The sequence below is a fragment of the Melopsittacus undulatus genome, chromosome Z, assembly GCF_012275295.1.
Source record: "Melopsittacus undulatus isolate bMelUnd1 chromosome Z, bMelUnd1.mat.Z, whole genome shotgun sequence".
Lineage (NCBI taxonomy): Eukaryota > Metazoa > Chordata > Aves > Psittaciformes > Psittaculidae > Melopsittacus > Melopsittacus undulatus.
This window is the reverse complement of record NC_047557.1, coordinates 66,034,506-66,178,684: the sequence shown is the minus strand read 5'-3', so window position 1 is coordinate 66,178,684 and position 144,179 is coordinate 66,034,506.

Here is a 144,179-nt window from a genome sequence, read left to right as displayed (position 1 = left end):
ACAGGTTCTGTGCATTCAGATTTTCTCTCTGTAGATGCTTTTTAATGAGCGTTTTATATACAACCCACATTTGATTATTGCTAAGGTTGATGTTGACACTCACACAGCTGGTGGTCAGCTGATGTATATTGCTTAAAAATCTCATTCTCTTGTGTTCAATGTACTTTTTTTTCCACCGTCATTCTGAAGGCTGGTCAAAACTGCAAGGCTTAAGATTCTTCTAAAGTTTAAGAGATCTGGATGCAGGGTATAGACTCATGTTACAGAGGTGGGCTCCAAAAGGGAGGTTGAGATGTCTGTTGTTTTGCCAGTGTTTTGATCTGGACTACTGGAAAATGTTTTCTTGTAATGTCAGAGCAAGTCTGTACATTCATGCTGATAAAATGCTTTATACACATGTGGCCAATACTTTTATCAATACAAATCTCTCATCTGTTATGCATGGCTGACATGTCCTCTGTAGCTCCAGAGTCTTAATTTGCTTCTGAAATCAGTTCTGCTTCATGTCAGGAATAACATGCTGCCATAGTGATAAACTGAGCTTCCCTGTCTGAAATGTTAATACCCCCCTGAATTCTGGCAAATGTGTGCTTATCCACATGGTGCCAATTGGAGTGAGTGGAAAACAGAGGTATATAAAACATATGCATATAGTCTGGTTTTGTCCTCAGGCATGAATAATTAGGATGAACAAGAGCAATCATAGATGTATCTATATGCTCTAAGTATATAGGATCATATTGAAAATAGTACCTAAAAAATGCAGAGCCCACATTTCTTTCTCCCAAAAGCATTTTCCTTCATTTTTCATGTGGCTCATCTTGGAAAAGCATATTATGGCAGTGACAAACACATGAAAAACAAGTTTGATGACAGCTCAAGCTTCCCTGGCCAGTTTTGATTGGGCTTTGAAGAACCTGGTGTAGTGGAAGGTGTCCCTGCCCATGGCAGGGCGGGCAGAACTAGAAAATCTTTAAAGTCTCTTCTAACCCTTTCTATGCTTCTGTGATCATGTATTTTCTTATTAGATTGACTAGTATTTGCAGCCTGCTATTCCATCTTTTCTATTGACAGAGGTATAGTTTCACAGCAGGGTTTTATGATCATATTAATCTTACTGAAACAATAGCTGAGTGAGCTGGATTTCTAGAAGGCCTGCCCTTGCCACTTGCTACTTGGCAGGCAGGTTGATTATTAAGGAATCTGAGCCTCTATAAGGGCTTATCACATTGCTGTCAGAGCATATATAGTAGCTTTTTTTTGTGTACTGGTTATCAAGTGGTAAATAAAAAAGCAGGTAAATCTGTCTGCCCGGTGTTTTGGATTGGACAGAGAAAAGAGGGCAAACTTTCTATTGCCCAAATTAGAAGTGGTTAAACATCATCTACTTGTGCTGAAGCCTCCACACGCTGCTGTATGTACACGTGTTACATGCCTAATTGGGGGATGAGATCAAGAGAGGCATAAAACCCCACATGTGGATGTTTTTAAAAAAGTGGGCTGTAAGGGATTAATTCTAGGTAAGAGCTTTTAGGGCTTGTCCTGGGTTCAACTTAAACTATGACAGGGCTCTAATTAAAATTTCTGATTCCTTATTCTCTGTTCAAATAGACATTATCTCTTTGACATTTGCGTTGGCAGAAAGGATGTTATGCAGATAAAATACTAAAAAGCCCTAATAACATTTCAAAAGAGAAAAAATGAGGTCAGCAGACTTATTTATACTTGTGACCCAATTAGCGATATGAGCTATCACCCCATATAAAGAATTTGTGCACAGCTACAAAGAAACGTAATTCAGCTGCACAAAGACATACAGAGGTGCCCCCTCCAAATCACTCTTCAGGTTGGCTGGGCATTGAAAAGATAGTGATTGGTAAAGAATTTTCAAATTGGTTAGGAACTAATAAATGTCTAAAGCTACTTTGAATACCTTATTTTATTCATAAGGATATCCATGTATATCCATGGATATTTCCTTGTTTCTTTCCTGCGGTAGATGGGGAAGGATAAGTAGTAAATGCCAGTAACCCTCTGATGCCACATTCCCTCATGTACCTGTGCTGTCTAAAATGTGCATGATTTATCCAGAACTCTTCATTACAGTGAATCCCATCTCAGTTGAAGTCCACAATCCACAAGAGTTCACCCCTCCAAAGTAAGAAAACAGATTTCCCCTTTGAAACTGTTCACTATTGTTCTATCAGCAAAGCCTTCAGCAGTATGCATTCATGTGAGTGTTCAACTTCCATGAATCTCCTTGTGATTATGGCAGCTTTTGTCTTGAAACACAATTTAATAAGCATAATAAAATAAGCATTTCAAATAGGCCAAAACACACATCAAAACATTTTGTTAAATTCTCTGTTCAAAGCTTACATTTGTTTTTTGCAGTGATCCACTCAGATATCACAGACAGTATTGGATGACCTTGCAGAGGTCATTTTAAGACTTTGTGTACAGTTCTAGTCACACTCAAAGCCCTACTTCAGTGCAAGGAAAGAGAGAACAAAATTGCCTCCTTTACAAATTTCTCCTTTACAGTAGTGCTCCCCTTTCCAGTGCAATCAGTAACATAAGTGAAATTACCAACTCTGCATGCACTGCCATTTCATATTAAAAGCTTCCTCATCAGGGTATTATCACTGGTGTATTTGTCCACAGGCCCTCCCCTGTAGCTGCCTCCTGTGTTGTCCCCCCCAGAACACTCAAAACACATTAGGATTTACCTTATAAATACTGATCCAAAACTCTCTGTCGGGCTGACTGGAGTGTCATTACTTGACTTTCGGAAGCTGTTCTGAGTTTGAGAAAGAAAAACAGAGTCCTCTAAGGAACTTCTTTTTCTCCTCATTTTAGTGGAGTTAGCTGCAAACTTGGAAGTTCAGTTCCAGTATGCTCCTTCAAACGCACAACTTTTCACTGCTATAGGAAGTGCAGTTCTGCTGTGACTCCAGCTCTGGTTAGTTTTTAAAATCAGTTAATGAGTAACATATTCATGTGACATCATCATAAGCTTGTTTTCTTTTTTCTCTGCAGCACTTCATAGGTTTACTTGGAAACAAAAGTAATAAAATCTAGTTGCATCGTGTCTCTGGAATGTCATTACCAATAGCAATAACTTGTTTCAATTGATTAAGAGGTAATGTAAAATAAAAAACTCCATCTCAAATGGTGTTTCATTAACAAGTTTATACAGAAAACTTTAACATGGTCTGTCATAAATTCTACTTTGTGAATTATCTACCTCACTCTTAAGTTTGAGTAACACGATTGTTTAGCTTTCAGAAGTGACTATGTTCACCTGTCCTGATATGTCAAAACTATTATATTGCACTTCTCTGGTGACATGTTGGTGCATATATGTGCATGTAGCTTCAGTAAAGTCAAGGTCATTGTGATTCAGCTTAAATACAGATAATCTCTTAATTCTCAATGCACCAAAACTGAACTGAACAAAATCAGTTTGTGAAGCAATACAAATTCATTTGGACTGTTCCCAGGTTTTACTCATACGCTCAAAGACATCTAGTTAAATTGCAATGTCTTTCTCTGTGTTGTTTTTTTTTGTTGTTTTGGTTTTTTTTTTGTGGTTTTGTTCCTCGTTTCTTTGCGTGACTATGTTTTAAAATATAAAATGTGTTTTGTGGTCAGTATTTAGCAAACTGGAAGGAAATTATAAATGTCAGGCTCTGATAGGAGAAACAGTAACTATCAAAAACAGGGTTAGCATAATAGCTAAGAAGGAATGATATAGACAAAACAGCAGTTTCAGGCTCTGATAGGAGAAACAGTAACTATCAAAAACAGGGTTAGCATAATAGCTAAGAAGGAATGATATAGACAAAACAGCAGTTTCCTTGGAAGGGAAGATTCTGCAAAAATGTGAAAAGTCTTGAAAGAAAAAAGGCAGAAAAATAATAAAGTACACACTCTTTATTATCTTAGATATTTCCTGTGAAACAGAAAAAATTGAATACTTGTACTTAGGAGAAATATTTAAGCTGCTTGGAAATGGAATTGGATTTCTTGTTTTTCCTGAGTTAAACATTCTTAATTAATGCCTCCTTCAGTACCTGTGCTGTACATCATTGGTTTCCTACGCCTTGTTTTACCCTGATTCTGCTTGATCTTGTGTGATTGCAGGCTACAAACAGAGGGCTGCCTAACTAGGTGAAGTCTGTACTTTATTCCTTCTCCATAAAACAAACAATATAACCTTCAACAAATACAGTAAAAAAAAATAATCTTTTTTCCTCCTCTAGTCAAAAGGGGAATTAGCCTTGGCTCTATATTGTTGTTCACTATCCACTTAGGATAGGAAGTCTTTTTTCTTCTAGAAGAAACATCCTTAAAACTGATTAAAACTCGTAAATGACAGAGTGAACTCCTAAGTTATTAATATGAAGTATTTATCTTTGAAAACAATCTATTTATGTAGTAAAATGTAATTAAACCCTTTAATTAACAGTCAAAAATGGCAACTATGTTACTTCTGTATGTTAAAGAGAAAGTACACAGAGAGGACAATTTCATATTTTCCTGAATGGGTAACTGCAGGAACACTTTTAGCAAGGAGCAACCATGACACAATTTCCTCCTCTCAATTTTATGTGGCTTTGCTGTTGTCCACAAACCTGTTAAGTTCTTTCACAGAGCACCATGCTCCCCTCTAAACTACTGTGTTCTATCATCTATGCTATCACAGGCTAAGTCTATGCTTTCCAACCTGCAGTTATATGACCACAATCTCATGTGCCTGTCCTGGAAGATTTCTAGCTTTGTCCATGCTAGTACTATACTAATGAGGCCAGGTACTTTGCTGGTGAGTTAAATGCTGTGTGGCTACACAGCTGGTGTTACTGACCTAGTTTAGGAGTAGGTCAGGGCCTGGCTACATAGAATCATAGAATCATTTAGATTGGAAAAGACCTTATAAATCAAGTCCAACTGCAAACCTAACACTGCCAAGTCCACCAGTTGAAATGTGTGGCAGTGACATTGGCATTATATATGGCCATATGAGGCAAAACAGGCTTGTGTAACAGTGCCATGAGACTCACTGCTGCTGCTTATTAAGAGGGCTCACCTTTCTTCACTGTTGCAGCAGTAATTGCCTGGATTGTTGGAAAGAAGAGGATCAGGCCTTCAAGATGCATTTCAGGGGGGAGCAGAGCAGTACAGTGGTGGTAGTGAAGTCATTATATGCCCAAAGGATGGAGCGTGCCTCTCCTTAGTATAAAGCTCAGACAAACTGAGTTTACTATTGATACCTAGTGCCACCACACAATTGTGATCTTGAGATGTTTTGGAGATTGTTTTGGGGCTGGAAAAAGAGGAGATGACAGTTTGCAGTTAGGAGCACAAGAGGAGTGATGTGATGGTGCATTTGTAAAAGACTTGAATTCATGCCATTCTTGTTGGAAGGGAATCTAAGAAGTAGGATAAGCTTTAGGATTGCCGTATTTTGATGCAAGTCTATGCAAACTTTGTGCTTTATAATCAGTATGAAAATTTTTAAATCAGGAAATCATACCCAGTCTTTCTGATTCCTGGTACCTGTAAAATTTTCCAGGGGAGGTTTAGATACCTACAGAAATGCCACCTATAAAGGCATGTGGCAGATACAGTGCTTACCTTTTTTAGCTGCTTGCTTCAGACCTCTTAGCAGTAGTTAACAGACACCAATATCTTTTTTCTTTCTGAAGCAGTGGATCAGGTGTGGAGAGAAGTTGATACCCCTGATGGTGTGGCTATCTGCTGTACGCAGTTTTCCCCAGAGAATTGTTCTTTGTATTCTGAAGAAATTAGTACTTCAGTGGCTTGTAAGCTTGAGTACATGTTTTGGCTACCTCTTACTGTCTCATATAATAAAAACAGCTTTTCCCCTTCTTTTCCTGTAATCTACTTTTATTCAACTCCATGTGATATTTGGCCAAGTGTATCCATATTTTTCTCAGTTATCAAACTATGCCCTTTAATTCTGACCTTTGTCACTGACACTGTTATCTCTTACCTGTGAGACTGTATCTTGAGGAGTCTAGCACTGTTACAATTGATAGGCACTGGGGGGGGGGTGGGGAGTGGTGTCCTTGAACATCACACAATTTTGTTCTCTGTCTGCAGTGGCCATTGCTGAAAGGTTAGAATTTGTCCTGAAAAATTTACAATTCTCTTATCTTCTTTTAGCCTCATGACTGCTGTGAATCTTTTTTTTTTTTTTTAAGTGAGTTACCCCAGGAAAAGAAATGGTAGTTTATTTTTGCTTTCTTAATTCCTGAAGTATTTTTTCTGAGAAAAGAAATAGCAGGAAATACATTAGCAATACCAATTTTGTGTTGCACCTATTTTAAGTCCCAGGCCTCTAGATTGGAAAAAGACTGCGCATAATAAGAGGCTTATAAAAGTTAGAAGCAAGGAAAGGTGGCCTGGAAGAATACAGGGATGTTATCGGGAAAGCTAGGGACAATCTAGGAAAGCGAAGGCCCAGTTAGAATTAAACTTATCTACGGATGTGAAAGATAATGGGAAGGGATTCTGTAGATACATTGCAAATAAAAGACAGACTAGGGAAAACGTTGGCCCTCTCCAGGAGCTATCAATAGAACTGGCTACCCTGGATTTGGAGAAGGCTGAGGTTCTTAATGACTTCTTTGCCTCGATCTTCATTGGCAAAGGCTCTGACAACCACCACCCAAGAATGGAGAACCTAGGCCCACTGTAGGAGAGAATATGGTTCAAGAACATCTTAAGAACCTGAACATGCACAAGTCCATGGGACCTGATGAAATCCATACACGGGTCCTGAAGGAGCTGGCAAATGAAGTTGCTAAGCCACTGGCCATGATATTTGAAAAATCATGGCAGTCAGGTGAAGATCCTGATGACTGGAAAAAGGGAAATATAACCCCCATTTTCAAGAAGAGGAAAAGGGATGACCCAGGGAATTACAGACCAGTCAGTCTCACCTCTGTGCCTGGCAAAATCTGGGAGCAGATTCTCTTGGAAGGCACGGTAAGGCACATGAAAAAGAGCAAGGTGCTTGGTGACAGCCAGCATGGCTTCACTAAGTGGAAATCCTGCCTAACCAATTTGGTGGCCTTCTATGATGGGGCTACAGAAATGATGGACAGGGATGGAGCAGTTGAAGTCATCTACCTGGACTTGTGAAAGCATTTGACACGGTCCCAAATGACATCCTTGTCTCTGAGTTGGAGAGACATCAATTTGATAGGTGGATGACTCAGTGGATAAGGAACTGGCTGAATGGATGCACAAAAAGAGTTGTGGTCAATTGGCTCAATGTCCAGCTGGAGACCAGTAATGAGTGGTGTCCCTCAGGGATCGGTGTTGGGACCGGTCTTGTTCAATATCTTTGTCAGTGACATGGACAGTGGGATTGAGTGTGCCCTCAGCACGTTTGCCGATGACACCAGGCTGTGTGGTTGGGTTGATATGCTAGAGGGAAGGAATGCCATTCAGAGGGACCTTGACACGCTTGTGAGGTGGTCTGATGCCAACCTCATGAAGTTTAACCATGCCAAGTGCAAGGTCCTACACCTGGGTGGGAGCAATCCCAGGCACAGCTACAGGTTGGGCAGAGAAGAGATTCAGAGCAGCCCTGCAGAGAAGGACTTGGAGTGTTAATTGATGAAAAACTTAACATGAGCCGGCTTCACTGTGCGCTCGCAGCCCAGAAGGCCAACCGTATTCTGGGCTGCATCAAAAGAAGCGTGACCAGCAGGTCAAAGGAGGTAACCCTGCCCCTCTACTCTGCTCTCGTGAGACTTCACTTGGAGTATTGTGTGCAGTTCTGGTGTCTTCAGCATAGAAAGGACATGGAACTGTTGCAACAAGTCCAGAGGAGGGCCACGAGGATGATCAGGGGACTGGAGCACCTCCCATATGAAGACAGGCTGAGAAAGTTGGAGCTGTTCAGCCTGGAGAAGAGAAGGCTGCGTGGAGATTTCATAGCAGCCTTCCAGTATTTGAAGGGGGCCTACAGGAATGCTGGGGAGGAACACTTCATTAGGGACTGTAGTGATAGGACAAGGGTTAATGGGTTCAAATTTAAACTGGGGAAGTTTAGACTGGATATAAGAAAGAAGTTCTTTACTGTGATGGTGGTGAGGCACTGGAATGGGTTGCCCAGAGAAGCTGTGAATGCTCCATCCCTGGCGGTGTTCAAAAGCCAGGTTAGACAGAGCCTTGGGTGACATGGTTTAGTGTAAGGCACCCCATGGCAGGGTGATCTTAAGGTCCTTTCCAACCTGAACTGTTCTATGATTCTATGATTTTATAATTAGTCTGATATGATCATTCAAATAACTGAGTGGCGGGGAGGGACACGACAACATTTAACTAGTAGCCTAGAGCACAGAGTTCTTGTATTGTGGTTTTGACTCACATAATTTTTGTTTTCTGTGTTATATAAAGAAGCAGCTGCTCTGATTCAGGGCTGACATTGTCTTTCATGCTTTGGATGACATCTAGTTTTTTCTCTTTTTCTCCCTGGACCCAAGCTCTACATTAGGAAAGTGCAGCTTTCCACAGATAATTACAGAATGAAACATGGATCAGATGTTATTCACTATAAAATCAGTTTGGACATTTTTAGATAATTTTTACTTTTAGATTCCTATATTCTATTTCTCTTTCTGATATTAGATGTCTTGATTTTCCTCTCAAGCTTGTATTTGATCTTTTCTACCCTATGAGTAGTCTGAAATCAGTGACATACACTCAGTTTGTATGCAGTGAGTTTTGAATTGTGCCTGTTTCTGCTTAAACTTATATCAGTACTTTGTTGAATATGTGTAATGCTAGAGGTATATACCTAGGATTTCTGTGGTTCCTTCTGTGCTGCTCTGAATGATGAATGAGAGCAGAACTGGTAGAATCAGAAACACCTTTATGGAGCAAAGAGACAACAAACTTAAAGAAGTCATGTGCAGTGAGAGGTAAATGAAAATGTAGCTAAGAAGAATGGCAGCTGCGTGTATAGAGGAATAAACTGAATGGTGTGGTGTCTATGTTTATGAAAGCCAGTGACTAATTTTCTCTCTTTAAAACTGTGTCTTTTTAGCTCTCTGATGTGGTGGTCATCTCAGTAGATGTAGTTGTGTTTACTCCATTGTATGAATGCTCACCTTCCTCTTCCTGGAACTTCTGGAACCATATAGATGAGACTTACCCACGTGGAGTATTTGGGTGTATTGTATTTAGGAGCCTGTACTTCCAGGCAGTAAAGAGTTTTTTAAAAAACAAACCCACACCCAATGAACTTGGAAGAAAGCCACTGGAGTGGAGAAGCGAGTCTGGTGTGGTTGTGAAAGGCAACTCCGACTCAGAATATGAGGTTTTGTAAAATTTTCTTGTAACAGTAGGAAACCCTGAAATCTATAATTTTGGTGTATGTGCAGCTTTAATGCTTGAGCACTAGAGGCTGATAAATATGACAAAGAGTGCCTGAGTTTGTTGCCCAGTGTGAGTGAGAGACTTGAATTGTTAATAACAACGACAACAACAACAAAAAAAGCATCTTCCAGCTGATTGAAGGACTCCTGCTACTAATAATGTCTGGTCTGAGAGGCTTGGGTGAGAATGGGAATATAGACTCTATGGCAGTAAACAAGAGAATGTAGGCATGTAAAGTAAATAAACTACTGCATGTGATTTTTGCAGGCTGCTGCTTATTTGAGTGAATAGCCCATTCTTTGCCCTATGGATGTTTCCAAGATATGCTTTAAAAAAGTAAAAAAATGTAAATAGTTGTGTTTCTCATTCCTGAAATGAGGTCTAGAGGCTTGCAGTGCTGTCAATTTAAGTATTAAAAAATCGGAATTGATTCTTCTCTTCTTCCTCTTCGTAGTGTGAGAAGACAATAATAAACACCCCCAAAAAACCCCATGAAGTTTTTATTTACACATTTGAATATGGTGAATATGGTGAATATCCCAAAGCAGTAACAGTGAGGATTACAGCCAGACCTGGAGTAAAATGTTGCTAAGAATGAGGAGTTTACTCTGTATCTTACCAAGCTAGTGGCTTCTGATGTGAAAGGGAAAAGTAAATTCAGTAAACAGTGGTGTAAAATACTGATTTCTGCTTACCTGTAGTACTGTAATCTCTAGGTAAGCTTATGCTACTGCCTTATATCTAGATCTCTGCTTTATCAAACACTTGGTAAATGAGGTACTGCACAGTGTAAAATACCATCGCTGATTGTGTAGTGACACCCCATCCCAAGGACTGCATGGCCCAGTAAATAAAACAGGATATTCCAGTAACGTTTAGCTAGTGTAGCACTAGGTAGACTTGTGAGACAGTATTGATGTCAGTGAGATGGCAGCTGGTAATACAATTGTTGGTAAAATAACAATAAGGTGGTAATAAGAATAAAACTCCAATGAGGCCAGCTGTAATATGTCAATGCAGAAAATCCTTAAAATGGGAAGGACATTTGAGACATTATACAGCCCCCTCCATCCCGATAAACAGAAGCTTCATCAGATCAGACTTCTAATGAGATCACTGTCAGGCAGCCCTGTACTGCAACAGTGAGTGACCTTAATTTATAGCTGGCAAAAACCTTGCTTAATATGAACATGCCTACAGTAATCAATAAAGACAACCTGAACCATCATGGATTTGGTTACTTGGATTTTCTCAGGCTAGCCCATGAGGAGGGTAAGCAAATTGAGGAAACTTAAGCACTTTAAAACTGATTTTCTTTGTAATAAAAGTGGCTGCATACTGCTCTGATGAACTACTGATCAGAATATGGGCCCTGCTGTTACATTCCATAACTCTTGTCATATATTTCTATTGTATTTAATGCAAACAATAGGAGAAAGTGTTGGAGAGACAACTTTAATCTTAAGTGATTGCACTTTTTTTTAATTTTTCCTTTTGAATGTCCTTTTAGAGATAAATTTCTATCCCCCTGCATATGCAAACATCTGTTTTAATCTGTCTTTCTCTGTGCAGCTGTGTTTAAAGCAAAGCTGATTTTACTCACGTATGAGAGTTAGAAGGAATCTTGCTAGGGCATCAGGAAAGATAAGGTTTAAGGTGTGGCTCTTTTCCCTTGAAAACCGTTTTATATTTAGCTATGTGTACACAGTTTAAATTACATAAGCCTCATGTCTTTCCTTCTTGAAGGGCAAAGGAGAGCATAGGTATTACATTGTTCAGAAACTGTTTCAGAAGCAGACTTCCTGTTTGCAACCTGGACATTGCTTTCTTTGGTTTTGTTTTTGGTTCTCCCTTGATTTGCTTAACTTGTTTAATCCCAAAACACTCTTAGGTGTTGCACATGTGTTGCTATATATATCAGTCCTGTGTAGAGTATTATTTGCTGCATCTGGCCAGCAAAGCAGGCTGTCTAGTGGGGCCACAAAGAAAGAAGTAGGCTGCAGCCCTCTTCTGCAAGGGTGAGGTGTTGGTCACGTGTGTAGTTTTCTTTCAATTTTTGCCTTTTTTTAATTTATATTTTTTTGTCTGTATCTTGTAGGTATACAGTCTGCAACCTAACAGGGTGATTTATTTTAAAGTGCAAGTCAATGAAAACCGTTTGCTATGCCAGTATTTACCATTTAAGAGAGTTTGTGCTACAACAGCTACTTAAAAAGAAATTGCAAATATGCAGCAATAGGTTATAAAAATAGAGCCTCATTAGTCTAAAATACTCCTGTGCACATTTTAATGAGGAACTTAAAACATTGTACAAACCGCACCTAATGAAGTTAATGCCACCCTTGAGAGCTGATTAACAGTAGACCTCTTTTTACAATTACATTAAGTGAAACTTGAAGATGTGAGGGTATTTGGGAAACACTAAAGGAACTCAGTGGATTCTGATTTAGTCTCTGTTACCATTTAATACCGAGTGTTTGAAAAGCCTCTTCAAACTGCCCATGTCAGGCTGATAAGTGAGCCTTCAAATCTTCAACTCTTCCATTTGACCAGCAATACAGGACTGTGTCCTTGGGGTCCCTAATACTTCAAATGAATTACATAAAGTTACTGTTCAACTCTATCTGCAGTAGGTAGCATTGCCTGAAGGAGCTGAAACATGGTAGTTTTGATTTGCTCATTGCTGCATGCATTCATCAGGTAATGGTAACTGAGGGTAGGTTTTTAGAGGCCTCCTTTACATATCTGTTTTAATAAGCTTATGTCAATTTTTCCTATTCCTTGAGGGAACGTGATCAAAATCTAAAAAAGATTAGTGCAACAAAACTGGCAACTTGGAGGAAAAACACCTCTATTAATGATACGATTAGCATATGCAAAAACATGTGAAAAAATAAGGAAACCCTTTTAAAATGTCTACTAGATCTGTCACTATGTAACAAGCATTTGTACTTTCCAGTGGTACATAGGTTATAATTTAAAAAGAATTAGGCTTTCCATCTAGATCATTACTCTACTCTGTATTACGCTGTATTGAAAAATATTTTCTACAGTGAACAAAAAATGTAACAAAGATACCTAGCAAGCTAATAGCATAAGAAGCCCAAATAAGTTGTTGATGTGTCCAAAACAATCTTTTATGTTTAAATTTAAGGATAGATTTGTAGGTCATTTCACTATGTCAAGCTGTCAATTTGTTATTAATAGTATAACAGTACTGAAAGTGAACAAAGTTTGTTTATGCTTAAACAGGAGATGTAGCCCAGTGTTCCATAAAGCTGGAAACAGCACTACTAGGCTTTTTAACAGCTAGCTTTTATTTTTAATTATTAGCAATTTTAATTATAGCAAATATTGCCTATTAATTTGCTTTCTGAGAGATCTAATCTGGCAGTAGATTATTTGTGTTAAGGAAGGACAGAAAATAACACATACTTTTTCTTCACTTGATTTTTTTTTTTGGCAACCCTTAACATTTTTGTCAGTTTTATATCTGAAAGATTAAATTAAAACTCTGCAGTCATACTTTGATTTATAATCAGAATTGTTGCTTACTTTAAGAAGCCTGGTTTTATGTCAACCATTCTAATGTAGTGTTAATCCTATGTCCTTGAGAATGCTGTTAAAACTCACTGTTTTATACTAAGTTCTTGAGTTATGATGATAAATTTGCATGTATAATAGTTTTTATCAGCAGATTGATTATTTTTCTTCAGGTAAACATTGGAATTGTTCTTTGCCTAACATATGTTCAGCCTAACTTTTGTGTTCTGCATTGTTTCTGAGCTTTCCCTTAGAAACTGGGAAAGGTAATTTGTAATGTGATTCTTCACTGATCATCTGCAATTGCTGTCTTGAATTCTTCTCCTCTAGCTTTATTTAGGCCTTCAGCAAGATACTAATTTTCTAAATTCTGTTGAAAGTGCTAATGATTAAGTCTCTACTGTTTTTTTTTTTATGACTTTAATCTTTTCTGCTTGTGCTTTATAGGCTTAGTACTTTCCACACTTTTCTCCCCCTGAGCCCCTTCAGTAAAATTTCCGTATGACTCAACCCTTTGTAATCTTATGTGTATAATGTGAGGGGGTTTATTTATTATTTTGTTGGGGATATTTTTATTTTGTTTTTGTTCCATGAGAAAATTGCCATCTTTGGTAATCTGTGACATTTATCACTGTATAAACTGGAAAAAGTTCAGGAAACCAAAGGTCAGGTTCTGTTCCTACAGCCTGAGCTGTTTTTCTTTTTTTTTTTTTTTGTTTGTTTGTTTGTTTTTGTTTTTCCCAACAATGTAAATTACATTTTCTGTGTAAATTATTTTCAAACATATTAACTATTTGTTTGATGTAATAAAGTAAGAAGACTCTGACATGGTATAACTTAGTATATGTCTGAATAATATACATTATCACTAGGGCAGCCTAAGCCTTGAATTGTTTTTGAGACCAACAGTTAAAGAAGGAAAATGCCTCTCCAAGCTTGTAACACTAGGGCAAAGTTTAATTCTCCCATCTGATGTTGCCTCAAGGAAAAGATATGATGGAGCCAGTACCACTTACAGAGATGACAGAGAGAAAGCTGATAAAATGATCTTCTGAAGCCTTATCCTATTTTCTTCTTTTTTAGAAAGCTGCTTCCCCTGTGAATACTCTGCTATCATTTTTTTTTTTGGCTCAAATTCAGGGTTCTAAATATACAGGCAACCAGCACCACCTAATGGGTTCTGCATTCCAGTGGCCTGTGCTGCAGGTGTTTGCTTGCCTCTTCCTGTGGAGCAAGGCTCAGGGACTCCAAACCTATAGCTCTCCTGGTGGTGCTGCAGCTACCAGTTCCTGTTTGCTTGGGATGGTGGCTAATACAAATTATAAACTGCAGGCCTGGCAGTCAGTCTTGAAAACAGCACTGCAAAATATTTGTGCATGAATATTCTATGGTTTGGGGTTAATTCGACATGTTTAATAATCTATTGATTGATATGTTCTAAAAACTACTCTGATAACATTTCAGTTAAAGAGTATCCCTTGCAAATATTTCCCATTTGAGAATGTTCTTGGTTATCTCTGCAGTGCACTTATTACTAGTTAACAGAGCTCTTCAGCAATGGTATTTCTTGCAAAGAAAACTTTTTCCACTGTGTTTCATTAGCCCTTCTGACTCTCATAAAATCTCATAAAATGATGCCTGAAAGTAGTTTATTATTGCAGGGAGAGAATTTAAAGCTCCTTTAAGGGGTTGTGTCAAGAGAGGTGGAACAAAAGTGAAAGTTGAGATCCAGAAGCAGACAGATGTCAAAACAGGTGCTTGATGATTTAGTTGCTGTTATTTTCTAGTTTTAATGCAAAATGATGGAAAGAAAGAAATTTACACATCAAAGGAATTCTCAAGTATATTTTCTCTATAGAAAAATTATTAGGCTGGTTTTTACTCAATGTTGTTTACATTCTGTGACAATATTGTATTTTCTGCATATGAAATTATTCAATAACAGAGTAGAATGTGTCTGCCAGGTGTGAGTGAGTACTAGTGAGATCCAGCTACATAAGCTGTAGCTTGTTTGTGATGTGAATTTTTGTGGTTTGTTAATTATAAAGGTAATGGTGAATAATCCATATCTTGCATAGTGGTTGTGGTGAATAATAACTAAACTTCCATGAATCAATAGCTTGAGCCTTCAAAAAAAAGAGGAAGAGGTGAGTAAAGAAACACTTGAGCAAATGTATAGTTCTGAGAAGGCCAGTTAACTACAGAACTGCTGAGTCTGTGCTCTGTTTTAGCTTCATCAACAAACAAGGTTCAGTTGTCTTGTGCTTTTTTCTTTCTTCCCAGTCCCCTAAGGAGGGTATTTCTCATCATCCAATTCATATGCATAAGCATCAATGTATTAGGTTTTTGGTATATTAAATCACATGTCTGAAATTAATTATGGGGAGTGACACATATTAGATACTAATCTGATCTGATCATGAGAGTTGAATATGTCCATGACCATGGTGGAGGAAAGTGTAATCAAAGGAGGTTTAGCTCTGGAATCTGGATTTAGAAAGAATTGGTTTTGTATATAGTAGGGAATTTATGCTCAGTTACAAATCCTTTGTGATAACTGTGTAATCCATAGCTTGTCTGCTTTCTGGAATGCACTTGTTAAAATGATGAATGCTTATCCAGACTGTCTATTGTATGATACACGCTTGCAGACACAGATAAACCAGTAATCTGACTGGATCAAAGTTGGCGTGAAGGCTTTTGCCAAGCTTGTGATTTAAATACAGGTAGAACTAAGTGTGCATCTTGAATTCTGAAAATTCAGTGGAAACTTTATAGGAGAATTATTTGGGGGTGGGTGAGGGGAACAGTTTGTGTGATTTGCTTGTTTGGCTTTTGTGTGTTTAAAAGAGCCTCCCACCATCTGGCAAAAAAAAACCCAAACAAAACAAACCCAAAAAGCTAACAAAAAAACAACCCCCAAACTTGCTTTTAGCATCTTTGAACCAAGTGTCTCTGAGCAATATTTTATAAATTCCACTTTCTCAAAGGGAAGTGGTGGCAGAGGAATCAGAAATATCAACATCTCCATAAACTATGCTGTTTATTACTTCATGCACATCTGTCTGATTATGAACCCATGGGTTCTGGAGATATCTGCAGTGTCTAACTTCATCTTATCATCTGGAGACTGGATTTTTCTGCCTAGCTTCTCCTCATAAGTAGCATGTAGCTCTGCCTCTTGCAGACAGATAGCCGCATAGTCCATAGTCACGGTTCTGAATTGCTAGAATTGCAGACTGCCTGTACTTGCATCATATTTTACCTTAAACATTTAATACTTTTGCTCATAGGAACAAGCTTTGTGGGCTCAAGAAACAGTACTGCATAAACTAAAATAAGAATTGAATGTGTTCGAACTCTGTTTCATCATTGGTGCTAAATTTCATGGTTTAGTTACACAGACATGGGACTAAGCATCATTTTAGTGGAAATAAAATATATCTTGGCATAGTTCCTTAGACCTCAACCACAGCAAGAGTGTTGTGGCTGCAAGAAAATGCTGCACATTTTACAAATATCACTGTTAGTATTTTTTCTCTCTGTTTGTTGCATCATTATTCTTGTAGGTTTCCTTCTCCAAGTTTTTCATAGGATTTGTTGAAAAGAATAATGTGTTGACAATATTTAGAAATGTATTTAAAAAACTGGTACAAGCAACCTGTGTTTGCTAAGGAGAAATGTATGTGTTTGTCAGTAAGGTATAACTGCAGCTTGAAAAAGAACATTTTTCAGTTTGTAACCTAACTATCTGCATATAACATCTGTAATGGGAGAAGAAACTCTCAAATCAATTTGAGCTGCATTGGTGGACTTTTCTTTAATTATGTAACTGGTGAAACAGATTATATATGCTTGACATTCATCCTGGTTTGCTCTGTGATTTAACTTGATCTTAAGTTAAATTTATGTTAGGGACATGAAGAATGTATTTGGTTTGTCATACACATAAAGGCGTATCGGGAATTCCTCATTTGCACACCAGCTAAGCTGAGCTAGCAGATGAATTTTCTGGCTTGGTTACGTTGAAAAAGTGTATATTTAGAGGCTTATCTCCTGAAAGCATTCACAGCATGTGTCCAGATAGTTGCTTGTACCTCTCAAGCAGGTGGGGAAAAGCAGGGCTTCATTTCACCTAATAGTTACTTGAGAAGACAAATGCCATAACCACAAACATACTCCATTTCCTTTTCCTTGCCTTGAGCTTTCATTGCTGAGCATGACTTGATATGGAATGGAATATCCTTTTGGTCAGTTCAGATCAGCTATCCCAGGTGTGTTTCCTTCCCCCTGGCTGCTTTTTGAGAGGGCAGAGTGAGAAAGAAGGCCTTGATGTTGTGTAAGCAATAACTAAATCATTGGTATCTTACATGTTAGGGAAAAAGGACTCGTCACACAATCAAGGAGTCACATTCATAACAGCTGAGATTTTAACCACAAGGACTCATAGTCCCTTTGTGGTGGGTGGCTCTAGTGAGCAGATGGGTGCCCCGTATTGACTCCATAGGCACAAACACACACACACTCAATGCAGACTTTTTTCGTGTTTGGCTTAACTTTAGGATGCCCTGAGCAGAGTCTCAAGCAGACTCTTATCAGTTTTTCAGTACATTGGTAAGAAACAGCTCAAGCTGGGTGCCTCTGTAGAGTCACCTTGAACAAAGAAAACCATGTAAGGGCAGTTACACCCTTATAATCTAAACTACCCACTGCTCTTGTGACAGTTCCAGACAGAGGTAGTATTAAGGTCTGGGGTATTCCTTTTCCTCAGTGGGTCCCTTCATTGACCTCAGGCATGTGATTTCTTATCTTGAAGATTGTACCTTCTGCTGACAAGTGTAGTGGCCTTCCTTATATTCCATCAAGAACCAGCTCTGGGGCCTCCTTTTACTTAACTAGGTTAAAGTTCAGCATATCTAGGTGAGATTACAGCCTGCAGCCTAAGGCTGCAGTACCTATAGCTACTTGTGCTAAGTCAGTCATGCTAAGTGATCAATATCCTTCTGTATCATCCACAATGCTGGTGTCAAAGACTGTGCAAGGCTGGGCTGCCTTGCACACAGGTGTGGTGGTGGAAGATGGTATGCTGAAAGACGCTATCCTACCCCTCTACTCTGCTCTCGTGAGATCTCACTTGGAGTATTGTGTGCAGTTCTGGTGTCCTCAACATAAAAAGGACATGGAACTGTTAGAACAAGTCCAGAGGAGGTCCATGAGGATGATGATGGGACCAGAGCAACTCCCATATGAAGACAGGCTGAGAAAGTTGGAGCTGTTCAGCCTGGAGAAGAGAAGGCTGCGTGGAGACCTCATAGCAGCCTTCCAGTATCTGAAGGGGGGCTATAAGGATGCTGGGGAATGACTCTTCATTGGGAATTGTAGTGACAGGACAAGGGGTAATGGATTAAAACTTGAACAGGGGAAGTTTAGACTTGATATAAGGAAGAAATTCTTTACTGTGAGGGTGGTAGGCACTGGAATGGGTTGTCCAGGGAGGTTGTGAATGTTCCATCCCTGGCAGTTTTCAAAGCCAGGTTGGACAGAGCCTTGGGTGATATGGTTTAGTGTGAGGTGTCCCTGCCCATGGCAGAGGGTTGGAACTAGATGATCTTAGGGTCCTTTCCAACCCTAACTATTCTATGATTCTATGATTCTATATCCCATGGAACCTTGTTAAGCAAGTTCCTGAAGAGCCCAAAGTCTGCCCTTTTGAAGTCCAGGGCAGTGAGCTTGCTGCACGCTCTTCACAGTGTCCTGAGGACCTCGGATTCAACCATCTCGTGATCACTGCATTCAAGACTTCCCTGGAGAGTCACATTTCCAATGAGCCCTTCCCTGTGGTGAGCACGCGGTCAAGCAGGACCTCTCCTTGTTGGCTTCTCTATTGCTTGCAGAAGGAAGTTGTCTTCCACACAATTGAGAAACCTCCTGGATTGCTTGTGCTGAGCTGTACCATCGCTCCAACAGATGTCAGGGTGGTTGAAGTCCCCCATGAGAACAAGGGCCTATGAGTGTGAGGCTTTTCCTATTTGTCTGTAGAGTTCTTCATCCACAGGTTCCTCTTGATCAGGCGGTCTGTAACAGATCCCCACAGTAATGTCTCCCATCACTGTTTTCCCCTTAACCCTGAACCACTAACTCTCTGTTAACTGATCACCTGTCCCCAGACAGAGTTCCATACTCTCCAGCCTATCCCTAACATAAAGGGCAACTCCCCCTCCTCTCCTACCAGGCCTGTCTTTTCTAAAAAGCCTGTAACCATCCATTCCAACACTGCAGTCAAAGGAGCCATCCCACCATGTTTTGGTGATGCCTATTATATCATAGCCCCGTAGATAGCCCATGACTTGAGGGAGCCCAGGATCAGTCGTCACTGAGTGAGCTATGCTGTCCCATCACTCATTCCTGCCTCTGGGTTTTATAAACATTTATAATCATTAGCACAAATACTTCTTGCTTTCCCATTTCTTTGCATGAGTTCCTGTAATTTCATTTGATATCTAAAATTCAGAAAGCAAGTGAACAAAATCAACTATGCATTTTAAACCTTTTAAATTACACCATTCCTAGAGAACAGCCCCAGTCCTGATGTGTTTCATTTTGGATCTTTCACACAAGCAGAAATATCCATCCATTATTTGCCACAATGCTGAAGTTTTTTCTGACAATGTCCTGCTACTTCATGAGCTGGTCCTAATGCTGCACTGAAATTTACTAGTTCTCAATCAAAGTTAAGAAATTATTATATCTCAGTAGCTGTGATTTGATCTGATAGTGATTTGCATTTGTATTTTTTTTATTATTTTCTATGCAGTGTCTGTTTTGCTATACCATCTTTTCAAATACTATTTCCAAATTAGTACTGTAAGAACATACTCTTGGTTGAGTAACGTAATGGTAAACCTTTTGTTTTGTGGTAGTTCATTGGAAGAGAGTCCAAAGACATTGCAGGAAGCTGAAGATTAAAATACAAGAGAATTGCGGTTTGTTGCAAAAATACACAGGAGTTATATTCTCTTGCATTTATGAAGCACCAACCTGAAAACTTGCAGGTGCCACAAAGTCTGTTAATTTTGTCCAGAAAAAGACCTGTCTGTGTTCACAACATGCTTGATAGCTCCTTATTGAGTAGTACAATATTCAGTTAGCAGGTGCTGAAAAATTAAAGACATTGAACAGTAGTACCTGCTCTGTCCTGCTTTCTGGTGAGGCATTACCCTCTTCAGGAGCATCTTACGTCTGTTGAGTGGTTGCAGGCCGATTCATTGACTGCTTCCTGCAGGAGAGCTGCAGATCACAGATACCTAAGAAACGAGTGATGCGAAAGCTTGGGTTTTTTTGCAGCTAATAAGTGTTTGGAATCAAAGCTCTGCTTAAACCATTTTATTTCTTGGGGTCCCTTTCAGCCCTGTGATCCTAGGATTCTGTGATCAGGAGTAGTTGGTGTGGATTCACCAAAGGGAAATCATGCTTAACCAACCTGATTGATTGCCTTCTATGATGAGACAGCTGGCTGGAGGGATGAGGGAAGAGCTGTGGAGGCTCTCCACCTGGACTTCAGCCTTCAGCAAGGCTTTTGACACTGCCCCCCATGACATCCTCATAGGCAAGCTCAGGAAACATGGGCTGAACAAGTACATAGAGAAGTGGATTGAGAACTGGCTGAATGGCAGTTCTCAGGGGGATGTGATCAGAGGCAAAAGTCTAGTCTGAGAACTGTAACTAGCAGTGTTCCCCATGGGTCAATACTGGGTCCAGTGATGTTTTAACTTATTCATCAATTACTTGGATGAAGGACAGGGTGCCTCCTCAGCAAGTTTGCTTATGATAAAAAACTGGGAGGAATTGCTGATTCAGAGTGCTGTGCTGTTGTTCACAAGAATCTAGACAGGCTGGAGAGATGGGCAGAGACAGATGTTTTGAAATTCAACAAAGGCAAGTGCAGGGTACTGTACCTGGGGAGGAATAACCCCCTGCAGCAGTACAGGCTGGGGGCTGACTTCTGCTGGAAAGTAGCTCTGTGGAGAAGGACCTGGGGCTCCTGGTGAATGGCAAGTTGTCCATGAGTCAGCAATGTGCACTTGTGGCCAAGAAGGCCAATGATATCTTGGGTTGCATTAGGAAGAGCAATGGTCAAGAGAAGTAATCTCTCTCTACTCAGCCCTGGTGAGGCCTCACCTGGAGTACTGTGTCCTGTTCTGGGCCCCCAAGTACAAGATGGAGCAAATTCATTGAAGGGTTACTAGAATTATAAAGGGTCTGCAGTATCTCTCATATGAAGAAGGGCTGAGGCAGCTGTGCCTGTTCAGCCTGTAGGAGAGAAGGCCCAGAGGAGATCTGATTAATGTGTATCTGAAGGGATGGTGTTAAGTGGATAGGGCCAGACTCTTCTCGATGGTGTCAGATGATGGGATGAGAAGCAGTGGACATAAACTAAAACACAGTAGTTCCACCTGAACATGAGGATGTTACCCTCTTTACTGTGAGGGTGACAGCACTGGAATAGGTTGCCCAGGGATGTTGTGGAGTCTCATTTCCTGGAGATAGTCAAGAGCCTTCTGTACACAATCCTGAGTAGGTGACCCTGCTTGAGCAGGAAGGTTGGAGTAGATGACCTCTGGTGGTCCCTTCCAGCCTCAACCAATTCTGTAAAGATAAGCTAGGAAAAATCAAACCATGCTTGACCCTACAAACAGGTAGTGAGTGATAATGTAGGTTTCCAGCAAGCAGTTGCTGTTGTGACATGGCGTATCTGAAGGGTTGCTTAATGTAATGACATTAAGTTATATGAAAGGATCGGTTCTGTAGAGTCAACTCCAGATATGAACATAAGGACTTGAAGAATACAGTGTTTGTAAAAATTGAACTTGGAGGACGGATGACTTCTTCTGAGAAGAGATTCTGCAGCAAGATTGTATTCAATAAAATATTGGATACTGAATAAAAACTCTGAGAAACAATGGATACTTGACAAAGCAGCTAATAGTACTTGTCAGATAGTGAATTCTGAAGGCAGATAGTGCCTGAAACAATAGAGATGATTTGCAAATTTGGAATACTACAGTGAAAGAATCTAGCATATGAACATGTGGATATCCAACCAGAAAAAACAAATAGGCTGTTATAATTAGCAGAAGGAGAAACATATCTTTACCTATAGGATGGAAAAAACTTATGTCAATGTTTGTGTTTGCAAACTTCAGCAGACTTTGCCCAGTATCAGCAAAACTCATGAACTACAATACAACTGTCATAAGGTTTCTTTTTAAGCATAGCAGGCATTTCGCTGAGAAAATATAGAGAGTATAACGCAATGAGCTCTTATCTAAAATGATGTGGTTGTTCTTTTGTTTCGGTTTGCTTTTGGGTTTTTTTATAAGTAGCAGCTGTACATTGCTAGTGTCCTGACAGAACAGTAGACTTAATAATACTGAGAGAAGCCACTGACACAAAAAGAAAGTTTATTTCTGTCAGAGAACAATTTTATGTCCCGTGAGACAAGCAGGACTTGACTTCTGTGGGCAAATTGGGAACTGGGACAGGTATTACAAGAGAAGACACTGAGCAAGAGAACAACTGCTCCTGGATAAATAAGTAAAAAAAAAAATAAAAGCCCTGGACTTCTTTCAAAGGGAGTACTTGTGAGAGCCTGAGAATGTATTTCCATAGTAAAGAAGAATGCCGTCAGGGCAGTGTCAGAAATAAAAGTACAAAAGCTAAAAGGATCTAGATGGCTTCAGTTCTTAAAAAAGCAAACCCAACCAACCAGCAAAAACTCAAAATCAGAAAAACCTCCAAACCAAACCAAAACCAGCTAACAACAGCCTTCTCACTGCCTCTACCTGCCCCAGCAATGGAATGGATTCTCTAGCAGAGATTATTGCAAGGGATTGGGAAAAGACCATAGACTTATTAAGTATGGACTCAAACTTGTCAAATATCCACTACCTGCAAAGTACAAATAACTGGGAGAAGAGAACCTAATGATGAATATTTGTTTTGTTTTGGAAGCTTCATCTGGATTCCAGTATGTACATGTGCTGCAGGAAGAGAGAAGAAAGGAGAAGAAGAATTACACACAACCCATTTCTGTTGCAAAACATTTTCCCCAAACCAGCTGGTTTTGTTTAGAAACTAAATTAAACCGCACCAAGATGCAAGTTGATTTGACTTGCATATGAGAACAGAATCTGGAGGTTCTAAAGAGGCCCATGCTGTCATGTTACATCAAAGTATTTCCCTCTGTGAGCAGTAATACTGTTCTCCGTTATTATATCCTGAAGTCAAAGGCACGTTGATAGGCATCTCAAACTGACTAGTATTGATGAATTTAGTAGGTTGCATCTGAAATTGTTTTGGGCTGGGAGAGATGTGCAGGGGAACTGTCCCTTTCTGTAGTTTCTAATTTGCCACATAGAGGCTTAGATGGTGGAACAACCTCTTATATACTGCAGAAGCTCTTCTGGCATAGCAGAAACTGTACATCACCAGGAAAATAAACCAAGCTCTGAGTACAAGGTAGAAACAGATTATGCTTGCCTGCAAGACCTAGGAAAGAAAAGGTAATTAAATGTGGAGGGGATGATGACATTTCTGCCTAAACTGCTCATAAGAGCATCATATTGCCCCGGTCTTCAAAACTTACCTATATAAGGAAAGGCACCAGTCAAAATAGCTGAAGAAAGGGGAAACAGGATGATCCTTAGGAGAGGATCTGGGATTCCAAGAACCATTGATTGGGATTGCCTGGATCACTGTTGTCACCAGGTACTGTCACATGTTAAGGTTATTAGGTGCTGTGATGCTATAGCTTTTTGAAGGTCTTTCTTTACTTATTTATATCCTTTCTGAGAGCATGAGGTCTATTCAGTGAGTAAGGAACTTAGGGACAAGATAATGCTGATGTTTACTGAAGAATTTATTCTGCACTCTAGAAAGATCAAAGTATTTTTCAAACAGCATGCGTCTCTAAACATTGTTAAGTGCAGAGGAAACAAGCACCATGCAATTCAGTCTCCTTTAAAGTACTGCTAACCCCTACTGGTAGTGGAAGCTTAGTTACAGTACGTTGTTTATGGTGTCATTTTTTTTTACAATGACATGCTTTAATATCTACTCATCTCTGGTGATTGTAGTCTGAAATGTACAGAGGGTTTTAATTTAAAGCAGCTCAATATGAAATGTCTGAAAACCTATGATAGCTGTGAAGATAAAGGGAAAAATTCTGATATATAGTTAGCTCTAAATTCTGGTAATTATGATTCTTTAAAAAGACACCAGAAGTATAATGTGCAATCAACCTCACATTAAAATCTGTATGGAAAAAAATAATCATAAAGCAAGGATTAGTAATGTTGACCTCATTATGCATCTGCATAAGACCATGAGGATTTTCTTTTCTGAAACTTTCATTGTTTGTAATTGTACAAAGGGAATTTAAACACCAAATTCCGGCTTGATTCCACTGATAAAAGTTTGGGCCTAGAGCACAACTTTGTCTAACAAGAAAACACAGCTCAATTTTCCACTGTGTTGTTTCTACTTATATAATTCATTGGCCAGCTTCATACTTTCTCAGTCTGAGAGCAAAATGTGTTGTTGAGTGTACAGCATTTTTTTCCTTATTTCTTTTAAAATATTTGGTCTGTACAGTTTAGGCAACAAATGGAGCACAAATTTCCAATAGATCACAGTGTAATTATGCCACCTACTGCCATATTTCTGGCATTGCATTTGACTTGTCTGTCCAAATGACAAATATCACCGTGGGCAATATAATCTTGGTAGAGATACTGGTGTGGCTTGAGAAAGCATTGTATACTTTAAGTGATGCGTATCATTAAATGAGACAGTGAACATCAATCAGTTGTCTTCTGTTTCTTTAATCTCATCTCCAGTGGTAAAGCTTACAAATACGTACAACTAGATCATTACTTTCTTCTTTTTCATGATTCGGTTCCTGAAGACAGAGATAACATCTGATTTGCAAAGAATATGTTCCATAAATTGACAATCTAGTGAGATTTAAAGGACCATAAAACACAAGGTTTGGATGCAGAAGTCACTGAATGAAAAGAGGCCTGCCTCAAGAGTGATATCCTTACTGCTGTCATAGATTGGTCATGGTTGTACACCAGTTGCCCACCAAAGCTTCTCTATCACTTCCTTCCTCAGCTGGATAGGGGAGAGCAAATGTCACAAAAGGGTCTTAGGTTGAGGTAAGGACAGGGAGAGATCACTCTTCAGTTACTGTCATGGGCAAAACAAACTCAACCTGGGAATATTAATTTATTGCAAATCAAATCAGAATAGGGTAATGAGAAATAAAAAATACATCTTAAAATGTCTCCCACCCTTCTTTCTGGGATTATCTTCAATCCCAATTTTCTTTACCTCATTCCCCAAGTTAGTGCAAGGGGATGGGGAGAGTGGGAGCTGTAGTCGATTGTCTCTGCTGATTCTTCCTTCTCAGGAGGGGACTCCACACTTTTCCCCTTCTCCAGCATGGGGTCCCCTCCCACAGGAGACAGTTCTCCATGAACTTCTCCAGTGTGAATCCTTCCCACAGGCTGCAGTTCTCTGTGAGCTGATCTAGCATGTGTCCCTTCCACACCCTGTGGTGTTTCATGAGCAGACTGCTCCAGCATGAGACTCCTGTGAGGTGACAAGTCCTGCAGAAAACCTGCTCCAGTGAGGGCTTCTCTCTCAATGGGGCCACAGCTCCTGCCAGGACCCCGCCCCAGAGGTGCCACCACTGTCACTGATGGGCTTGTCCTTGGCCAGTGGTGGGTCTGTCTTGTTGCCAGCTGGCATTGGCTCTGTCAGACATGGAGGAAGCTTTCAACAGCTTCTCACAGAAGCCATCCCTGCAGCTCCCCCCAGGTGCCAAACCTTTGCCACACAAACTCAACCCAAGTGTAATTCAGATATATACCTATCATAGATGTTTGTCCAGTTGGCTCTCAAACAGGAACAGATACAGGCACTTTCTTCCATTTGTAAAAATTTTGGATGCCAAGACTTCTCTATTGGCATGTAAAGTAAAACTTCAACTAAGATCATTATTGTCTTTTTGACAATAGCTCTTAAAAGTTTATGCCAGTGTACGTATGGATTTTTGCCACATCCCTCTTCATCTCTCTAGACTAACTCAAAATCTTTCAGCCTTTCCTGTTTTTCAAACCTCTGATTATTCTTCTTGCCTTTTCCAGCTGGTTCACATCTTTCTTGAATTAGTGCCCAGAACTAGGCATGAATCTCCAGCTGAGAGCAACTTTGTCGCTTTTTGTGCAGAAATTCTGGTGGGTGACAGAATCTATTCCATTATGCATTTCCCCCTGGATCACAAAATACACCAGTTTTGAATTCTTGAATTCTCAGATCAATCTCTGCGGTGTAGCTGTGTGTGCAGTCATCTGTTATCCTATGACTGTGTGTCTGATTACCTCTAAATGTAGACCTTTGCATCTGCACTTACTTAATACTGCCTGACCTCTGCTGTAATCAATAAGAATTCAAATAATTAAGAGTTTGAATTCCTTAATATTACCTGTAAATTTCTAACCATACCTGTTTCTTCTTTCATCCAACTTACTGAAGAAATACTGAATAGTTCTGGTCTTGGTCTAGGCTCTTGTAAAACCTTTACTCCATACCCTGTTCCAAGATGTCACTAACATGCTGATAATTTTTTTGTATTTAGCTTGTCCTACATGCTTTTTTCTCTTGACTTGTATTTTCTCATTTCTTACAAGAACATAAAATATGAGACAGCTTTACAATCAAGGCTTAAAGTCGAGGTAGTAACACTTACTACTTCTACCCTGTTCTGGAAGATCTGTGTCCTGTTAGAGGAAGTGGAGGAAGTGTGAATAGCTTGCTACTACTCCATGGGACACTTTCTCATTCACTTTTTTACCTTTCTGGTGCTTAATATTTTTTGTTCTCCTGCTGTCTAGGAAGTGGATGTAAGTTGACAGGGCTCTGAGTCCAAGTTCTCCCCTTTCTTCTTCCCCGTTTTAAAGGTAGACACCAGGTGTATTTTTCTGTCCTCTTCACGCTTTTCTGAGTTCATCCAGGTCTCTTATGAAATCAGAATCCCAACATGCCAACTGTTCTTGAGCCTTTTGCAAGCATGGTTTTAGAACAGTAGAATGGGCCAATAAACCACCCATAGCTGACAAGGGGGTATGTTCCTCCCATCTCAGCCCAAGTGTGCCATCAGATGGGATCCACTGTTCATGGAGATACCAGCATCAGTGTATTCAAAGGTGAACTTCAACGGCACTGCCAGCTTGAAAAAGTTCAAAATGCTCTTTGATCTGCAGTGGCTGTAGTTCTTACCTTTCTGTCACAGGGGCTGGTTATGTTAAGCATTGATCACATCCAGAGTGAAGAAGGAAGCAAATTGGTATTGAATATGTCAGTCACTGAGAACTGTGAAGCAGCACTTTCTCTCCATTGTGTATCATACCAGTTCTTTTGGTAATTGTTTTCTTATTAAGTTACTTACCAAATAAGTTTAATTTCTCCTTAACTCTCCAAAGATTTGTCTTTATAGATTTTTTTCTGGTGTTTGTTTAAGTTACTAAGAATATTAATAAATAATCTAACCTAATTTCTACTTTGAGCTTTCTTTGTGAAATCACTGAAAATATAAATTAGCCAAGTTAGTGTTTTCCAGGCCTTATCTTTACATTGCACTGTGATAGCTGGCTCTCCTTATTCCCTTCTCATCCATGCCATGAGACCTTAGTGACCACATCTCTAATGATACAGAAGTTTGCTTTCCTGAAGGCTACTGATTTTTTTCTATGCCTTCCTTCCTAAGAACAAGAAATATTATTATCCTTATCCTCAGCTAAGCTTTCCACCTTTATTCTCCATTACTTCCAAACTGAGCTGCTGTTTTATATTTCTATTTGAAAGATGCCCCCTTGGGCAGAACTTGTTTGGGAAGAACTAGCTTATATTCTGCTCTGTTCCACTGTAAAACATTGAAATTGCCCATTATCACCAACAGCTGTGCCTGGCTGACACAGCTAGTGCCCACAGAAAGCAACATGAAGTCTGACGTTGGCAGCTGAATCTATATCAGATTTGTGCTATGTCACCTTTTTTGTTTTCCTCATTTATTATTTAGCAGTTTTCAGTTACTTGGTCCCTTCTATAATTTGCAAGTAACAGCAAGAATGCACATTTGTTATACTATGTGGCAGCACAGTGATTCAGAGCATCCTTTCCCAGAGAAGGACTTGGGAGTGTTGGTCAATGAGAAATTGAGCATAAGCTAGATTCAGTGTGCACTTGCAAAGAATTTTATGAGTGTCTTTACTGGAACTGCTTTATGGAACTGATGTAAGCTAAGATGTATTGAAATCTTTAAAGTAAAGGAGTGGATATTCACTTGTATAGCAATGGAAGCACGGAGAGAGGGAAAGAACTGATGAATGGGCATTTCGTGCTATACATGGATATGTTTGTGCATTATGTTTGTGTGTGTTTCAAGTGGAACTTAAATGGCATCTGGGACCTGTAATCTCAAACCACCATAAAATACAGGAAGAAATGTGTGACTTGCAAGAACAGAGAGATTTTCATAGTTAGTACGTTAAATTAATACTAATTTCAACAATAGCTCCTGTAAGGACATAACTGTAGAAAACCATCAGGACATGCACTGAGAGGAAGAAGCAAAAGCACAGGAAAAAAAGTTGCTTTAAATGCTGATCTATGTTTAACTTTGGTTATGTACTGGCTTTTTCCTTATCTTCTGTAACGTTATGTTTTGTTGTTGTTTCTACTGACTGCCAGAATATGTATTAATGAAAGTAGAAAAAACCTGAAAGAGTCTCAGTTGAACATATCAATGAGCTGTTAGTGGCTTCAGCCTATACAGGAATTATTATTTTTTCCCAATTCATCTAGATCAAATAAAACTCAATATATTTTCTAGCAGTCATGAAGCATACCTGGAAACTAACTGGTGCTAGAAACATTGTTTTTCTTTTTTTTACTTGAGATTATGAGTTAAATGAGCTTTAAGATCTATTGCCAAGGGTTACTTACTAGGGTTTATTTTAGTTCTTGTTTTTTTCCATAGTTTTTCCATTTTGTTCCATTTTAACAAGCAAGTAGTAGTTGGAAGCATTATGGTAGTGCAGTTGGGATAACACGAGCTTGCTTTTTTTGACACCCTACATGGGAGTCCCTCAATCTGTTCACTCCTAATCACCTGCTTCATATAAAAGAGAAACCACAGAAAGTACATACAGCTTTGACTGCTTTGTACATGAGCATGCATGGGTATGAAACCTACACTCACTTATAAAACACAGCTACTTTATCTCTTTGTACTAAAACAATTTGTTGAACTTCTCTATTTTTTCCACTTTTTTTCTACAATTTACTTTCCTCTTGCTCTGTAAATAAATATAAGCATATGAGTACATATATTGAGTTTTCTTCATTGGTCAGCCTCTTCATTTCAAAATAGCTAGCGACAGACATTTTCCCCTCCCTTCTCTTATATATCTATTGAGTGGGTTTACACATAAGTGTCTTAAAATTCAGGCTCATGCTAAGGAGACATGTTCTAGGAAAGCTAACTGAACTGCTGCTATCTAACAGTCACTCTTCATAAAGTGACTAATTTAGCACAAAGAGCAGGTCACTGACTTCAAGAGACAATAAATACAGTAAAAGATGATAGGTTTATGGTTGAAGAACATGGCACTTTTGCCTAGGCAGTGGTTTCTTACACCATTAGCCTAGTGCTAGAAAGATAGGAACTGAGAAATATTTGGCTTAATCTTTTAATCAAACTACCCTTCAATTTGGTGGGAATTAATACAATTGCTCCATGAGCTGAAAGCAGTTCATAAGTCCACAAGGTGGTGGAACTGTGATTCAGATCTTAAACCACTTAAGGAGAGGGTTTTTTAAGCTTTGTATGTTGAAGCTTTAAACTCCAGCTTGTCACTTATGTAGGAATAAATCATTGCAGCTGACCTAAAAGATTGAAGTGCTTCTGTATTGACAAAATAGGGTTCACAGCAGCTTGAACAGCCCTGGCTTAAGAGGACACTTCAGAACTGGTCACCACTAAGCTGCTTTGTGCTCTAATTCCTGATTGGGATTTGTCTTGAAAGGAAAGGCACTTCCATGTCCAATGGAATCAGATGAAACTTTGCTCTAGTTTAGACTGTTCTTGAAGCATGAAAAGTAAAATGGCCAGCCTTTACAGGCCATGTGTCAAAACTATGCCATGAACAAGTGACACAGGGGTGCAATCAAGCTCAAAGCTGTTTTCGTCTTCAGCCCTGGGGCTATCTCACAAATGGCAGATAGCAACTGCACTTCCTGGTGTGTTCTTCTGTTTTGTATAGTGCTGCAGTGTTGGGATTGATCATGTTGACAGTGCAAGCCCTGATTTGCTTCCTTCTGAAGCTGAGTTTGCTCTTCTGGATTTGCTGCTTGGTTCTGCTAAGTAGCCCTTGCTCTTCACATCAATCCTAGTGATCTGGAGGAGGGAGAAGAAAAATAGTGACAGTACAGATGGGTGAGGCATAAGAACTGGTTACCCATTGTTAAAGTAATGAAGTTTGTGGAAATTAATGTTGAAAAAGTAAGTAAAAAATAGGTCTAGTTGTTTTGTTTCCTTTATTTTGTTTTTTATTATAATGGGTTGTATCAAGACTCTGTTTTGACTTGCTTTTCTGAGTATATATTACTCTGTTATCAAGTCACGATAAAACCATACCCTGGGCTTTGTTAAGAAAGGGATAGCATGAATTTCAAGGAGCAGGTTAGATGTGACAGCTGTTGTGTGTAATCAGATGCTTGTGCACTGTATTGATATTCTGCACTCTGCTTCCTCTATGGCAGTATGGGATTATGACATTTGTGCTTGGTTTCTCTGTCTGCTGCTGGAGGATCGCATGCTAGGTGTTCAGGATACTTGAATACTCTTAGTCTATTCTGAAAATTAGTGCAAAAAGCAGAAGTCTTGGAATAGCTGTAGTCCACAGTTGCTAAACGTGATCCTGTGTGACTTACTAGCTTACAAGCAGGAGGCTTTGATCAATCAAAAAGACTGAACTGCACAAATGCCAACAAATGGAAGTGAAATAATCTGAACTTTGGCACTCTTGATTTCTTATTGCAGTGTATTATTTTCTAGCATAAAGAATATTTTGCTGGTGCCAAGGCAACTGGAAGAGAGCCAAGTAGATAGTCTTGTTACCCCATTGTGATAAGGGGGTTTATCTAACTTTAACTGGTAGTTATTTGCCATTATATAGCCTTCTTTTTCACTGTGATAGAGTTACTGCTAAGATATTTGCTTGTTGCTTTGGGGTGTTACAGGAAAAACAGCAAAAGAAAACAGCATAGCTTTCCCTGTTTTCTGGATGGATGCTTGGGCTGATTAGTTTTCGTTTGGTGCTGGTTATTTTTATAAATAAATCTGTCTTCTGGTGCTGATAGTCAAATGGTGACAGGATCAAATCCTGAGAAGTTAAACAAATATTCTGTAAAATCTAGTAGACTTTAGACCTTTAACTAGGGGATGAGTGTCATCCACTTACTGTCTTTTCACTTGTCTACTCTGTCTCCAGTATTATTGAAAAGCAACTTGGCTGAACACCTGCGTATCAAATTATCGTTCACAGAGTCCTTGTCTGGTCATGCCTAGAGATGAAACCACTCTCCTACTTGCTGGCATGGTAGAGCTGAAAATAATCATATGTAGTAAACGAACTGTAATAGCTGATAGAAGTTGTGTGACCTTGGATGAAAGTACTATTTAGTTAAAATAATTATATTGGCTTTTTAGACAGACAGTTTAAATAAAACTTCCCTTTTGCCTCTTGAATGGGGAGAAAATGGAGCAAGCAAAGTCTTTGTGTTTGTTTCTCTAAAAGTATACAGATTTTTGTAATCTGAAAAAACAAAGTGAAATTCTAGCATTAGGAAAGTGAGATGCTACAATATGTGCTCAGCCTTCATTGTGTTGTTCCCCCTTGTGATAAAAGCATCCAGATCATACAAAAATTTGGGTGAGTAGTAAGGTAGAAGGCTTTGACATACAAATTAGCTGCTATATTATTCTAAATTTATTTGACTACTGTAGACTGTAGACAATTTGTAGTTCACCTAAAACAGCCTGATGACCAGTAATGACTAGGATTTGAATCCTGTAATCTGAATTTACTTAACAAGGTAATTAAATATTTAAAGTCAGTTCATTTAGAGGTTAGAATGGATTATCTCTCCACATTTGCAGATTTCTGTCCTTCTATTTGTATGCATGACTATATGTTCTCAAATTTTTTATGATAGCTTTTCTTTCAAATCTTATCCTTTAGCTTTTGCCATAACAATTAGGACTGTGAGGAGCTTTTCATTGTCCTAGGAACTAGGGAAAAATAAATTATGAAATGCTTAAAAAGACAAAATGGGTTTATCCCTCATTGCAGTGTAGAAAAGCTCTCAGAAAAGTTAATTAAGCTCGGGAAATAGGCTGCAAGATAATTAAGATTAGGCCTAATTTTACACAGCAGGCATTCTATGGTGTTATCCAAGAGACTAAGGGGACATCATGTTGAGAAACTCCAGGTTTTCAGTCGGACTCCTGAAAGATCATTACAGCTGATGTTAAACAGCAAGTGAGAATAATGTGATTGGACATATGTTTTATTTTACATTTCTTTAAAAGTAAAATTGTGCCATAAATGTAAACAAGGATTAAATACACAATTTATTATTGCTGGCAGTGAGGTATCCAAGTGAATCTGTTGCTGAAAAGCAATAAACTTTAACACACAAAAATTGAATGTGTTTCTTACTTTGTCTCCAAGACTAAAGTCTGCCATGCTGTACTGCAGTTTATTATGTTCTAGGAAACTACTGAGAAGGGCTTTTTTGTTTAAATCAGACACACAGTGTTAATTTTCATACAACTGGGGACCACAGATGTGCTTTTCGGTATTGTTGAGCTGGCAGTGTAGCCTCCTAGTACTGTCAGAAAAAGACAATTCCTACAGAAGTTGACACAAAACCTAATCACCCTCTTACCCACTTCAAAGTTTTATTACTAGGTACACTAGAAATCTTAGAAGTAAAAATGAGGAATAAATTACATGGAACTATGGCTTCTGGTTATTTGTTCTTTGAAAGGCTTCTGCTAATTCTGTGTGTAGCAAATGAGTCTCACTTCTTACTAAGCTCAGATCACTTGTTTAGATACTATTGCTTTGTTTTGTATGCCTGAGCTCATACACCAGAGCTGTCAAATTTTTTCCTGGGTAATCAATCCTCAGAAATATCTTATAGTTTCTTTAACATTTTTTAACCACTGGCATTTGATGATATTGGTTCTGTATTTTCTTGTGTAAATATAGGTATTAGTTATTTTTATGTTTACATGCTGTTCCTTACTTGAAGGAGTAGGTTCCTTACTTAAAGAAGTAAGCTGATAGAAAGTGGGTTTTTTTTGGTTGGTTTCTTAAAAACCCTACATTCTCTGAAGCTCCTAGAAGTTGTATTCCCTTGTATTTCCACACTGAGTAACAGCAAAAGTGCAAATAAGTATATCTTAATTGCATTTTTTAATAAGCGTGAATATATGAGGCTGAAGAAGTTATAAGATGATGATGAAAAATTAGGAGATTTAATACCTGGTGCATATGTGTCAAATGAACACCAAAAACCAAACAACCCTCAGGCTGATGAAATTATGTCTGTGATACCAGTATTGTAGCATGGATGTAGATTAGATAAAATAATCTTATACATTTGATTGTGTATCATACATCTCAAACATGGCAGTTTCATCATAATACTCTTAATTACAAGTTATGTTCCCGTGTTCATGGTTACCTGTAGATTTTAGCTGTAATCCTAAAAATATTTTTATTTCTCAATCTTTAGAGAAAACCTTGAGAACATGACAAAGTATATTGTAAAGGTAGCAAGTGCTTCTTTGGACAAAGGCATCCCTCTGGCCTTCCAGTAATTAAAGGGGGCTTACAAGAAAGATGGGGACAGACTTTGTAATCAGGTCTATATCGACAGGACAAGGGGTAATAATTTTAAACTAAAGTAGGATAGGTTCAGTCTAGATATAAGTAAGAATTTTTTTTTATGGCAAGGATGGTTGAAAAACTGGAACAGGTTGCCCAAAGAGGTGGTAGAAACATTACCTGGAAATGTCCAAGACCAGGTTGAGTGGGACTTTGAGCTGCCTGATCTAGTTGAAGATATCCCTGTTCATTGCAAGGGAGAGTTAGACTAGGTGACATTCAAAGGTCCCTTCTAACCCAAGCTATTGTCTGATTCTATGATTCCATGATTTAAAGTTTTACTCCAACCTAATTGCAAGGTCTTTTTTTTTAGCTTAAGATTGGTGATATGAAAAATCACAGCTTACTCGAGAGTAAAGGAATTTCACATGGAGGCAGTTAAGTAAGCAGTTCTTGCAGTTATTTTACTAGTTCTGGGTGATCAATCTAGATAAATCTGGGTTTGACATAGGAGAAAGATTGTTAGATTGCTGGAAATTAGTTGAATCAAAATGGCTCATTGTAACTACTCTGTAACATTCAGCTGCTGAAACTTACTACTCACCTGCCATTTCATTTTAATTAAAAACTGGTTCGTTCCAATATAACAAAAATTAAGTATTTATTTAGTATCAAGCTATATACAGAACATTTGAAATGACTGTGTTCTCAGCTTTTCTGACACAAAGTAATAGCAACAGACATGATATTTGACAAAGAACCCTCATAGCAGCCTTCCGGTATCTGAAGGGGGCCTACAGGGATGCTGGGGAGGGACTATTCATTAGGGACTGTAGGGATAGGACAAGGGGTAATGGGTTGAAACTTAAACAGCAGAGGTTTAGACTGGATCTAAATAAGAAATTCTTTACTGTTAGGTGAGGTACTGGAATGGGTTGTCGAGGGCGGTAGTGAATTCTCCATCCCTGGCAGTGTTCAAGACCAGGTTGGATGAAACCTTGGGTGATATGGTTTAGTGTGAGTTGTCCCTGCCCATGGCAGGGGGGTTGGAACTAGATGATCTTGAGATCCTTTCCAACCCTAACTATTCTGCAATTCTATGATAAAGAACCCAAGCCTTAATTAATTTTAACTTGTAAAATGAAGAGCTCTACCAGCAAGCTTTTGAAAAATTCATCTCGTTTCCTAGAAGTCAGGGCTGTTGTTCTATGGTATTAAGTTTATCCTTTGTATAAAATAAATTGAGTGGACTTACACATTATAAAAGGAACTGAACCTTAACTGTGTTACTGCACCAGCTCCTCTACAAAATGCGGTCTTCGGGTGTGCATCAAACAAGCCTCTCTACTTGCTCCATGCCTTGAAATCCTGTGAAAAGCCTTGGATCCTTTTCTTCACTCATGTCTGCCATACATAAAGTTCATCCTCTTTCCCCTGAGACCCTCCTTGCTTTGGACTGTTATAAGTCAACTGGTTTAGGTCATGGAACATGATTTTCTGGAGTTGAAAGCCAGCCATGTTTGTCTTTATAAACAGCACTCCTAAGGTGAACGTGCTCACTACTGAAGTACAAAATTAGTGTATGAAACTAGTGCAGCAGTTTTACTTTTCATATATCCTCAATGTGCTAATATTTTAAGGTCCTTTATACATACATAATACACACCCTGTTGTCACATAGCTGATTATTGTGATATCTCTTTTGCTCTGTTTCTACAACAGTGTACATATACATATATACAACCTGCTAAATGCAGGTACTGTACCTTGCTTTTATATATTGTATTTTCTCATTATGGTAAAACTTGTTTTGTCATCACTACCCTCATTCTTTCAAACTCAGTGTTCAACCTCCCCCTCTATTTGGCAACAAACTTTTTATCCTCTGAATTTGAAATCTCTTCCATTTACATCTTAGCACTGAATGAAGCATTGTATTTTGTGGGCAATTTGAAGCTGGACTCTTCTTTCAGTAGATTGTCTTGCTCTTTTTTTTGTGGGTATGTAGTGTCTTTGAGAATGTCTTCAATGACATACTACTTATGAGTGCAGATGCTTTCTCTGGGTTGCTGACTCTCAGTGTATTTCATGGTTATTTGTGTTCATACTGAGCAGATATATTTGTGGTTTTGAAAAAATATCTACCCATCTGCTTAAACCAAAACTATCTGAAACCCATGAAGTTTTCTGTTTCACATAAACCTCTCTTTTCCAAAATATGATTTATCCTGAGAAAGTGGTTTTCTCCTTAGAGGGTCCCTGGGAGATTTTGTGTCACTGTTATGACCCACCCTGTCTGACTGGTTTTGTGTCCTGCTGCAGATACTGTGACATTATTAATGGATTTCTTGTGCAGTTATTTCTTTCAAGGGTAGCATGACATATTTATGTTAAGAGCCTAAAATCTTAGCTGCTATGCTATCTGGCTGTGATATTGTGATGGTGTGATACGACTGAATTCCTGGCTAAATGGCATAAACATACTGTTAGTGAACAGTCATCTGCTGTTAAAAACTCCCTATATCTGAAGTGTTGCAAACAGCTGTCTTTGGTTTGTGTGAAGAATGCAGGACACCCTCTTCCTCAGATTCTGATTGAAGCTGGTAATGTGGTGTCCTGCAGGCTTTTGCCATGGTGGTGGGCAGAGGTGGTTGTGATCAACCTTGACTAATCCTCTCAGGGGAGGCTGGAATAAGTGTGTTCCTTTTTGTTATTTCTGTGCCTATAAGTTAGTGTCATATGGTTGATGTAATTTGTGATGGTGAGGGCAGAATGCTCTCAATATCCAAGAAGCATGTAGCTCTTGCTGCTTGCATTGTGTTTCCTGAAGCGTATGCTGAGTTAAGATGGGTGAAGTCTTTTTGCATATTCTGTAGTTCAGTCGAGGTCTGGGGTCGAGAAGTCACCTCTTCTTTTTCTTCATCTGATTCACATGATAGGAAGTCCTGATCAAATGCTGTCCCATGGAGTAAGTGCATTGTTTCTTCATCTTTCTTCTCCATAAGGGTTGCTTTTTGCGCCTCTTTTGCTTTTCCCCTTGCATAAACGGGCAACCAATATTTGTACGAATTGCTCCTCTGATTTAGCTGCAGTGATTATCACTGTGGTTGGAGTGGCTGCAGTATCTGTTGTTGGGGTTGCTGCAGCCACTGTGCTTGGGGTTTGAGTAGCACCAGCAGCTGAGCTGTTTGTTACTGTCGGGGTTTGGGTACCTCCTGTACTTGTTGCTGGGGTTGATGTAGTTGCTGTGCTTGGAGCTGGAGTAGTTGCTCTGTTGGTTGCAGCTGGAGTTTGAGTAGCTACTGTGCTTGTCACTAGGGTTGGTGTAACTGCTGTATTTGGAGTTGGAGTAGCTGTGTTGTCTGTTGCTTTGCCATCAGAAAAACTGAGCTGTTGGTTGCACCTCCTTCAGCAGGGTGCTCAGATTTTCATCATAATCCAGTTTACAAGCTGATGCAAAATCATGAGCAGCCTCATCCCAGTGACTCAGCAGTCTATATGCTTTCCCCCTTGTTCTGGGCTCAGCACTAGCAGTCATTTTTCTCCTTCTTAGTAGCTGGTGCAGTGCTGTGCTTTTGAATTTCAGCCTGGGAACAGTGCTGATAACACCGATGTTTTTAGTTGTTGCTCAGTAGTGTTTACTCTGAGCAAGGACTTTCTGAGTCTCATGCTCTGACAGGAAGAAGGGGAAGCCAGGAGGAAGCAGGGACAGGACACCTGGTCCAAACTAACCAAAGAGGTATTCCGTACCTCAGCACGTCATGCTCAGTATATACCCCCATTTGTATGTCTGTGCCCAGTCAGGATTAATCTTGATGGCTCTGTCACGATCTCTGATGGCAACATTTGGCTTCCATAGTTTCACAAAAAAATGCTTGTCTACCTGGCATACAAAGATGGCCAGACAAGGATTCAGCTTGATAGCATCTGTGAACAAGTCTTGATCATGTTTGGCAAATGTCTGTAGTAAGCTTGACTTGAAAGTCAAATCCAGCCAGTGCTGGTTGTCTATTGCTGAACAGCTTAAAAGTATTTCATAGAGATTTCTGTATCTCAAAGACTTCAATGCTTTAACATACAGTGCTGATCTTGATAGTTCAGGACATTCAAGAGCTGATCCTTATTATAATACCAGATGCATATAGTCTTACTGTCTTTTTTTTTTCCCAGAATTTTGCTTATAATTTGCATTGTCCTAATGTTGCATTTATAAGATTTTGTAATTTTAGCTTTGACTGCAATTTCTTTCTTCTCTTACCTAGCTCTTATTATAGCTTCACAGTTTCAGCAATGCCCCACTGTCTGGTGCTAGTCTGAGTTCTAAAGTCATTAAGTACAGAAACTTTTCTCCAAGATGCTGTTTGACTTTTCAGTGTGTGTATCTTTTTCTTTGCTGAAAGCTTTAACACAATGATAGAGATACCATGTTACCACTCAGCTGGGCATTTTCCATTTTCTTTCTGACAGCTCAAGCTGTTAATTTTGTTTATCTCTGTAGTTTTGCATTTATGTATTGCCTTTTGGATAGCTTCTGCCGTGTTTGTTTTTTTTTTTTCTTTTCCTGTATGATTGAAGCGTCTCCCCTACTTCTACGATTTATGCTGTAATATTTTTCTCTAACTCTTTTTGTGGGTAAAAAGTGTTCTTGGTTTTCTAATTGCGTATTTCTTGCTGGTCTGATTCAAATGTACAAGTTGTATCTTTTTTTTTTTTTTGGCTCAGTGGAATTTTCTTTGTTTTAATCTGCAGTGTTTCAAAGTGTTTAATCCATAGCCCCTTCTTATTTGTTGTAGTGAAAAGAATATGCAATCCAGCTATGTTCTCCTCCTGCTTCTTCTCTCAGTACACAGTTTTACACATATGGAGGATCGTTACTAATCTGTGAAATCTTATTCATCATTCAAACTTCAAAGAAAAAACAGCAGAGATATTGTAACAATTGAGGCTTTATGCCTTTTTCTGTGTAATCATTATTTAGTGTCTCCTATTGGGAAATTATTATAACAGGACTAATCTTATGCTGCTGTCAGACTGAAATACTAGATTTTTTATCTTTCCTGTCACAGGCAATAAAATTGTTCTCAGGACTTTTTTTGTGGATCAAGCTGCAGACCCATGATGTCGGCCTTCCTCCATCCTGGAGACATTTCTGTTCTACTTGCATTTCTAACACAGAAACAGTACAGTTTAATGATGCTCTTGGAAGTTGTTTTTAGGTAGAAAACCAATTGTTGTGATACAGGATTAAAATCCTGTATTGATTTCTTGAATTGAGAAGATTATTCCAGTAAGAGTGTATATTTTACTGAGGTTTTTTTCCATGTATTTATGTTTAAAACCCAGTTTTATTGAAATAAAAGTAAAGCTGAGGAGGTATATAAAGATCAGGAATAAGTGTAAATCCAGTCAGCATCAATGTCCTTTTTTTGAAGTTCAATAAACCTTTTAGGATGTGTTACAGTTAATCATCAATTTCTTGTTTGATTTCCACTCTGAAGTTGGAAGTCGGAAGGAGCACCACTATTATCAAAGGAGTTGTTTGGTTTTTATATGTTTGGATTTTTTTTCCCTTTTGTATTTTTCAGTTTTGAAGGAAAAAATATGGGCATGTGAATGCTTTTTTAAAAAAGTTAAAACTTCTTAAAAAGTATCTTTTCTCTAAGTACTTGACATGATGTGACTCCTTCATGTAACTGACTTATGCATGATCAAACCTCTGGTTAATTAACCTTACAATTTTTTCAGTTACTTTTCCTATGGATGCATAGCATTATTGTTAGTAAAATGGTGGCTTCTGTGTAAATAATTATTTTATTTTTTAAGAATAAAGACTGCAATACCAACATAATGTCACAGAAGATACTTAAGATCATGAGTTTCAATAAGAAGTTATTCTACTTCTGAGCTATATAAAATCACACAATCATCATGAAGTTTCCTAACTTAAATATTAAGTGTGTGGTATCTCTTTTAAACCATCTGTACCTGCTGTATCTCTAGTTTTTTGCACTTATTTTGCTATGTGAATATACAACCAAGTGTCTGTTTTCTCTAAGATGATGTCCTGTGTGAAATTACACCAAGAATTCCAGGTTTAAGAATGAATATCTGCTGCTCTGTTTCCCACTGTGATAATTTTTTAAATTGCAAAATGAAGTTTATAATTACAAATAAGTGACTCCATTAGAATAATAATTAATACCTTAAATTGGTATTCTCATCAGAGTTAGACACTTTCTCCTGAAGTCTGATAAAATAAATCCCCATTTTCCTCCTTGCTTGGTGGCACTTAAATTTGAGTCACATTGAGAAAGGGAAATATATACTCTGTGTATGTGTGTATTTTACCATTGCAGATGGTAAGATTAAGGCATTTATGTGGGTTAGTAATTTAGATTAGAGCTGGATCCTGGAAACAGTGATGCTATACTTACATGGCATCCAAGGCTGAACTAAACAGGGCTACTTGCATGCAGTGAATTGAGTATGTGTGTTAATGCTTGGAGTCTTTGTGTCTTAATGATTTGTGTAACTCAGTTCTAGTTTAGTAGAACTCAACTGTGGGTAAAAGAAATCACTCTTGATCTCACTAACTGAAGTCGAAGTACCGTTGTTGAAACACTCCAAAAAGTATTGGTAGTTTCTGGGAAAATGCGGTTTGGTGGAAATATATATATATATATATTTTTTTTTTTTCTGGAAATATCTGTTTCAGTGTATTTTTCTTTTAAATAAGGACCTTTCTGGTATTTGCCTCCTTTTTGGTAGAGTTCTGGTAGACTGCTTGAGACCTTCAGGATCAGGGTCATAATTTTTGTGGAAAGTGATACTTGATTGCAGTGTCTAGTCTGAAAACAAGGGTAACCCAGTTATGCAGGTTGATGCTGGCAAGACTGCGGTTGTCAAGAGCGTTTTGATGGCTGCAGATTTGGGTACAATGAAGTTTCCTCTTTTTGGAGCTTAATCCCTGTGCCTTATTATCAGAGCTCTTGGTATTTTGAATGTCTGTGCTTTACACTAGAAAGCCTGCCTGGGTATTGGTTTCTGAGAGGATATTAGTTGTCTTTAATTAGGTAAATATGACACTAAAACATTTAGAAATCTCTTTTTTTCCTGGAAGGATAAGAGAGAATACAAATCCCTAACTTTTCATCCCATCTTTTTTAGGAACATACATCAGTTTTCTGCTCAACAGAAAACAACTTGTGACTTTTTGTTGCAATCTGAGAGGAGTCATTTAGGACAACCTCCAACCCCTTGGGCCAATGACAAAGTCTGTGATATCCTTGTACTGAATAAGGTGAAACAGCATGAACCAACCAGTTGTATGATTTATTAATACAAAATACAAGGTATGTGGTTAGATATAATAACAATGATTACTTAAACTGGATAAGCAAATACTGTGCCACATGTTTTTACTTAGATATAATCAACATTTAATAAAAAGGAGGAGAGGAGAAGAGAGAGAGAGAGAGAGAAGGGAAAGAGAAAGAGAAAGAGAAAGGAAAGAAAAGAGAAATTGAAGGGAAGTGGGAAAGGGAAGGAAAGGGAAGTGGGAAATTTTTGCATATGAATTTGCATCTGAAGCATAGAGAAGTTTACTATGATAATGATGGGTGTAGTTTAATGAACACATGCATAGCTCCAAAGCTGGGATTCCAGTAGGGTCCTCTGGGTCGCTGTTGTCCTCCATATTGTAGTATCCACTTTCTGACTCCATCCTTTGAGTCAGCTCAAGTTGAACACTCAGCTTTGAACAAATGGGTCAGAACAATCCTATCTATGCAGTATCAAGGCTAACATCCTTCTTATTTGCTGTGTTTAAGCTCAAAACACTGTTCAAATGCAAATGCTGCCTGAGACAAAATCAGTTTCTTGATTTTATGCAATATAAATGGTGTTTGAGACAGACTCTCACACTTTGGTAAACAGCAGTGCAATTACTGCTCCAGCTCAGAAACCTCATGTATTTGATGGATTTCTTCCCATACTGCCCTGTCATGGTTTAAACTAAATCTGCACAGTTACCCCTTTGTTTCCTCTCCCCCCCCTCACCTTCCCACTCCCGGAGGGATGGGAAGGAGAGCCAGAGGAATACAACTCCCATGGACTGAAGTAAAATCAGTCCAGCAATCAAGGTATAACAGAAATCACTACCGGTACCAATAATAAATCAATGTTAGAGGAGACAAACAGGGAGAGAGAATACAATATCACCCGCTGCCATGAGGCCAGCCCGCAAGAGAGAGAGCTCCCCCCTCCCCTCCTGGCCAACTTCCAGTCCCCTCCCCGAGCAGGACATGCTGTGGTATGGAATACCTCCCCGACTAGCCCAGACCAGGCACCCTATCTCTCCCTCCTCCCTGGCAGAGCATGAGCTACTGCTGAACCCATGACATGCCCATACTCTCTTCTTCACCCTGCTTGCTATATGACAAAACCTGGACAAACTGTAGAAAGCGCTAATCAAAATCATGTTTTTTCTAACACCTGCATAAAATGCTGTAATGGTGTTAAGGCCACTTTTTGGAGACTTGACTCTAAGGCATATACATAGACTACAACAAAAGCTTATATTGGGAATGAAGGCAAGTATTTTTTAATGGTCTCTCATTTCTCTGAGGAACTATCAGCTCCATCTTCTCTCAGCCTTCCATGATTAATGTCGTGGTTTAAAACCAAACTGCACACAGCTCATTCACTCACTCCCCCCCTTGCTCCCCCAACTCCCGGAGAGTTAGGAAGGAGAATCCAAAGAATGTAGCCTCCATGGGTTGAGATAAGAACGGTTTAATATCTAAGGTATAACATAAATCACTACTGCCACTACTACTACTACTAATAATAATGATACAGCAAACAACAAGTGAAGAGAATACAACACCTCACCAGCCACCGACCCATAACTCACCCCACCCTGCCCGACCGAGCACCGACCGATACCTCCTCCATCCCCCCAGAGCCTCCACACCTTCCGGCTCTCTCTCAGTTGCATCCTGGGCATGATGTGCTATGGTATGGAATACCTCATTGGCTAGCCTGGGTCAGGTGTCCTGTCTCTCCTTCCTCCCGGCTTCCCCTCCTCCCTGGCAGAGCATGAGCTCAGAAAACGCCTTGGACAAAACCAAACATTTAAGCAGTAACTCAAAACATACTTGCTATCAGCAACCGTTCCCAGCCTGAAAGTCAAAACACAGCACTGCACCAGCTACCAAGGAGAAAAAATGACCGCTACTGCTCAAACCAGGACAATTTAGAAATCATTAATTCAGTTAACACCATTCTATCTTTCTTCCCAAACCTTTCCTGATGAGAGGCTAATATACTTCAGGTAATTACTGCCCAGATAACTGTCCAGGTGCTCATCTAAATCCTGTGCAGTTTTTGTTACCCAGTATGAGATAACATGCTCTTTCTCACTAATAAGCAATGTTATTAAATCCTGATATGAAGTATGATGAATTCCATGTAAATGCACCATGTTCTAATAAAAAATTACCACTTGGGTAATGCAACTCATTAATTGGTCCCATTTGAGGCTATACTGAATGTTGGTTGTGACATGTTTTGGGGCTACCTTTGATGGATAATGTAACAAACATATACTGGTTAATGTGTAGGTTTTGCTTACCTAATGTGTATAGTTTTCTCTAGCATTTTTTTCAGCCAGGTGAATCGTGATATGGACTGAAAGCAAAACTATACATAATTATTGAGCATGTTTGAATTTACCTTGTTACTGGAAAGGCAATTAATATTATGGTAGGTAGATAATGTTGCACTGACACTTCCACTTTACACCTCTATCTTCATGTGCTTTGTAATAAAAAATATGGACTCCGAAACTTGCTGTTTCTGTGAAAATGTTAAGAAAATAGTTTTGAAAAAGCTGGTTTTATTATTACAGAATTAAAAAAAACCTGTGCAATAAAAAGTACACTTTTCCAGCTGCATTTTTCTTATAACTAATACTAGAAATGTGAGGCATAGACAGTTGTAGTTTGACAGAGCAATAGTTCTTATTTAATAAATGCTTTGTTGCAGTGAAAATTCATTTTCCTTTGGTTAAATTATGAAGTATACATCCACAAAAGTGCCTCAGCAGTCAGGTTTTTCAGAAGAGCTTACCACCCAGCAGGACAGAGTGAAATGCTGGGAGCTGCTGGACACTGAACTCTGAAATTCTGGCCCACGTTCAAACTGTGTAGCTAAAAATGCTGTGTCTCGAATACACATGAGAATTACAGCTAGTCTCAGAGAGCAGGTGCCTAACAGCTCTGAAAATCTTTAGTCCATGAGCTTGTGCACTTCTCTCTTAAAATAAGGAATATGAATCTATTAAGAAAGAGAACATGACTTAGATTTCCATTTTAGTGTCATATAGCAAAGGTTCCGCATGCCATAGCTTATCAGCTATGGGAATCATTGTGTTTATGTAGAAACGTGTATTTGGTTTGAACCCATTGTTACCAACTGGACTAAGTCCTTCCACATAAGGACATCTTCTCTCTGCACTGTTTTTACACTCCTTTTAAAACAAAGTTGTTCTATAATGTGAATAGAATCTTTCTTTAAACATCACTCAAAAATATTGGAGTTACTCTTGCCCTTTCCAAGTTCCTGTCTCCTTTTCAACTTTCTCCTTGCTCTGTTGTCACAGCCTCTTCTCACCCTACCTTAGGACTGTCACAGCTGTGAGACCTCTAGAGACACTCACTGTACTGAGCTAACCCAGGCATTACAGGACCTGCTACATACTAAGTGGAGTCTGACTGCTTGGGAGCTCAGAACCATGCAACCTACCGCTCACTCCCCCACTCTTCCTTCCCTGCTCCCCGAGGGATGGTGTCGTGGTTTAAACCAAAATCCGCACAGTTCACTCACTCACTCCCCCCTTTGCTCCCCCAACTCCCGGAGAGTTAGGAAGGAGAATCCAAAGAATGTAGCCTCCATGGATTGAGATAAGAACGGTTTAATATCTAAGGTATAACATAAATCACTACTGCCACTACTACTACTAATAATAATGATACAGCAAACAACAAGTGAAGAGAATACAACACCTCACCAGCCACCAACCCATAACTCACTCCACCCTGCCTGGCCGAGCACAGCGTGCTACCTCCTCCATTTCCCCCCAGCGCTCCACACCTTCCGGCTCTCTCCCAGTTGCATCCTGGGCATGATGTGCTATGGTATGGAATACCTCATTGGCTAGCCTGGGTCAGGTGTCCTGTCTCTCCTTCCTCCCGGCTTCCCCTCCTCCCTGGCAGAGCACGTGCTCAGAAAAGGCCCTGAACAAAAACACCCGAGCAGTACCTCAAAATATGCTCACTATCAAGCAACTGTTCCCAGCCTGAAAGTCAAAACACAGCACTTCACCAGCTACAAGAAGGAGAAAAATGACTGCTACGGCTGAACCCATGACAGATGAGGAGGAGAATTGAAAGGATATAACTCCCACGGGTTTAGATAAGAACAGTCCAGTAACTAAGGTACTATACAAAACTACTACTGCTACCAACAATAGTAATAATGGTAAGAGGAAAAAAACAAGGGGACAGAATATAAAAGTAAAAAGGGAAAAGGAAAAGAAAAGAATAAACACTAGTGATGCACAGTATAATTGCTTACCACCCACTGACCGATACCCATCCTGACCTGAGCAGCGATCTGAACGTTCTGGGTAACTCCCCCAATTCATTTACCGGCCATGATGTGCTGTGTTATGGAATACCACTTTGGCTAGTTCGGATCAAATGTCCTGTCTCTGTTTCCTCCTGGCTTCTCGTGCCTCTCCTCACTGTCAGAGCATGATACTGAAAAGTCCTTGGTCGGAGTAAAAGTTACTTAGCAACAACTAAAACCATTGTTATGTTATCAGCATTGTTCCCAGGCTAAAGTTCAAAACACAGTACTGCACTAGGTACTAAGAAGGAGACAAATAATTGTTACAGGTGAACCCAGAACATCTTTTTGTGATGACCTGGGTAAAAATAAAAATATGACTAGATAATGTGACAACATGTTTAAGATCAATCTGCCAGATCAACTATTGGATCATTTTGAAAAAAAACAGATAATTTTGATCATCATTTCATACATTTACCAAGATTTGGTGTACCTGATGAATCATTATGGCTTCCAGAGAAGAGTCCTTTAGAAGCTGAATAACAGTTACAGCATATTAAGGAACAAATTGAAGATAAAAGCAGGATACTGGGAGACATCTGAGTACCCATGAGTATTATATATATAATCACATGCATGTTTTTAAACTGAAGTATGATACTTTCTATAATAAGAAGTCTTATGCAGATCCTAGAAGAGATATAGGCAGAAAAATAATCTCTATGTGTTGACGAAGCAATGCTGATTTAGTGTGGATACATGAGCAGGTACTAAATATAACTAAGTTTCATGCAAATCAAAGCCCCAGTGCAGCACTTCAATGACAACTGACAACACTTATTCTCTTCCAAATATCACTTACTTCCAAGGGCAGCATGCTTTTATCAAACTAGCTGGGGTTCACACTGTACAAAAGAGAAGCTGTCAATAAAAGCACTGCATCAGGCTTCCAGCTATCATGTTGACTTTTGCCTACTCTTACATTTAGTTAAAAGCAAGTCACTGTGATTTATAGAACTTCATTTGAATGGATAAAACATTTCTGTTAAGAAGAAATATACATGAAAAGACAAATGCAGGTCACTTGTTAGTATACTGAGCACAGTGTGCTACTGGGTGACAAAGTTTAATAACATTGATTGGAAGTATTAACTGCAACTACTGAGAATTTTCAAATAACATTTTCTGAAGCTGGTTCTTTTATATGGCATCAGTATTATATTCAAGGTGCTGCACAACTGATGTTAAATGGAAGTCAAAGTATGTCATGTGGGATGTTTTGGGGAGCACAGCAGGTTTGAAATTGGTGATTGTGAATAGGGACTTTCCTTCAGTAACAGATCAGAATCATTTTGACAGAGCATATGCTATTTTCCTAATCCTATTTAAACATAGTCTTTGACTAGAAGCGGTTATTTTGCAGTGAAATCAATTCATTGGTGAAATAAAAGGGACATAAATACTGTTTCCAAAATTCAGTAAACAGAAGTAACACTTGAACAAATTCACCCAAGTAATAAATACACCAAATCTAAATTTCCTAGATGTTTTACAGTAAATAATAACTTAAGTGTAGTCACTGGGGATATGTTTGCGTTATTCCAGCTTCAGTAATGACAAAATGTCATCTGTTTTTAGCAGAAAGCTTCTTCTAAGGGAAAAGAAATCTGTTAGAAAATGCATCCTGGATAGCATTCATTGCCCATTGGAGGATTTGCAGTGATTAAAAATTCACTTCAGAGAAGCTTATTATTTCTTGATTCACAGTTTTTCTGTCTATCAAGAGCCTCCTGGACCCAGGCATTATGAAAACATGATGCCTCCATTACTGGCTAGATTTCTGACTTAAATCTTAAAAGGAGATATAAAATTTTCAAAACCATACAGATAAAAATTATGAATAAAAAATAATTAGGCCACAGTGGATGCTTTCAGAAATTTAGCATCTATGTCTGTATAAAAGAAAATTCCTCACTAACTTGCGTGCCAGGTTTTTCAAATCTAGCATTTTCAAATCTAGCATCTAGAGCCAGTCATCTCTAAACTCATATTAGTAATGCTGAGAAGTTAACTGTGTTAAGAAAATGCACTTTTCTATTAGGAAAGCTTGAGAAATTCTGGCAACAAAATAAACATAGTTGGATAAAGTTTGCTGTTCTGTGGTGCAGCTACTACTACAGTAAATGGAAATAGTGTCAGGAGAATCGTGAAGTTCTTATATTAATATGCAGTTATTGTAGTAGTAGATTGTAGTAGTAAAACTGTTGTCTTTTTAGCAGTCATTTCCGTTTGGTTTGAGGGGGTTTTGTTTGTTTGTTGGGTTGGGTTTTTTTTTTTTTTTCATTTAAGAGTATTAGTAACCGTAAATTTGATACAGTAAAATGCTGCAGTTGAGGAGCTGTGGCTCTGGTCATTGTAAAGCAGCTGAGCTGTTGTCCCAGTATAAACTGCAGGGATGTTATGCCTCATAAGATGTGCCATTTTGAACTGCCTCAGAAGTGGTGGGAAGTTTGGTTGTTGTTTTTTTTTTCAATAGCTAAATATGACTTTGATCAGATTTTACCAGAATTTTCATTAAATTGAATGGATTAAGGTGATTCTGATGGATTTGAGGTATTAATCCAATGCTATTAATATGTTAATGAGGGCACATTTATTTGAATCATCTGCTGCACATTGTGATCTGGTAGCCTGGCTGCCTTGGTGATATCTTAGGAATCTCACTTGCCAGGTCACAGCAGCATCTTGTACATCCTGGGAGATTGTCACTGAGAGATTCAAGTACAGTGACCTAAGTCTTCTTTCTACAGCTTTCTTTGCTCTACAGCTCTGTAATTTCAGACTGCTAACTTGACAAAAATATTTATTTTATTCTTTTCTCCCCAGGATCATACTGTGGAGAAAATCCATGAGGATGCAACTCATTTACCTGAGAGAGGAACACCCTATATGCACTGTGGTTCAACCAGTCAGACAAGCCTGTCAGTGCAGAGTCCTGTCTAAATACTGTTACTGTTTGTTCTTATTCTTCTAAAGTATGATTAAAAACAGTTCCACAGTCATATCAGAAAATACACATAGCAGTGAAATGCTAGAATTTTTCCTTTCTTCCAATTCTTTGTCAGAGGTTAACTGAGTGAACATTTAAAACATACTGAACAAAGTGGAGAGAAAGTGATTTATTCTTTCCTCATGTGTAATAAAATGTAGTGGTAGGGGCCTTTTGTTACAGAAATTAAATAGCTGCAATGAATGTCTACATTTATGCAGGCCCTCAAAACGTATCTTTCACACAAATTCAGGTTAATGGGTTGCCTATGACTGGTTGCTCTGGTTCACCTTTGTTTAATAAAGGTGCATCTGAGGTCAACTACCACTAACCATACTGTTAAATATTGATTTAACAATTTGAATTGATGTAATTTTCAGTTGTTCTTCCCTACTTAATATACAGCAGCACTTCAGTGACCAGGTCAATAAGATCAACAGCACACATGTGAAGTTCAGGCTATGGCTGTCACTGACTTGTACTGCCCTTCATGCTCTCTTCACCCGAGGTGAGACAAGTTTTACTAAATGTACAGTCTATGTTCCCGCTAACATGCTATGGGGTCTATGTAGCTGGCTGCATTCTGTGAACACCAATTACTTCTGAGGCAGATTGTTTGGTGTCTCATACTGATTTTTTAATTCACACTGCTTTTTCTTCTTTAAGAAGAGAAAAGATTAAACTATGGAGGCATCTTTTGTGGTTTATTCCTACTATCTAAGTAGATGGAAAGTCTGTGTGAAAAGAAACACGAGAACTGATGTCTTTTGCCTAAGTTTGAGAATAGAGAATGGTATGCATGAAACTGATGTTTGTGCTTTCATTTAACAGCAGAAAGGCAGTATCCCTTACAAATTTGCAAAAAAATAAAACCAGATTTCAAACCAGCCATCAGCGGCCATTGTTAGTCACTTGCTGAGAGGGGTGGCTTGAGAAAGGACGCCTGTGGCACCGGAGCGGAGCTGGGGGAGATCAGCGTCCAGAAGCCTCACCACAGAGCAACAAGAGCCACTGAGGAGGGAGCCTGAAGTCCTCGACAGGACTTCCAAAGAGCTCAGCTACTGCGAGGAGATGACTCACTGGGGGCGGAGACAGGAGGAGTGGCACCAACTGTGAGTGCTTAAAAATATACCCAGGGAGCGTGGCAACCAGGAGCGCGGCGAACAGAGCAGTCAAACAGAGCAGGTTGAGGCAGTTTACATGGCAGTTCGTGCGGGCAGGCAAGCGGGATGGTGAGCACTCGCCGTACGACCAGAGCCCGGTCTGGGAGCTCTGCCCTGGCTGCCCCGGCGGTGGCCAGCGTAGGCTCCCAGACAGAGCCGGTAAGTGGGGAGGCTGAGGTGCAGAGCTCGGAGTGTGGAGAGTGCCTGCACTGGTCTTGTGAGGGAAAGGTGCAGAATGGGCAGGGCTGCGCTCACTGCTCCCTGATGGAGGCCCTCCTCCAGCAGGTGGCTGAGCTATGGGATGCTGTCAGTAAGCTGCAAGATGTCAGGGAAGCTGAGAGGAAGCAGGACTGCTTGCTCCAGGACCAAATAGCACAGGGGCCTCAAGATTCCCCTCTAACTCATGGAGGAAAGAAGGGGCTGTTGATCAGGGAAGCTGGGAATTAGTAACAAAAAAAAAAACAACGAAAGGAGGAAGAGAGCAATTAAAAGCCAGGGGCTTCCTCCTAAATCTGCTGTACCCATCCAGAACCGCTTTGCTGTCCTGCAGGGGGGTGATGTGGAAATGCACTTGCATCAGAAACAGCCGGCTGGTGCACTGGTACAGAAGATCTCTACTGGTGCCGCCATGAAAAAGCGGCGGGTTGTAGTAGTAGGGGACTCTGCCTTGAAAGGGACAGAAGCGCTCATCTGTCGGCCTGACCCGGTCGCAAGGGAGGTGTGTTGCCTACCTGGGGCATGGATCAGGGATGTTGCGGAGAGAATGCCTGCTCTAGTAAGTCCCATGGACTATTACCCGCTTCTAGTGATACAAGTGGGTGCTAGGGATATAGATAGTAGTAGCCTGAGGAGTATAAAGAAGGACTACAGAGCTCTGGGAGAGGTGGTCAGGGGTTCTGGAGCTCAGATAGTCTTTTTGACAATTCTCCAAGACACAGGGGAGGACCTTCCAAAGGCAAGGAGGATTGGACAGGTTAATGAATGGTTAAAAGGGTGGTGTCATAGTCAAGGGTTTGGGTGTCTTGGACATGGGGCCCACATTTGTAGGCCAGGCCTACTGGGAGCTGGTGGAACTGCTCTGATAAAGAAAGGGAAGAGTGGCTTTGCTGGGAGGCTTTCCAGACTTCTCAAGGATGCTTTAAACTAGTTGTGTTGGGGGAGGGGAGCATCATTCCATCCCAACACACCCAGCCAGTTGCCAGCACCTATAATAAATACTCTGAGCAATGTAGTAATATTCTAGCCGCTCCAGCCACTGAGCTGGCTTCATTTGGAGCGCAGGTCAGATGCCTCTATACAAATGCCTGTAGCATGGGTAATAAACAAGAGGAATTAGAGATGTGGGCACATCTACGGGGCTAGGATATAATAAGCATCACCGAAACATGGTGGAATGGCTCCTTTGACTGGAGTGTTGGAATGGAAGGTTATAGGCTTTTTAGAAAAGACAGGCCCAGTAGGAGGGAAGGGTGAGTTACCCTTTAAATTAGGGATAGGCTGGAGAGTATGGAACTCTGTCTGGGGACAGGTGATCAGTTAACAGAAAGTTTGTGGGTCAGGGTTAAGGGGAAATCGGTGATGGGACACATTACTGTGGGGATCTGTTACAGACCGCCTGATCAAGAGGAACCTGTGGATGAAGAACTCTACAGACAAATAGGAAGAGCCTCGCACTCACAGGCCCTTGTTTTCATGGGGGACTTCAGCCACCCTGACATCTGTTGGGGCAACACTACAGCCCGGCACAAGCAATCCAGGAGGTTTCTCGATTGTGTGGAAGACAACTTCCTTCTGCAAGCAATAAAGGAGCCAACGAGGAGAGGTGCCCTGCTTGACCTCGTGCTCACCAACAGGGAAGGGCTCATTGGAAATGTGACTCTCCAGGGAAGTCTTGGATCCAGTGATCACAAGATGATCGAATTTGAGGTCCTCAAGACAGTGAGAAGAGCGTGCAGTAAGCTCACTACCCTGGACTTAAAGAGAGCAGACTTTGGGCTCTTCAGGAACCTGCTTAGTAAGGTTCCATGGGATATAGCCCTAGAGGGCAAGGGGGCCCAAGACTCTTGGTTAATCTTCAAGGATCACCTGCTACAAGCTCAGCAGTGTTGCATCCCGACTAGAAGGAAGTGCAGCAGGAGGGCCAGGAGACCTCCTTGGATGGATAAGGAGCTGCTGAGAAAAATTCACAGGAAAAAAAGAGGCTAATAAATGGTGGAAGTAAGGACAGGTGGCCTGGGATGAATACAGGGATGTTGTCCGGGTAGTTAGGGACCAAGATAGGAAAGCTAAGGCCCAATTGGAGCTAAACTTGGCAAGGGATGTTAAATAGGAAGGGATTTTATAGGTATGTAGCGGCTAAAAAACAGAGTAGGGACAATGTAGGCCCCCTCCGGAAACTTTTGGGAGAACTGACTACACAGGACTTGGAGAAGGATGAGGTTCTGAATGGCTTCTTTGCCATGGTCTTCACTGGTAAAGGCTCTGACCACAGCACCCGAGTCTTGGAAGTGGGATGCAGGGACTGTGAAAACCTAGACCTTGGGAACACTGTATGAGAGAATCTGGTTTGAGACCATTTTAAGAACCTGAACGTACACAGGTCCATGGGACCTGATGAAATCCATCCGTGGGTCCTGAAGGAGCTGGCAAATGAAGTTGCAAAGCCACTGGCCATCATATTTGAAAAATCATGGCAGACAGGTGAAGTTCCTGATGACTGGAAAAAGGGAAATATAACCCCCATTTTCAAGAAGGGGAAAATGGATGATCCAGGGAACCACAGAGTATTGTGTTCAGTTCTGGTGTCCTCAACATAAAAAGGACATGGTACTGTTAGAAAAGTTCAGAGGAGGGCCACAAGGATGATCAGGGGACTGGAGCACTTCCCATATGAAGACAGACTGAGAAAGTTGGGGCTGTTCAGCCTGGAGAAGAGAAGGCTGCATGGAGACCTCATAGCAGCCTTCCAGTATCTGAAGGGGGCCTACAGTGATGCTGGGGAGGAACTATTCATTAGGGACTGTAGTGATAGGACAAGGGGTAACGGGTTGAAACTTAAACAGCAGAGGTTTAAACTGGATCTAAATAAGAAATTCTTTACTGTTAGGGTGGTGAGGTACTGGAATGGGTTGCCCAGGGCGGTAGTGAATGCTCCATCCCTGGCAGTGTTCAAGACCAGGTTGGATGAAGCCTTGGGTGATATGGTTTAGTGTGAGGTGTCCCTGCCCATGGCAGTGGGGTTGGAACTAGATGATTATGAGATCCTTTCCAATCCTAACTATTCTATGATTCTATGATTCTATGTCTTGGCAGAAAACCCCCGTCTTTCCTTTCATTCCTTAATTCACAGTGAGGTCTAGGTCCATACTGTGATAATTCTGTGCTTCCATACACTGTCCTTGCACTCTTTCTCCTGTGCAGTTTTGATTGATCTTCATGCACATTCACATACAGGTGGTAAAGGAGGTCTTACAGGAAGCCCTGCTTCTCCTTGAACCACCAGCACCTGAGTATGACTAAGACAATATTAAAGAGAGCCAACAGGAATGATGCAGCTGCTGAAGCCACTTGCTTTACATGCCAACAAGGAAAGCAATACACTTCCTGGCCCCTGCTCTGTGGGGCTTAGAAAATGTAATTAGAGAGAATGCTATCAGGAGAACTGGATACCCTGGAGAAAGCTGAAGTTCTGAATGACTTCTTTGCCTTGGTCTTCACTGGCTAAGGCTCTGACCACACCACCCAAGTTTTGTATGGCAGACTCAGGGACTGTGAGAATGAAGACCTGTGGCCCACTGTAGGAGATTCTCTAGATACATTGCAAATAAAAGACAGACTAGGGAAAACGTTGGCCCTCTCCAGGAGCTATCAGTAGAACTGGCTACCCTGGATTTGGAGAAGGCTGAGGTTCTTAATGACTTCTTTGCCTCGATCTTCATTGGCAAAGGCTCTGACAACCACCACCCAAGAATGGAGAACCTAGGCCCACTGTAGGAGAGAATATGGTTCAAGAACATCTTAAGAACCTGAACATGTACAAGTCCATGGGACCTGATGAAATCCATCTGATGGTGCTGAAGGAGCTAGCGAGTGAAGTTGCAAAGCCACTGTCCATCATATTTGAAAAGTCATGGCAGACAGGTGAAGTTCCTGATGACTGGAAAAAGGAAAATATAACTCCCATTTTCAAGAAGAGGAAAATGGATGATCCAGGGAACCACAGACCAGTCAGTCTCACCTCTGTGCCTGGCAAAATCATGAAGCAGGTTCTCCTGGAAGGCATGCTAAGGCACATGAAAAAGAGCAAGGTGCTTGGTGACAGCCAGCATGGCTTCACTGAGGGGAAATCCTGCCTGAACGACTTGGTGGCTTTCTATAATGGGTCTATGGAGCTGATGGACAGGAGTAGAGCAGTTGATGTCATCTGCCTGGACTTGTGCAAAGCATTTGACACTGTCCCACATGACATCCTTGTCTCTAAATTGGAGAGACATCAATTTGATAGGTGGACCACTCGATGGATAAAGAACTGGCTGGATGGCTGCATGCAAAGAGTTGTGGTCAATGGCTCAGTGTCTGGCTGGAAACCAGTAACAAGTGGTGTCCCTCAGGGATCAGTGTTGGGACCAGTCTTGTTCAACATCTTTGTCAGTGACATGGACAATGGGATTGAGTGTGCCCTCAGCAAGTTTGCTGATGACACCAAGCTGTGTGGTTGGGTTGATATGCTAGAGGGAAGGAATGCCATTCAGAGGGACCTTGACACACTTGTGAGGTGGGCTGATATCAACCTCATGAAGTTTAACCACGCCAAGTGCAAGGTCCTACACCTGGGTCAGAGCAATCCCAGGCACAGCTACAGGTTGGGCAAAAGGGAAATTCATGGTAGTCCTGCGGAGAAGGACTTGGGGGTGTTAGTCAGTGAGAAAATGAACATGAGCCAGCAGTGTGCACTCACAGCCCAGAAAGCCAACTGTATCCTGGGCTGCATCAAAAGGAGCATGACCAGCAGGTCGAAGGAGGTGATCCTGTGCCGCTACTCTGCTCTTGTGAGACCTCACTTGGGGTATTGTGTTCAGTTCTGGTGTCTTCAACATAGAAAGGACATAGAATTGTTGGAAGAAGTCCAGAGGAGGGCCAGGAGGATGATCAGGGGGCTGGAGCACCTCCTGTATGAAGATAGGCTGAGAAAGTTGGGGCTGCTCAGCCTGGAGGAGATAGGGCTGCATGGAGACCTCATAGCAGCCTTCCAGTATCTGATGGGGGCCTACAGGGATGCTGTGGAGGGACTCTTCCTTAGGGACTGTAGTGATAGAACAAGGGTTAATGGGTTCAAACTTAAGCAGGGGAAGTTTAGATTACATATAAGAAATTCTTTACTGTGAGGGTGGTGAGGCACTGGAATGGGTTGCCCAGGGAGGTAGGGAATGCTCCATCCCTGTCAGTGTTAAAGGCCAGGTTGGACAGATCCTTGGGTGACATGGTTTATTGTGAGGTGTCCCTGCCGATTGCAGGGCTTTGGAACTATATCCTTGGTCTTTTCCAACCTAACTATTCTATGATTCTATGAACAATAGTTTAATCTGGGAAGGTGCTAAATTAACTAGAACAGGAATCATAAACAGAATCTAGCTTTTTGCTCTTGCTCCAGATAACAGAATGAAGTGTGAGGACTGGTCGTAAAAGCTGTTTATCTTTACGTACTGGCTGATCATCACTGAGTGTATACTAGGAGAATCTGACTGATCACGGCTTTCTTTATGTTTCCATGTGGATCTGTTTTCTCAAAATTGCATCTCGCAGATCTATTCAGGTGACTTGAAATAGGATGTCTAAGGACAAAATAAGAGATTAGTGCAGGTGTACAGTTCAGGTATGTCTATGAACTTGAGAACTTAAAGGGTGATAACTTCAGGTCTAATTTATGGTTTCAGCAATTTGCAACTGTGTTCTGTGGAGAACCCTGAAGCCACTTTTCTCTTAAAAGAAAAGCTTTTGTCTTTGTTAAAAAAAAAGAAAGCTGCCTTTGTGCTTTCTGACTATTCTCTTTAATTTTGTAATCTTTCAGAAAGCACTTTAAGCCATATGGAATATAACAGATTAAAACCCCCTCAGGGGATCTTTGTTCTGAATTGCTTCTTCCGTTATTTGTTTTCCCAAGTTATTCTTAATGAAAGTAGGAACCATCTTGTTCTTACAAATAACTTTTCTTTTTTTTCTTCCTGTTCTTCTGCATTCTGTAAGATGACCAAGAGATGTAATAATTAAAAATTCTGTTCATGCCTGTTTGTCTGTGTGCCCCTGCACTTTGTCATTTAGGCAGTTGTATATCAAAGCAATTCTTTCAAGGACACCCCCTTGTCATGGGGAAAGAGCTTGCGTGCTTTTGTGAGGTTGGGAGTGATGCTGGTAGTGGCATATGCCTTCAGTAGGATCTCCCATGCCAGACAGGTCTCAGCTAACGGGTCAGACAAAGCGTGTCCATGGGCAGGATGGGCTCTCTAGCCTTTGGGCAGCCATCCTAGGAGAAGGACAACTCTAACTTCAAACCCAGGCAGATGGAGCTCTTTTAGCCCTATAAGGCCATTCATCTAAGAGAAGGATACTCTAATCAAACCTAAGACCTGAGGACTTTGTTGTCACTATCCAAGCTCGTTAGGCCCTGGCAGATAAGCCTCAGGCGTAAAGGATGGGCCAGTTCTGTGCACGCTGCGCCTCACCTGAAAAATCCACTGCACAGGACCAAAGGGTTTACCCGCACTTGTAAAACCCTGTAGTGACAGGTGAGGGATGAAACAGGAGGTGATAAGGTGCACTGGAAGCCGCAGACCCAACCCCGCATGCAGGCGGTTCCTGACATTTGTCACTTGAGATTGACCCAGGAGATGACAGTCTTGTTCGGCAGCATCCTGATGACCAAGCAGTCTTTTTTTCAAGGAGAGCACTGCTTGCTCCATATGGAGAGAGGCCTAGAAAAGGTGGCCTAACCTAAGCTCATCTCCCCCTCCACCTGACTGGCTAGCACAGCCAATGGGCATCTTCTGTTGCAGTTGATCAAAGGCAAAGAGACAAAGGCATACACCTGCCTCCAATGGTGTGTCCAGATTGACACTTGCATGTTGGAACATCAGAACCATGCATGACACAAAGAATAGCCAGCACCCAAGAGGTGGATGGAGAAGTATGCTCAATCCAATCCCACTGTAGCCCACATAGAATCCCATACCTGAAGTTTGTTGCCATGTTGAGTACCATGACTATAACAGCATGGTTCAAACTGGATATTGCTGTGCATTGATGGCCATGGAATGATTTATGTACTGTATTCAGAGATCAGATTCACTAAGCAATGAGAGCTGTATGGTTTTACGTGTGCCTGGAAGGTCTGTTAGCCAAGGGGTGCATTTCAATGCACCTTATAGGTTAACAGTAAGTGCATGTGACTGAAAAATAAGATCACAACTGATGTAGTGTGGTCTTTGAGAGCAGGACAATCCCAGCCCTGGTCTGGCAAAGAACTGTACTGCTTTTGTACTGTGTCTATGTCAGTCTGCCAGGGACATACGCATTTTATCACTTGGTACCAAAGTGGGGACTGCTATCTGGAAAACCTTCACCTATCTGTTTCCAAAGCTGTGCTAGGAGAGGTTTGGCTCTTGAGCTGCCTAAATATGCTACCAGCAAGCTTCAGCTCCTACTATTGGGGGCCACACATGCTTGGAAAGGTCAGTGGGCCTGTGCAATCCAAATATTTTTTGCCTTAGAAATTTCTGTATGGGGAGGGAAGCAGCCCTTCTGTCTCATTTTCTTTTCCAGCATACCAGCTGGTATTCCTCTTGTAGGACACTCCTCTATTAGATGAAACAGAGATGAGAGAAACAGCATAAATGCAGGTCAAGTGAAATGGTTAAACAACAATTCAAAGAAATCCTTGTTGAGATTACTATGGACACTATTGCCCACCTTTTTGTTTGATGCTGGTGTGGGGAGTGTGTTCACCGCTCTGCAGCAAATCTTCACATTCTGTAATTCTGACAGATGATATTTTAAAAATTGTTTTATTACGCATCTGGACATGGAACTAAGCTGAAAAATGAAAATGAAGGACGAAAACAATGAAATTACATGAAACAAATAATTACTAGAGCTGTAGAGCTTTCAAATGGTGTTGACATTTTTTGCCTAAAAGGCAATGGTCCAATAGGTAAAGTGGATTATTTTGGGCTTGTACATAAGGCTCAGTTCACTTTTAAATATAAGCTTGCTGATCTTAAAATTCTCAGCAGGACACAGCTGTCCCAGAGGTGTTGAAAGAGAGGTTCTCTTTGCTTTAAGTGAGATATAATCCTAATACTACAACATATGTTGTTTTAAATATTCCTGAATTTTGAAGTTAAGAACCAGAGAAGTTTAATAAGCAGAAGATGAAGAAAGGAATGGGTAATGAGAAGTGCTTTTTGGGGTCAGGGTGCCAAACAGGTTCACACTTGGTAGTAGGTATTAAGAAATAAAAACTGAAGTCAATCCACACTTGGTAGTAGATATTAAGAAATAAAGACTGAAGTCAATCAACAACATGTGCATAGTGTGAAGTGTATTCTTCTATATATCTCCTTGAGTGTTTCCCAAGAAAAGATGCTGATCCTTTTAATGATTCTTTTTGGTAGTATGTATCTGACTTGCATTCGATTCAAGTATGTCTAGGAAATTGTTTATCTTTAGGACTGCACACTCAGAGATTTTTGCTTGCATATAGACTTGGGATTATTGAAGTGAAGCTGCAAACAAGAAAAAGAAGATTATATTTTTTTAGGTTATCTAGTAGCTTTGTCTTGAGGAAAAAATATCAGTGACAGGTAGCTGGAATCATGTGTGTTTGATGGGTTTTTTTGGGATTTTTCTTTCATTCACATTTTCACAGATACTTATTTTTTTTTCAGCCCACTATGAGGCCTGGAGATGTGTTCTTCAAAAATTTAAAAATACAATTGAAAGCTGAGGTTCTTGACTAATACATTAATTCAGTGATTAGGACGTTAGTGTGAGGGTTAGTTAGCATTGGACTTCCAGAATTAGTTTATTGTGTTTCTGGGGCCAAATATGTACAAGTGTCTGAAGCAACAGACAGAGTCAAACTTCATGAGTTAAGAATTATTAAGTGGCCTGAAAACTTCCCTGGAGTGTAATCTGAAATGGTCATGATCCAGAAAAAACAAAGCCTATGAAGAAAGCATGAATAAGGAGATAAATGAAGGAAATTGAATAATCCAACGGTGGTGTTGCTTCTGCTACCTGGGTGCCTACCCTCGAAGTTCAGTCAGTAATACGCTGTTCTTGTGTGACAGCACTGCTTCTAAAAGGTAGACTGCTAAAATTGTTTCTAGTAAGAGCTGAGGCTGGTGGAGGTGGTAGCTTTGGCTTCCTGAGCTATCAGGATCTGGTAAGCAGAAAGATGGTAGAGCTATACCCTTCCTTGCCCTCCTTTGCCTCTTTTGGGTCTCTCAGGCTCAGCTTGGGCAGACCTAAGTGAGCAGCCTATGGTTCTGAATACCCCAGAACCTAATATGCAAGTCTATTTTTGAATTTTGCAAATGAGCTCTTACCCTCATAATGAGTTAAACCATACCCTCAAATTTATATTCTTCTGCCTTCAGGCTATCTAAATTTAAGTTTAATATATTGAGTTCATTTCTAATAAAAGCTGTAGGGGATGTGATCAAAAGTCTTTTTAACTTCAGCTTCTGTACACTGTCATTGATCTGCAAATTTTTCTTTCAAAAGATGTTTGAAACCTTTTTCATATTGTCTGTTCTCCGCCTGCCCATTGTGAAAACCTATTTAATAAGAGAGCATCAAACAATTCATCAAGGCTTCTGATATTTTAGAATAGGTGCTGGCTAACTTTTCAGCACACATCCCTAAATGTGAGATTGAATGACAAGAACTCTATTTGAAGGGGGAGATTTGTTCATTTGACAGAGGTCACTTTTACTGTAACTAATAATATAGCAGTGGTGTTCTTGGGATTTTAAGGGAATAAAAAAGCTTCTAAACAGCTCTTTATCTCCTTTCCTCTCCCCCTGGCCCAATGTGGAAAGAGAACCTGAACTAGATCCTATGCTACAGAATTAAACATGCAGATTTGACTGTGCTTGGTGTTTGTGTGTGAGTTCTGAAATCAAAAGGAAATCATGGTGAATCAAATATTTTAGACCAATGGTTTGTAGTTTTTATCAACGTGATGAATAGCTCTTGTCACCTAGTTAAAGGAAGGGAATTTCTTACATGGCATGCCTTGTCTCACCCTGTGTAATGTAGCACAGATCCCTTTTCCACATGTAGGTTCTTGCTGAACCTTGAGTCATCACCAGAACTAGAATTACAGTTAATATGTATTTATCATATTCAAACTATGTTAATGTAGTGAGTAGCTATATCTCTATTGCTCTTGTACCTGAACTAACATACACTTGCTAAATCATACATTCCGTTGACCAGTTCCAATGTTGCCTGTTTCACAGGACACTGTGGAATAGCCTTTAGACTATGAATGAACTTTGATTGGCAGCCCAGTGCTTAATAAATAAAATTAGTGCCATTTGGATAGATAAAGAAGACAAAAGTGGAATGTGAAAAATTGGCTGGCAATAAAGGTATTTCCCTAGGTATAAAGAAGCACGCATTTAAACGCATTGGAATTAAGTACTGAAATTATTCCCTTCAGACTATGTTAATTTCTTCATCACACAATTCATAGACTGAATGTAATCTTTAAACAAAGATGATCCAAAATGCTTGAGGATGAAAGGATGCAGGCTGAAATTAAATGGCTTGGGTGTTTTTTTTAATTGTTTTTTCAGATCACAATAGCTAATAAATTCAATTACTGACTATAAAAGAAGACTTGATTTTTTTTCTCCCCTCTATTTTCTGATAATTGCTGATGGAAGCCTTTAGGAAAAGATCTGTTTGTTGCATTTTTACAGTGCTGTTACAATAAACAACTCAGTGAGACTGTTCTGCTATGCACATACACATGAGAACATCAGTGAATTTTTGTTTAAATATTACTCTTCATGAGGAATAAGGCTCATGTAGACATCAGCTGAGGTTAAAGCCTCAGAAAACAGTTCTATCACTGCTTTCATGTCCAGCCTCTTTACCACAGAGGCCTAGCAACTGTAAATTTGTCTATGGGCAAGACATGCTGCTGACTTCTCTGCAGTGCTTTTCAGCATCTACTTCTAGCAGTGGAAAGACACATGATGATGGAATTTAATGTCTTTCAGGGCAAAAAATCTTTAATGAAAGAGTGCTGAGCTTTTTCCTCCAGTTTAAATGGACTTGCTGGATGAGTTTGCTTCTCTCTCTCTAGTGAACCTTATAATGTGTACTTTGTCTGCAAACTTTTTCATTGACATTGGTATCAGAGGCCCTACTTTTGATAGTAGCAGTTTGGTACATATATCCTATTAGAGTAGAAATATTTCTGTGCATGTGGCAACTATTCAAGGGTTTTTAGAAGCTGTAATGGTCTGCACCAATGTGCATTGCTTACAGCTATGGGAAGATGATAGTCCTGTCCAGAGATTGCAAAGGTTTCTGAAGCTGTATACTAAACTGATCATATATAGAGATCGATATGAGGACCATATGGTAGATGTCTGTCTTTGTTTTTTGTTTGGGATATAAATTTTAAGTAATTTAAAATACAGTCTTATAAAAAGCTGCTTTTGCATCACCCAGTATATTTATATTTTCTGGGTGGTTGTCTTATCACACGATCCCCTCATGATGTGACTATCTTGCAGATTATTTAATTTGAATCCAAGTCATCTGTATGTTGCTTTTACTTTTCTTCTGTAGGTGTATATGTGAATATGCGTTTTCATGTCCTTTTCTGTAAATGATCTCTTGGATTTTCACATGCACACAGGTAAATAGGGAATTGAAAGGAATTAATATATTTCCATTACACTGTATACATGACTGTCTCTGCTGGCTGAAGATAGATCTTGGAGAAATAATATTCACTGTTACCTCACATTTCTCTCATGTAAAATCCTACTCATTGGAGAAGGATTTATTTAAATCACCAAGACATTGAACTGCAACAAAAGCAACAACTCACTTCTCTTTTGTGGGTAAAACTTGCAGGAAATTGCTTTCTGTAGGATCTGTGAAAGTCAAATAGTCTGTGGGTTCAAAGGCTTTCTATATTTGACTATTTGACTTAATGCTGACATACCCCTCTTTGAATGTGTAATGCAGAATTTAGTCTACACCTACTCACCGGTTTGCAGAGTGCCCTTTATGTTATACAGCTGTCAAGTCTTCTGAGCTAGATTGATTTCTCTTACACCAAAAGATCAGCAATGAAACCAAGTGCCAGTCAGTTTTCTTAATTAGGTTCCCTTTTAAATGCTTGATTGCACTCCTGGCAGTGTGAGCTGAAGCTGGATCTTTCACCCAGTGAGATGGATCTGCCATTTTTAAAAGGCTCATACTTGATTTACTGTGTATTTGAGCATTTGTTCTGTAATGGTCACCTCTTTTTTAAAGCCATGTCAAAATGCTTAAATTGAGTATCAGCAGCCTGTAAAATCATGAGAAGAATTAAGAAACAGAGAGTTCATTGCAGGGCCATTTAGATGGCTGTCTTGCTGCTTTGCCACATTGGCAGAGAGTGCATAGTGGCTTCCATTGTTTCATGTATCTGTGAATTGTGGAAAGTAAATTTGTGGTTAAGAATTAAAGGACAACACTGACATAATAGACATGTCTTTGTTCCTTCCAGAAGGGGCACTGCTCATGCAGGTGCAGAACTTTTAGTCCCCTGGTATGACACCATTATGATACAGCAGAAGAATAACAAGTGTATGTGATCAGGCAACTGAGGCTTTTGTTTAGTGTTAATCTATACCTTACTATCTGACGTCACCAGTCGTTTTCACATTCAAAATTTATCTTCAGAGGCTTTTACTGACCTTGAACATGAGATGGAATGTCTCTTCCTCGAGGATCTGTATGTGAGATGTTCTGACTCTTAGAGGGAATCTTTCCTCAGAGAATTCACAGAGAATCTTCACCATCTTTCAAAAAAAAAAAAAAAAGCTTCCTTTTTAATTTCCATACAGCACACTGTTTTGGATTCTTTCCATTGTCAGCCTTCTTCTCTTTTTGGTTTTAAACTGGGAGAACAAAAGGGAGAAGGCAAACTTCTCCCTTCCAAACATCACACATGAAACAGTTTATTCTTCCCTGAACAGCTTTTTGATTCCATTCACAAATTGTTCATTCAGAACAGGCATCTTCCTAAGCAAACTGAATAATTGTAGGTACAAAGGAGTTGAAAATTATACTCATAGTGGTTTGTTTTCCTATTCATCTTTTGCTCAGCGAAGAGCAGAAATATCTCCATCTGAAGTTAATTTACTAACATTAGTGTCCAGAAACTTATGGCAGTCATTCTGCTTCCAGCAGAAATGGCAGTGCCTGGGCGTACACAAAAGCTGTTGTAGAGAGAAGATCAAAATGTGTCCCAGTCAACAAAGATCTTCAGCTGGAGTAAAAAGAGCAAACACGATTTTCTCAGTCTTTGCTGTGCCCTGAGGTGGGGGAAAAAGCATCCAGAATCACTCTAGAGCTCACAAGCAAGCTGTTGTGTTACCCTTTATGTGGCCCATATTTCGTCTCACAGAATGGAGACAAGAAAGTTTTTGAGGAACTTTCTTAATATTGTTTTCCTAAGTTCTGCTGCCTAGGCTGCCTACAGTGTTCTGTAGTCCAGGCAAATTTGGTCTGCTGCAAGCATATGCTCATTCTCAGCATTAGCTCTGTGGCTTCCTGTATCTAATTTATTCCTTTGAGTTGCTATTGTAATATACTGTTATAATCCTAAAGGCAGTAAGATGCTAATGCAACAAGAGCACTTCATGTTCTTAAAGTATTATTCCCCATGGTTTAACTTAAATTCCCCATGGTTTTCACATAAGATATCAAGCTTCTAAAAACTGCTTGTGATATACTTACATTGTAAGGGCACATGGCAGGCTGTCCACTTACTTTTAAGTATATACATTTCCATGTGCTTTTAAGTATAGACAGTGAATAAAGATGCCATTTGGAAGTACACCAGGGCAATTTTTTTTGTTTTGTTTTGTTTTTTGTTTTCCTTTTTTTTTCAGTTGCTTTGATGTTTGGAGAGTTAAATGGTACATCTTAAACAAAATTGCTTTTGACTCTTGACTGACAGAGAAAAAACTGTAACTTAGTTCTTTGGAAAGCTAAATAAGTGAGGTTTGCAGACACAGCCAAGGAATATTAAGATCTGCTGATATAAATGGTTTCTCTGTACCAAGTCATAAAAGAAGCTCTCCATTTTCCACTTTTAGAAGGTTCTGTAACTTCAATTGATCCATTACTCCAGTTCTGACTCCTGTTCCTTATCTAGAATTTAATAAAATACTGTTCTTTCTTTATTAACATTTGAGTATTACAAAGCTGTGATCAACTAATCCAAGGGCAGAAATCTAAGAGATCTAAGGATCTCCCTCCTAAACATGTTCTGACAACAGCTCTTCTCCATGCACTGCATTCACCCCTGCTCTTTTCAGTGTGTAGAATGATCCTTACAACTGGTCACTACAGGTATCCTAGCTACTTATCTGTCCAGAAACAAAATATACAATGACAGGAAAGGTGTGTCTTTTCTTCAGAACACCTCTGAGTTCCATTTGCAACAGCTAGATTATTGCTGAATTCTGGCTTTCTGTCAAAGTTAGCTGAAATCGGTCCAGTGTTACTGGGACACTGACAGATATAAGCCTTATCTTACCAGATCAAAGAAAAATTCCAGTGCTTTAGTGTGTGTTGTTATTGTCTGTTTTAAAGACGTGTGACTGTTCAAAATTTTCTCACTGATTTTTAAACTGTTTTGTATTGTATATATACACTTTGTTATCACTTTTTTGTACATTGTTTCAGGTATGTAATAAGTATAGTTGTGGACTTGACAAGTTGCTGAGATGGATTATTGACACTCAATTCTCATGACTTACTTAGAGGGGAAAATAATGAGTTTAGTTTTTTTATTTTTCTGTACCTAATAATGTCAGGCTATGAACTTTACCAACACAAATTCTTCTGGTGTTAAAAAGTGCAAGTGATTGATTATATGCTTCTCTGGCCTCTAGCAAGTGTTCTACTGCAATAGCAACCATATTTCCTTTTTAACTGCATTTCTGATTGTTAAGGTCATGCTTTCTCTTTTCTTTCCATTGCTAAAACACTACTGCGAGTTATTGTTGGTTTTAAACTTGCACAACTTCTTCCACTGTTTTTGTATGCATGACAAAACAGATGCAGCTGGAGCTTCTCATGGGGAGAACACGTGGTTTTGGTCACCAAAGATGGTTTCTTCGTAGTGGATGATATGAACTTTATATAGAAAATCTATTTTTGAAGGGACATTTTCCTGTAATCTCTTGTCTTGCCTATTGTGTACTCAAAGGTGTTCAGTGATGGGTGAGTAAAGTAGCCAACTTGGAACTAACCAAGTTTTCTTTTTCGTAAAGCACTAATATGCTCGTCGTGTAATGAAAAGACTTTATCACCAGATGGCAATGTTGCATGAGACTAACTACTGTGCTTCCTCTGAGGGGTGTAGCAAGATCTGTGGAAGCAAGTGGTACAATTTGGTCAGGAGAATGAGTAGCCATATTGGCAAAACTCTCTTTATTTCCTTTTTAAGTACCTACAGTGGAGGTCAGAAAGGATAATTTTCTTCTCTGTCAAGTGTAAGTGCAAAGAAAGTCTGGAAGGAAGTTACTATGAAATTCAGCTCAAGTGAAAAGATTAAGGACACCCTTTTTAAAGAAATATGTGCTCACACTTTGTCCTTTTTGCAATTGCTCTTTATAATAATTAACAACCAGAGATATTTCCAGGGTTACACTAACTGTATGCAAGAATTCTGCTGATTTCAGTTCCCAGAAAACAACTGTGAGAAAATTATTTCTATATGAATGATTACCATTTTTCCTAAATTTTAAGGTGACTGTATATGTTGTGACATTGCATACGTCTAAAAAGTTTTGTTTCTTTCCCTTGAAATAGCTTTCTAATGTAATTCTGCTTACACAGAACTTTCCCCAAAAGATTTATTTGAATAAAAATAATAGTATCAGGATGCAGCCTGCATTGAATGCTTCTTTGAGTTCACTACTATTCTAATCTGCTTGTTTTATGTATGTGCATAACAAACACACACGACTTCAAAGGAGTACTCATGTATTCCACTTAATATACACATAATATGGAATTACGGAATATACTGTTAAGATTATGGTCAAATTACTTTACAAATATAAAATTCAAGGTTTTCACAGTAAGAAACACAATTAGCTAGAGGCATGTCTGGTTGAACAGTGTCTACAATGCACAAAATGTTCCTCTGTCTTTACATTAACCTTAATCTATGTCCATCCCATAGAAGTATTTGAAGTAGTCCTAGTATTAGTAAATTGTTTCAAGCCTTTTTAGCTACTTCTGGTGATGGTTGAAGAAAGCCCATAAGAATATGCTTAAATCCATCATTGTGTAGATCACTGACTAATAAACTGAGTAGAATGTGTGACTTTCTTGAAGCTGGTAGTAAGTGGTTTTGGTCCAAACAGTTCCATCTCCCCTCAGGTGCTGACAGTAGGTGACTTGCCTTTAGCTATCTTTAATTTAGCAGGTAAATCTGTCCAGTGTTTTCCTGTATTGACTCCAGAGGAAGGCTAGGATGATTTAGTGACTTTGTTAAACATTTAGTCAGAATGAATATGGGCCTAAAGCCACACTTGCAAATTATTTTCTTTTAAAGTATGATTGCTATTCACTGTCTTCCTCTTTCTCCCACTGTTGGAAGGCAGGAAGACAGTGAAGGCTGTTTACCACCCTTACTTCCAGTGATCTGTCACTGACAGCTTGGGGTGCAATCAGTGGTGGATTTTTCTGTACCTTTGGACCTCATCTTTATTACTCGGGGAGAAACCATAAGACAAGATTAAGAAGTTAATTGTCCAGAGACACTGCAGTAGCCAGGAGAGTCAATTCTAAGAAGTTCTCTTGCTTTGTGCTTCTCAAGTGTGCCTTTTCAGAAAGATGCTGAAGGGGCTGTCCTGTTTTGCATCCTCTGTCAAGTGCTGGTCACCTTAACCATGTCACTGCGGCTTTCTGCTTGCCTGGAAACACAGCATCCTTTCAAAGGTATCCTTCTATCACAGCGGGAATCTGTTCACTGCCATGACTGGCTGTGCATCTCAAGGGTTGATAAATTGATTGACATGTCCTGCCATCATTCAGCCTAGAGGAGAGCTGAGATATTGGGAAGCCTAATGTCAGATGAGAAACTTGAGAGAATGTAGCTCACAGATGTGCCCAGAATGAGGGCTTAAGCATGTGTATAATACTGCAATTACAAACCTCCAGAAGAATTGTCAGTTGGTTGTTATTCCCCTTCTGTTTCACTCTTGTTGAAAAGTTCTTTAGAAATCAAAATGTCGTTGCAACAGTAATTTGACACACAGGCAATATATGTGTGCAGACTACAAGGCAAGATACCTCATCATGATTGTGTTACTCATTCAGGCCTAGCCACTTACTCAGACCGCTGTACAATGAGATGTCAAACTACTGGTGCAGAGACATCACTTTCCCTTCTAATTTCACACTGGTAATTTTGACAAAACAAGAAAGGCAACATGTGAACATTGCATCTATTAAAAGAGATTTCAGCTAATAAAGTAAATTATGCTATTATTGTGTAATGAGTGTAAGTAAAACTCTTCACTCTTTCAGGCTCCCACAAGATTGCTTTCTTTTTAAAATGGATATCAAAGAGATTTTACAAAATCTCCTTTAGATATCTGAAATACAATGTATTTAGAAGAAAACTCTTTAACAGCAGCCCACACTAGGATGACTACCACAATGAGTACAACTCTAATTTTTTTTTTTTTTTTTTGGTAGTTGACAACTCTTGGTATTTAAGTTGGTTTTTTTTGGTTTTTGTTTGTTTTTTTTTTTTTTTTTTTTTTTTCCTGCAAGGAAAATACAAAGTGAGATAGCTAGAACAAAGAGAAGTATTTTCTCCTTCCTGAATGACTCCATGGTAAAGATTTAAACCCCAAGTGGAGGACAAATTCTACTCCACAATTCCCTAAATTCTGTCATAATATGTACTTTTTTTCTACAGGTAAATTACTACTTCCTGACATTTTTATCAAGATCTACCTTGCTCAGTTTGAACTACATGGAAGTCAATCATCCTGTGGGGTTTTTTTAATTATTAAAGAAAGGTAAGCAAGTTTTGAAGTGTGTTTAGCTGAAAGTGTTCTCATAAAAAGATATTCCATGTTCTGGAAAAGCAAACAGCTTGGACATAAACAAATTTTAAAATTCTGTTTTTCATTTGAAGTTCTAAATGGTAAGATTAACTAATTAAATTTACTGGCACAAAGCTGATGGAAGACTTATGATTAATACTTACTGTGTGATGTTGATGAAATCCATTTCCAACTGGAAAGTCACCTGTATAGCAAAAAGTAAAGAGCTGATGCAGCAGTAAGCATTGGGACCTGATGCAGATACATAGCAAATTTACCTTTCTTTGTCAGAACAATTTGCTCTGTGTTGATAGTGCAGGTGGAATGGAAAAATTCTCCAGTGTGGTACTGCCCTGTTATAAACTGTGTGGCATTTGCAGTGATTCTCAGCCTGGGTGACTAGAGCGGGCCTGCCTGTTAGGTATCTCTGTATTTAATTCTGTGGCTTGCATTGACTCTTATGTAAGTAAGAAGTTGTGAGGCTGAAGGGCAATTTCAGTGTAAAAGAAATTAAACAAAATTTGAAGCAGCTGGTTACTGAGACTGTTGGATACAGAGTACTTGACTAGCTAGGACTATTCTTTTCTGAGTGATCCTCTTCAGTGTTTTTCATCCATTTTTTCATTAAAAGGCCTGGCTTGCATCCCAAGCAAAGTGCTGTTATACCTTCATCATTTTTTAGATAGGACACTGAACAAGTTGAGTAGTGAGCAGATGAGTATGTAAGTACTATTCTTTTGATATGTAGTCCACGAGGAAGCTCCACTGCATCAAAGGCTAATGCACCAAACATCTGATAGCATTTCTCATAGCTGACAGCCGCCCAGATCCCAGTGATAGCAGGGGGAGGTGATAGGTGCACCATGAACCAATAGCAGATGATGAAACCAGGGTAGTCACATCAAAAGCAGTTGACACTGCAGGAAACACAGATAAAACTCTTGAGTACTGCATATGATTACAATAATCACATGAAAGGCACATATCAAATCAGCCAATATCTCAAGGCCTTGCAGAGCACAGGAAAGATGTCAACATCTACACTACTGAGGTGATCAAGGTACTCAATGAGGATGACAGGGATGACAATGAAGAATAAGAAGCAAACTACTTCAGAGAACAGTGGGTACTGTAAAGCTCTAATACAGTAATTCAAATTAAAAAATCTCAACACCTCTGACATTTCTAGGGAAGTATACAAGAACTGTTTACTATGGAGGGCACCATACCCATGCATCTGACTAAACCCCAAACATGTCAATGCTTCCTGTAACAACTGAATATAAGTAATTTAGTGTATCCCTTTCTACCTAGAGTGAAGAAAACATCAGTATTGGTACCTATGACTCTTGAATGCAGCCTGTTTATTTCTGAAATCCTCTTTCAACCAGATTTACATGTTGTGTTAGGCCAAACAGCACCTGGAAAATACAGGCTCAGTAGCTGACAAATTCGAAAATGAAAAGGTTTCTTTTTTCTCATAAAAGTTTTAAAGCCAGTTCATTCTCAAGAGAAAGTCATAACAGGTGTTACAGATGATAGGAAAAGAAGTCTTTGCCCGGGAGAGCACTGGAGCAGATCTGTGACAAAATCCATCTTGTAAATGTACCATCAAAACTAGACAATTAAGTTTTAAGAGAGTGTTTTCAGAAGTCTGATGAGCTGTATTATGTATTGCTCTTTGTGCTTTATTCCTTCTTCCCAGCCCAAGATATTAACCTTTGAAGGCCTGTAATAGAAAAGAAAGAAAAAAATCTCTTTTGCTTTTTAAAAACACTATCTAATGGCATTGATAACTGGATTTATCATTGAATTTATCAGAATTGTGTCCAATTGCCAAGAGCAGCAATGGCCAGCCTATATGAAAAACATCCAAGGGGGAGACAAGAGAGTGTAAGCAGGGGTAGGAAGCATTTACTGTAGTCGAGTTGGTGGCAATTAATGTCAGGTCTAACTCCCTTTGCTGATGTGTGAGGTTTGACTCGAACTTGCACATTCAGGATATGGAACAAAACTGTTCTTACCTGTTTTCAGCAAGTCTTGAAATAGGCAGCTATGGAATAGTAGGCAGATTGGAATATCGAAGAGGAATCTCAATCAAAGAGTGGAGGATCACTCAATCAAAGAGGAAGATAACTCTCAGATTTTGCTGACTGTAGAAAAAAAAAGACATTAGCTTTTGGAGGAACTTCACATAATTGAATAGAGAATGTTCAATATTCACTTCTTGAAAGGTAGACATATTTCTTTCTTTCAGTTCTTTTGGATTTGTTTAGGAAATTAAACAAACAGAAAAAGACCCCTCAAACACAATGTAATTTGAACTCAGATCTCTGAGTTGAGTTGACTGCATTGGCATTTTTTAAAAAATAAGTATAAGATATTTTTCCAGGGATATTTTATGGGCTACTGGACAAGAATGAATTTACCTAAAAAGAGGGAGAAAGAATTTCTGCACTTTGACTGACTGGCTCAGTGAATATCAAGAAGCAGGATGTGAGAAGAAACCGTGGATGATTATAAACAGTCTTCTAGGCAAGATTATGAAACTGAGTTAGTTCAAGAAAGCTAATAAAAATAACATCTTGCATGTCAGCACTGTAGACTATAAGCAGGGGAAGTTCTAAATCTTAATGCACAGTCAGGAACATCATTGAACTAGTATAACAGGTTTTGTGAAATTACTTATTACTGGAATGCTAATATACAAATGTATAACTTGATCAGGAAAAAAAAGATGTAATCTTGAATATGAAGAACACACCATGCTTGCTCTGATGTTTTCAGTACATATGTATTTAGGCTTGTTCAAAGTCTATGATAAAAGGTGTGGATTTGCATGGTAGAAGTGTAGATGAACTTTGTTATCTTTAATCAGATAACAAACTCAAAACACAACATAGAAAGCACCGTTTAAAAATCTTAGTGTCCAATGTAAGATCTTAATGAATCCAAGTAAAGACCCAGACTGCCCAACAAAATACAGGAATTAGCAGGTTCGTCTTCTTTATTTTGCTAAAGAAGGTGGAGGGAGAATGCAGAAAGACAGGGCAATCATATCTGGAACTGCCTGAGGCTGTGAACTGAAAGAAGATTTTTATGATCCTTGGGAAAGGAGGAAGGGAGAAAGCAAAATAAAGGTCATGAACTTCCAGAAAGCACTTTTCAATGAACTCCAAATTGTTATTCAAGTTTACATGGGAAGAAAACCTCATGAAACAGAAGCTACAGATTGCTGCCACAGGACAGATAGAGTAAATAAGGCTGAAGAGAGGTATAATTTATTAACAAAGTCAGAAAGTCAAGACACAGAATAAGGTTAAGTAGAAGAAAATATCAAGGGTAAAAAGTTAATTGTAAATTCTGCAAGTCTCTTATTAGTAAAAGGAAGTTGAAGGGAAAACGAAAATCTTTTGCTTTCCAAACTGAAAATCATCAAATGATGTCGTTGTTGCATTTAGTCTTCCCAAAACAGTCAGAAGCAGATAGCTGACACAGTTAATACAATGACAAAAGGTTCAATTTGAACTGCAGAAAGAAGAGATTAGAGAGCACTTAGATAAATTGCTTGATTTCAAATTGTCTGTTCTGATAAACTTCATAATAGTATGCTTAGTGACATTGCTGCAGCAGTTTCAGAATAGTTAGAATTTATCTTTGAGAAACGATGGAGCACAGCAGTGGAACAGGAGTGCCAGAAAAATGGCAAATGTAGTGCCTACTATTAATTTGTACACGAAAACAGGGACAGAAAAATCCAACAAGTGGATCTATCAGAACTGGATCCACTAGAAATCTTTGAAGTGGAATCTAGAAATCCTAGAATTAGAATCTACTTCAGTTCCCAGAATTCTGAGTATTTGAAAAATAAGAGTGAAAAGAGTAGTAACTGAGCTGGATGTGTCGAGAACGAAGTAAGTAAGAAGAAATTATAGCAGGGTGAAAAGCAGTTTGGATACAGGAGATACATAAACTGTGACCGGCTTTTGACTGGTTAATAAGGCAGCCTGAAAGAGGAGCTAGGAAAACACATCTTTGTGTCTGAAAAATTGAAAATTTTGCATAAGATTGAAAATATAGCAGTACTAATTAGCAGCATTTAGAGAACCTGTTCTACAAATTCACTGTTGAAATTGGGATATATACCTATTGTGGCTCCATTAGGATGGCTCTAAGGCCATTCAGATTTTATTGAAAATGAAAACTCTTCTTACATTTGGAGGTGACTAACTGTAGGGGAAAAAAAAAGTTATAAAGATAATCTGGGGAAAAAAAATAAGATGAAAGTTAAGAGCTGAAAGCTAGCATGTTGACATAGGAATTCCATAGGTACCGGGTGCCCTTAATGTTGGGTATTAACTCATATGAAGAGAAACATGAGTGGGGCACAGTATTGATTCTTGACTAGCACATCTGAGCTCTTACCAGGGAAACACCTAGTTTAGGGTACTCAAGGAGGGTCATAGGTAAACTGAGACAAATCCAGAAAAGGACAGTGCTCTAGCTGATGTGACCTGTGAGAAAAAGTTTGAAAGGCCTGCAAATGTTTATCTAAAAGGAAGGGTTGGGAAAGCACTATGAAGCTATTAATTGTAAAATTAAAAGGGTTCTTGACAAAAAGAAAAGAATGACTAATTGTCCCTTCTGTGGAGAGGAGAGTGCTAATCAGTTCAGATTGCAAAAAGAAAGAAAGGTCAAGGTAGAAGTCAGCAAAAATCTCTTCCAGTGGTGAGGACAGTGAAGCAGCAGAATACATTACTTGGAGGATATGTAGATTTTTCATTGCTGTCAGTCTTTCAGATAATTATTAGAGACACATTTTTCTGGTCCTTATTTGACACAAAAGCAGGAGCTAAAACTTTTCACCTTGTTTTCTTCATTTTATGCAAAACGTATAATGCTAATGGACTTAATTTAGAGGCTTTTGGGTAGAAAAGTGACCATTTTTTTTTAGCATTTAATTGTTCTTGCTTAAAATTTTATGCCAAAGATTCAGAATTGTATACAACCAAAACTATTTTATGTAACTTTGTTCATCTGAAAGTGTTTCACAAATGCTTCATTTTTTTTTTTTTCTTAAATCACAAAAGCAAGAAAACAGCCTAGAAAGAAGTACAGGAAGAGAAACTAAAGTTGATGGAAAAGTCAAGAAACAGTTAATGATAGTTCTGCAGAGCTCAGTTTTAAGGTCAGTGCTCTCTAATATTTTTATAAGTGATCTGAATTCAGGAATTGAATGTATATTAAACAGTTTTTGCTGATGATACTTAATTAGGAGGAGCTGTGGCCTCTCTTGAGGATGGAAACACCTTACTTACCTAGAGATAAAAATTCTTCACTGAGAGGACGGTTGGTCACTGGAACAGGCTCACAGGGAAGTGGTCATGGCACCAGATCTGACAGTTCAAGAAGTGTCTGGATGATATTCTTAGTCACATGGTTTAGTTTTGGGTATTCCTGTGAACAGCAAGGAGTTGGACTCAAGGACACTTATGGCTATCTTTCAACTTGAGATATTCTATGATTCTGTGATTTTATAGTCCAGTATAAAGATCAGCTAGACTCTGTACAGTGCAGTATGTTCTATGACCCCATCTAAGAGTGGAAAATTAGAAGCATGAACACTTACTATAAATAGCTATAGTGCTATCTTTATAGATATTTGTAATTGAGATTCTATTGTGCCGGGTCCTGCACAATAAAATGTCCTGAAAATAACAAAGGTATTTATATGATTTCTCTTCTGATGTTCACAAAGGACTACCTGATTAAAACATATGGTGGTTGATAGTCCATTCTTTATTTTCCTACAGCTGAATTCACTGACTTCATCTTAGTTAAATTTTTTTGTTTAATATGAAAGACCGATATATAGGGCTTACCCTGGAAAGGTTAAAATACAACATTAAAAAAAAAAAGTATATGCATATTCAGTTATCATGAAGCTTAGTAGCAATTTCTGTTAAATTGTATTTATTTCTGTTATACTTGAATAAAATAAATACACCCAGTGCTGCTAACCTTTTATTCACGAAATTACAAAGACCATTTGTAAAGTCATGCTTTCCATGATCTACATACTAACATTGGTGTAGATTCTGGAAATGTAAGAGATTAGTCCTGGAGGTTACAAGAATTCACACTGAATATAATGTATTTTCATACTGGCAAAGAATTAACTTATTTGGTGTATTTGTCTTGTATTTAGTTTCTTACATTTTTCAACTTTGAGATTTTTAATATATAGATACTAATTTTAATGTTATGATTATGTAAATGTACATTCCTGGCATGAATTTAGAAATTCATTAGAATTTTGTATATACCTGTTATGAAAACAAAATCAGACTAGCAATAGGTTAAAACTGTATAAATTCAGTCAATATCTCATTTCAAAGATAAATAGCAACACTGCATGCTCTTTTGATAATATTGATACCATGGGATTTTGAGGGGGAAAAAAAAAGGGCTTTCTCCTGTTGATTATTAGCATGGAAATAAACCACTTTTACTGTAGGTTCCCTCTTCTTGTGATAGGCAGGAGCTGTAAAAGACCATGTTGAGAACTGTTTAGTTGTAGCTCAAGATGTCTTTTCAGGCAGAAAACAGGTGGCAAAGCCTGGAAAGGCTTTCTTGGTGGTGTATTTTAATCATACTATTCTATGTCCAAAAGTCATGATGCCCAGCTGATGTTTAATGCCTTTCTGCAACCCCAACATAAGCTGATTGACTGACAAAGTAAGAAAAACATGAAGAGCTACATGTACAGAAATTCCGGGGATTTGACAAGTGCTATATTAAAATGTTTTCCTTGAAGTTTTAATAATTCCAGTCAGGATTATGTTACTTGAGAAACAAAAAATTACGACAAATTTATGTTAAGCTCCTATATTTAGTAGCAATCATTGACATCATCTGAAGTTCTAGTGTACAGGTTCCTATTTTGGTTCCATATCAGCACATTAATCATCTAACATAAAATGGCTATGGGATGGAAATGAAGTGGCTATGAGAACATCTTCAGCTTTTAGTGAGTTCAGGAGACTTCCTAGGAAAGTAGGAATCCTATAGCCTGAGAAACATTCTGTGGAAAAATTAAGAACCAAATTTGGATATCCTTTGACAAAATGAAAATGCAAAAGCATGTTTTCCTGTTACTTGTTTTCAGCTCAATAAAAATGTCTGCTCTCATCAAATTTCATAGAGTTTAATTAAGTATTTTCATGCCAGATTGGTAGCACACTTGTGACCTGAAATATTTGGAAAGCCCTGTAATGTTCAGAGGATACTTTTTGAAATGGAGAGGTGCATTAATACTTCCAGAAACAGCTCTGTCCACTACCTGGATATGTATTTTCTCTTTGGATCTAGATGAGTGGGCTGTGGAAGGCCATTTGAAATAGTTCAGCAACCCTGGAGAAAGCTCTCACTGTCTGGAAAGGAAATTCTGTCAGTTGCATCAGGAGTAGGCTCTGTGGGTACACAGCCTGAGGAGCTTGCAGTACTTGGCAGCTGTGGAAATTCAATTTCTGTTGAGTAAGGCCTTTAATGAATAACAAGAGCACTATGTGCTCCTGTTAATATTACCAGCTGAAGTCCAGCAGGGTGCCTAGAGATGCAAAAGTCACGGTAATTTAAAGCACATCTAATTCAAAGTAACATTTATTGCAACCTGATTGTAGCATTGATAGTAAATCCTGCATGATTTCTTCTCTGAATAATGGGAAGTTTAAATTCTGGCAGCAATGGATTTCTGGGACTTTGTTCATTTTGTGTTAAAAAAATTCAAACCATTTTTCTGATTATGATGTGAAAGATAGATTAATTGAAATTGCTTAGTAGAAGATCTCTTGGATATTCATATCTTGAAAGGTACTGTAAAGACAAGTATTCAAATACAGTTAACAAAATTAAAACAATGTAATATGCTTACCAAGAAAAATGAATTTTCCTTTTTATATAATAAGCAAATCCAGACTAGATTATGGACAGAAAGATTTTTGAAACCTATGAAAACATAAAACTACATACCAACAAAGAGGTCACTTGTGTCATGCAGAGCTCAGGTCATCAGTGCCAAATACAGAAAACAGTTGATGAGAGATCTACAGAACCTTCCCCAGAATTATATATATCAATTTTTAGTGTTTGTAAATGTAGATCTGACTTATTCTTGCTTTATTTTGCTGAGAAATCACAATCAGGCCTTAAAACTGGGAAAAGCCACCATGGTGTTTCCTTTTATTTGTGTTAGCAAAAGGTATGCTGGAGCTGAGGGACTCCCAGTTCTGCAAAACCAGCATTCTCCATGCTGTAGAAAAGTTACCTAGCTCATCTTTTTCACTCCAGAGTTTTCAAATTATGTTAGCAGTTTGATGTAGATATAGCCTTCCGTACTCTTTTCAGAAGTTAGTAGTATACCAGGAAGCTCTAGCATTTGAACACAATAGATCTGCCCCCATTTGAGGAATATCATCAATAAAGAGATGGAGTTTTAGAATATTACCTGGATGTGGGTTTTGTGATGGGGTCTAGAATAGGCATAACTAAAACCTATATCCATGTATCACTTTCTGCTAATTGAATTCTCACCTTTGAAATTAATTGAGAATTGCCTGTCATGGAATCCACACTTTTAGTGTGAAGTTAAAAGCTGAATTTGGTTTTGAATGCTGTGTGTTCATTACAAAAAGAGTAGAGGAGCATTCTGATCAAGTTGCTTTTACCACAGAACTGCAGATTCCTCTTGAAAAAATGAAAAGAGGTGCATTGAGGAGAACTCTGCTGATTTTCTTTAAGAATTCTAGAATACTTCAGTCTTAGGTAATCAGTGTATAACAATTACTCATCAGACTCTATTACTACTAATGTTACTTCTCTTCACTGATGTTAATGAAAAGAGAGAAACTACCCATTGTTTATACTGGAAAAGCAGTGAAATTTGTGGATTATTGAAATAATTGTGTTTATGTGTCCAACAGGGAAAAAATAATGAGGTTTTCACATTTTTTAATTTCAAAACAAAATTCAGTAAAAATTAGAATTTTCTCTTTAAAATTTCCATTTTGATTTTATATGATATCTATGTCCTGATTCTTCCTTCAGTTCTTTGACAAACCCTAAAGAAAGGTCCAAAATTAAAAGCACCTTTTGAGCTTTGTTTGGGTTTCTGCTTTTTTAGTCAATCCACACCATTGGCTCAGATCATATTATCATTCTCTTTCCCAGTTTATTTCATTAGTCTTCAACAGTCTTCATGACAGTCCATTTAGTCTGATGCTGCAGAGAAATGTTGTCTCTCATGTGATGCATTGATCACCTTTACCAGAAGGGTCCCATGGCATATACGAATTTCTGAAACAACCTTTTTTCTTTTTTTTTGCAAACAGAGTAGTATAGTAGCTAAGTGTGTTTGCACTTTTTGCTTTATCAGCTGATAGATTTTGACTTCTATAAAATAAGTTAATCCAGGATCTTCATGGGTGGGTATTCTGAGGAGGGGATCACAAGGGAGAAGTACGCTTTATTACTAATTTATTACTAATCTGTTTGATCTAGGAAAGAAGATGATTAGTATTAAAAAGAGAAAAAACAAAGTATTTCCTAGCCATATCCCTTTCTTTTTGCAGCAATTTTCATAGAAGTAGTGCCAGAAATTTCTCAGACAGAATAATGAAAAAACTAACTGCTTTGTACTGAGATCTTTTCTATGCTTTTGCTGGAGAATGGTGTGTGGAGCTGCCATGTCTCATGACTGAAAGACCACAAGTCATCCTGAACATCAGTGTGGCTTTTGGGTAAAATCTGAACACTGCAGCAAAAGGCAATGCTATCCCAAATGTACAGCTGATGAAAATACACAATTTTCACCATTTCCAAGGCATACAGGTCTTTAGAGGTGCATATCTATATACATAGTATATATATATATATATATATATATATATATACATACAATTTTCATGCTTGCATCATATTAGAAGTCAGTGATACGCAAGGACCTTTTGAAAAACTTTTACAAATATGATAAGATCCTTTATCAGCAAGTGCTTGCAATCTCAGGGCTCTAAGAAGCACAGCTCCAGATCAAGCCACAAATCTTCGTGACTACCAGGAGCCAGAGCCTTCATCATATAGCTGAGGCAATAGCTGCAAACCCATGCTTCCTACTTTTTGATAATCACAGTCTGAATCCAGTTTTAATGAAGGGTCAGGATTACAGTTATTTTATCTTACATGGTTTACTAATTCCCAGTTGACAACACTTTTTTTATAGTTTATAATACTGCAGTAGTAATCTGAGCACATACAGGAGCTGTAATCATGCCAAGACATCCTGTCAGACTTTACAGAAACCACACATGTGTTTAATAGGACATTTTGCAAGGCCAAACTACAAGTAGAAGCCAGATAAAACATTTGAGCATTCAGATTTGACTAAAAGGTAAAGGATTGGCAGCATCCTCAATCTCTCAGTGGAGAATTACTTTGTGAAGAGATGAAGCAACATCATAATATGATATAACTTAATGTGGAAGAGCAGATATTTCATTAGCAGCCAATGGCTTGGAAGAATGTTTTCAACGCATTGCTTTTGAATAGGTCATATATTAAGTCCATATAACTAGCAGTGTTTACCTCCTACAGCTGAAGAGTGGATACAGTGTATACCACCAATAGTTTCCAAAATGACTGGTTTGGAGAAAAAAAGAATGCAATGTCTTGATTTTTCTTGAGAGTTTCACCAAAATGGGACAAAAAAAGTTGTTTTGACTAGTAACTTCAACATACGAAATTCTGTAATACTGGGGTTGTTTTGGAAAGCAGGAAAATGGATCTTTTCTGATTTTTCCAGAGTTTGAACACTTTATTGTGACTTAATAAATTATGAATAAGAGGAAACTGTTGTTTAAAGAGCTGAGGTTATTTTAGGTTTTTTTGTTCTTGCAGACTAAGTCTTTGCTCTTAACAGAGTGTGTCCTTCACAATCTTGACAAATTGTAGTATTCAAACCATCACATATTGTGTCAGTGACAATACATAATGGTCTGTGATGAAACACACAAAGATAGAACAGTACTGTTTGGCAAGGGCTGTGGGAACATAACCTTGAAAATAGGGGAGTTAACACCGCTGTCAGCAAAAGGGTGTCTTATACCAGTTGCAGGGTACATGTGGTAATGGTCTGTGGTGGCTTCTCCCTGAAAATCCCCTAAAAGTCCTGAAGTCCACTTTGGAAATCCACGAACAGAGACCCTTTTGTAATAACTGGCACCTATGTAGGAATCAATGTACACTTTCACTAACATAAAAGCCTGAGCCTCATGTAATGCAGAAAGGCAGAACCTCATGCCACCCAAGTCAACGTTGCCTCCGGGGGGACGTCCCCTAAGGTTGAGTCTGCCATCTCATGCTGCTATGATATCTCTCGGAGCTGGTTTCCTGATTGTCGATCTTTGGGGTTGGTAAGATAAACACTCACCAAAGATATCCATCACTGTTTCTTTAACCCTTTACAGGCTCTTCTTCCCTACCTTTATGTTGTTTTTTTAGCTACTGTGTCTCTCCTTCCTCTCAAACTAGAATCCCTGAACTCCAGAACACATATCATAAGAAAACAAGAGTTATGGTTTTGTTCAGGTAGGGCTCCAGAACTTGGTTTTGAAACCCCTTCTGACTATACAACATATTCTTAACAGGATACCTCAGAGGTAGATTTGTTAAATGCTTAAATGTATTAAATGTTCTGGCATTTTGTTTGGTTTTCAGTTAACCTAGCATGTTCTTCCCTCTTCACTACTTCCCTCCTTTTCTCCCTTTCTCTCTTCCCTTCCTGATGTGTTGTAACACTGTGTCAATCTTCTCAATTTGTGCCCCATTTTTTCATACAATACATTTTAAGCATTTTGAAGGAACTTTTTAAAACATATGTTTCTGCAATTGGAACTCCTTTGGAAACTGGTAGGAAATCATGTTTGATTTATGGTGGTACCTGCAGTAATGAACTTCATCCATTACATTAGGGTGCTCAAGTAATTATATGAGCAGAGACTGCTAATCTGAGATTGAGCTGTATAAAATGCAGAAACTAAACAGCAGACAGTTCAAGAAAAAACGTTGAATTGAAAGTGATGAAGTTGTGAGCAGTATCTATAAATTTCAAAAAGGACCAGAAGAAAGGGAGTCTCTCAGGTAAAGGATTTAATACCTAGAGAAATCTGAACTCAGCTGGGAGCAGTTGTATGATATAAGACCTTGGCTGTGTTGCCTTAAATTTTGGATAATTTCTCTTGTCTAGGTTTAGTCATGTTTAGTTAATGTTACTGTAGCAATGGTGGGGCCTCTTCAGCACACATCACATCCTCCTCTGGTGACATTCCAAAATCTTTGCCCTCTGGCCAATCCATGATGACTCCTAGAATCCCTGGATGACTGTGATTTTCTATTAAAGCTCGTTGTGTAATTACTACAGCCCACTTACTTCACGTAGCATCAGTTGCATGATGTGTAGAGTACACCCTGCCTTTGAACATCCAGCCCAGCACAGGCAACCGGGATACCAGGAGGAGCTGTGCTTCAGTGCCAATCACTTCCAAAGCAGCTCAAACCCCTTCATAGGCTGCCAGTATCTCTTTTTCAGTTGGGGTATAGCTGGCCTCAGATCCTCTGTATCCCCGACTCCAAAAGCCAGGGGGTCAACCTTGAGTCTCCCCTGGAGCTTTCTGCCAGAGGCTCCAGGTAGGACCTTTCTCTCCGCCTGCAGTGTAGAGCACATTTTTTACATCTGGCCTGATCCAGAGAGGTCCAAGGGCTACTGCATGAACTATCTCTTGTTTAATTTGCTCAAAGGCTTGTCATTGCTTAGGGCCCCATTTAAAAACTTTCTCCTTATGGGTCACATGATAGAGAAGGCTTACAATCGAACTGTAATTTGGGATGTGCATGCTCCAGAACCCCACAGCACCCAAGAAAGCTTGGGTTTCTTTCTTATTAGTTGGTGGAGGCATTGCTGTTATCTTGGTGATCACATCTGTGGGGATCTGGCAACACCCATCCTGCCATTTTATTCCAAAAATTTAATCTCCTGTGCAGGTCCTTCGATCTCATTCTGTTTTATGTCAAAACCGGCTTTCAGCAGGATTTGGATTCTTTTCCTCTCATTCTCTAAAACTTCTGCTGTATCACCCCACACAATAATGTCATCAATGTACTGCAGGTGTTCTGGAGCTTGCCCCCGTTCCAGTGCACTCTGGATCAGTCCACGGCAGATGGTAGGAATGTGTTTCTACCCCTAGTGCAGTCGGTTCCAAGTGCACCGAACGTCCCTCCAAGTAAAAGTAAACTGTGGCCTGCATTCTGCCAAAGGAATTGAGAAAAATGCATTGGCAGTGTCAATCGTGACATACTACTTGGCTGCCTTTGAAATGAGTTCATATTCTAACATGCCCAGTATGGCTGCACTCAATGGTGGTGCGCCTGCATGCAGGTCATGATGGTCTACTGTTAGTCTCCACTCTCCGTTAGACTTTTACACTGGGCATATGGGGCTATTAAAGAGTGAGCAGGTCCTACTGATCACTCCTTGGATCTCCAGTCTACAGATCAGCTTATGGATGGGAACCAGGGAGTCTTGATTGGTGTGGTTTTGCTGCTGTTGTGGTTGCAATTGGCACTTGTTTCGTTCCTGCCTTCAGCAGCTCCACAACAGAAGGATTCTCTGAGAGATGAGGCTAGGTGGACAGCTGCTTAATTTCTTCCTTCTCCAAGGCAGTTATACATAAGCCCATTGATACCTTTTTTTGTCTTGGAAGAACCCTCTCCTGAGGCAGTCTATACCATGGATGCATGGAACCTCTGGACCAGTCACAATGGAGTGCTTTTGCCGCTTCCTCTACTTCGGTCATGTAGAAACAGATTAGTGTTCCTTATCACAGGAGTTGGAGTAAAATCAGCTCTTCCACTCCATCTGAGAAGCTGGTCAACAAAGACTACAGCAGCAACTTTCTTGAGAGTATCATCCTTGACTGTTGTTTTCCTCTTCAATTCACACACCTATTCCTTAAGGGCTGTGCTAGGTTTTCCCTACTACTTTTTCATGTCTTCTTCACGATCCTACAGGTAAAACCATACAGTGACCAGGGGCGTGTACCTCCTATATGTTGTCTCTTGGCAACAGAGCACCTTCTGTTAATAACTGAGACGGGGGCTGGTACACATGAATAGCTGGATAGATTGGATAGATTGGATAGATTGTCTCTTTGGTGTCTGACCTCTTGTATCAGGAGTTTTTCCACAGCTGAAATCATAGATGGAGTGAGATTGTCTTCGGACTCTCAGAGCTCACAACTCACTTCATCCACTGTTGGTGGTGCTGCCTCACTCCAGGTCATTGGTGCCAATGACTGGGCATATGAAGATGGTGCACTCTGTATAAGTTTCTGCCACATCGGTCACGTATATTCAACTTCATCTGGATCTATGGGTGCATTCCTAGCATGCAGCCTATGACAGATCATCTCTAGAATATCTGATTCCCTCAGGAATTGGATGCCTCTCTCTATTGTGGTCCACTTGGCTGAGTGACACATAACATTGTTCTTGTGGGCATACCTTTCCTCCACAGCTGCCAAGAGCCGCCTCCAAAGGCTGAGGGCTCATTTCTCTTTTTCAGTCACTTTCTCAATTCCTCCTTCCCAAGCAAGTGATCCCAGCTGCTTGGCTTCGCTACCTTCTAGTCTGTGACCATTTGCTCCATTGTACTAGCATTGGAGCAACCAGCTGATGATGTACTCCCCTGGAAGACAGCTGAAATCTTTTCGCATATATTCCACAGCTCGGTTGAGGTCCAGGATTGAGAAGTTACCTCTTTCTCTCCCCCTGATTCCTGTAGTAGTAACTCCCATTCAGATAGCGTCCCCTCTCGTGCGCCCATTGGGTCTTCATCTTCCTCCAGTGCACGGGTTTCCCTTTGTGGCTGCTGTTTACTTTTTCCCTTGCTTATAGGGACAACTGATATTGGTACAGACTGGTCCTTTGGTTTACCTGCAGTGTCTGCCACTGGGGTTGGTGTGGCTGCAGTGTCTGTTGTCAGGGTTGGTGCAGCTGCCGTGCTTGAGGGTTGAGCAGCTGTGCTGTCTGTTGCTGTTGGGCTTTGAGTAGCTGCTGTACTTGTCACTGGGGTTGGTGTAGCTGTTGTGCTTGTAGTTGGAGTAGCTGCGTTGTCTGTTATGGTCAGGGTTTGAGTACCTGCAGTGCTTGTTACTGGAGTTGGTGTAGCTGCTGTGCTTGGGGTTTGAGTAGCTACGCTGTCTGCTGCTTTGCCACCAGCTCCAAGGACATCTTTTTCCTGCTTTTTACAGAAAAGGGCCTTATAGGCATAGACCAAGACCCAGCACGCTGCAGAGAGTTATCCCTCTCTGATATTGCCAGGATGACAGCATACCTTGCCTACTAATTAGAAGACTAAGTGTTCTACTAATTTTTCCAGATTCCGCATTCTTTCCCCCCTTCTTCTCCCCTGGCTCCTGGAAGGAAGTGGAGGAGAATCAAAAGAATGTAACTACACCAGGTTGAGATAAGAACAGTCCAGTAAGTAAGGTATAATATGAATACACTAAGCTGAATTTTATTAAAAATTTCCAGAAGAAGGTACATCCACATGTTAAAGTACAGTGCTGTGTCACAGACACAGAGTACCCCATCACAAATCTAATCAGAGACACAGGACCAGAGGAACACACATCTGCTGCTCCTGAAGATAGCTCTCTTGTTGCTCCCCAAGGCATTTTCCAGGGCTGACTTCACAGTTTTATATACTGGTACATACAGTTTTATATACTGGGCATGACGTGATGTGATATGGAATACCTCTTTTGCTAGTTTGGGTCAGGTGTCCTGCCTTTGCTTCCCCCCCGGCTTCCCCTCCTCCCTGGCAGAGCATGAGGCTCAGAAAGTCCTTGCTCAGAGTAAATATTAATTAGCAACAACTAAAAATATCGGTGTTATCAGCGTTGTTCTCAGATTAAAGCTGAAAACACAGCACTGCACCAGCTACTAAGAAGGAGAAAAATGACTGCTACTTGCTGAACCCAAGACAAAAAGAAAGATAGACAGATGGAAATCTTTATTTGTCATAGTCTGTCCAAAATTACACCAGGAATAAATAATGCAAATTCAGCCGTACTTTTACTGTATCTGTTGCTAGCCTTTCTTCCACGTGTGCTGCTATGTTTACATAATCAATTCTAATTAATTTAATGATGTGAAAGACAAACATTTCTTTATTAAGTAATTTTGCAAAATATTCCGCCTAATTAATCTCTCTCCACCGCCACCTTTTACTTTTTCTCTGTTTTTTACCCACAAGGTTTCACAGCTAACATTACAAGGCGAGAGAACACAATTGCCACCACCCGCTAACTGATGAGCAGCCTGATCCGAGCAGCAATCTGGGCCTCCCAAGTACCTCCCTCTGGTTTATGCTGCAGGCATGATGTGCTGTGGTATGGAATACCCCTTTGGCTGGTTTGGATCAGGTGTCCTGACCCTGCTTCCTCCTGGCTTCCTGTGCCCCTCCTCACTGGCAGACCATGAGTCTGAAAAGTCCTTGATCAGAGTAAACATTACTTAGCAACAACTAAAAACATTGGTGTTATCAGCGTTGTTCTCAGACTAAAATAAAAACCACAGCACTGTACCAGCTACTAAGAAGGAGAAAAATGACTGCTACTGCTGAACCCAGGACACTAGTTTATTCTATAAAATTGTGAATGGCTGTTGTAGACTGAGATCAAAGTCTGTCAGGCTGGGAGTCATAAGCAGAAGCCTCGTCATTGTGCCTCCAAGACAGGTGCAACAGGGCAGCTGCATAAGGAAGACTTCTCATCCAAAACAAGGCCTCAATTTCCAGCAGCCTGTAGCCTCATGTCCTTTTCTTCTCCCATAAAGTTGATCACTTGCTGCATGAATGCCTGTAAAAACCTAATATTCCTGGTGCTCTCTACCAAGGATTTCCAAACCCTGTCTGAGCCTTGTGTAAAGAACACCTATTTGGGGAGGATGTGGGTTGGAGAGGGCCATGGGGTGCGGGCAGCACCTTTATTATTTCAATTTTCCAAATAGTTTGTGAGTTTGTAGGTTCTTCCTAAGAAACTGTTCCCCACTTAGTCATCTTTTCTTCACACTTAAGAGACTGTAGCTATTTAGCAACTCCTTGGACAAATATCACAATCATCTATGCTGCTCTTTCTAGCTTAGTCCTTTTGGACACAAGTTCAGAATTGCAAGCAGCATCAAAACATTGCTGCCCCATGAATTTCACAGAGGTGTAATGTTATTTTCTATCTTTGTTTACTCTTTTTTTTTTCATTAATCTCTAACATTCATTTGTACTGAGTACTGGTATTTTCAGAGAACAGCCTATGACAGCCTCAAGATCTGTGGGGCAATAGCTAGCTCAGTTCTTCCCACAATTTTATGAAAGTAGCACTTTTATCCTCCTCACCCTGTGAATTACTGACTTCAGATAACTGCAACAGAAAGTCTGCTATTCATAAGATCACAGTTATCCCTACTCTCTTCCCACAAGTTGAATATTCAACTGTCATATGTTGCAATCTGTCTTTATGCTGAATCATGTAAATTGACTGAAAAATAATGAAGCATCAGGGTTTGTATCTGTTTCTGATAGGTATTATAATTTACTAAAATATTTTATTATATGGTATTAATGCAGAAGTTAATATTATAGGTGGAATATGAGGCTGCTCCCTCACAATATCAGTAGAAATTGCCACCATTTGGAGAGCCTCACGGGTATTTGCAAAAGTCCAATTTTCAGGTCTGAAATACCTGCAAAATTAAAACACACCCCACCCTAAAAACAGGAGCAAACTCCTTGTCAGGTCTGTGCATAGTAACTTGTTTCCTGGGTGTGAATGGTTATTTATTTATTTTTTTTCTGTATGTTTTCTCTTCCTTAAAAAGTGGCATTTGTGGTAATCCAAAACATTATTTCTGGTGTGAATGTCTGCATAAGCAAAACCATAAAACATATGGTATGATATAGTAGTTATTGATAGAAAAAAAATAGAATATGTGAGATTATATTTCATAATTTTAAATGAATATTATTTGTAAGTGCTGTGTCTGTTACCAAGTGATCCTCTGTTTCAGGAATAAAATGAGATTCTTAATATTAATTGGCCTTCCTACAAATGTACATGCTACCAGAATTCACTGGTGTAGTAAAACCTGCTTCCTTTTGAAAAGACTGTTTTGATACATGGTATCTCTGGGGGACCATTCAGAAATCATTGATGTTCCCTGCGGCATCCTAGCTTGCTTCCAATATTAGAAAGAGGCCACACAATTTAATTTAGTATGCAGATAATTTAGTGTGTGAATTTTATTTCTCTCTTAAACAGTGCTACTTTGAAGTTCAGTATAAGCAACTAATTGCCCCATTGTTACTTCACACCAGTTTTAATGGACTATTCACATATTACAGGGTTTTTTTTTTATAGCATTAACAAGGGAAATAGAAATGGATATGAAATAAAAGAAACAAGATAGAAATATTACCGTATGAAGTTGAAGTGGAAAATTAAAAATACGGTAAAATACCAAAAGAATTTTAATTATTAAAGCTTTCTTATTTTCTAGTTTCCTACTTTACACAAAACTGCCCTCTCCAGAAACTTACAAAAAACTCTTAATAAAAGTGCCAGGAATTGTATCCACTGATTTTACTATCTTGCAGCTACTGTGTTGATCCCCATTTTCTTTGATGTTCACAATAAGATTCTTTACAGGGAGAATGCATCATGATTGTAGTCATCTAAGTTTTCTCTACCTTTTTTTTTTTTTTATGGTAAGCAACTGCATTGTCTACCTTCATGAGTTTTAAGTTTGTGTGTTTGTGGGGCACATTTCTGGAACAGTCAGAAGTGTGGCTGCATCTCCTGTACACAGCATGCTAATTTAAAATTAGACATTTTCAGTGGAGTTAGCTGCAACATTATGTGGCAAAGTATAGACTTGCTCCCTGTGTAGGAGGGCATGTCCTCAGCTTACTTTTGTACCAGGTGTTCATACTGTCTTGATACAGCTGTTCAATTACCCAGTTTACAGAGAGCAATGGTATGTTAACCTAAGTTACACATTCTAACTGTGCTACGGACACTTTAAAATATAAATGTTCACTCAGTTTTTCTCGGAGAACCTAGAGTATTTTTGTTGAATGCTTCCTGTGTAAACCTATGTAACCTACCTTCCAGCAAACAAGATGACACTGTGAAGGATGATGATAACTCCAGTTAGTGCTAAGGTCATTAATGACAGTGAGTTGTCTTTGGTTGAGAGTGACTTATGTAGAACATCTTTACTGCATTATGAAAATGTTTCAGTACAATTGTTTGAATGTTTAGTGATTTGAAAAAATGACAAGCTTGTAGTATTCAGAGTTTGGCTTTCTATTGCCTCAGAGGTAACTTGTCAAACAGAAGTCAACAAATGGTTTACAAAGAGCTACAGTAAGCAACAGATTTCATTCTTGTTATGTACTCAGTTCTTGGCCAGTCTCTTTACTATAATCTGATATCAAAGATTCAACCCTTCAGTAAAATGCAGAAAGCTGATATGATATTTTTAGTAACCTCAAAAGAATTAACATAATCAAGCATTTGTGAGCTGTTGAAGGTGACATGACCGATTTGAAATACTTATAACAAAAATGCTGTTCTCTTATTTCATTTATGAAAGCAAGTTGGGTGTATCTGATTCTGAATGGCTAACTTTAGAAAGTTTTCATATAAATGTGTGTTGTGGTTTAAACCCAGCTGACAATTCAGCCATGCAGTTCCTAGCTCACTCCCCAACACTACCTTCCCCCCTCTTCCAAGAGGGATGGGGAGGAGCATCGAAAGAATGTAACTCCCATGGTTTGAGATTAGAGCAGTCCAGTAACTAAGGTATAACACAAAACCATTATTGCTACCACCATCAATGATAATGAAAAGGGAAATAACAAGGGAAGAGAATACAGCCACTCACCACCCACTGATCAATAACTAGCCTGATTTGAGCAGTGATCTAGCCCTTCCAGGTAGCTGCCCCCAGATTATATAGTGGGCATGGTGTGCTGTGATATGGAATACCCCTTTGGATAGTCTGGGTCAGGTGTCCTGTCTCTGCTTCCTCCCGTCTTCCCCTCCTCCATGGCAGAGCATGAGACTCAGAAAGTCCTCGGTCAGTCTAAACATTACTGAGCAGCAACTAAAAACATCGGTGTTATCAGCGCTGTTCCCAGGCTGAAAGTCTAAACCACAGCACTGCACCAGCTACTAAGAAAGAGAAAAATGAGTGCTACTGCTGAACCTGGGACAGTATCCACCTTTTATTCCATGCCATTTACGTCATGCTCAAATCCCACGTTTTCAATATACCATCACTCTTATATATATATATATATATATATATATATATATGCATATATGCATACACAGAGAGAGAGATCATTTCTTAGTGCATGGATCAATTACTTTAAAGCTTCTGAGTCCATCAGGTCCATGATGTCTGGCTCTATCTCTTGTAACAGTCTTTCAGAGCAGGAGAGGCTGAGTGAAATGTTCACAATCGTGAATAACTGTGTCCATTGCTAAGTCCACCCCTTGATCATAAATCCATCTCTATGTTTCATCTCTGCCCTGGTGGCCTGGAGAGTCATGGGCCCACCATGGTCAAAATAATTCACCCTCCCCTTCGGCATTTTCTGCAACTCATCGGTGGGGACTCCATACAGCTGCCTTAAATCTTTGACGCTTCCAAAGCACTGGAGGGGCCCAATGGACTAGATACTTGCCCATTCTGTCCCACACACCCTGCCACTCATGACTGTCCAGCCCTGGGGAAAATCTCTTGGTCCTCCTATATCGTCATCTAGTACTAGACAAGACCCAAACATGACTCCGCTTAATTTTCGAGATCAGACGAAATGGTTGTTAGTAAAACACACTCTGCATGTGTGCCAACATGCTGATCCCCACTGCAATCAGCAGGCGGGTTTCAAGGGTATCCAAAGGCCATTCAAAACCTTCAGAACTCTCAAATGACACTGCTGTACTTGTCACTGGTGTTGGTGTAGCCTCTGTGCTTGGAGCTGGAGTAGCTGCTCTGTCTGCTGTGGTCGGAGTTTGAGTAACTGCTGTACTTGTCGCTGGGGTGGTGTAGCTGTTGTGGTTGGAGTTGGAGTAGCTGCGTTATCTGTTTAGTCAAACTTTGAGTAGCTACTGTACTTGTCACTAGAGTGTGTGGGAATGTCTCCCTCATAGGCTGACCACCCGAGGAGGAAAAAAAAAGATGTATGATTGTTAAACACTTCTATTATATACTTCCCACTGTATAGAGGTGGTGACCACACAGAGAACACAAGCCAGATCAGTTTCATGATCAATGAGTCTATTGTATTACAAGTCATTACCATGAAGTACAATGAAACAAGAACCTTAGCCCAAGGCCCCCAGCCGATAAACACTAACACAGCAAATACCAGCTATATGTAAGGCGCGACATGTTGAAACTGCGAGATAAAGAGCAACAACTTTGAGAGCCAATAAATCAGGAAATGAAAAACATACAAGCAAAAATCCGAGGCTCAAAAAGGACAAGTGAGTGCCTGAGTCTCATGCAGTGAGTAAATATCAGAGCCCCACGTCCTTCTGCAGAGTCAATCTGGTACCTGCTCTGCAACATCTTCAACTGTATTCGTGGCAAACTCTCTTAGAACTTCAGTGTCTGTTAAAATATAATTCTGTTGCCTTCTGCTGGGTCGGAATAGCCTATACTTTTCTATACATACTTTCCTAGGTATTCAGAGCAGGGCAGTGATACCTTTCAGAGAAGACAGATACCACAGGTATGTATCTTCCCTATCTCCCTGGTAGACAGTTCAGCTATAGATCAAAAAGTAGCACTAACCCCGTATGCCAGGCTAAGGAGCTAACCCTTTATGCAGTACTCTGGCAGATTAGGATCAGCAAGAAGAGCAAAGTGAAGTGGGTTCTCACCCTCTTTCTGAACTTGTTTTATTGCATATCATAGTCTCTATAGAGTATCAGTTCTTCCACTTGAAAGACTGAGATAATTCACACCTCTGTACATCACAGGGACTCTGTGAATCTTAAATTAAAAATATTCACCATGTACTGTGTAAGTGCAAAAAAAATTATTAAGGTCATTCAGCACCAAAAAGGGGACCAGAGCCCAAGCTTTTATGGCTTTTGGCCCCATATATAAACCAAAAGACTTTCCACTCAAGCAGTTGCATTAAATAAACCTAGGACCTCAAATCTTTACTATTGAGTGTGTGAATCATCCCAGGCAACAGTTAATTCTAAAACTGCTTTCTACAAAACATATAAATAAAACATTTATAAAGCAAAATTATGGGGTTTTGATCTGCCTAACTTCTCACTAAGACATTTCTCTTTGAATAAAAGTTGTCATCCAGAAGTTGTCTCTCACAAGCAAAGTTTTTTTTTTTCCAAGACATTAAAATGACTAAAATAAATTAAAAAAAAGATAAATCTTAAATCTTATAAATGTCTAATAGATTTGACCTTGCTTATTTAAAAAGGCATCACTCTTTTTCTTGAGGTTTTTTTTTTTTCTTTTTAAGGTCAAAAATTGCTTCTTTTATTGGGTGAAAATAGAGTACAAGTTTTTCTGTCTTTATATTCATGGAAGCATTTGATCTGAGAAAAAACTTCAATCCATTAACAATCCTTAACTTCAAAATATGACCTGGCATCATTTGGAGCGCGGATCAGATGCCTCTATACAAATGCTCGTAGCATGGGGAATAAACAAGAGGAATTAGAGATGTGGGCACATCTACGGGGCTAGGATATAATAGGCATCACTGAAACATGGTGGGATGGCTCCTTTGAATGCAGTGTTGGAATGGAGGGTTATAGACATTTTAGAAAAGACAGTCCCGGTAGGAGGGGAGGGGGAGATGCCCTTTATGTTAGAGATAGGCTGGAGAGTATGGAACTCTGTCTGGGGACAGGTGATCAGTTAACAGAAAGTTTGCAGGTCAGGGTTAAGGGGAAAACAGTGATGGGAGACATTACTGTGGGGATCTGTTACAGACCGCCTGATCAAGAGGAACCTGTGGATGAAGAACTCTACAGACAAATAGGAAGAGCCTCACACTCACAGGCCCTTGTTCTCATGGGGGACTTCAACCACCCTGACATCTGTTGGGGCGACACTACAGCCCGGCACAAGCACTCCAGGAGGTTTCTCGATTGTGTGGAAGACAACTTCCTTCTGCAAGCAATAAAGGAGCCAACGAGGAGAGGTGCCCTGCTTGACCTCGTGCTCACCAACAGGAAGGGCTTGTTGGAAATGTGACTCTCCAGGGAAGGCCTGGATGCAGTGATCACGAGATGGTAAAATTTGAGGTCCACAAGACAGTGAGAAGAGCGTGCAGTAAGCTCACTACCCTGGACTTAAAGAGAGCAGACTTTGGGCTCTTCAGGAACCTGCTTAGTAAGGTTCCATGGGATATAGCCCTAGAGGGCAAGGGGGCCCAAGACTCTTGGTTAATCTTCAAGGATCACCTGCTACAAGCTCAGCAGTGTTGCATCCCGACTAGAAGGAAGTGCAGCAGGAGGGCCAGGAGACCTCCTTGGATGCATAAGGAGATGCTGAGAAAAATTCACAGGAAAAAAGAGGCTTATAAAAGGTGGAAGCCAGGACAGGTGGCCTGGGATGAATACAGGGATGTTGTCCGGGTAGTTAGGGACCAAGATAGGAAAGCTAAGGCCCAATTGGAGCTAAACTTGGCAAGGGATGTTAAAGATAATAGGAAGGGATTTTATAGGTATGTAGCGGCTAAAAAACAGAGTAGGGACAATGTAGGCCCCCTCCGGAAACTTTTGGGAGAACTGGCTACACAGGACTTTGAGAAGGCTGAGGTTCTGAATGGCTTCTTTGCCACGGTCTTCACTGGCAAAGGCTCTGACTGCAGCACCCGAGTCTTGGAAGGTGGACGCAGAGACTGTGAAAACCTAGACCTTGGGCCCACTGTACATAAGGATCTGGTTCGAGACCATCTTAAGAACCTGAACGTACACAAGTCCATGGGACTTGATGAAATCCATCCGTGGGTCCTGAAGGAGCTGGCAAATGAAGTTGCAAAGCCACTGGCCATCATATTTGAAAAATCATGGCAGACAGGTGAAGTTCCTGATGACTGGAAAAAGGGAAATATAACCCCCATTTTCAAGAAGGGGAAAATGGATGACCCGGGGAATTACAGACCAGTCAGTCTCACCTCTGTGCCTGGCAAAATGTGGGAGCAGATTCTCTTGGAAGGCATGCTAGGGCACATGAAAAAGAGCAAGGTGCTTAGTGACAGCCAGCATGGCTTTACTAGGGGAAAGTCCTGCCTGACCAATTTGGTGGCCTTCTATGACGGGGCTACAAAAGTGATGGACAGGGGTGGAGCAGTTGACGTCATCTAACTGGACTTGTGCAAAGCGTTCAACACTGTCCCACATGACATCCTTGTCTCTAAATTGAAGAGACATCAATTTGATAGGTGGAGCACTTGGTGGATGAAGAACTGGCTGGAAGGTTGCACTCAAAGAGTTGTGGTCAATGGTTCAATGTCCGGCTGGAGATCAGTAACGAGTGGTGTCCCTCAGGGATCGGTGTTGGGACTGGTGTTGTTTAATATCTTTGTCGCTGACATGGACAATGGAATTGAGTGTGCCCTCAGCAAGTTTGCCAACGACACCAAGCTGTGTGGTTCTGTTGATACGCTAGAGGGAAGGAATGCCATTCAGAGGGACCTTGACACACCTGTGAGGTGGGCTGATGCCAACCTCATGAAGTTTAACCATGCCAAGTGCAAGGTCCTACACCTGGGTCAGAGCAATCCCAGGCACAGCTACAGGTTGGGCAAAAGGGAAATTCATGGTAGTCCTGCGGAGAAGGACTTGGGGGTGTTAGTCAATGAGAAAATGAACATGATGTGGTTTCAGTGTGTGCTTACAGCCCAGAAAGCCAACCATATGCTGGGCTGCATCAAAAGGAGTGTGACCAGCAGGTCAAAGGAGGTGATCCTGCCCCTCTACTCTGCTCTCGTGAGACCTCACTTGGAGTATTGTGTTCAGTTCTGGTGTCCTCAACATAAAAAGGACATGGTACTGTTAGAACAAGTCCAGAGGAGGGCCACGAGCATGATCAGGGGACTGGAGCACTTCCCATATGAAGACAGGCTGAGAAAGTTGGGGCTGTTCAGCCTGGAGAAGAGAAGGCTGAGTGGAGACCTCATAGCAGCCTTCCAGTATCTGAAGGGGGCCTACAGGGATGCTGGGGAAGGACTATTCATTAGGGACTGTAGGGATAGGACAAGGGGTAACAGGTTGAAACTTAAACAGCAGAGGTTTAGACTGGATCTAAGGAAGAAATTCTTTACTGTGAGGGTGGTGAGGTACTGGAATGGGTTGTCGAGGGCGGTAGTGAATGCTCCATCCCTGGCAGTGTTCAAGACCAGGTTGGATGAAACCTTGGGTGATATGGTTTAGTGTGAGGTGTCCCTGCCCATGGCAGGGAGGTTGGAACTAGATGATCTTGAGGTCCTTTCCAATCCTAACTATTCTATGATTCTATGATTTAAACATGGTATGAATATGCCCTTAAAGTCTCCTAGCCAATTGATTTGGAAGAGTCTTGTAGGAACACAAGAAACAAGAATAATTTGTCAGATCTAACTGGCTCACAAGCTAAAGCGAGGTACTGTAGCTAGCTTTAGTATTTTATGACAACATGATTGAAACAGTTGCTGTTTCCATATGCTTTCTCTTCCAGATACATGCAATGAAAAGTGATTTTTCTTTGCAATATAGTTTAAGGAATGGCAAAATACTTCTTAATATCCCTTCCGGTCACTCTAAGAATGAAGCTCTTGAAAACATATTCAATTCCCTCCTTTCCTGAGTCTGGGTAGGGAGATAAATCTTGAGTACACTTAGAATATCTCTTCTTGAAAACAGATAATAATTTAAAATATCTCTCTGTAATATGCTCTTGATCCCACAGGAATGTAGTATAATTTGCAAATGTCAGACCCAGCAGAAAATTTTCCTGGGATATATTAATTTCATACTTCAGCATAGAGAAATAGGAAGTTTGTCTTGAAGATCACAGATGAGATTACCCATTAGTGTTAGGGTTAGGGTTTAGTCTAACCCCCTTGTCTGAAATGGAGCAATACATGGCAGTGATTTCAAAATAAAATATCTTTTTTGTTTACTTTATTTGTTTAAGTAGGCCACAATGACCATTACTTTCCCTACCCCTCAATGGTATTCATAGTTACAGTTATAATTCTTAATGTTACGGGTTCTTCAAAATGGACATAAACTGAGATTGACATCGCACAATACAATTCCATTTGCTCAGAATTAAAGTCACAAAAAATAAAATCATATCATACCAGTAGTGTTAAAGTATATGCAGATATTGTTAGATAGGACATCTTATAAAAATTTCTGACAATATTGTAAGATCTAGTTTTACATTCCCTTCAGTTGCAAAAGAAAACACTCTAAGAAATAATGCTATTACTAATACTAGTAAGCCTTGATGTTTATTTTTAAAGAAAATGCACAGAAATAAGGATGTAACCAATAGTTTTATAAATGCATGGGAGATGCTGGTGGAAAACAGTAGTTATTTTGAAAATGAGGATTTAAAAATACATACATCTTGACTTGAGCCAAGTAAGGTTTTTTCACTTCACATTCAGGAAGGAAAATTCTATCTGCCTTGTAGCCAGACTCCCTGACGATGCAACATTAAGCAGTACTAGTATTTATGAAGCTGGAATAAAGGGCTCTAATTTAAAGTGAAACATTGTATACATCTTTGAAACAGACTTTCTGACATAGTCATCAATTTAAATTTGTTTTGCCTTGCTAGAGTAACATAATTAGAAACAGTACCTCATATATATATTGTTATGAAAAATAAACAGGCTACAAACATGTTTAACTTCACATTTCCAAGCCATGTTGGAAAGTTCTCAACTATAAAAAGCCTTTGCATTCCAGAGTGAGAGTGAATTAAGATATTTCCTACAACATGGCTATCTCTTAAGAGACAGAGTGACCCAATTCTGAAGTGGTGAGAGAGAAGAACCATTTAAGTTCTACCCAATTAACTACATGCTTTACAGGAACATATTTCATCAGCTGAAAAAATGGAACGAAATTCAAAACTCCTCATCATCCTTTTCCTTCTTCCTGCACATCTCCAATTTCATCCCCAAACAAGCATATTTCAACTCTGCAAGGTGAATATAAATTGTTATAATGTCACAATAAAATAGAACTTGCATGCTTGAAATCAGCTTGGTGAAAATAAAAGGAAATGCCACATACAGAAATGCCTGACATGTTGTGCATATCATACTATAAGTCCCAGGGAGACTGTATCTTTAAACAAGAGAGCCTTTCAATTTCATTGCATTGTCTGGTTCCTGTTTCCTTCCACATTCCATATGTCAGTGTCCTGAATTCAGCAGTAGCAGTCATTTTTCTCCTTCTTAGTAGCTGGTGCAGTGCTGTGCTTTTGACTTGCAGTCTGGGAACAGCACTGATAACACCGATGTTTTTAGTTGCTGCTCAGTAATGTTTAGACTGAGCAAGGACTTTCTGAGTCCCATGCTCTGGCAGGGAGGAGGGGAAGCCAGGAGGAAGCAGAGACAGAACACCTGACCCAAACTAGTCAAAGAGGTATTCCATACCACAGCATGTCATGACTAGTATATAAGCTGGGGGCAGATACCTGAAAGGGCTAGGTCACTGCTCAGTCAGGCTGGGTATTGGTTGGCAGGTGGTGAGTGGTTGTATTCTCTTTGTTATTTCCCTTATCACTATTATTATTGGTGGTAGCAGTAGTGGTTTTGTGTTATACCTTAGTTACTGGACTGTTCTTATCTCAACCTGCGATAGTTATATGCTTTTAATTCTCCCCATCCCTCTGGAGTGGGAGGGGGAAAGGGGGGGGGGGAGAGGCAGGGGAGAGAGATAGACTGCGTGGTTCTGATTTACAGCTGGGCTTAAACCACAGCAGTCATCTCTGTAACTATTACTTGAGCTAATACAAAAGAAATAACATACCTATTCAGGAGAAGTGTGAATATTTCACTTAAGATTACATTTCTTCCTTTCCATGTCAGGAGTGATAAGCAAAACCCAATACCCCAAGCGAAAAAACACTCTTGACATTTTAACAATAACAAGTTATTAATGTAATTCACTTCTGTTGAAAGCAAGTAGAATACATTTACAATGTAACTGAATAAAGGTTAAGTGTATTTTGTGTTTTGCTCTGCTGTAAGTATAAATATCTGTCATATCAAATCCTAAACTAGTTTTAAGCACCCTCTTAAAATCTGTTTCAGGCAGAAAGGAAAGCAATTTGAAATACCCTTTTTACAAGTGACAAAATTCAAATCAGGTAGGCCTCATATGGAATAACTCAAGAAAATCTAACATAGTTTTTCCTGGAACAGTTATCCACACACTGAGAAGATCACAATCTCATTAATACAGTTGATACTATTAAGTTACAGTACCCTTGCAGCAGCTCACTTAGGACCAGTTTCCCAAAATTAAGTAATGTAAAGCAAACCTGTGTCTTCCTTTTTCTTGCTTGTTTCATGTTATCCTTTCCATACTCCCTTTTATGAAAACAGTGTATTATTACATAAGAAAATATTTAACTACAGAAAACATCACGATAGATTTATTTATAAGATTTAAAAAAAAAACAAACATACATGTAGCAGTTACCTACTGTATTATAAAACCACAAGATGAAAAATAAACACATTTGGTGTTTTTTGGTTTTGTACTTTTCACAATGTAAGGATTCAAAAGCCTACTTAGGGTGTATACTTCAGGCAGTAAAATACTTCAATCAAAACCCAAACTCTGCTTGCTACTGTTTGCTTTACAACTGTCAGAAATATGGATAAGGTTGCCTACATAAATATCAGCTCCCACGTATTTGTTACTTATAATGTAATGAGTCAGTAGGAAATGAATGCGTGTAACAGAATAAAGGGTAGTTGTTAGTAGCATGTCTCTTTTTCTAGCATGTGTTCCTTCAAAAGCTCAAAAGGTAACGCACTTTACAAATGTGGTATGGAAAACATGCGCTATGGAAGGTGGCATCTCTCAGAATCAGAACAAGCAGACAAGAAAGATGTTCATGTGCCAAAGTGTTCTTCAACTGAAAGGCATTAAATTGAGAAAACTGAGGAAGAAAATAAATAACAGGGAATAACACAAAAAGATGCAAAGGGTAAAATAAACGTGTACAAAGGTAATCAGAAAAACATGTTTAGTCTGTGAATGGAATATGTGGCTTATTTTGAACTGTGATTTTTGCATTAGAAAGATCATTCCAACATCAGTAACAGATACACATGTTTACTTACTCTACTGCTGTAAGCAAATGTATCTGTACAATGAGTTAGATGTTATATTTAAGAGGGTAAGGAATGCAGCCAGATCTCACTAAAGACAGATGTATTTTATGTGCTGCAGCTCTGAGCAAAGCAGAAACTTGTAACACTGCCAACATTTGTAAGGTTTTAAAAGCCACCAGCTCTGTTCATAAAGCATCTGCAGAAGCCAGCTGCACATGGACAATGCCAAAGAGTAAGGAGAAAACAAGCTAATAATTTTTTCATTTTAAATCTGACAGGCTCAAAGACAGCTGAACAGCCACTTTTTGCTGGGAGAAAGACATGTAAAACTTCCGCAATGAGAGTAAAAGAGGAGGATGGAATGAATACAGAATTCTACTAACATGAATGAAAAGTGTACACATAGAGAAAGCAACCTCAGTGGGAAATGCAACAAGGCAATTAAAATAGACACAAACTTAGAGAAACACTCTGGAACTCTCTATCTGCTTCTGCTGCTCCTTCTGAAGTGTAAAACAAAGACTGAAAGCAAATCTAGCTCACTTCCCCTACCACAGAATGAAGACAGCCTCCTTATTTGAAGAGCTGCTTTCCTGCATGGATAGCACAGGAGTAATTGTACATCAGGAAGTATGCAGGAGAAGGGGGAGTGAAAACGTCTGCTTAAATATTCCTCACTCACCAAGGATATATCCATAGGGAATGTCCTTCATATCTAGTTGCCTGGCCTCAAGGTAGGTGTTAGCTTCTGGATTTGCCAAAGACCCATGACTTAAAAAAAGTAATCAGACAATAACAGATGTTAAGCAGTTATAGCTGAAGCAGTATATGTTCTTTTGGATTTACCTACAAAAAGAATGAAGTTAATATACAGCAAAGTGACAGTTTAAGTCTTGCCATGATGATTAATGGGTTAATCTCAATTTCCCCCATGCTCAGCTGGGTGTTTTAGCCATTGGGCTAGTTAGCTATGCCACAGTCCTCCTGTGAATACAATTTCAACTCCATTGAACAGTGTTGTCAGAAAAAAAAAAAAAAAAGAAAAAAAATGAGGAATAAAGCATTTCTTTAAAAATTAGTAAATAAAAATCTCTAGTGCAAACACACAGCTTTAGTTAACGGCAAAAAAGAGATAAGAGTCTATCATGGCTTCTCATTCTATGGAAATTTGGTTCCATAGGACTGTGAGAACTAAGCAATTAGTCAAGTAAAATTATTTTGCTATAATTCTTTTTTTAAAGAAGTATTTTTAAAGCAATTAGAAGAAAAAATCACTTTATATATAGTTGCTATTCACAGAATCTTCCAGTTTATGTACTTAATACCTTCTAGAAACACGTTCCTACAAGTGCCTAATTCAAGACACATTTTGTGGAAAGCACAACAGCATTCCACTCAAAAATCACTTAAAGGCAGAAGTCTACCTAGTGTTTTGTTGGGTAGGAAAAAGGGGATGGAAATGACTAAATAACTAGTGACAGGAAAAAGCAGGAAAAAGACACAAGAAAGATGTTTCTGACTCGAAAGTAGCTAAAGTGTTTTCTGATTCTTCATCAGCGTTGCAAGTTCGAAATTAAGTGTGCTGTACCAAATTAGTGACATTTGGTTTATGAGCATTTTGATTAATACAATTAAAAGTGACAGTAACAAATAAAACCAAGCTGATAACTAGGAAGGCTACTACTAAGAGAATTAGAAAGATTAAAATCCTTTTTCATCACAATTTTGGCATTTTCATTATACAGAAAAAAAACAGGGATGAATGACAGAATACAGAAATGTTCATATTTTCATAAACTGAATATGTAGCTAAATGAATTTTCCAGTTTAGAATCCTTGCTTTTTTTTTTTTTTTTTTAAAGAATTGTAAGGGATGGAAGCCCAGAGGACTGGACTATTGTTTGCATTGCTAAAATATTATATATGCTTAAAACCACATTGTCCCAGGTTCAGCAACAGCAGTTGTCTTTCTCCTTCTTAGTAGCTGGTGCAGTGCTGTGGTTTAGACTTTCGGACTTGGAACAGCACTGATAACACCGATGTTTTTAGTTGCTGTTCAGTAATGCTTAGACTGACCAAGGACTTTCTGAGTCTCATGATCTGGCAAGGAAGAGGGGAAGCTGGAAGGAAGCAAAGACAGAACACCTGACTCAAACTAACCAAAGAGGTATTCCATACCACAGCACGTCATACCCAGTATATAAGCTGGGGGCAGCTACCTCGAAGGGCAAGATCACTGCTCAATCAGGCTGGGTATCGGTCAGTGGGTGGTGAGTGGCTGTATTCTCTTCCTTTGTTATTTCCCTTATCACTATTATTATTGGTGGTAGCAGCAGTGGTTTTGTGTTATACCTTAGTTACTGGACTGTTTTTATCTCAACCCCTGGGAGTTACATTCTTCTGATGCTCCTCCCCATCCTTCTTGAACAGGAGGGAGGTAGTGCTGGGAAGGGAGCAAGCCACAGCATGGCTGAATTGCCAGCTGTGTTTAAACCACAACAGTTCATTTTGGTGCCCAGCATGGGGCATGTAGGGTTGAGATAATGACAAATGCCATCAGACTGTGTCTAATTGTATTTCTGATAAGCATTCATTGTTTTGGACGAGTAGTCACTTGTCACAATGCTGATTTATTGGCTCTCAAAGTTGTTGCTCTTTATCTCGCAGTTTCAACATGTCGCGCCTTACATATAGCTGGTATTTGCTGTGTTAGTGTTTATCAGCTGGGGGCCTTGGGCTAAGGTTCTTGTTTCATTGTACTTCATGGTAATGACTTGTAATACAATAGACTCATTGATCATGAAACTGATCTGGCTTGTGTTCTCTGTGTGGTCACCACCTCTATACAGTGGGAAGTATATAATAGAAGTGTTTAACAATCATACATCTTTTTTTTTTCCTCCTCGGGTGGTCAGCCTATGAGGGAGACATTCCCACACACTCTAGTGACAAGTACAGTAGCTACTCAAAGTTTGACTAAACAGATAACGCAGCTACTCCAACTCCAACCACAACAGCTACACCACCCCAGCGACAAGTACAGCAGTTACTCAAACTCCGACCACAGCAGACAGAGCAGCTACTCCAGCTCCAAGCACAGAGGCTACACCAACACCAGTGACAAGTACAGCAGTGTCATTTGAGAGTTCTGAAGGTTTTGAATGGCCTTTGGATACCCTTGAAACCCGCCTGCTGATTGCAGTGGGGATCAGCATGTTGGCACACATGCAGAGTGTGTTTTACTAACAACCATTTCGTCTGATCTCGAAAATTAAGCGGAGTCATGTTTGGGTCTTGTCTAGTACTAGATGACGATATAGGAGGACCAAGAGATTTTCCCCAGGGCTGGACAGTCATGAGTGGCAGGGTGTGTGGGACAGAATGGGCAAGTATCTAGTCCATTGGGCCCCTCCAGTGCTTTGGAAGCGTCAAAGATTTAAGGCAGCTGTATGGAGTCCCCACCGATGAGTTGCAGAAAATGCCGAAGGGGAGGGTGAATTATTTTGACCATGGTGGGCCCATGACTCTCCAGGCCACCAGGGCAGAGATGAAACATAGAGATGGATTTATGATCAAGGGGTGGACTTAGCAATGGACACAGTTATTCACGATTGTGAACATTTCACTCAGCCTCTCCTGCTCTGAAAGACTGTTACAAGAGATAGAGCCAGACATCATGGACCTGATGGACTCAGAAGCTTTAAAGTAATTGATCCATGCACTAAGAAATGATCTCTCTCTCTGTGTATGCATATATGCATATATATATATATATATATATATATATATATATATAAGAGTGATGGTATATTGAAAAACGTGGGATTTGAGCATGACGTAAATGGCATGGAATAAAAGGTGGATACTGTCCCAGGTTCAGCAGTAGCACTCATTTTTCTCTTTCTTAGTAGCTGGTGCAGTGCTGTGGTTTAGACTTTCAGCCTGGGAACAGCGCTGATAACACCGATGTTTTTAGTTGCTGCTCAGTAATGTTTAGACTGACCGAGGACTTTCTGAGTCTCATGCTCTGCCATGGAGGAGGGGAAGACGGGAGGAAGCAGAGACAGGACACCTGACCCAGACTATCCAAAGGGGTATTCCATATCACAGCACACCATGCCCACTATATAATCTGGGGGCAGCTACCTGGAAGGGCTAGATCACTGCTCAAATCAGGCTAGTTATTGATCAGTGGGTGGTGAGTGGCTGTATTCTCTTCCCTTGTTATTTCCCTTTTCATTATCATTGATGGTGGTAGCAATAATGGTTTTGTGTTATACCTTAGTTACTGGACTGCTCTAATCTCAAACCATGGGAGTTACATTCTTTCGATGCTCCTCCCCATCCCTCTTGGAAGAGGGGGGAAGGTAGTGTTGGGGAGTGAGCTAGGAACTGCATGGCTGAATTGTCAGCTGGGTTTAAACCACAACACACATTTATATGAAAACTTTCTAAAGTTAGCCATTCAGAATCAGATACACCCAACTTGCTTTCATAAATGAAATAAGAGAACAGCATTTTTGTTATAAGTATTTCAAATCGGTCATGTCACCTTCAACAGCTCACAAATGCTTGATTATGTTAATTCTTTTGAGGTTACTAAAAATATCATATCAGCTTTCTGCATTTTACTGAAGGGTTGAATCTTTGATATCAGATTATAGTAAAGAGACTGGCCAAGAACTGAGTACATAACAAGAATGAAATCTGTTGCTTACTGTAGCTCTTTGTAAACCATTTGTTGACTTCTGTTTGACAAGTTACCTCTGAGGCAATAGAAAGCCAAACTCTGAATACTACAAGCTTGTCATTTTTTCAAATCACTAAACATTCAAACAATTGTACTGAAACATTTTCATAATGCAGTAAAGATGTTCTACATAAGTCACTCTCAACCAAAGACAACTCACTGTCATTAATGACCTTAGCACTAACTGGAGTTATCATCATCCTTCACAGTGTCATCTTGTTTGCTGGAAGGTAGGTTACATAGGTTTACACAGGAAGCATTCAACAAAAATACTCTAGGTTCTCCGAGAAAAACTGAGTGAACATTTATATTTTAAAGTGTCCGTAGCACAGTTAGAATGTGTAACTTAGGTTAACATACCATTGCTCTCTGTAAACTGGGTAATTGAACAGCTGTATCAAGACAGTATGAACACCTGGTACAAAAGTAAGCTGAGGACATGCCCTCCTACACAGGGAGCAAGTCTATACTTTGCCACATAATGTTGCAGCTAACTCCACTGAAAATGTCTAATTTTAAATTAGCATGCTGTGTACAGGAGATGCAGCCACACTTCTGACTGTTCCAGAAATGTGCCCCACAAACACACAAACTTAAAACTCATGAAGGTAGACAATGCAGTTGCTTACCATAAAAAAAAAAAAAAGGTAGAGAAAACTTAGATGACTACAATCATGATGCATTCTCCCTGTAAAGAATCTTATTGTGAACATCAAAGAAAATGGGGATCAACACAGTAGCTGCAAGATAGTAAAATCAGTGGATACAATTCCTGGCACTTTTATTAAGAGTTTTTTGTAAGTTTCTGGAGAGGGCAGTTTTGTGTAAAGTAGGAAACTAGAAAATAAGAAAGCTTTAATAATTAAAATTCTTTTGGTATTTTACCGTATTTTTAATTTTCCACTTCAACTTCATACGGTAATATTTCTATCTTGTTTCTTTTATTTCATATCCATTTCTATTTCCCTTGTTAATGCTATAAAAAAAAACCCTGTAATATGTGAATAGTCCATTAAAACTGGTGTGAAGTAACAATGGGGCAATTAGTTGCTTATACTGAACTTCAAAGTAGCACTGTTTAAGAGAGAAATAAAATTCACACACTAAATTATCTGCATACTAAATTAAATTGTGTGGCCTCTTTCTAATATTGGAAGCAAGCTAGGATGCCGCAGGGAACATCAATGATTTCTGAATGGTCCCCCAGAGATACCATGTATCAAAACAGTCTTTTCAAAAGGAAGCAGGTTTTACTACACCAGTGAATTCTGGTAGCATGTACATTTGTAGGAAGGCCAATTAATATTAAGAATCTCATTTTATTCCTGAAACAGAGGATCACTTGGTAACAGACACAGCACTTACAAATAATATTCATTTAAAATTATGAAATATAATCTCACATATTCTATTTTTTTTCTATCAATAACTACTATATCATACCATATGTTTTATGGTTTTGCTTATGCAGACATTCACACCAGAAATAATGTTTTGGATTACCACAAATGCCACTTTTTAAGGAAGAGAAAACATACAGAAAAAAAATAAATAAATAACCATTCACACCCAGGAAACAAGTTACTATGCACAGACCTGACAAGGAGTTTGCTCCTGTTTTTAGGGTGGGGTGTGTTTTAATTTTGCAGGTATTTCAGACCTGAAAATTGGACTTTTGCAAATACCCGTGAGGCTCTCCAAATGGTGGCAATTTCTACTGATATTGTGAGGGAGCAGCCTCATATTCCACCTATAATATTAACTTCTGCATTAATACCATATAATAAAATATTTTAGTAAATTATAATACCTATCAGAAACAGATACAAACCCTGATGCTTCATTATTTTTCAGTCAATTTACATGATTCAGCATAAAGACAGATTGCAACATATGACAGTTGAATATTCAACTTGTGGGAAGAGAGTAGGGATAACTGTGATCTTATGAATAGCAGACTTTCTGTTGCAGTTATCTGAAGTCAGTAATTCACAGGGTGAGGAGGATAAAAGTGCTACTTTCATAAAATTGTGGGAAGAACTGAGCTAGCTATTGCCCCACAGATCTTGAGGCTGTCATAGGCTGTTCTCTGAAAATACCAGTACTCAGTACAAATGAATGTTAGAGATTAATGAAAAAAAAAAGAGTAAACAAAGATAGAAAATAACATTACACCTCTGTGAAATTCATGGGGCAGCAATGTTTTGATGCTGCTTGCAATTCTGAACTTGTGTCCAAAAGGGACTAAGCTAGAAAGAGCAGCATAGATGATTGTGATATTTGTCCAAGGAGTTGCTAAATAGCTACAGTCTCTTAAGTGTGAAGAAAAGATGACTAAGTGGGGAACAGTTTCTTAGGAAGAACCTACAAACTCACAAACTATTTGGAAAATTGAAATAATAAAGGTGCTGCCCGCACCCCATGGCCCTCTCCAACCCACATCCTCCCCAAATAGGTGTTCTTTACACAAGGCTCAGACAGGGTTTGGAAATCCTTGGTAGAGAGCACCAGGAATATTAGGTTTTTACAGGCATTCATGCAGCAAGTGATCAACTTTATGGGAGAAGAAAAGGACATGAGGCTACAGGCTGCTGGAAATTGAGGCCTTGTTTTGGATGAGAAGTCTTCCTTATGCAGCTGCCCTGTTGCACCTGTCTTGGAGGCACAATGACGAGGCTTCTGCTTATGACTCCCAGCCTGACAGACTTTGATCTCAGTCTACAACAGCCATTCACAATTTTATAGAATAAACTAGTGTCCTGGGTTCAGCAGTAGCAGTCATTTTTCTCCTTCTTAGTAGCTGGTACAGTGCTGTGGTTTTTATTTTAGTCTGAGAACAACGCTGATAACACCAATGTTTTTAGTTGTTGCTAAGTAATGTTTACTCTGATCAAGGACTTTTCAGACTCATGGTCTGCCAGTGAGGAGGGGCACAGGAAGCCAGGAGGAAGCAGGGTCAGGACACCTGATCCAAACCAGCCAAAGGGGTATTCCATACCACAGCACATCATGCCTGCAGCATAAACCAGAGGGAGGTACTTGGGAGGCCCAGATTGCTGCTCGGATCAGGCTGCTCATCAGTTAGCGGGTGGTGGCAATTGTGTTCTCTCGCCTTGTAATGTTAGCTGTGAAACCTTGTGGGTAAAAACAGAGAAAAAGTAAAAGGTGGCGGTGGAGAGAGATTAATTAGGCGGAATATTTTGCAAAATTACTTAATAAAGAAATGTTTGTCTTTCACATCATTAAATTAATTAGAATTGATTATGTAAACATAGCAGCACACGTGGAAGAAAGGCTAGCAACAGATACAGTAAAAGTACGGCTGAATTTGCATTATTTATTCCTGGTGTAATTTTGGACAGACTATGACAAATAAAGATTTCCATCTGTCTATCTTTCTTTTTGTCTTGGGTTCAGCAGTAGCAGTCATTTTTCTCCTTCTTAGTAGCTGGTGCAGTGCTGTGTTTTCAGCTTTAATCTGAGAACAACGCTGATAACACCGATATTTTTAGTTGTTGCTAATTAATATTTACTCTGAGCAAGGACTTTCTGAGCCTCATGCTCTGCCAGGGAGGAGGGGAAGCCGGGGGGAAGCAAAGGCAGGACACCTGACCCAAACTAGCAAAAGAGGTATTCCATATCACATCACGTCATGCCCAGTATATAAAACTGTATGTACCAGTATATAAAACTGTGAAGTCAGCCCTGGAAAATGCCTTGGGGAGCAACAAGAGAGCTATCTTCAGGAGCAGCAGATGTGTGTTCCTCTGGTCCTGTGTCTCTGATTAGATTTGTGATGGGGTACTCTGTGTCTGTGACACAGCACTGTACTTTAACATGTGGATGTACCTTCTTCTGGAAATTTTTAATAAAATTCAGCTTAGTGTATTCATATTATACCTTACTTACTGGACTGTTCTTATCTCAACCTGGTGTAGTTACATTCTTTTGATTCTCCTCCACTTCCTTCCAGGAGCCAGGGGAGAAGAAGGGGGGAAAGAATGCGGAATCTGGAAAAATTAGTAGAACACTTAGTCTTCTAATTAGTAGGCAAGGTATGCTGTCATCCTGGCAATATCAGAGAGGGATAACTCTCTGCAGCGTGCTGGGTCTTGGTCTATGCCTATAAGGCCCTTTTCTGTAAAAAGCAGGAAAAAGATGTCCTTGGAGCTGGTGGCAAAGCAGCAGACAGCGTAGCTACTCAAACCCCAAGCACAGCAGCTACACCAACTCCAGTAACAAGCACTGCAGGTACTCAAACCCTGACCATAACAGACAACGCAGCTACTCCAACTACAAGCACAACAGCTACACCAACCCCAGTGACAAGTACAGCAGCTACTCAAAGCCCAACAGCAACAGACAGCACAGCTGCTCAACCCTCAAGCACGGCAGCTGCACCAACCCTGACAACAGACACTGCAGCCACACCAACCCCAGTGGCAGACACTGCAGGTAAACCAAAGGACCAGTCTGTACCAATATCAGTTGTCCCTATAAGCAAGGGAAAAAGTAAACAGCAGCCACAAAGGGAAACCCGTGCACTGGAGGAAGATGAAGACCCAATGGGCGCATGAGAGGGGACGCTATCTGAATGGGAGTTACTACTACAGGAATCAGGGGGAGAGAAAGAGGTAACTTCTCAATCCTGGACCTCAACCGAGCTGTGGAATATATGCGAAAAGATTTCAGCTGTCTTCCAGGGGAGTACATCATCAGCTGGTTGCTCCAATGCTAGTACAATGGAGCAAATGGTCACAGACTAGAAGGTAGCGAAGCCAAGCAGCTGGGATCACTTGCTTGGGAAGGAGGAATTGAGAAAGTGACTGAAAAAGAGAAATGAGCCCTCAGCCTTTGGAGGCGGCTCTTGGCAGCTGTGGAGGAAAGGTATGCCCACAAGAACAATGTTATGTGTCACTCAGCCAAGTGGACCACAATAGAGAGAGGCATCCAATTCCTGAGGGAATCAGATATTCTAGAGATGATCTGTCATAGGCTGCATGCTAGGAATGCATCCATAGATCCAGATGAAGTTGAATATACGTGACCGATGTGGCAGAAACTTATACAGAGTGCACCATCTTCATATGCCCAGTCATTGGCACCAATGACCTGGAGTGAGGCAGCACCACCAACAGTGGATGAAGTGAGTTGTGAGCTCTGAGAGTCCGAAGACAATCTCACTCCATCTATGATTTCAGCTGTGGAAAAACTCCTGATACAAGAGGTCAGACACCAAAGAGACAATCTATCCAATCTATCCAATCTATCCAGCTATTCATGTGTACCAGCCCCCGTCTCAGTTATTAACAGAAGGTGCTCTGTTGCCAAGAGACAACATATAGGAGGTACACGCCCCTGGTCACTGTATGGTTTTACCTGTAGGATCGTGAAGAAGACATGAAAAAGTAGTAGGGAAAACCTAGCACAGCCCTTAAGGAATAGGTGTGTGAATTGAAGAGGAAAACAACAGTCAAGGATGATACTCTCAAGAAAGTTGCTGCTGTAGTCTTTGTTGACCAGCTTCTCAGATGGAGTGGAAGAGCTGATTTTACTCCAACTCCTGTGATAAGGAACACTAATCTGTTTCTACATGACCGAAGTAGAGGAAGCGGCAAAAGCACTCCATTGTGACTGGTCCAGAGGTTCCATGCATCCATGGTATAGACTGCCTCAGGAGAGGGTTCTTCCAAGACAAAAAAAGGTATCAATGGGCTTATGTATAACTGCCTTGGAGAAGGAAGAAATTAAGCAGCTGTCCACCTAGCCTCATCTCTCAGAGAATCCTTCTGTTGTGGAGCTGCTGAAGGCAGGAACGAAACAAGTGCCAATTGCAACCACAACAGCAGCAAAACCACACCAATCAAGACTCCCTGGTTCCCATCCATAAGCTGATCTGTAGACTGGAGATCCAAGGAGTGATCAGTAGGACCTGCTCACTCTTTAATAGCCCCATATGCCCAGTGTAAAAGTCTAACGGAGAGTGGAGACTAACAGTAGACCATCATGACCTGCATGCAGGCGCACCACCATTGAGTGCAGCCATACTGGGCATGTTAGAATATGAACTCATTTCAAAGGCAGCCAAGTAGTATGTCACGATTGACACTGCCAATGCATTTTTCTCAATTCCTTTGGCAGAATGCAGGCCACAGTTTACTTTTACTTGGAGGGACGTTCGGTGCACTTGGAACCGACTGCACTAGGGGTAGAAACACATTCCTACCATCTGCCGTGGACTGATCCAGAGTGCACTGGAACGGGGGCAAGCTCCAGAACACCTGCAGTACATTGATGACATTATTGTGTGGGGTGATACAGCAGAAGTTTTAGAGAATGAGAGGAAAAGAATCCAAATCCTGCTGAAAGCCGGTTTTGACATAAAACAGAATGAGATCGAAGGACCTGCACAGGAGATTAAATTTTTGGAATAAAATGGCAGGATGGGTGTTGCCAGATCCCCACAGATGTGATCACCAAGATAACAGCAATGCCTCCACCAACTAATAAGAAAGAAAACCCAAGCTTTCTTGGGTGCTGTGGGGTTCTGGAGCATGCACATCCCAAATTACAGTTCGATTGTAAGCCTTCTCTATCATGTGACCCATAAGGAGAAAGTTTTTAAATGGGGCCCCTAAGCAATGACAAGCCTTTGAGCAAATTAAACAAGAGATAGTTCATGCAGTAGCCCTTGGACCTCTCTGGATCAGGCCAGATGTAAAAAATGTGCTCTACACTGCAGGCGGAGAGAAAGGTCCTACCTGGAGCCTCTGGCAGAAAGCTCCAGGGGAGACTCAAGGTTGACCCCCTGGCTTTTGGAGTCGGGGATACAGAGGATCTGAGGCCAGCTATACCCCAACTGAAAAAGAGATACTGGCAGCCTATGAAGGGGTTTGAGCTGCTTTGGAAGTGATTGGCACTGAAGCACAGCTCCTCCTGGTATCCCGGTTGCCTGTGCTGGGCTGGATGTTCAAAGGCAGGGTGTACTCTACACATCATGCAACTGATGCTACGTGAAGTAAGTGGGCTGTAGTAATTACACAACGAGCTTTAATAGAAAATCACAGTCATCCAGGGATTCTAGGAGTCATCATGGATTGGCCAGAGGGCAAAGATTTTGGAATGTCACCAGAGGAGGATGTGATGTGTGCTGAAGAGGCCCCACCATTGCTACAGTAACATTAACTAAACATGACTAAACCTAGACAAGAGAAATTATCCAAAATTTAAGGCAACACAGCCAAGGTCTTATATCATACAACTGCTCCCAGCTGAGTTCAGATTTCTCTAGGTATTAAATCCTTTACCTGAGAGACTCCCTTTCTTCTGGTCCTTTTTGAAATTTATAGATACTGCTCACAACTTCATCACTTTCAATTCAACGTTTTTTCTTGAACTGTCTGCTGTTTAGTTTCTGCATTTTATACAGCTCAATCTCAGATTAGCAGTCTCTGCTCATATAATTACTTGAGCACCCTAATGTAATGGATGAAGTTCATTACTGCAGGTACCACCATAAATCAAACATGATTTCCTACCAGTTTCCAAAGGAGTTCCAATTGCAGAAACATATGTTTTAAAAAGTTCCTTCAAAATGCTTAAAATGTATTGTATGAAAAAATGGGGCACAAATTGAGAAGATTGACACAGTGTTACAACACATCAGGAAGGGAAGAGAGAAAGGGAGAAAAGGAGGGAAGTAGTGAAGAGGGAAGAACATGCTAGGTTAACTGAAAACCAAACAAAATGCCAGAACATTTAATACATTTAAGCATTTAACAAATCTACCTCTGAGGTATCCTGTTAAGAATATGTTGTATAGTCAGAAGGGGTTTCAAAACCAAGTTCTGGAGCCCTACCTGAACAAAACCATAACTCTTGTTTTCTTATGATATGTGTTCTGGAGTTCAGGGATTCTAGTTTGAGAGGAAGGAGAGACACAGTAGCTAAAAAAACAACATAAAGGTAGGGAAGAAGAGCCTGTAAAGGGTTAAAGAAACAGTGATGGATATCTTTGGTGAGTGTTTATCTTACCAACCCCAAAGATCGACAATCAGGAAACCAGCTCCGAGAGATATCATAGCAGCATGAGATGGCAGACTCAACCTTAGGGGACGTCCCCCCGGAGGCAACGTTGACTTGGGTGGCATGAGGTTCTGCCTTTCTGCATTACATGAGGCTCAGGCTTTTATGTTAGTGAAAGTGTACATTGATTCCTACATAGGTGCCAGTTATTACAAAAGGGTCTCTGTTCGTGGATTTCCAAAGTGGACTTCAGGACTTTTAGGGGATTTTCAGGGAGAAGCCACCACAGACCATTACCACATGTACCCTGCAACTGGTATAAGACACCCTTTTGCTGACAGCGGTGTTAACTCCCCTATTTTCAAGGTTATGTTCCCACAGCCCTTGCCAAACAGTACTGTTCTATCTTTGTGTGTTTCATCACAGACCATTATGTATTGTCACTGACACAATATGTGATGGTTTGAATACTACAATTTGTCAAGATTGTGAAGGACACACTCTGTTAAGAGCAAAGACTTAGTCTGCAAGAACAAAAAAACCTAAAATAACCTCAGCTCTTTAAACAACAGTTTCCTCTTATTCATAATTTATTAAGTCACAATAAAGTGTTCAAACTCTGGAAAAATCAGAAAAGATCCATTTTCCTGCTTTCCAAAACAACCCCAGTATTACAGAATTTCGTATGTTGAAGTTACTAGTCAAAACAACTTTTTTTGTCCCATTTTGGTGAAACTCTCAAGAAAAATCAAGACATTGCATTCTTTTTTTCTCCAAACCAGTCATTTTGGAAACTATTGGTGGTATACACTGTATCCACTCTTCAGCTGTAGGAGGTAAACACTGCTAGTTATATGGACTTAATATATGACCTATTCAAAAGCAATGCGTTGAAAACATTCTTCCAAGCCATTGGCTGCTAATGAAATATCTGCTCTTCCACATTAAGTTATATCATATTATGATGTTGCTTCATCTCTTCACAAAGTAATTCTCCACTGAGAGATTGAGGATGCTGCCAATCCTTTACCTTTTAGTCAAATCTGAATGCTCAAATGTTTTATCTGGCTTCTACTTGTAGTTTGGCCTTGCAAAATGTCCTATTAAACACATGTGTGGTTTCTGTAAAGTCTGACAGGATGTCTTGGCATGATTACAGCTCCTGTATGTGCTCAGATTACTACTGCAGTATTATAAACTATAAAAAAAGTGTTGTCAACTGGGAATTAGTAAACCATGTAAGATAAAATAACTGTAATCCTGACCCTTCATTAAAACTGGATTCAGACTGTGATTATCAAAAAGTAGGAAGCATGGGTTTGCAGCTATTGCCTCAGCTATATGATGAAGGCTCTGGCTCCTGGTAGTCACGAAGATTTGTGGCTTGATCTGGAGCTGTGCTTCTTAGAGCCCTGAGATTGCAAGCACTTGCTGATAAAGGATCTTATCATATTTGCAAAAGTTTTTCAAAAGGTCCTTGCGTATCACTGACTTCTAATATGATGCAAGCATGAAAATTGTATGTATATATATATATATATATATATACTATGTATATAGATATGCACCTCTAAAGACCTGTATGCCTTGGAAATGGTGAAAATTGTGTATTTTCATCAGCTGTACATTTGGGATAGCATTGCCTTTTGCTGCAGTGTTCAGATTTTACCCAAAAGCCACACTGATGTTCAGGATGACTTGTGGTCTTTCAGTCATGAGACATGGCAGCTCCACACACCATTCTCCAGCAAAAGCATAGAAAAGATCTCAGTACAAAGCAGTTAGTTTTTTCATTATTCTGTCTGAGAAATTTCTGGCACTACTTCTATGAAAATTGCTGCAAAAAGAAAGGGATATGGCTAGGAAATACTTTGTTTTTTCTCTTTTTAATACTAATCATCTTCTTTCCTAGATCAAACAGATTAGTAATAAATTAGTAATAAAGCGTACTTCTCCCTTGTGATCCCCTCCTCAGAATACCCACCCATGAAGATCCTGGATTAACTTATTTTATAGAAGTCAAAATCTATCAGCTGATAAAGCAAAAAGTGCAAACACACTTAGCTACTATACTACTCTGTTTGCAAAAAAAAAGAAAAAAGGTTGTTTCAGAAATTCGTATATGCCATGGGACCCTTCTGGTAAAGGTGATCAATGCATCACATGAGAGACAACATTTCTCTGCAGCATCAGACTAAATGGACTGTCATGAAGACTGTTGAAGACTAATGAAATAAACTGGGAAAGAGAATGATAATATGATCTGAGCCAATGGTGTGGATTGACTAAAAAAGCAGAAACCCAAACAAAGCTCAAAAGGTGCTTTTAATTTTGGACCTTTCTTTAGGGTTTGTCAAAGAACTGAAGGAAGAATCAGGACATAGATATCATATAAAATCAAAATGGAAATTTTAAAGAGAAAATTCTAATTTTTACTGAATTTTGTTTTGAAATTAAAAAATGTGAAAACCTCATTATTTTTTCCCTGTTGGACACATAAACACAATTATTTCAATAATCCACAAATTTCACTGCTTTTCCAGTATAAACAATGGGTAGTTTCTCTCTTTTCATTAACATCAGTGAAGAGAAGTAACATTAGTAGTAATAGAGTCTGATGAGTAATTGTTATACACTGATTACCTAAGACTGAAGTATTCTAGAATTCTTAAAGAAAATCAGCAGAGTTCTCCTCAATGCACCTCTTTTCATTTTTTCAAGAGGAATCTGCAGTTCTGTGGTAAAAGCAACTTGATCAGAATGCTCCTCTACTCTTTTTGTAATGAACACACAGCATTCAAAACCAAATTCAGCTTTTAACTTCACACTAAAAGTGTGGATTCCATGACAGGCAATTCTCAATTAATTTCAAAGGTGAGAATTCAATTAGCAGAAAGTGATACATGGATATAGGTTTTAGTTATGCCTATTCTAGACCCCATCACAAAACCCACATCCAGGTAATATTCTAAAACTCCATCTCTTTATTGATGATATTCCTCAAATGGGGGCAGATCTATTGTGTTCAAATGCTAGAGCTTCCTGGTATACTACTAACTTCTGAAAAGAGTACGGAAGGCTATATCTACATCAAACTGCTAACATAATTTGAAAACTCTGGAGTGAAAAAGATGAGCTAGGTAACTTTTCTACAGCATGGAGAATGCTGGTTTTGCAGAACTGGGAGTCCCTCAGCTCCAGCATACCTTTTGCTAACACAAATAAAAGGAAACACCATGGTGGCTTTTCCCAGTTTTAAGGCCTGATTGTGATTTCTCAGCAAAATAAAGCAAGAATAAGTCAGATCTACATTTACAAACACTAAAAATTGATATATATAATTCTGGGGAAGGTTCTGTAGATCTCTCATCAACTGTTTTCTGTATTTGGCACTGATGACCTGAGCTCTGCATGACACAAGTGACCTCTTTGTTGGTATGTAGTTTTATGTTTTCATAGGTTTCAAAAATCTTTCTGTCCATAATCTAGTCTGGATTTGCTTATTATATAAAAAGGAAAATTCATTTTTCTTGGTAAGCATATTACATTGTTTTAATTTTGTTAACTGTATTTGAATACTTGTCTTTACAGTACCTTTCAAGATATGAATATCCAAGAGATCTTCTACTAAGCAATTTCAATTAATCTATCTTTCACATCATAATCAGAAAAATGGTTTGAATTTTTTTAACACAAAATGAACAAAGTCCCAGAAATCCATTGCTGCCAGAATTTAAACTTCCCATTATTCAGAGAAGAAATCATGCAGGATTTACTATCAATGCTACAATCAGGTTGCAATAAATGTTACTTTGAATTAGATGTGCTTTAAATTACCGTGACTTTTGCATCTCTAGGCACCCTGCTGGACTTCAGCTGGTAATATTAACAGGAGCACATAGTGCTCTTGTTATTCATTAAAGGCCTTACTCAACAGAAATTGAATTTCCACAGCTGCCAAGTACTGCAAGCTCCTCAGGCTGTGTACCCACAGAGCCTACTCCTGATGCAACTGACAGAATTTCCTTTCCAGACAGTGAGAGCTTTCTCCAGGGTTGCTGAACCATTTCAAATGGCCTTCCACAGCCCACTCATCTAGATCCAAAGAGAAAATACATATCCAGGTAGTGGACAGAGCTGTTTCTGGAAGTATTAATGCACCTCTCCATTTCAAAAAGTATCCTCTGAACATTACAGGGCTTTCCAAATATTTCAGGTCACAAGTGTGCTACCAATCTGGCATGAAAATACTTAATTAAACTCTATGAAATTTGATGAGAGCAGACATTTTTATTGAGCTGAAAACAAGTAACAGGAAAACATGCTTTTGCATTTTCATTTTGTCAAAGGATATCCAAATTTGGTTCTTAATTTTTCCACAGAATGTTTCTCAGGCTACACTACGGCCCGGCACAAGCAATCCAGGAGGTTTCTCGATAGTGTGGAAGACAACTTTCTTCTGCAAGCAATAAAGGAGCCGACGAGGAGAGGTGCACTGCTTGACCTCGTGCTCACCAACAGGGAAGGGCTCGTTGGAAATCTGACTCTCCAGGGAAGGCCTGGATGCAGTGATCACGAGATGGTAAAATTTGAGGTCCACAAGACAGTGAGAAGAGCGTGCAGTAAGCTCACTACCCTGGACTTCAAGAGAGCAGACTTTGGGCTCTTCAGGAACCTGCTTAGCAAGGTTCCATGGGATATAGCCCTAGAGGGCAAGGGGGCCCAAGACTCTTGGTTAATCTTCAAGGATCACCTGCTACAAGCTCAGCAGTGTTGCATCCCGACTAGAAGGAAGTGCAGCAGGAGGGCCAGGAGACCTCCTTGGATGCATAAGGAGATGCTGAGAAAAATTCACAGGAAAAAAGAGGCTTATAAAAGGTGGAAGCCAGGACAGGTGGCCTGGGATGAATACAGGAATGTTGTCCGGGTAGTTAGGGACCAAGATAGGAAAGCTAAGGCCCAATTGGAGCTAAACTTGGCAAGGGATGTTAAAGATAATAGGAAGGGATTTTATAGGTATGTAGCGGCTAAAAAACAGACTAAGAACAATGTAGGCCCCCTCCGGAAACTTTTGGGAGAACTGGCTACACAGGACTTGGAGAAGGATGAGGTTCTGAATGGCTTCTTTGCCACGGTCTTCACTGGCAAAGGCTCTGACTGCAGCACCCGAGTCTTGGAAGGTGGACGCAGAGACTGTGAAAACCTAGACCTTGGGCCCACTGTACATAAGGATCTGGTTCGAGACCATCTTAAGAACCTGAACGTACACAAGTCCGTGGGTCCTGAAGGAGCTGGCGAATGAAGTTGCAAAGCCACTGGCCATCATATTTGAAAAATCATGGCAGTCAGGTGAAGTTCCTGATGACTGGAAAAAGGGAAATATAACCCTCATTTCCAAGAAGGGGAAAATGGAAGACTCGGGGAATTACAGACTAGTCAGTCTCACCTCTGTGCCTGGCAAAATGTGGGAGCAGATTCTCTTGGAAGGCATGCTAGGGCACATGAAAAAGAGCAAGGTGCTTAGTGACAGCCAGCATGGCTTTACTAGGGGAAAGTCCTGCCTGACCAATTTGGTGGCTATTATGATGGGGCTACAGAACTGATGGACAGGGGTGGAGCAGTTGATGTCATCTACCTGGACTTGTGCAAAGCGTTCGACACTGTCCCACATGACATCCTTGTCTCTAAATTGGAGAGACATCAATTTGATAGGTGGAGCACTTGGTGGATAAAGAACTGGCTGGATGGTTGCATGCAAAGAGTTGTGGTCAACGGTTCAATATCTGGCTGGAGACCAGTAACGAGTGGTGTCCCTCAGGGATCAGTGTTGGGACCGGTCTTGTTTAATATCTTTGTCGCTGACATGGACAATGGAATTGAGTGTGCCCTCAGCAAGTTTGCCGATGACACCAAGCTGTGTGGTTCTGTTGATACGCTAGAGGGAAGGAATGCCATTCAGAGGGACCTTGACACACTTGTGAGGTGGGCTGATGCCAACCTCATGAAGTTTAACCATGCCAAGTGCAAGGTCCTACACCTGGGTCGAAGCAATCCCAGGCACAGCTACAGGTTGGGCAAAAGGGAAATTCATGGTAGTCCTGCAGAGAAAGACTTGGGGGTGTTAGTCAATGAGAAGATGAACATGAGCCAGCCGTGTGCACTCACAGTCCAGAAAGCCAACCGTATCCTGGGCTGCATCAAAAGGAGCATGACCAGCAGGTGGAAGGAGGTGATCCTGCCCCTCTAGTCTGCTCTCATGAGACCTCACTTGGGGTATTGTGTTCAGTTCTGGTGTCCTCAACATAAAAAGGACATGGAACTGTTATAACAAGTCCAGAGGAGGGCCACGAGCATGATCAGGGGACTGGAGCACTTCCCATATGAAGACAGGCTGAGAAAGTTGGGGCTGTTCAGCCTGGAGAAGAGAAGGCTGCGTGGAGACCTCATAGCAGCCTTCCAGTATCTGAAGGGGGCCTACAGGGATGCTGGGGAGGGACTATTCATTAGGGACTGTAGGGATAGGACAAGGGGTAACAGGTTGAAACTTAAACAGCAGACTTTAGACTGGATCTAAGGAAGAAATTCTTTACTGTGAGGGTGGTGAGGTACTGGAATGGGTTGTCGAGGGCGGTAGTGAATGCTCCATCCCTGGCAGTGTTCAAGACCAGGTTGGATGAAGCCTTGGGTGATATGGTTTAGTGTGAGGTGTCCCTGCCCATGGCAGGGGGGTTGGAACTAGATGATCTTGAGGTCCTTTCCAATCCTAACTATTCTATGATTCTATGATTCTATCCAGCTATTCATGTGTACCAACCTTCATCTCAGTTATTAACAGATGGTGCTCTGTTGCCAAGAGACAACATATAGCAGGTACACGCCACGTGTCACTGTATGGTTTTACCTGCAGGATCACAGTGCTCAGTGTGAGCACAAGTGGAGAGTAAATGTGGAGGTGATTTGTTCTTGGAGGGCCAGGGCACAACATAAGATTTTCAAAAGACTCGTAACAGGCCCTTGGCAGAGCATGGATATGCTTTTGAAGATTTAAATATTCTATTTACCACAGATATAGTCCTGTCTCCTAAGAAGTTTTCCAATCTTACATGCATTACAGCAGAAAGCAGCAGCTGCAGTCACAACAGGATGTGTGCTCAATCCATATGGAGGACCCTCAGCATATTGTTGTAGCTTGCTCCTTCCAATGAAGGTATGCTCAAATGGAGTAAAATATTTGGTGATGGTGTTCGTATGTCAAATCTTAGTAATTTCATATTCATGATGTACCATCCAACTCCACAAAAATCAAAGTGAAAATTCAACTTTTCGATTTTGGATGCTGTGTGTCAAAAAATCTAGTGTAAGAAAGTAAGTGCTCAGTGCTGATACGCAGCTGCAGACTGTGCTCGGGTGTTTTGGAGTTGTGGTGTCTGGCCTATGACTTCTTTGCCATGAATGAGATGAATACATTCCAATGTCTTAATGATTTTAAACAACTCACTGGTTAGATACACGAAGCCCAGGAAAAAATACAGAAATAAGAATGAACACCTGCCATTATAATTTTTCTTAATGGGCAAATTAATTATAATTTATAAATCACTGTTTCAAAAGGACACATTTGATGCCAAATATGTATTAAAAAATACCCTGAATTAAATTAGAGCACTCAGCCCTTGTTAAAAAAAATCTCAAAATGCCTTGGAGAGATATGAAACATATTGAACAAGTCAAATGAGTTCTGTGTATATATCTGTGTTTTAAGTTCCAGTATGGCCACAATTAACTTAAATTTCCACTGATCAAAGAAATGTTTTTCTCAGCTCCCTCTAAAAGGAGCTGAGTTAATTGTAATAGGTTATACATTCAGGTATTGCCCACAGAAGAGACGTGGTTCAACTGAGAAGCATCTGAAACCTGTTAATTAGGCTTGTAAGGTGAACTGGATACAGCCCTATGTGTCTGCTCATAACCTGTCAGAATCATGCAAGTAATATTCTCTCTGCAGATTGAGTTCAAGTCAAGTTAAAGGTGTTTGTCTCTCTCTACATTTTTATTTGCTTAGTCTGCTTCATTTCTTAGACACTTGCTAAAGAGCCATTGGAAATGTTGACCCAATAGTCATAGCTTTTGTTTTTCTGTGTCTAAGCATTGCATCTTGTTTCCAAATGTTGTTGTTTGATTCTTTCTTTGGCTTTCTTTTTTTTTGTTTGTTTTTTTTTTTCCCAGAAAGGCAAGTGGTTTTCATGTAAGAATCATTATATCCAGTAGGAATTCTTCATGCACATCATCATCTGATGGACTGTTACCAGAAATGTGTTCGTGCAGGGAGTCTATGGGATGTTTATGAGAGGACAGATTTTATTCTCTTATAATTTAGCTTGAAGTGTATTTCCTCTCTTACTCTTTTATTTCCATTAGATGATCGTTTATCTCCATGAACATTTCTTTTTCAGTATTATGCATTCAGTTTAAAAACCTAACCTAACAAAAAAGGCATAGTTCATTGCAGCATTCTTGTACTGATTATTATCCTTCTTTTTTTCCTTTTGCTGTGTGTATACAGCTCCAACCTGATTAGCTAAATTGATGGCAAGGTGTAAGTACTATAGCTAAATGTTTGTTACTGTGATCTTTCTACAATTTGTGTTCTTTGTTCATATATGTTTTACCTTATGTAGCCTTTCACATTTGTGGGGTTTTTTATATTTATAGCTACGAATTTATTTATATTTGTTGGTATACACTGGGGCTTTAGCCTTACTTGAAGAACAGCAGTTTTGAATGTTTTAGAAAAAAGATTACTATGTTAAAATAGTGTAGTAATATAATGATTAATCATATGCATGGTCTGTTTTCATTTTATCCCATATCTACTGGAGAATGAATATAGAAAAATAAAATGTTTCTGATGAAGGAAAAACAGTTTTCAGAAAAATATTCTGGAAAATATCAGTGTCGTGGTTTAAAACCAAGCCTGCACAGCTTGTTCACTCACTCCCCCCTTTGCTCCCTGAACTCCCAGAGAGTTAGGAAGGAGAATCCAAAGAATGTAGCCCCCATGGGTTGAGATAAGCACAGTTTAATAGCTAAGGCACAACACAAATCACTACTGCCATTACTACCAATAATAATAATAATGATAAAGCAAATAACAATGAAGAGTATAAAACACCTCACCAGCCACTGACCCATAACTCACCCAACCCTGCCCGACCGAGCACCGATCGATACCTCCTCCATCCTCCCAGAGCTCTAGCCCTTCCTGGTCTCTCCCGGTTACCTCCTGGGTATGACGTGCTATGGTATGGAATACCTCATTGGCTAGCCTGGTCAGGTGTCCTGTCTCTCCTTCCTCCCGGCCTCCCCTCCTCCCTGGCAGAGCATGAGCTCAGGAAAGGTCTTGGACAAACCAAACACCCGAGCAGTAACTTAAAAGATACTTGCTATCAACAACCGTTCTCAGCCCGAAAGTCAAAACACAGCACTGCACCAGCTACCAAGGAGAAAAATGACTGCTACTGCTCAAACCAGGACAATCAGTTAAGTTTCCTGATAAATAGTTGTTCAGACTATCAAAAAAGTACTCTCCTGTTGGATTTTTTTTTTCAATGTGATGATTAGCGCTAGTAAATTACATAAAGAAGTGAAGAAGAGCAGACAGACAGATGGATGGATTATTCAGCATAATATTGACAGAGAAAGGTCACTGATGCCACAATAAGGAAGAATTACCTCCACAAAGGTGATGGGGACAGCTCTCCTTTTTGTCCAGTAGTAGCCCACTCTAGGTACCAACATAAATGACATAAGTTCCAAAAACTTGTTTGTGTGAGGCAGTTCAAATTTATACCTCTCTCTTTAAAAGCCATTGCAGAGTGCTGAGGAGCACAGTGATTACCTTTCCAAGGATTTAAGAATATAAATGGCCTCATATCAGAAGTACTTCGTGAGGGGTGGAACACTTGAAATGCATTCTCTACCTGATTCTGAGTAGAGGGAACAACCCCTGTGTTCCAGTTTATTGGGAAGTAAAAAGAAGGAAATGTATTCCTTCTTCCTCATAATTTCCAGGCTCTGGCTTTGAATTCAGCTTGCTGAGGCAAAAATGAGGAAAAGATTGCATTCTTTGAGGTGACGATTCAAAGCAGGTGCTCTGTAATGGAAACAGGAATGAATGAAAGGCTTGTAGAGAAGTTTTACTACAAGAGGTTGTGTTTACAACCACTTGACCCCAAGACTAACTCTCAGTGTGTTTTTTCAGGACTTATGATAGTGGTGACTCTGTGCAATGCCGCATGTGAAGCAACTTCAGTTTTGAGATGTATATTTGAAACTATATTAGACATATTTATATTTCCTGGTAGAAGCAGGTAGGAAAATGAGGACAGATGGACTCTGCTTAAATTTATTCTATCCATAGACTGTAGTAGGTCATCTAGAGTGCAAGGGAAAAGTGTCCAAGCAAACTTGCACACAGGAAGATTAACATCTACTGAGAAAATAATTGCTCAGATTTGGAAATGTGATCATGCTGCTAAATGATGCTTCTTTCTTTTTTTTCTCTCTCATTTTTATTCAGAGCTTAAAGCCTCTGGTCTTTCATTTATACATTGCCTTTTGAACTTTGAAGAATTTTCCCCTCAAAAATACTGCCTGAAGAGGAAGAGATTAGATAACTAGCAGACCATTTGAGAAGTAGTGGTGGGAGGGAGGATAAGTCACTGCTTTGTAGTTCCCTTATAAATGGCAATGTGGTTTAGTCTTGAAGAACAAAAATGTAGAGAAGTATTTGGGCCTGCAAACATTCCTAAAGTGAAGAGGAGATCTGTAGTACATTTTTGCCACTACTCCACTGCAACTGATGGAAAAAAAACTTGTTCAGGGCCAGTGCTTTTAAAATCAGTGGTCAAACATCAGATAAGAGATACAGCCTTCTCTTTGTTTCTCACTAATCTCATTAACAATTTTTTTTTCCCTATCAATAGTCCTTAAGTGTATTCTAAGCAGACTAATGAAATGTTTTGCTAATTACAGATCTATGGGGAATGTCTATCTTGATTTTTTTTTCCTAGGTCAAGGGGAAATTGCTGCTCCTTGCAGCAAGTGTTATGGTTCCAGTTTTCAAGCTAAAGGCTCTTGATCCTCAACCATCACAAGTAAAAATGGAAATAAAACTGCCATGACTATTATTTCAGGCCAAGTGCAGTTCTTCTGCCCCAGTTTGATATGAAAGCTGCAAGAAACTGGGTGAAAGATAATGTTTCACCTAAGTATAGGAGGCAAAACTGTACCTTAACATCACTTCAATTGTGTACTATAGATACACATACATTGTAAGAGTTTGGTGGGTTTCAACAAAAATACTAGAACTATTTATTAACTTGGAACTAGTTATTTTTTTACACTTAGAAGAGGTACAGCTACTGATAAGACCTCCTATTTATTCTAGTTGTAACTGGTAGTTGTAGCTGTGTCTGTTTAACCAGACACATTTAAACACAGCTTAGAAAACATTTCTCACCCTTGTTTCATCCATTAATCTTTTTGAATTTATCTGCAGATTTCATTTGTACCTGCACACTGCAGATGTTTATCTTATAAAGATTGTCACTGGCTAAAAGTCTCTCAAAATTTGTTTGAGTTGTTGTCAGTGTTCCTTTTTCTGAAGGTTGATGGCAATATGCTGAAAAGAATAAATGTTAAAGATAAAGAAAAAGGGTGCTCTAAGATGCTGCTTTTTATACATGTAGAAGAATTTCTGTTCAGAATAATTATATCCTTTTATGTTCCAGACACGTGTGTCGAGTTTTGGAGACTTTTTTCCTAATTAAAATATAATTATCTATTTGAACAACTGGTCTGGCTAACAGAAGTGGTTTTCAGCATTAGAGAAAGTGTTCCAAACTTTGAAGAAGCGATGTATTTTGTTTTGGAAGGTTAAAGTCATTAACTGTAAGTCTTTTTCGAATTATCCCATCTGAATAACTTCCAAAATTTAAAGAAGCATATGTTCATATGAATGAGGAAAATAGAAGATAAAAGTGCATGATGTACATGTTCTGCAGGATTTAAAGTAAGATATAAGGGAATATTAGAGCATGGAGCCTAACATAAAATAAGCCTTAAGGCAGTTACAGAGATTAATAGAACTCACATGATTTTTTTCCACTTGTAAAAAACCCTCTATATGCATTTATATTGGTCTTCATTGTTATTTTTATCATACTTAATGATAAGAAAATGGCGTGAAAATGACACCCTGCCTACCTAGCATTTGAGGAGAGGATGAAAACAACTCCACCTGTTCTCCTTTTTGGAGCTATTTTTCATTTAAGGAAGATGTGAAGGTGGGGAATATGGGTGAGAGGTGTACATATGGATTTCTCTTTTTTTTTTTCTTTTTTTTTTTTTTTTCTGTCCAAGAAATGAAGCTATATATTTGAGCAATAGTAAAAGGTGGTTTTTTTTCCTGAGCTCAGGTGTTATTTCATCCTGGTGTTCTTTTTTTGTGAATCATTGCAAATGCCCTCAATAGCATTGTTAAGAGTTGGGTGTCACCTACAGGTCAGCTTTCTCATGTATTTTTGAGCTCATCTGCTCATAGAAAATCATTTTCTGGGATTAGTGTCTCTATTACAAGTAAATAGATGATATACACTCTGAAGTGCCTTAGCCACCTCACATTTCTGTTTCCGTTGAGATGCAAAATATTTATGCAAACTGCTGAAACTCTGTATCCACTGATACGTGGTAATTTGTATCAGCTATCTGTCTGATGCAAAGATGAATCATTTGCTGCACAGCCAGTCCAGGCAAACAAAAATCAGGGACATTTAATTTCAAATGGATATTGAGGAGAATATAATTAGTCTGTCAGTTTATAAGTACCTGTTAAGTATTGCACAAATAGTGAGTGGTTCTGTGCTTCACAAGTATCGATTAATACAAAATAAATATGGGATAACTGGTGTAAATACTTTGCCTTTGTTTTTCTGACCAGTGAATGAGACATTGCCCATCTAACCAGTATTTTATAATTGGACATCAATGTTACATCTTTGCTGTCCTGCTGCCAAATGTTGATTTTACCTAAATAAAAGTGTACCCCGATAACAAATATGCAACTGCAATTAAGTATCTTGTTGTGTGCATATATATGTGTGTGTGTGTACCTACCTTTCTCAAGACTAAGATTGACAAGAGGCACAAATATAATTTTAAAAATCCATACTTACATATATGGCAATTTGGAAGAATCAAAAGTATGATTTTATTTCAAGGAAGGCTATAATTTAGTTTCTATATATAAATACTGAAATGCTAAAATATTTACTATAATTTTTAATTATTTCTGTCTTAGAATCATAGAATCACAGAATAGCTCGGGTTGGAAAAGATCTAGTCCAACCCCCCTACAATAAGAAGGGACATTGCCAACTAGATCAGGTTGTTCAGGACCATATCCAGCCTGACCTTGAATGTTTCCAGGGATGGAGTACCTATCAGCTCTCTGGGCAACCTGCACAGTGTTTCGCCATCCTCATTGTAACAGTTATTCCTTATATCTAGTCTGAATTGCTACCCTTTTAGTTTAAAACTATTGCCCTTTCTCCTGTTGCAACAGACTCTGCTAAAATGTCTCTCTTTCTTATAAACCCCTTTTAAGGGCAGCAGTAAGGCCTCCCTGAAGCTTTGTCTTCTCAAGGCTGAATAACGCAACTGAAGTTAGTCTGAAGTTGTCTTCTCTAGACTGAATAACTCTCTCAGCCTGTCTTTATAGGAGAGGTGCTCCAGCCCTCTGATCATTTTTGTGGCCCTCCTCTGTACCCATCTTCAGGCAAGTGTTTCCAGTCACTTGAATTTGTTCTGCCACTTCTATCTAATTCTTTTTTTTTTTTTTTTTCCCTTGGCTAATTTGATAATCAGAATTTTAAAGGGGATGAATAGACCTTGTGCATCAGGCTTTTAAAATATGTAACAACTGTAGTTTTTCACCTTCTTGTAAATGAGGTCATAAGAGTTGCAAATGGAAGTGTTGTGGAGTCTGATGTTTTCACATCCTATGTATACTGTGACAAGATAAAAGCATACATCTACCAATATCTATCACACAGACGAGCTGACATATTAGTGAAGATTCAGGAGAGAAAAATCACTGAATTCATTTGCTCATTTTGTATAAATACTCCAAGTCTGAGGAAAGCCCAACAATGCTTCCTAAATCAACTTGCCTAGACACAGACCTGCTGTTTACATTTCCAAGTCTTCCAGCTCATTCTGATCTAGAAGTTTAGAACATTTTTTGTGGAAACTCTCTGAATGTGTGAATTTTCCAATACATAGATCTACACCTGTTTCATGCTTGTAAAAGTATAGTCAATGAAAGTGTGTATTTCTACCTAATCTGCCTCTAGCCACGCTTTAAAAACAGAAGAGTATACATTTATGTGAAAAAATAGCTGGAACATCATAAATCTTTTCATATTTGCATTTCAGCTTTCATGAAGTTGAGGTTGAGTAATGATCTGTTGTGCAGGCATTCTTTTCAACTTAAAAATGCACCACTGATGTTGGTATCATAATTATGCCCTCCCACTTCCCAAATTTATTATCTATGTGATCTAGTCCGATATCTGAGTCCTTTTAGCTCTCCAAGCATCAGAATTTGGACCACATTATCCAACATACTTCTCTGTACTTTTGAATGACATTCTCTTCCTACCCCCACTATTCTTGGGTGCTAGATGATAGATTTGACATCTTTATATACCTAGGAAGTTTACGATATGGACTAAGTTCTTTATTAGAGGGAATTTAAGTTATGCTATTTATAGGTTGGTTTTGTATTACCAGTTTTTGTCTCTTGTAATATTGATAATCTATATTAAAAAACATCAAGAAGGAAGCTGAATATGAAACACTTATGAGTGGCTTGTAGCAGCTGATTGAAGTGTTGTGCTTTCCAAAAACTCTGCTTGGGTTCATGCTATAGCATATTATCCTTTATGCTGGCTTCTGTTTTGGCTTACTGTAGAAAGTCTTTACTTTTTCTCGTTTTCAAGATGCCGATATCTGTCCTCTGGGAATGGGCATAGGTCCTGGGCTCCTAAACAGCTGTCAGTTGAGAATTATTGCAGTCAGCAAATCTTCTTTTCTACAGAAAGACTTTAAAAAATATGAAAGTGTGGGTTCTTGAAATTCAATTTCCAATACACTAAGACCACCTCATAAATATCAGTCATGAGTAACCTTGTTTTAGTTACAGATATTTCCACAATTGAGAAGCATTTATAGCAAGAAAAATACCTTCTAACCAATCTAATTGAATTGAGGCAGTGTGGTACTGTGAATTGCTAGAAAAAAAATGTATGGCTGGTAAAATGTTTTAGGAACTTTATTGTCTGACTTTTTACATCAGTCCATCAGAAGGTTTTTCAAGCAAAGATAACCACACCAAAGATGGGTTTGAAGAGTCTTAACTGAGTTTGATTCTTTAAGAGATGATTCATGTCCTTGCCCAAATTTATCCAAGTAACTTAAATGAGACTGAGGGGTAAATTTATGAATCTGCTTTTTTCTTGTCTGGTTTTTCAACAGTACTTTTTACAGAGAAGAAAAAAAGGAAAAGCAGGATTGAAGCTTACAGAATAATCCAATATTTTAAATCTTTTTTTGTCATGACTTACGATAGGTGTTTTTCTGCCCACAGACTCCTGTACACTACTGAGCTGTCAGTGTTCCATATTTCTGCCTGTGTAAAATTGTAATTGGATGAAATGTGGGTTGCATGAAATGGCAGCATGATAATTCCGCTAAAATTTTATAGTGGGAAACCTGAATATTCTGTTACCTGAATAGCATAAACATAAGTTTTCTAGGTAGATATTTTAATGCATTGGAAGCCTCTCTATAAGACGTTGACTTTCTCTCTTCTCCTGTACTCACTGCCCAGTTAGATCTGCTAAGCAGAACACTGTCTGCAGAGTATTCAGGAGATATGTTTGTTGTGAGATCATCATCCTGCTCTTGGAGGACAAAGAACAAGTCCTCAAGGGGTGTGGGAGTCAGATGGGATGACGTGATAGAAGTAATTTCACAGAGAAAATTGAACTCTCTGTGTTCAGCATAGTGAAGCTGAACAGATTTACTTGTATCTCACTTTCATCAATGATGAACTGTCCTCCGACATAAAAATTAAAGCAAAATGCTAGAAGTGGAAATTTACAGTGCTTATCAATGGAAGCATAGATTTATTTTAAACTTTCCTATTGGATGTCTGCTTTAAGCAGACATTGCATGCTAAATCAATAATTCTGTGAAAAAATAATTGTTTAATTAAATAGCCACTGAGTCTGAAATGTGTCTGTACTGGAGTGGAAGGGCAGTAAGAGCTGGAAAGATTAAGAAATTAAATAGATGGCAAGTAACATAGACTACTTGATACAGAGAAGGAAAAATACAACAATTTTTCCTTCATGTTAATAAATGAAGATTATTGAATATATTTACAAGCACTGGGCTTAAATGACGTGATTATAAATAACTTACATTCTGAATTTATCTTTGTTTACGAGCAGCGAATTACAATGAGCAGTTTGACAATTGCTCAGCTGTTTTGTAGGTATCTGTCAGGGGAAGCCATTTTGCCATGCATGTGAAAAGCGAGAATTTTGCTGTATATCCTGAGCACCAACAAAAATCTTCTTATCCCATGTTTTTTCCCTTATCATTACTATTATTGGTTGTAGCAGCAGTGGTTTTGTGTTATACCTTAGTTACTGTATTGTTTTTATCTCAACCCATGGGAGTTAACATTCTTTCGATTCTTCTCCCCATCCCTCCAGGAGGGGGAGGGGAGGGGAAAGGGAAGAAAGGGAGGGGAGGGGATAGACTGTATAGCTGACTTGTTGACAGGGTTTAAACCATGTATCTTAAAAAAAAAAAAAAAAAACCTGGGTATCAGTATCTACATTTGACCTATTGTTGTGGTTTAAACCAAGCCACACAGCTTGTTCACTCACCCCACCCCCCTTCTTCCCTAAGCCCTGGAGAGCTGGGGAGGAGAATCCAAAGAATGTAGCTCCCACGGGTTGAGATAAGAACAGTTTAATAACTAAGGTATAACACAAATCACTACTGCAACTACCAATAATAATAATAATAATGATAAAGGAAATAACAAGTGAAGAGAATACAACACCTCACCAGCCACCGACCAATAACTCACCCCACCCTCCCTGATCGAGCACCGACTGATACCTCTTCCAGTCCACCCAGACCACTAGCCCTTCCGGATCACCCTCAGTTACATCCTGGGCATGATGTGCTGTGGTATGGAATACCTCTTTGGCTAGCCTGGGTCAGGTGTCCTGTCTCTGCTTCCTCCTGGCCTCCCCTCCTCCCTGACAGAGCATGAGGCTCAGAAAATCCTTGGTCAGAGTAAACATTTGAGCAGTAACTAAAAACATAGTGCTATCAGCACCATTCCCAGCCCAAAAGTCAAAACACAGCACTGCACCAGCTACCAAGAAGGAGAAAAAATGACTGCTACTGCTCAAACCAGGATACCTATTTTTTTTTTTTTGCAGGATTTAGTGAGAGCAAGGGAAGGCTGCAGCTTTTAAACAAAAAACAGAAGTTCTCAAGCTGCTTGGAAGGCTTGTAGAAATCTGCATTGAGAAGTAAATCTTTTTGGGTAAGACAAAGTCTGCCAAGAACATTTCATGCTCAGCTGGTAGTTGACTGATAATGTGGAATATGAACACATAACACCACAGTAATTTAGGTAGGTTGCAAATTATTTTGGGTCTGGTGTTCACAGCACACTATTAAAAGGCCTGAAATAACTCAAAGTGATTATCAGGCATTTTTGTGCTATTTTCAGAACTCCTCAAATTTTACTGCTGAGGATTATGTGGATTTCAGTTTTTTAAATATAACACAATAGAAAACAAGGGGCCATTTTCCATGAGCTAGTAAGGTTTACAATGTCTACATTACCACATCCCAACAAGCTTTGGAAATGTAAGAGCGTTACCTCTACATATAATTTCTGCTCATGATGACTGATGTGGATGTTTTGAGTGGATCTCAAATATGAGTTTATTCAATTGGACGAAGAATAAATGCTGACTTATCCTTATCTTTTGCTACACTAGAGAATTAAAATATTTTGAAAACATTTGCGTAGCAATGTTTTTCATGGCTACAGAAATTATGGCCAGGGGTGGAGCAGTTGACGTCATCTAACTGGACTTGTGTAAAGCGTTCAACACTGTCCCACATGACATCCTTGTCTCTAAATTGGAGAGACATCAATTTGATAGATGGACTACTCAGTGGAACTGTCTGGATGGCCAGCTGAAGACCAGTAAGGAGTGGTCTCCGTCAGGGATCAGTGTTGGGACCGGTTTTGTTCAACATCTTTGTCAGTGAGATGGGCGGTGGGATTGAGTACTCTCTCAGTAAATTTGCCGATGACACCAAGCTGTGTGGTTGGGTTGATATGCTGGAGGGATGCAATGCCATCGAGAGGGACCTTGACACGCTTGTGAGGTGGGCTGATGCCAGCCTCATGAAGTTTAACCATGCCAAGTGCAAGATCCTACACCTGGGTCAGAGCAATCCCAGGCACAGCTACAGGTTGGGCAAAAAGGAAATTTAGTGCAGCCCTGTGGAGAAGGACTTTTGGGTGTTGGTCGATGAGAAAATTAACATGAGTCACCTTCAGTGTGCACTTACAGCCCAGAAAACCAACCGTATCCTGGGCTGCATCAAAACGAGCGTGACCAGCAAGTCAAAGGAGGTGATCCTGCCCCTCTACTTTGCTCTTGTGAGACCTCACTTGGAGTATTGTGTGCAGTTCTGGTGTCCTCAATATAAAATGGATATGGAACTGTTGGAAGAAGTCCAGAGGAGAGCCACGAGGATGATCAGGGGGCTGGAGTATCTCCTGTATGAAGACAGGCTGAGAAAGTTGGGGCTGTTCAGCCTGGAGAAGAGAAGGCTGCATGCAGACTTCATAGCAGCCTTCCAGCATCTGAAGGTGGGCCTACAGGGATGCTGGGGAGGGACTCTTCATTAGGGACTGTAGTGATAGGACAAGGGGTAACAGGTTGAAACTTTAACAGCAGAGGTTCAGATTGTATATAAAGAAGAAATTCTTTACTGTTAGGGTGGTGAGGTGCTGGAATGGCTTGCCCAGGGGGGTAGTGAATGCTCCATCCCTGGCAGTATTCAAGGCCAGGTTGGATGAAGCTTTGGGTGATATGGCTTAGTGTGAGGTGTCCCTGCCCATGGCAGGGGGGTTGGAACTAGATGATCTTAAGGTCCTTTCCAACCCTAACTATTCTATGATTCTATGATTCTATGTTTCTTCCTCCTTCAGGTGATATCTGAAGCTATATGGCATAACAAACATGCAGGCAAATTATTCTTCAAACAAAGCAGATAGAAATGTGATGGTCTGTCTTCTGTTAGTTTTCCTTCCACACTCTTGCAAGGGTGTCTGTGTTCAGATCATTAGGCATCATCTTGCAATTCTGAGTGCTACTATGTGTCATGGTTTGAGCATGTTTTGAGGGTGGTTTTGTTCAAGGTTTTTTTCCAGCCAGGTGGAGGAGGGGAGGCCAGGAGGAAGGAGAGACAGGACACCTGACCCAGGCTAGCCCATGAGGTATTCCATACCATAGCACGTGATGCCCAGGATGCATACTGGGAGAGAGAAAGCTGGAGGGATAGAGCTCTGGAGGAAAATGGAGGAGGGAGCACGCGGTGCTCGGCCGGGCAGGGTGGAGTGAGTTATGGGTCGGTGGCTGGTGGGGTGTTGTATTCTCTTCACTTGTTGTTTGCTGTATCATTATTATTTGTAGTAGTAAATGGCAGTAGGGGTTTTGTGTTATGCCTTAGCTATTAAACCATTCTTATCTCAATCCGTGGGGGCTACATTCTTTGGATTCTCCTTCCTAACTCTCTGGGAGTTGGGGGACTTGGTTTAAACCACGACACTATGTCAAATTCTTTCTTAAATTTGATTGTTCTAGGTAATTATTAAATCTTCGTCACTGTATATTGTGAAGTCTGCCTTGTAGCCCATACCATAAGATCAGGAATTACCATCTTCCTATTTTTTAGAGATAATTTGAAGCACCAAGGTGTTTAATGATATACCCAAAATCCCATGGTGTACTTTTGTAATTGTTGGAAACATGTGTAAAGGCTGAGACTCCTAGAGGATATGCAGAAGGTCTTCATTCTTCATTCATTTTTTTCTTATAGTATTTCTTGATTCATTTCTCTACTAAAGTGCCAATTGGCATGAAGACAGAGATATTACAAATTTGGTATTTTAGGCTGAGCTCAGTGATACTTTGTGTATAGTTTTTTTTCTTGGCTTTCAGAATAGCTGGAGCTTCAGTAGGTGGTTCTGGATCTTGGGCCAGTGTTGGACATTGTTGGAAAGGTACCTGGGAATATGTGCTAAAACGATTCTGGGTATACCAAACCTCTGATTTTGGTATATTATTGCCCAGAACATTTGTTTAGGCATCGTGGTAAACAGTCAGTAAGATTAGGGACTCTCAGATATAGATCAGGGAAAAAGTATATCCCAACACCCCAAATATAGCCATACAAAAAATACAGTTATTGCATAGAGCGTTGTGTTTTGAAATCTAGGCTAGTTTGGATTTAGAATTTAGAAATAACATCTTAAAATTTATTGCTAAACTGGAAAGTGTAGGTTAAACAATTCCAGGAAAGGCTGCTTTGTGGTGTAACTTAGTATTGGAAATCAGACAGACTGAGCAAAATTATTTAAAGTGTGAATGTTTTCCAAGTGGAGGTTACTGAAAACTCCTTTGCAGAAATAATTCTACAAATGCTAGTCTTAAAAACCCTTGTCTCTATTGTGCCACCAAGTATTGTGAGATAGAAAGTGCTAAAGTCAAGGACTTACAGACCCTGAGAAGAAGACAGTCAAGGAAAAGGTCAAATAACTGCATTAATACCACATGGTGTCCAAGCAGTCATTTGCTGTCACACCTACTTGTACTGAAACTAGATGTGCTTTTCAGAAATTATGGCAAGATAATTACTTTTGCTAGTTTGCTGACCATTCTACTTTTAGGAAATGGAATGTATTTGATTCTTTTCTTATTTTTCTTTTTTTTTTTCCCTGCAAAAGTAAACCTGACTCTAGCAATAAATAAGAAATGAAACCTTAATGCTATTTTAATAAATTAGAATGAAAGATGCAGATTCCAGAACATGCATATCCACTAGACTGCAAACATGATAGTCTGAACACTATAAAAACCCAGTATTCTGCAACTTGACAATAATAATATATATTCCTCACTATTAGTAATTTAGGCAACCTGATTCAGTAGGCAGCATAAGAAGCAGGACTGATAGTTGTTGGCTTTCCATGTCAGCAAGTACAGGGGCCTCTAATAATCACTAATAAATGAGGAGAGAGTGTCAATTTTGTTAGCAGGAAATGGACAGTCATACAGCTGACAGCCAGTCTTGAAAAGAAATATATGTAATGGTTTGGTATTGCAAGCTGTTCACAGTTAGCATTACCAAAGCTGCCAGCCAATTGCTTCATAAGGTCTGCTGACAGGCAGTAATCTAATCTAGCCTGCCATTCATTCTTTGTTTTTAACCGCTAAACACAACTTCATCTTTCCTGTGGTTGACTTGAAATCTGAACTTTGCATTCAATCTTGTGGACAGAGGAACAGCAGAGGTGTTATAATCAAAATCATGTAGAGCTGGGCCTCTGGCAACAGTTTTTCATGAAGACATGTTCAGATTTCAAAATAAATTTACTATAAAAGGGGAAAAAATGTGGTTGAATAACTTTTCCCCTAAAAATCCTGAAAGTTTCCAGTTGCAGTTTGAAAGCAGGGAAGTCTTCTATCATACCAAATTCTAAATACAAATCAGGGATAGACTGGAGGAAGAAATATTGAGGATGTAATTGTAGGTGCAGTGGAAAATGGATTTGAGGTTGTTTGCTGGATCAAAGAACAGAAATGCATCATATGAGTTGTACTTGAACAAAGTAACACAAGTAGAAAATAATCTTAAGATTTTACAGGATATGTTCAAATTTGCTGGTTTTATCTTATTTGTTCAAAAGCTGACAGTTTCATATTCATCAGTGAAAAGTCAACAGTTTCTTATTGCTATGATTTACCTGAAAGCTTTCTGGTAAAGGTGTATTAATGTACTGTCATAGATCATAGAACAGTTAGGGTTAGAAAGGACCTTAAGATCATCTAGTTCCAGCCCCCCGCAATGGACAGGGGCAACTCACACTAAACCATGTCACCCAAGGCTTTGTCTAACCTGGCCTTGAACACCACCAGGGATGGAACATTTGCAACTTCCTTGGCAACCCATTCCAGTGCCTCACCACCCTAACAGTAAAGAACTTCCCTATACCCAATCTAAACTTCCCCTGTTTATGTCTTAAACCATTACCCCTTGTCCTGTCACTACAGTCCCTAATGAAGAGTCCCTACCTATCATCCCTGTAACCCCCCTTCAAATACTGGAAGGCTGCTATGAGGTCCGCATGCAGCCTTCTCTTCTCCAGGCTGAACAGCCCCAACTTTCTCAGCCTGTCTTCATACAGGAGGTGCTCCAGTCCCCTGATCATCCTCGTGGCTCCCCTCTGGACTTCTTCCAACAGTTCCATATCCATTTTATATTGAGGACACCAGAACTGCACACAATACTCCAAGTGAGGTCTCACAAGAGCAGAGTAGAGGAGCATGATCACCTCCTTCGACCTGCTGGTCACACTTCTCTGGATGCAGCCCAGGTGTCGTGGTTTAAACCAAGTCCTCACAGTACTCTCACTCACTCTCCCCCTTGTTCCCCCAACTCCCGGAGAGTTAGGAAGGAGAATCCAAAGAATGTAGCCCCCACGGGTTGAGATAAGAATGGTTTAATTGCTAAGGCACAACACCAAACACTACTGCCATTACTACTACAAATAATAATGATAAAGCCAATAACAAGTGAAAAGAATACAACACCCCACCAGCCACCGACCCATAACTCACTCCACCCTGCCCGGGCTGTGAGTGCACACTGCTGGCTCATGTTAGTTTTCTCATTGTCTAACACCCCCAAGTCCTTCTCCGCAGGACTACTGTCGTGGTTTAAACCAAGTCCCCCAACTCCCGGAGAGTTAGGAAGGAGAATCCAAAGAATGTAGCCCCCACGGGTTGAGATAAGAATGGTTTAATTGCTAAGGCATAACACAATAATAATGATACAGCCAATAGCAAGTGAAAAGAATACAACACCCCACCAGCCACCGACCCATAACTCACTCCACCCTGCCCGGGCTGTGAGTGCACACTGCTGGCTCATGTTAGTTTTCTCATTGTCTAACACCCCCAAGTCCTTCTCCGCAGGACTACTGTCGTGGTTTAAACCAAGTCCCCCAACTCCCGGAGAGTTAGGAAGGAGAATCCAAGGAACGTAGCCCCCATGGATTGAGATAAGAACGGTTTAATAGCTAAGGCATAACACAATAATAATGATACAGCCAATAGCAAGTGAAAAGAATACAACACCCCACCAGCCACCGACCCATAACTCACTCCACCCTGCCCAGCCGAGCACCGCGTGCTCCCTCCTCCATTTTCCTCCAGCGCTCCACCCTTCCTGCTCCCTCTCCCAGTTGCCTCCTGGGCATCACGTGCTATGGTATGGAATTGGCTAGCCTGGGTCAGGTGTCCTGTCTCTCCTTCCTCCCAGACTCCCCTCCTCCCCGGCAGAGCACATGCTCAGAAAAGGCCCTGAACAAAAACACCCTCAAAACATTCTCGCTATCAAGCAAGAGTTCCCAGCCCAGAAATCAAAACACAGCACTGCACCAGCTACAAGAAGGAGAAAAAATGACTGCTACTGCTCAACCCATGACACCAGGATACGGCTGGCTTTCTGGGCTGTCAGTACACACTGAAGGTGGCTCATGTTAATTTTCTCATCGACCAACACCCAAAAGTCCTTCTCCACAGGGCTGCACTAAATTTCCTTTTTGCCCAACCTGTAGCTGTGCCTGGGATTGCTCTGACCCAGGTGTAGGACCTTGCACTTGGCATGGTTAAACTTCATGAGGCTGGCATCAGCCCACCTCACAAGCGTGTCAAGGTCCCTCTCGATGGCATTGCATCCCTCCAGCATATCAACCCAACCACACAGCTTGGTGTCAGCGGCAAATTTGCTGAGAGCGCACTCAATCCCACTGCCCATCTCACTGACAAAGATGTTGAACAAGACCGCTCCCAACACTGATCCCTGATGGACACCACTTGTTACTGGTATTCAGCTGGAAGAAGCCATTGACCACAACTCTTTGCATGTGGCCATCCAGACAGTTCTTAATCCACTGAGTAGTCCATCTATCAAATTGATGTCTCTCCAATTTAGAGACAAGGATGTCAGGTGGGGCAGTGTCGAACGCTTTGCAAAAGTCCAGTTAGATGACGCCAACTGCTCTACCCCTGTCCATCAGTTCCGCAGTCCCATCATAGAGAGCCACCAAATTGGTCAGGCAGGATTTCCCCTTAGTGAAGCCATGCTGGCTGTCACCAAGCACCTTGTTTTTCATGTGCCCTAGCATGCTTTCCAAGAGAACCTGCTTCATGATTTTGCCAGGCACAGAGGTGAGACTGACTGGTCTGTAGTTCCCTGGATCATCCATTTTCCTGTTCTTGAAAATGGGTGTTATATTTCCCTTTTTCCAGTCATCAGGAACTTCACCTGACTGCCATGATTTTTCAAATATGATGGACCGTGGCTTGGGTTTGCAACTTTATTCGCTAGCTCCTTCAGGACTCGCGGATGGATTTCATCAGGTCCCATGGACTTGTGTATATTCAGGTTCTTAAGATGGTCTTGAATCAGATCCTCTCCTACAGTGGACCCAAAGTCTAGGTTTTCACAGTCCCTGCATCCCACTTCCAAGACTTGGGTGCTGTGGTCAGAGCATTTGCCAATGGAGACTGAGGGAAAGTAGTCATTGAGAACCTCAGCTTTTTCCAAATCCAGGGTGGCCAGTTCTGATAGCTTTTGGAGAGGACCCACTTTGTCCCTAGTTTGTCTTTTATTTGCAATGTACCTATAGAATCCCTTCCTGTTATCTTTCACATCTCTAGCTAAGTTTCATTCTAGCTTGTCCTTCGCTTTCTTAACCTGGTCCCTTATTTCCTGGACAACATCCCTGTATTCTTCCCAGGCCCCCTGTCCTTGCTTCCACCTTTTATAAGCCTCTTTTTTTCCTTTGAAGTTTCTTCAGCAGCTCCTTATCCATCCAAGGAGATCTCCTGGCTCTCCTGCTGCACTTCCTTCTAGTTGGGATGCAATGCTCTTGAGTTTGTAGCAGGTGATCTTTGAATATCAACCATGGGCCCCCCTGCCCTCTAGGGCTATATCCCATGGAACCTTGCTAAGCAGGTTCCTGAAGAGGCCAAAGCCTGCCCTCTTGAAGTCCAGGGCTTGCTACATGCTCTTCTCACTGTCCCTACGATCTTGAGCTCAACCATCTCATGATCACTACAGCCAAGGCTGCTCTGGAGCATCACATTTCCAGACAGCCCTTCCCTGTTGGTGATCAATGAGGTCAAGCATGGCACCTCTCCCTTTCAGCTCTTCTGTTACTTGCAGAAGGAAGTTGTCTTCCACACAATTGAGGAATCTCCTGGGTTGCTTGTGCTGGGCAGTACAGTGCCTCCAACAGATGTCAGGGTGGTTGAAGTCCCTCATGAGAACAAGGGCCTGCGAGCGTGAGGTTGTTCCTATCCCTCTGTCTAGCACTTCATCCACAGTCTTATTGATCAGGTGGTCTGTAACAGATCCCCACAGTAATGTCTCCGTTTAACCCTGACCCACAAACTCTCTGTTGACTGATCACCTGTCCCCAGACAGAGTTCCATTCTCTCCAGCCTATCCTTAACATAAAGGGCAACTCCCCCTCCCCATCTGCCAGGCCTATGTTTTCTAAAAAGCCTGTAACCTTCCATTCCAACATTCCAGTCGTAGGAGGCATTCCACCATGTTTCTGTGATACCTATTATATCATATCCCTGTAGACAGGCACACATCTCCAATTCGTCTTGTTTGTTCCCTATGCTATGGGCATTTGTATAGTGGCATCTGAGCCAAGCTCCAAATGAGGCCAACTCATTGGCTGGAGCGGCTGACATCACTCCAAGCATTTATTATAGGTGCTGGTAACTATGTCTTTGTTCATATAAAGCGAGGGATGTCTGGTGTGAAGGATGATAAATTGGCTTTGCTTCTTTGCTCCTCCAGAAGCTTCCTAAATATTGATGGCATATTTGGTTAGGATTGTTTTAAGAGAAGTACTGTATATCAGAATATGTTTATAATAAATTTTAGCTACCTATGCCTTGCAATTCGGTTATCAAAGCAGCCAGATTGGTAGAGCCAAGCTTTGTAACTGCCGGTTATTTCAGATGTTAATTTTTTCTGTCACAACACTTCTGGCCCTACGCATGTGCCCAGATGTGTCTTGCTCCTCTCAGCATTTAGCAGCATGACATTCATGACAACATTTTGATGGTATCCCAGACCAGACATTGTGCAACTATCCCATGTGAAATGAAATAGGTTTAACTACTTTGTTGTGCTTATCTGTCTCTAAATTGTCTTTACCTTGATCAGAAGATGTTTTCCCAGGAGGTGGAAGATGCAGCATCACTTTTGTCATGTGGTGAAGGCAAGTGACTTGTTTTTTTCTCTGATTGCTTCAGTTCCCTTCACTGTGGTGTTATGAGATCCACACTGAAGTGCTCTTTGGATGCTGTCATTGGGACTGTGCCTTCCTTCCACTCTGGGGACCCCTGAGAATAAAAATCCCAGTTTCACCTGCACAGCCTAATCCTTTTGGCCTTTTTGGCCTTTCTGCCTTTCTTTCATAAGTGCACAATATCCAGGGATAGAAATGCTCTGTCTTAACTCAGATGCTGTGAAAACAGATTGTGAAAAAATTGTCTTTAACAGTAGATACTGGTCTGTCAAAATGTAAGTTTGCTCTCATTTGTCTACATTTCTTAAGGCCTTCCTGGATATGCTTTCTTTGCTTGCATCAGTGCAGCTGATAAAGGTGCTCTGGCTTGGAAAATGTTTTTCTTCAAGTGTCAGGGAACTGCTAAGAAATTTTAATTTGTTTTCTAGAACCACCAGTTTTTAAAACAATGTTGGTAGCACAGCTTATGACAGGATTCTTTTTCATGACCTGGAAATATTAAGAATCTGTTGGGTGAAGCCTCTGGGTGCAAAGGAAAAAATCTTGATAAAAAATCTTCTGACAACACAAATCCTCGGGGAACATAAATATATTTGTGAAAATCCTTGTACTATATACAGATAAAATGATATTTCAAAGTTCAGCTTTTAAAATATAAAGTCTTATTAGCAATTTATATATAAACTTCAGAAGATGATAAAAAATTTAATAAAACAACAAATAAAGAATGAAACTACCCATAACCACTGTGACTCCTTATCTTTTGCCAAGCTATTACTATCGACAAACATTTTAGGAAAATATGCAAAAATTTTCATGCGAATTACAAACTGATACCACTTTTTTTTTGTTTAGTTATTTAGTGTCAGGTATCAAATGCACATTTAATGATCTAAGAAGACATTCAGAAAGAAAATGCAGTCAGTGCTAAATAAAAGCAAAGTTTTTTCACTCTGATGGGAGAAGAACTGTAGGTAGTATTTGATGCTTGGGAGAAGGGAGAGAAAATTAAGTCAACTAAATGTGTTCTCATGATTTAGTAATTGTATTATAAAACATGAATTAGGAATCTCTCATCCATGAGAGATATTATCCATATATTTTCATGCAAATTCCAGAGGAAGTTTCCTGTTCTGAAATCTTGCAGTACTAACAGAATAATTAGATAGGCAATTGACAAATTGATCAAATACAGTTTGATCTATTTATAATATTTCCTTTTGTTGCTAAAGTTTTTCTATTTTCATTCTTAATACAAGTGGCATTTGAAATGATGAGACATATCTCCTCCTTTTCATGGAGCATCTGCAGCTTCTGCTGCTTCTGTTGCACCTGCTGAAGTGTTCTTATGCATGTCTCCTTATTCTGCAAGATCTTGAGGAAGCCAAGCATTGCTGAGAAGGTTTGCTTGCAACAGACAGAGCTCCACTTTAGAATGGCCTCTTAAATAAATTAAAACTTATTTTGTCTAAACCAAACCATATGTTTCCCTCTAGGAATTATTTATTTTCAGAGTGTATCTGTTCTTTCTTAGCTTAAAGGGAGCAGCAAATGTCACCCAAAGTCCAAAAGGGCTTTTCCACATCACAGATGTATTGTTGAAAGTACATCAGGACTTCTCAATAATGAAATGCCAGTAATGGCAACTAAGATGAAATATGGGTATATGTGGTTTTGTCCCTTTATGCCTGCAGGTTTTTTTCCAATCAATAAAAATGTCAACAACAAAAAAAGTATGTGTTTGATTGGAAAAATATGTTCTTTTTAAACTCTTAAAGAGGCAATAACACATAGTAAGTTTCTGTCAGTTTTGCTGGCTAAGGAGGAATTCCAAGTCAACGCAGCTGTTCTGGCTTAATATTTGTAATCATAAACTTTTTTAGAGAAATGCCAGTATTTTTTCTTGAACTTGGTATGTTTATGCATGACAACCAGAATAAGAATTATACATGGAAAACAGGAGAGAGTGAGAAGGGACAAGAAGGGAAGGGATAAAAGTCTACCAAAATTGTACTGTATTTTCTTTACCAATTAGTAGTCTGCTTTTCATCTACTTAAATTATTCTCATCTCATTTGAGGTTATAGTGTATAAACTACCACAGCCATGAAATTGAGGTTAGGTAAAACCCCAGTGGGAAAGGTACTTCTGGTGTGAAAGTTTTCCAACAAGCAGACTTGGAGAAGAAACTGAACCACATTTTTCTTCCTATACTTTCTGCTTGGAGGAAAAAAAATCAAACCCAAAGTCAGTCAAAGTGTAATAACCCACGAAAATTGATTATAAATTTCAAGGGATTTTTTTTCTATTTGCCATTACATGAAAAACAGAATGGGTTGAATATAAAGTGCATTAAGTAATTCTTGCAAGTAGTGCAGGCTAATTGTGCAATGCTTATATTTGGACCTTGACTGCAATAAAAAGTTACTTGTGATTTTAGACAGATTTTTATTAAAAAAAAAAAGGAATTGTTATGATGCAATCATTCTCTAAAATGACAGTACAAACCTAGTTTTCTGCAGATTACAGTAGGTGATGAGTAGTGATTTAAACTAGGAATATATTGAACCTAATTAATATCTTTCTTGACTATTCTAGGGATAGTGGAATTAATACCAGAAGCCACCGTCCAGAACGGATCAGCTTAGATTTCTGAAACATTATTTGTATAGTATCAATGTCTCTTAATTACTTGAATTTCCATACAATGAAGCTAATTACAACATTCACATATGTTTACGTTGTATTAAAATACCCTTGTGTAAGGATAAGTTTGGATTTTGTTTTTAAAGGGATTGGAATACACTTAGGTCTCACCTTAAAAGTGAAAAATTGAATGCTTACAGGTTTAGGCTTCTAACCTGAAAATGGTGAATCATCTGAAAGAATTAAAAATGGGGAGGGAATTTTTCAAAACAATTCCAAGCATAAAACACACTGTGACAGACTATAACTTTCAGAAAGTAATACAAACCATTCTGCTCATTGTGGGATTTTGACCATCTATTTATCCGTCACATTGTGCAACATTCCTTGCTAGCTTCCCCACTGAGACAGAACGTGGAGCTCCAAGTTCTGTTTTAATCCTTCATCTCCTTCTGACCTTGGGTATTGAAATACAATATCTATAAGTGAAGAATAAGTTGGGAGTCTTGGGGGTAGGTTTCAGTTGTTCAAACTGAATTCAGAAAATTGAGCTTGAGGGTTTTGGCACAGTTCCATCACGACATGGAGCTCAATTTCAGAGCTGACTGAAAACACTCTTTTGGTGATGGCATGATACTACTGAAGTAAAAGCCATTGATATATTTTCTTTACAAAAAAAAAAAACAACCAAACCAACCAACCAAAAAAAACCCACCAAAGAGCAACCCAACCAAAAGGCCTACCACCAACAATGAAACAGTATTGCTGCATCTGGACTTTTTCTCACATGAAAAAGACACAAGGTCTAATTTACCCAGGTAGTTAATTACTGGGCTGAATGATGTGACAGAATACCTTTCCCTAAGAGAATGCAACACTATGCCTTCCAAAACCATATTCTGTGCTCATGATAGAATTAAAGCATCTGCTTTAACTTGGTCAGCCTGAACTGCTCAGGCACGCAGATTAGATGATCCTTGTAGGGCGCTTCCAACAGAAATAGTCTGCCCTGTCCTGTCCTCTCCTTGCCTTTGCTCTCCTCTCTTCTCCTCTTATCTTGGTGTTTGAATGGTGTAAGAAAGTAAGCTTTGGAGAGTTCTGTTTCCCAACTATGAATGTGAAGCAATAACATTTTAACATGTTACAAACTTTGTTTTGTCTTGTTGTTGTTCTGTTTTGTTTTGGTTTGCTTTTTCTGGCTTAGTGTCGTGTTTAAGCCCAGCCTGTCACCCAAAAACCATGCAGCTTTTCGCTCAATCCCCTCAGTTCCTCCCTCAGGGAACGGAGGGATGGGAGAAGAATCAAAAGAATGTAATGCCCACGGATTGAGATAAGAACAGTCCAGTAACTAAGGTATAACACAAAACCACTGCTGCTACCACCAACAATAATAATGGTAAGGGAAATAACAAAAAAAAGAGAATACAATAGCTCACCACTCTCCGAGCGATACCCAGGCCAACCGAGCAGTGATCTAACCCTTCCAGGTACTGCCCCCAGCTTACATACTGGGCATGACGTGCTGTGGTATGGAATACCCCTTTGGATAGTTTGGGTCAGGTGTCCTGTCTCTGCTTCCTTCTGGCTTTCCCTCCTGCCTGGTAGAGCATGAGGCTCAGAAAGTCCTCGGTCAGTCTAAACATTACTGAGCAGCAACTAAAACCATCAGCGTTATCAGCACTGTTCCCAGGCTGAAAGTTTAAACCACAGCACTGCACCAGCTGCTAAGAAAGAGAAAAATGACTGCTATTGCTGAACCCAGGACAGTATCCACCCCTTATTCCATGCTATTTACGTCATGCTCAAATCCCACGTTTTCAATATGCCATCACTCTTATATGTATATGCATATATGCATACACAGATCGAGAGAGAAAGAGATCATTTCTTAGTGCATGTGCCGCGGCCAGGTGGAGGGGAGAAAACAACGATACGATGTAGGTTCACAAAATGCTCCGTTTATTGATTACAAGGCTGCTCTTAATATACTGTCTTACACGTGATCACACATTACTTGATTGGCTGCTTTGCTTTGTCCACGAGGGATACACGCTCCCCTTTACCTCTCCTGATTGGTTTCACACCTTTGCTTCAGCTTAGCGTTACATCATGCTTCTGCAATTACTGGCATCCTGTTATTGCATTCCTGTTTTGCTGATCTTGACACTTCTTCTTCTTTTAACCTGGGGTCATAAGTTCACTTTCTCACAGCTTGCTGTAGGCCTGTTCAAGTGCCCATGCTCAACCCCCAACATCTCCCCCTCTTTTTTCAAATAAAGCGTTCGTCATCTGCTGCACACGTTGCATAATACATTGTAAAAAACAAGGTCCAAAAAACAAAATTAACAACATAATCATTATTGGTCCGCTAAACATCATGATTAAACTCCTTAACCAACTACTTATTCCTAACGATTTTAACCAAGAGTCTATAGGATTTGTTTCTACAGTAAGTTTTTTCATATTTTCTTTAAGTTCAAACAACTTCTTGTGAATAGATTCAGAATGATCAGAAAGATTCATACAACACATGCCCAGAAGCATTCTAATGCAAAGGGATGTGAAGCAGCTGCAGAGGTAAACTGTTAACAGTCAAGTTTGCTCCATCATTACACTCCCCCTTTTTTTTTTTTTTTTTTTCATCAGACAGAAAGCCATTAATTGCAAAGCATTAACTCCTTATATACTATTGCTTACACACACTTACAGCAATTTGGCATATCATGATTGGATACTTGTCTTGAAGACCCTTAGTGACTAACACATAGTTGGTTAAGCACAGGTGTGAGAACTTGACCTCGAACGCTTGCCAACAGTCCACAGTTCTCATAACTCAGTGAATTACAGCTTCTTCTTATCTTGCTTGCTTAGGCTTCCTCGGGCCTCCCATGGCCTTGCTGTATCCCTCGGAATTATTCAGAGCTCATGTACCAAATATTCATTTTCCTGTGAGAACACTGTCTCCACATCTCCCCCTTTTTAGTTTTATTAAAAGTTTTTTACAATTTGGTTTGTCTGCTCTGTCACTGCTTGACTTGTGTAACATAACAACCCACTACTCTAGGCAGCATTATTTCAGTAAGACTTGTCTGATTTGAAGTCACTTGAACCTTTATAACATGTGGCATACCTGTGAATCCTACACACCATGTAACAGAATGGAATAATTGGGATTTAACAGATGTGCTCAGTATACTTGTCCATTACGCAGAGTCACACATAATAAAACAGATATTTCAAAGATTTTACAAAGATTTCTACCATTGCTGTTTCTTTATGTGGTTGAGTTTTGGGGCTTTATATATTTCGCTGGCAGTCAGTATGGTCCTGTTGATAGCTTTACACAGCTGGGCCTGCCCTTTTCCCCCTGGATGGCTCTCTGATAACAGCGGAGGCCATCCCTCACATCGAGGTCTGGCATGGCATGTGTCTCCACCACTCCACGCCTGCTGGGTTGCAGCCAGCAATGGAGCTAAAGGTTCTTCTTGGTGGCAGACACAGAGGCCAACCCAGTCTTGCCCTTGACTGTGGTAGCAGGCATTTGGTCAATCTCATTCCTTGCACCTTGTTTTCAATGCAGAGTTTCACCTGCTTCACCCAGTAACAAGTCACTACTATAGCAAAGCACACAGATTTACATTAGCAGAGTAAATATTACAGAGTGCATCAGCATGTTGAAGATGCTGATGACAGCGAGTGACTAACCAAAGAAACTTCTTACCAGTGGAGTTCTCCCACCCTCTTAATTTGTTCAATTCCCTGCTTTATAACACTACCATCATATTAGAATCTTTCTAGCTTTTACCTTAGCATTTTCTAGCAGCTGCTGCATATTTGCATTCTTTAACATCTCTTTTACAAGTGACAAATCCATACAATACAAGGTGTAGTTTCTTATTAACAACTGGCTAGTAAATACAGGTGGTTTTATATGCAAAATCCCAACCTCTAATAATAGCTACTTTACAAGCATGCATATTCAAGCTGTTAATTTTCAGTTGCCCTCAAGTGATGTTTTACAATCATTCGTTTCTCTCTATCTCATTCTGCTTGGGGTTTTTACGGTCAGCTTCTGTAGCTGATGCATCGAGTTCTTCCACTCATCCTTTTTTTTTTTTTTTTTTTTCCAAAGTCGCTCACCCTGCTTTGCACAGCTAAAACCACCGGCCTATCGGCAACTGCACTTTTGCATTAACCTTTTCTTGCCCGAAAGGTTAAACTGCTACCTGTTAAAACTTTTACATGAACCT